Below are 143,275 nucleotides of genomic sequence, written 5' to 3'. Positions count from 1 at the left end.
GCCACAGAGCTGGTTTTAGAACTGGGGCCTCCTGCCTCTTTGCCCCTTCCCCAAGCCAGGAAGCCATGCCAGTCAATGGCACAAATAGTTCCTTGCACCAGGTTTAACTTCCACTCTGAACACACTTGCCTCAGTATCCTGGGTTTCCCTCACGTGTTCTCTTGGTTCTTTTTGGCTCAGGTTTGGCCGCAGGTCTCTCTTGATCTGGTGCTACTTGCAGATGGCTGTCACGGGCACCAGCACTGCCTTCTCGCCCAGCTTCACTGCCTACTGCATCTTCCGTTTCCTGACTGGAATGGCCTTCTCGGGCATTGTGATGAACGGTGTCTCTCTGTGTAAGTGTGTCTGGCGCCTGCCATCCCAGACACAAGATGAGCTGGTTACTGGGGATGGACGGAGGTGCCTTGTTCCTGCTGCTGATAAATTACTCTGTGGTGTGAGCACAAAGAGACCAGAAGCACACACCGCATGGGTGGGATGTCCAAGCTCTCAGCACCAAAAATCGGGAGCTAGATTTTCCAAAAGTCCTAGGTCCCATTCCAACCTGGATTTACCAAAGCACGCAGGAGCTCCCTTTGGGACACTGATTGCCACAGCTGACAAAGATCTGAGCACGTTATTTAGGAGGTATTTTGGACCTCGAAATCTGGGCCTGTCCTCTTCTGAGAATGTGGTATCTAAACGAGAACTGAGTTCTCTGGGACAATCCCACCTCCATGTGCTTCTGCAGTGCCAGAGCACAGGAGATGCCACAAAACAGGGCAGCTTCCAATAGCATGCAGGTCCCTGTAGTGAGGCGGCCTGGTTCCCAGCCGCCCCGGAGGGGGACGAGCCCCTCCGGATGCCACAGTGGGCAAAGCCAGTGGAGCTTGCGCCCACCCCCCAGAGGTCAGGGCGCAGGAGAGGAAGTACAAAAGCCCAACCCCAGAGCTCACTAGAGGCCCGGCCACCGGAGAAGCCAGACTCCTGTGGCCTAGCTCCTGGTTGGGAGACTCCTGCAGTTTGCGGCCAACCCAAGGACTGGCCAGACGCCGACCAGACCCCGTAGAAGCTGGTAAACTCGTCTGTGGCAAGTTACCCAGAGGAGCTGCCAAGCCTACTGCCCGCCGGTACCCAGAGGAGCCCATGGTGCTTTACTCCTTGGAAGACTCTGTCCAGACGCAGGTACCTCTAGAGGGGGAGGTAGGAAGTAGCCCGGGGGCAGCCGACCCTAGTCTGGTTGCAGCACACCCAGAGCCAATGTCAGTGTGTTGCGGTCAGGATCCCCACTGACGCAGCAACGAGTTTTCTGCCGCTGCTAGGGCCCCGGGCTGGGACGCAGTGGAGTGGGTGGGCCTGTGTCCCTCCTTCCACCCAACGTGTGGGTGGCAGTCTCCCCCTCTCCCAGGGCCTTCGGAGCCAGGACCTGAGCCTCCGAAACCTATTTGTCTGCTCAGCCCCTGCCTGAGGGCCTGAGCTTCTAACTGTTTGCTGCCCCGCCCTGACCCAGGGCCTTGGCCCATTATTGAACTGTATGCTCAGCCCCTGCCTGAGGTGCCGACTGTTTGCCGCACAGCCAGGCTAATTCCCCGACTCACCGGACCGAAGTAGTGAGGCAGTCTGGTTCCCAGCCGTCCCGGAGAGGGACGAGCCCCGGCCGAACCCCTACAGTCCCCAAGAATGGAATGGAAGCTATTTAGAGTGGAGTGCCGTCATCAGATGACGATGATTCACAACAGAACAGATATTCCACAGTATGTCTTCTACAGAACAGGCACAGGCCATGTGCATCAGCCAGGAGCTACAGAATGCCCTCCTCATTACTAGAAAGTCCATTGCACTATACAATGTATACGGGTCCTCTAGGAACTGAAGGATCCAGGGGCAGTTGGGTATCAGAGGCTAATGGGACTCAGCTTATTCAATTACATAACTGCTGTGTATTGTGGCTGATGTACTTCAGGGTGCATAAGTGTGCCATTGTGGGGTGTTAGAGCTGCTGCAACCCTGCAGGGTACAGTACAGCCTGCTACCGTTGGGGGGTCTTCTGGAGTGTTGACAACCCTGCAGAGGGCAGTACTGCTTGCTGCCACTGGGGGACTGGTGCTGCTGTAGCCCTGCAGGGTACAGTACTGCTTGCTGCCACCAGGGGGCTGGAGTTGCTGCAGGGCGCAGTACTGGCTGCTGCCATGGCGAGGGGGGATGGAGTGCCTCCAGCAGGGTGCAGTACCACCTACCACCATTAGGTGGCATGCAACTAGCAGGGGAAGGAAGCATGGATCGGGGAATGCAGGTTCTGGGGAGCTATTTCATCTCTTGTACATGTTCCTGCTGCTGATGACCACTGGAGGTCATCAGCCCAAGGACAGAGAGATTATTTTCCCTTTGTGTGTGTCTCTCCCCAGCTGTGGAATGGACACCTACCTGCACACAGGCCGTTGTGGTCACCATGTATGGATACTGCTACACAATCGGGCAGTTCATTCTGGCTGGGGTGGTTTACGCCATCCCCAATTGGCGCTGGCTGCAGCTTGTGGTGTCTTTGCCCTATTTCATCTGCTTCATCTACTCCTGGTAGGTTAGCTCACCCTTATCCTTTCTGATCCATTCCCCTTCCATCCTGCTTTTCTCACTGGATGCAGGAACGAGACAAACTTTAAGGAAGTAGAATAAACAAATCTCTCATCCTAGTTCTCATAATCTTGCATCTCGATTACTGCAACATCCTCTTCTCCGGCCTTGGCAAATGCAATCTTGCTCCACTTACATCCAAACAAACTTTAAGCAAGTAGAATAAACAAATCTCTTATCCTAAATAAATTTGTTAGTCTCTAAGGTGCCAAAAGTACTCCTGTTCTTTTTGCGGATACAGACTAACACGGCTGCTACTCTGAAACCTCTCTTATCCTAGTTCTCATAATCTTGCGTCTCAATTACTGCAATATCCCCTTCTCCGGCCTTGGCAAATGCAATCTTGCTCCACTTACATCCATTCAAAACACTTCTGCAAAGATCATTTCCCTGTCTCATCGCTTTGTCCATGTCACCTCTCTTTGCAGCCCTCCACTGGCTCCCCGTTCTTCATCACATCATACATAAACTACTCCTCTTCACTTTCAAAGCCGTTCACGCCCTACTGCACCATACCTATCCCATCTGTCATTCCCTAGCACAGTGCTGACTCACAACTCCGACTGGCCCATGACGCCTGCCTCCGTTGCCCGCTTGCTAAATTTTCAAACAAGCACCTTTGTGCATTCTATCATGCTGCCCTTCATACCTGGGAGGAGTTCCCCTGTAAACATCAGCAAAGGTACCCCATTGTCCTTCTTCAAATCCTTCTTCAAACGCTCCTTTGCTGTGTGGCTTAAAAAAAAAAAACTTGACGACGGTTAGGCTGCTGGTGTGCAGAGATCATTGTCTATCATGCTGACCAATATTGTCTCACTGTTTTCTTGTGCTCTTCTGTCTGTATCCACTTGTTGCTTGTTTTGTCCTTAGATTATAAGCTGTTTGGGGCAGCGACTGTCTTTTTGTTCAGCGCCTGGGACAATGGGGTTCTGCCCCATGACTGGGTCTTCAGGGCATTACGGTAATGCAAATAATGAACAAAGAACTATGAAAGCTGTGGAGTTTCATACCTGGAATTGTTTTAGCAAACCAGGGAAATGGCAAGACTAAAAGGATAACGTATGAATAGAGAGAGTTGAAGATTTGATGTCTTAAATTTGTTTTCCATGAAAAATGGCTTTCCTCCAAAAAAATTCCTTCAAAAATTTGCAACGAAAGCAAACATTTTATTTTAGTTTTCAGGATGGCGGGGGGGGAGGGGTTGCTGAAAGATAACCATTTCTTTCTAAGTTTGTTAATTTTTTGACACAACAAAAATTTTCATTTCAATGTTTTGGAGCCATTTTTTTCCACTTTCCCCCATTTTCCAGTGGAAAAATGAAAGCAAAAGGAAATAAGACAGAGGAAATAAAAAAAAAAACCTTCCCAAAATGGAAACAAAATGAAAACTTTTGTTCTGTTGAAAAAAATTTAAAATATTGTGAAAAATTTCCAGTGAAAGCAAAGCGGGCTCTACTCCACCCATAATGTCACTGCTGGGTAATATGAGGAACTGACCTATCATGGGTATTTATCTGGCACCCATCACCATAGTATCTAGGCACATCACAGTGTTTAATATATTTATCCTCACAGCTAGAGCTGGCTGGCAACAAACATGAGAGTCTTTGAGACTTTGAAAAGTTTTCCCATCCTGAATCTGGCCAAAAGTCAAACCCAGGAAAACTTTTGTGAATTGATAATCTGAAAAAATATTCCGGTTGGGTCAGTTGAAATGTTTCCTTTTGATAATTTTGAAATTTTTCTTTTTGATCTGGAGCTTGTTTATTTTTTACCCTTTTTTTTAGTGTAAATGATCAAAAATTTTGAAACAAAATTGTTGAAACTTTTAATATTGACAAAGGACAAATTTTGAAGCTTTTTCTTTTTTTTTTTTTTTTTAAATCAAGAGATTAATTGAAACCGACCTTTCCCTGCAAACAGTTTCAGTTTGAACAAACCCACATTTTTCAATGGAAAAATATTTCAGCAGAAAAGTGCCAACCTGCTGTAACCACAACACCCTTCTGAGGGAGAGCAGTGCTATTACCCTATTGTACAGATAAGGGGATTCAGACACAGAGACAGACTAAGTGACAGGGGAGCAGGGAATTGAAGTCAGGTCTCGGCTATCACCATCCTTCCTTCCTGATGCATGGCAAGGTGCAATACCACCTGCTGCCACTGGGCAGTCTCCTGACGGGAATGGAGCTTCAGGTTGCAGTAACACTTGGCTGTCACCAGGGGGCGGCAGGTAGCAGGGGGGAGGAGATAGACCAGAGAATGCAGGTTCCACTGAGGCTATTCCACAACATGCTCCCTCCTGCCTCTGTCGCTGCTTGTGCCCTGCACTGGCTTTGGGCACTGCCCTTAGTGTAGAAGAACAGCAGGTGCTCCAATGGGGCTGATCGCAGTTCAACAAGAGCAATGCACGTGTTCAGTGCAGGTGTGGTTTCATATCTTCTGCTTCCCAGGTGGTTCGCGGAGTCCGCCCGCTGGCTGGTAATAGCCGGCAGACCTGACGAGGCAGTGAAGCAGCTCCAGAGAGTGGCCAGGATAAACCGGAAGAAGGAAGAAGGAGACAAACTCAACATAGAGGTAAGACTGGATCTCAGAGAGGCTGAGAGCTCCCACCAACTCCAGCGGCCGATATAGGCACGCGAGACAAGCAGATATAAATCAGCATGGTTGCACACATGTCATGGGGACTCTGCACATGTACACCAGTGGCGCAACTGGCTTTAATGTTCCTTGAGCAATGGTATTCTCACCATGGTCTGACTTCTTTCTCGTACAATGGGATTCCCATACGTACAAGGTATCTTCTATCAATCTCTCTACCTATAGCCACCTATCGAGCCATCTATGTATCCATCTCTAGACATAAACACCTATCTTTTATAAACATATACTCATACACATATTATCTCTATTCATCTCCATCTATCTTTCATCCCCACACACACCTCTCTATCCATCCATCCCCATGCACACCCTTCTATCTATCCATCCATCCATCCCTTCCTACATGTACACATTATTTTGTCTAGACTGAGGCCTCCTCTGAAACTAGAATTTTGGCACCGCTGGATTATCCAGAATCTCATTCCCTCCCATTCCCCTGCTCTGTTTCCAGGCCTTTCCCACCATGGAGGCCCCATGCCATTACCCAGAATTCTCTTCTCTCCCCAGGTCTTGAGATCCAACATGCAGAAAGAAAAGGCCTCTGCAAAGAGCAGCTATACCTTCATCGACCTGGTGCGGACCCCTGTCGTACGCCGGATCTTCTTCTGGCTCTGCTTTGTATGGTTAGTCGGCTCTTGTGCTTGCACAAAGAGGAAGCTGAGACTATTATATGAAGCAGCCTGTAGCAAGTAAACCAGGCACGACTATTTGCTGAGGAATGGGGCAAATAATGGATTTTCTGACCCGCCGGCAATTCCAAAAAATCAGTACAAAAAATCATTTGGGGTTGAACAGAAAACCATTTTTTTCTAATCAAAAAGTTGAAAAAAATCGAGTGAAACATTTTGTTTTGATTTTAAATATTTTAAGATTTTTTAAAATAAAATTAAAGGAATGTTTGAGACAAAGATTCATTTTGAACCAAAACTGAAAACATTTAGATTTTGTTTTGTTTTGTTTTGGTTTTGTGGGGCTTTTGTTTTTTTATCTGAAACAATTCAGCAAAAAGGACATGAATTCCCTAAACATTTTGATGTCATTCAGTCTGCATTTTGTGCTGAAAAAAGTTTTAGATGAAAAATTTTGCTCAGCTCTACTAAGCCCCATTGACGCTCCACTTCATCCCATGGCATGTCAGTGACAGTCAATTTCACCTCGATTGAATATCCCAATAGATCAAAATTCAATTATAGCTAGACTTCGGTAAATCCCACCTGGGAGACAGCATGTAGAGAAAACCATCAGGAGTCACTTCTACCCAGAAGCAGGAATAGGACCCAGGAGTCCTGGCTCCTATAGTCACCTATTCCTAGTCCTAGGACACATTCCATGTGCAGAGCTGGGAAAAGAACCCAGGAATCCTTGGTGCCTAGTGTGTCCTGTTCCAGCTATTGGCCCCCATTCCTCTCTGAGAGTTAACAACAGCGCAAAGTCACCCTCTTGCTCTAACCACTAGGCCCCACTCTTCTTCCAAAGCTGGAAATAGAACCCAGGAGTCCTGGCTCCCAGCTGCTCCCCAGTCTAACTCACTAGACCCTAATCCCCTCCCACAGCCATGAACAGAACACAGTGCAGTCTACCCACTAGACTACACTGCCACCCAAAGCAGTGAAGAGAACCCAGGGGTCCTGACTCCAACCACTAAACACATTTCCAGGGCCTATTGCTGAAAGAGAACATGCTAGTAACAAATAAACTCAATGATAAGGACTCTATGCATCAATACCTGTCTGCTTCACCCAGGTTCTCCACCAGCTTTGCCTATTATGGGTTGGCCATGGACCTGCAGAATTTCGGTGTCAATATCTTCTTGATCCAGCTGGTCTTTGCAGCTGTTGATTTCCCAGCGAAGTTCATCTCAGTCCTCACAATCAGCTTCATCGGGCGCCGGTTCACACAGGCCTTGACCCTCATCCTGGCTGGACTCTCTATCCTAGCCAACATCTTTGTCCCACAAGGTGGTTACTTGGTGTCCTGGATTTTCAGGGTTCGATCCGGAAGTGTTCAAGCCTTTGTCCTACCAAAGGTCCAAAGCCTGGCTGATATGGTCAGCTGCAGGGGAGGGAGAAGAGCCAGGAGAGCTGCTCCATAAGGGCTAATGGGGCTCAAGCCCACGGATACGTCACAGCTGTGTTCTGTGGCTGAGGTACTGCAGGGTACAGAACCACCTGCTGCTGCCAGGGATTGAAGCAGCTGACACGTGTTTATGACACCAGTTGCCATGGCACTTCCCCATGAAGCAACCTGAGAGACATGTTCAGCCTGATCCAGGCTGGCCTGTTGCAAGATGGTTGCGAAGTGGATGGGCCGCTGTCTGGGAGGGGTGACAGACACAGTTTCACAAACAAAGCTGGGTAGATGGTTATTAGTATTTGATCATTGGGCAAGGTGCTGCACAGACCCGAGATGACATCAGGGCCCCATTGTGCCGAGCACTGCACAGACCTAAAGGGAGAGACAGGCCCTGCCCCAAAGAGCTCACAATCTAAATAGACACAACACAGAAAGGACTATCACTCTTATTTCTAGATGGCAAACCGAGGCACAGATCCTCAGCTGGTGTCAATTAGCCCAGCTCCATTGATTTCTTGCCCCTTTTGGCTTTAATGGAGAAGCTGGGGATTTGGCTCCATTGACTCCAATGGAGTTACAGCCAATTTGTACCAGCTGGGGATCTGGCCCCATCGGCACCAGTGGCTGGGGATACATCCCACTGACTCCTGATCCTTCTTGAGCATTTCAGCCTTTTTCCACGTGCTTAACCCTCCTCCGTTGTGTGCTTCTCCCAAGATCTGAAGACCCTGCGCACCGTTCTGGCTGTCGTTGGAAAAGGCTGTCTTGCTGCCTCCTTTAACTGTGTCTACCTCTACACGACTGAGCTGTACCCCACAGTGATTAGGTATGTAGAGAAAACTCAGAGGGTGCAGCTCAAACTTCACATGCAGCCCCGTGGAACAGCAAAAGACCAGAGCCAAGTGACTAGTGATTAGAGTTGGGCGGGAATTTTTCATCAAAATGTATTTTTCTGACGGAAAAAGCTATTTCATCAAAGCCAAAGCTTTTCACAGGAAAGGGTTGGTTGGAAAAAATGGTGTGGGGGGTAGAAGGGAGGTTGGAAATTACATTTCCAAAACGAAAATTTCAGTTTTTTTCTGGTTGGAAACAACTTTGTGTTTTGGAATGTGTATTAAAAAACAACAACCCTTTTTTGTACAAATTCATAATGGTCGAAATCGAAATGAAATGATGTGAGGGACCTGTTACCAGATTTGCCCATTACTTTGGGGTATGCTCATTTATTCGGGTTACTCTTCTGGGGAAGGGGGTTCTGTAATTCTATCAATGTACTGTTTGTGTCACTTGTGTTTTCATATAGAACTCTACTTCTCCCTGCTGCAAGTCCCCTCCCAATGGCGCTACCCTGCAGGACCTAGGTTCCCTAGGGCTGGGTTTCTTCAGCCCCAAAACCGGATGAACACACACACATTAACAGAGCAAGTCTGAGTGGACCGGGTCAATCAGCACTGTCAAGCTGACCCCTTATATGTCTCTGGACTCACTGGGCTGGATGAAGCAGCACTTTCACGCTGCCTTTCCTTATGTGCCCCTGGGCTCCATGGACTGGGTTAAGCAGCACTTTCAAGCTGTTACCCTTATGCATCCCAGATTCAGCACGTCCCTATCCCCACTCTCACATCACAATTGTACTGGCAGTAACCTACTTGATGAGCACACCCCACAGTATTTTGGGCGCTGCAGGGATCTTTAGCTTAGGTAAAAGAAGCGTTGCTGTAGAGTGAATGGGGGAAGCTAAAAACACAGAAGAGTAAAGTTCAGCAAGAGAGAGAGAAGCAACCAACTTAGCCATAAAAGTTATTTATTGAATAATAGTGATAACTACACAAGGAGGGCTAAACCAACATAACATACATTATTAAAGGTTAATACCTCTCACCCACTCCATGAGGCTTGAACTGGTCGGGGTTCCCAGGTGATGGTGGTAGTGGAAGGTCCTGAGTGCTGGAGACAGGCAGAGCCACCAGCACGATCAGTCAGGAGAAGATGGAGTTCCAGTGGAACTGATGCATAGTTTGGATCTAAGGCCTTGGCTACACTTGGGGATTCACAGCGCTGCCGTGGCAGCGCTGCAAAGCGCGAGTGTAGTCGCGCCGCCAGCGCTGCGAGAGCTCTCTCGCAGCGCTGCAAGTACTCCACCTCTCCGAGGGGAATAGCTTGCAGCGCTGCAGGCGCTGATTACACTGGCGCTTTACAGCGCTGCACTCGCTGCGCTCGGGGGGGGGGTGCATTTTCACACCACTGAGCGCAGCAAGTTGCAGCACTGTACAGCGCCAGTGTAGCCAAGGCCTTAGCATCAGAACCCTGACTAGAGGGTGAGTAGGGATTTTTGTAGAGAAAATACAATTGTTCAAGGGAGAACAATAGATTTGTTTATAGGTAAGCTGGTGACTCAAAGGTTTTCTTTAGACTAGACAATAGGAGCTGATCACTCTTGGCTATGGGTGGTGTTTTCTTCCAGGGAGCTCACAATGCAACTAGGCTGCTTTAGTATTTGGATATCAATTAAGGATTCATTACTAGAATTGGTCTGATAATTGCTGAGCTGGGTGTGTGCACGGGTAGGTTCATTAGCATCTGGAGCAGAGATTCCCATGATGCAGTGCTTCCCTGCTTTTTCTGGTCCCAGAATTCAGTGTGGTTCTCTGTTCTCCATTCTGTATGTAAATTGAGATGTCTTCCTGTCCCATCTTTCATGCAGATGAGGCTAGGGGAGTTGTCTCTGCTGTCTTAATCTTGTCACCCTTGTCAGGAGGGGTCTAAGTGTGTCTCCCAACGCCCTTCACTGCTCTCTGCAAGTTTTTCTCCTCTGACGGGTTTTGGTTTAAGCAGAGGCTGGGGGGAGACACGGTTAGTAGAATCTATTGGGAGGCAAGAACAGTAGCCATGACACACCTTGTGGGGGCTTTGTGATACAGACATGGGTCCACTGAGAGGGGGGGGGAGAGAGAGAGAGAGAGAGCGCGAGCGCACAAACAAGAAATGATATGCATGATTAGATAGATAGATAAGAATGGCCATACTGGGTCAGACCAAAGGTCCATCAAGACCAGTATCCTGTGCTCTGACAGTGGCCAATGGCAGGTGCCCCAAAGGGAATGAACAGACAGGTTATCAAGTGATCCATGCCCTGTCACCCAATCCCAGCTTCTGGCAAACACAGGCTAGGGACACCATTCCTGCCCATCCAGGATAATAGCCATTGATGGACCTATCTTCCATGAATCTATCTAGCTCCCTTTTGAACCCTGTTATAGTATTGGCCTTCACAACACCCTCTGGCGAGGAGTTCCAGAGGTTGACAGTACGTTGTATGAAAAAATACTTTCTTGTGTTTGTTTTAAACCTGCTATCTATTAATTTCATTTGGTGGCCACTTGTTCTTGTATTATAAGAAGGAGTAAATAACAATTCCTTATTTATTTTCTCTATACCACTCATGATTTTCTAGACCTCTATCATATCCCCCCTTAGTCGCCTCTTTTCCAAGCTGACAAGTCCCAGTCTTATTAATCTTTCCTCATACGGAAGTCGTTCTATACCCCTAATCATTTTTGTTGCCTTTTTCTGAACTTTTTCCAATTCCAATATATCTTTTTTGAGATGGGGTGACCACATCTGGACGCAGTATTCAAGGTGTGGGCATACCATTGATTTATATAGAGGCAATATGATATTTTCTATCTTATTATCTATCCCTTTCTTGATGATTCCCAACATTCTGTTTGCTTTTTTGAATGCCACTGCACATTGAGTGGATGATTTCAGAGAACTATCCACAAGGACTCCAAGATCACTTTCTTGAGGAGGAACAACTAATTTAGACCCTATCTTTGTATATGTACAGTTAGGATTATGTTTTACAATGTGCATTACTTTGTATTTATCAACATTAAATTTCATTTTCCATTTTGTTGCCCAGTCACCCAGTTTTGTGAGATCCTTTTGTAGCTCTTTGCAGTATGCCTGGGACTTAACTATCTTGAGTAGTTTTGTATCATCTGCAAATTTCGCCCCCTCACTGTTTACCCTTTTCCAGATTGTTTATGAATATGTTAAATAGGACTGGTCCTAGAACAGACCCTGGGGGACCCCACTATTTACCTCTCTCCATTCTGAAAACTGACCATTTATTCCTACCCTTTGTTTCCTATCTTTTAACCAGTTACCAATCCATGAGACAACCTTCTCTCTTATCCCATGACTGCTTATTTTGCTTTAGAGCCTGTGGTGAGGGATCTTGTCAAAGGCTTTCTGAAAATCTAAATACACTATATCCGCTGGATCTCCTTTGTCCGCATGCTTGTTGACCCCTCAAAGAATTCTAGTAGATTGGTGAGGCATGATTTCCCTTTACAAAAACCATGTTGACTATTTCCCAACAAATTATGTTCATCTATGCGTCTGACAATTTTGTTCTTTACGATAGTTTCAACCAATTTGCCCGGTACTTAAGTGAGGCTTATCAGCCTGTAGTTGCCAGGGTCACCTCTGGAGCCCTTTTTAAAAATTGGTGTCACATTAGCTATCCTCCAGTCATTTGGATAGATAGATAGATAATCTGATCCCATTGACTCCAGTGTAGGTATGGCTGATTTACACCAGGTGGGATCTGGCCCCATTAGCTCCAAGCATGTTTTAAGCCAAGTACATCTCTTGATGCTTGTATAAATGTTAATATTTACTGATATTCTTTTTCATTGAGACCCAGGCATCTGAGAGATGAAGAACAACAAATGAAGATCCTTCTGAAACCCACCATGCCAGACCCAGCCAAGGAAGCCAGTTAAGGAAAGAAAAATGAGCAACTGTTGTAGGGGCTATGGGTACAATTTTCAAAATGCCTAAGTGCCTTAGGAGCCTATGTTCCATTTTCACCAGTGATTTAGCCACTCTCACGAGAGTTAGGTGCCTCATCTACCTGAGCACTTCTGAAAATCCCACTGGGCACTTATCTGAATCTCTTGGCACCTAAATACCTTGGAAAATGTGGCTCCCAATCATTTTTTGAAAGTGGGGGCTTAGGCACTTTTGAAGACTCCGCCCTATCTCTTTTACTGTTTTAATCATGCCAGAAGTACTATGCAGGCATCAGTGACAACTCCATAGGGGTTGAATTTTGCACTTAATACAGGGAATCAACCTCTTCAAACAGCATGTTGACCTCCAAATCACAGCAGGAATTTATACCACGGGACCTGCTGCTGTGCAAGGTGGGGGACACGAATCAATTACTCTATGTAGCTCCTCCATGTAGTTCAAAACCCGGAGTTGCACTCTGCTGGGATCCAACATATGGTACCCAAGAGCTCAGCAAATACTTTTGGGCCAGATCCTCAGCAAGTGTTAATCCACGTAGTTGAGGATTGGCCCAGTACTGCAGGACAGTCACGTGGTGGCAATTCTTATGAGAATTCTGTAAGAATATGTACAGAAATGGTGTCAGAATATAGGAACTGCTGGACTGATCACAGCCAAGGTCCATGTAGTCTCTCTGACAGTGGTCAGCAATAGATGCCTTAGAGGAAGGTGTAAGAAATCTGCAGTGGGCAGATATGAAATAATCACCCCACCATTAAGTCTCATCCTGATCTTGAACTGTCATTAAAGTTGGGGGAAAATTGATTTTTCAGCTTACTCACAATTTGGAAAAAATCAAGGGGAAAAAAAAAAAAAAAAAAAAAAAAAAAAAAAACCACGTTTTGGCTGAAACCGAAATTGTTCAAAATTTTCAGCAAATCAAAAAGAGTAAAAAATTGGTTTCAAACTAAACATTTTGCTTTGATTGCAAATTACTTTTAAACTTTTTAGTATTTTTTATTAAAAAACAATTCAAGGAAATTTCTAAACAAAGTTGTTTCAAATCGAAAAATCAAAACATTTAGAGTTTTTTGGGATTTTCCCCCCTGAAACGAACAATTCAGCAAAACCAACATGAAATCATGAACCATTGCAGTGTCACCAAATCTGCATTTTTTATCCCAAAATAGTTTCGGTTGACAAATTTGGCACAGCTCCGCTAGTCACAGATTGGCTTAAGGCCCGAAGCATGAGGTTTATATGCCTTCTAAAACGCTTTGTTGTATTATTGCTATTCCTATTACCCATAGAGATGTCCAGTTCCCCTTTGAATCTTGCTAAGTTGTGGCCTCAATATCATCCTGTATCAGTGAGTTCTACATTCGAACACCGTCATGTCAGAAAGGATATTTCCTTCGTTCAGTTTTGAAAACAGGGAAGGGAACCCAGGAGTCCTGATTCTCAGCTTCCCCTGCCCTAGCCCACTACATTTCACTGCCCTCAGAGTCGGGACTCCTGACTCCCAACCCCCCCAACACAAACACACACTAACCTCCCCTCCCATTCCAGAGCTGGGAATGGAACCTGGGAGTCCCGACTCCAAGCCCCATCTGCTCTAACCATTAGACACTACTCTCCAGCCAGAGCTGGGAACAGAACTCAGAAGTCCTGACCCTCATTCCTGCTGCTCTGACACACTAGACTCCATTCCTTCCAGAACTGGTAACCAAACCCAGGAGTCCTGATTCTCAGCCCCTACAGCTCTAACCACGAGACCCTACTCCCCTCACAGAACTGGGAATGGAACCCAAGAATCCTGATGCCTAGTTTGAACCACCAGGCCACTCAATTACACCAGTAAAAATCAAAACTGAAGGGGTGACTACAGCTTGAGCAGTCATACCTGAGCTAGCTTAACTCGCGCTAGCTCAGGTACCAGAGCAATACATCAGCACAGGCTGTACAAGCCTGTCTGGACCCCTGGGTCATTAGTCACAGGGCTAGCCCATGCTGAAGCATGGGCTGCTGCAGCTTCACTGTTCTGGGAGCCAAGCTAGCGAGATGAAAACGAGCTGGGGTATGTCTGCTCCAGTTGCAATTGCAGCCTCTGACTGCAGCATAGACCGACCCTAACTCAGCTGCCTTGGTTGGATTTGAGAATCTGTCTCCTTGTCCCCATGCTTTGTGTTAATAAAATGCACATTTTCACATTAAAAAAATCCAGTTAACAGGATCAAAATGTGGCTCATCCCGATCCACGTAGGGTTTAAACTCCACCTAGAACTGGGGCAAAAGCATCTATTTACTGTACAAAGAAAAATACCTATGTGAAATGCTGTCGCAAGTAAACAGTTTCTGTTGCACTTGGCAGTGTTCTTCTTGAAGGCACGTTCTGCATTCTTTGGAAGCTAGGCTCAGGGTTCAAGTACAGACGCTGGTTCTGGTTACATCCTCAGTCTCTGGGGTGCTGGGGGACACACAGCCATCCCATACAATCATACTCTGCTATTCTCTGTGCTCTCAAAGGGCTTTTTGCGTATTGCTTAACCAAGCCTCACATCCTCATGGAAGTTAGGTGAATATTATTGTGCCGGTGTGTGACAGGATCAGGCCAGATGGCTACAGGAGAGTGTTCCTATTGGGAACCAGGAAGTGGGCGGGCGGAGCGCCCATTGCTAAAGGACCTCCCCCCAGCCTAAGGGGAGGATCCACAGGGCCTGGAAACCAAATAATTCCGGGGGACAACTAATGAGATAACAGGGATGGGAGTGAGGTGAAAGGGTCAAACAAAGGGAACCTGATGGGGACACCAAGCAGAGAACCCCGGACAGCGCCCACTGCTCCTCGAAGGCATCAAGGGAGCCAGCAAACGCCACCCAGAGGAACTCTGCCCGGATGCGTGAATGGACAGAGGATCAGAAATAGGCCCCACAGTCACAGGAGACTCATCAGCCAACCTCCTGTCCCTGGTTTTATAGATGGCCGTTTTATCCAGGGCCAGGAGGAGGTTGACCAGGAGGTCCCGTGACTTTGTGGGGCCACGGATAGGGAGTGCATAAATAAAAAGGTGAGGGGAAAAGTGCAACCAAAAACTTAACAAAATATTTGTGAGGAGCCGGAATAGGGGCTGCAGCCTGGCGTACTCCAGGTAAACGTGCGCCAGGGTTTCCCTCACGCCGCAGAAGGGGTAGGTGTCTGGGATAGGGGTAAACTGCCCCATGTACACGCCTGTGCTCACGGCCCCATGAAGGAGCCGCCAACTGATATCCCCGGCGGGCCTCGGGACCAGGGCGGAGTATAGGCTGGCCCACCGGGGCTTCTCACCCTCTAGAGGTGGCAGGAGGTCCCGCCACTTTGTGTCAGGGCGGGACGCGAGGGTGAGGAAGTGAAGGGTGTGGAGCACGAGCATGTATAGGTGTTTCCTTGGCGCGGTTTGGAAGCGGACCGGCTGTAGATTGTGCAGCCGGTTCACGGTGAAGGGGCGGGGAGGCCGGTTGGGTCCATGGGGCAGAGGCCTGATGAAAAGGTCTGGAGGGCCTGGGGTGGAGGGTGGGCGGGGCGTGCCCTCTCGCAGGAACCAGTCGAGGTAGGCCCAAGCTGCGGGCGGCAAAGCGACCCTCACCTCCTGAAGTACGCGCTGGGGAGTACGAGGCCTGGAGAGCCCCCCCCCCCCCGCGCATGCGCTGAGCGAGCGTCAGGGGATCTAGCCAGTCTCCCCGGTTGTAGTCCAGGAGGTCTCCGACTCTGGTGACTTCTGCCAGGACCAACCTCTGGCGCGCCGAGGGGGACTCCGCCACCTGCACATGGAACTGGGGCTTGTGTAGCAGGGGCTCCGCGAGGAGATCTGCTCCCTCGGTGGCCACCATGGACCTGGTCGCTGAGAACAGCTTCCAGGTCCGAAGGAGGTCCTGGTAGAAGACCGGCAGCCTGGAGAGGTCTCGCAGAAGACCGCTCGGATGGAGATAAAGGAGCTGCCGGTCATATCGGAGCCCTCGGAAGCGGCGCAGGAAGGCGTGCTCCAGTACTGTCCACGCCGGACTACCTGCGCCATAAAGGAGCCTCTGCAGAGCCTGGAGGCGGAAGACATGGACCTGAGTGTGTAGACACTTTAGGCCCTGCCCTCCCTCCTCCAGGGGAAGCTGGAGGACCCCGGCAGAGACCCAGTGCAGTCCTGGCCAAAAGAACTCCAGAATCACCGTCCGGAGGTGGACCAGGAAGCCCGGGGCCGGGACCAGGGTGTTGAGTCAGTACTAGAGCATGGACAGGACTAGTTGATTGAGCACCAGTGCCCTCCCTCGGAGGAAGAGGCACCGGAGTAGTCCTGTCCATTTCCGGAGCCGCTCCGTCACCCTGCCCGTTAAACCGTACCAGTTTTCCGGTGGAGACGGATGCATGGCAGAAAGGTAAAAGCCAAGATAGAGCAGCGGACCCGCACTCCACTGGATGGCCTGAAGCGCGGGTGGGAGGGAGCTCGCCTGCCACCCGTCCCCGACCACCAGGCCAGCACTCTTGACCCAGTTGACCCGGGCGGAGGAGGCTGCCGAGTAGACGGCCTGGCAAGCCTCCACCCGCGCCAAGTCGCCCGGGTCCTGGACCATGAGGAGCACGTCATCGGCGTATGCCGACAGGACCAGCCGCAGCTCCGGCTCTCACAGCACCAACCCCGTCAACCTCCCGCGGAGGAGGCAGAGAAAGGGCTCGATCGCCAGAGCATACAGCTGGCCCGAGAGGGGGCACCCCTGCTGTACTCCTCGCCCGAATCTGACCGGTTCGGTCAGGGTCCAGTTGAGCCTGACCAGACACTCTGTGGAAGCGTGCAGCACCTGGAGAAAACCCACAAACTGGGGTCCAAAGCCAAACGCTCGCAGAGTGCCCAGGAGATACCCGTGGTCCACCATGTCGAATGCCTTCTCCTGATCCAGGGACAGGAGGGCGAACGACAGACCATCCCTACACCCGAGCTCTAAGAGGTCCCGGACCAGATACAGATTATCGAATATGGTGCGGCCCGGGACGGTGTAGGTCTGGTCTGGGAGGACCACGTCCGCCAGCATGGACCCTAGCCGCAGCGAGATGGCCTTGGCTATGATTTTGTAGTCCGTACTGAGGAGCGAGACGCGACGCCAATTCCATAAGTTGCAGAGGTCCCCCTTCTTCGGCAATAAGGAGAGCACGGCTCGCCTGCATGAAAGAGGGAGGACCCTGCTCTGCAAGGACTCGGCCCAGACGGTGACTAGGTCTGGGCCAAGGACGTCCCAGAACACACGGTAGAACTCCACGGTCAGCCCGTCCATGCCGAGATTTATTGGTGGGCATGCAGCGGAGGGCTTCCGAGAACTCGGCCACAGTGAGAGGCAGCTCCAGCCGGTCTCGGTCGCCCGCACTGACTGTCGGGAGTCCGTCCCAGAGCACTCTGCAAGCGTTAGGATTGGTCGGATCCGGGGAGAAAAGGCCTGCGTAGAAGGCCCTGGCCCTCCCGCACATCTCTGCCGGATCCGGGAGGGGGGTGCCGTCCTCTGCCAGGAGGCAGGTGATGTGCTTCTTGGCCCCCCTCTTTTTCTCCAGGGCGTAGAAGAAGCGGGAGCCGCGATCCATCTCCCGAAGGAGGCGGATGCGGGGTCGAACAAAGGCACTCTGGGCCCGATGGTCCTCGAGGACCCGGAGCTCCTCCCACTTCTCCTGGCACACTCTGCAGAGGGATGGATCCTCGGGGCTGGCGGCCAAACACCTCTCCAGATCTAAGACCTCCCGTTCCAACTGCTCTATCGCCGCATCCCTCCGTCAGCTGGCGCCGGGTGTAGTCGCGGCAGAAGAGCTGGGCGCGCGCACCTTCCCCACGTCCCACCACTGCCACGCCAAGGGAAAGGCGTGCCTCTGCCCTCGCCAGGCCAGCCAAAACTCCCAGAAGGATGCCACGAAGCCCACATCCTCCAACAAGCTGTTGTTGAAATGCCAATAGGCCGGCCCCGGCCTCTCCGCACAGAGAGAGGCGGTCACAGTGACTAGATGGTGATCCAAAAACGGGGACGGCCGGATGCTGGAGGAGTGGGCCCATGAAAGGTAGAAGCATGACAGATAGATGCAGTCCAACCGGGAGTGGCACAACTGATGAGCCTCCACCCAAAAGTGAACGTCGAGACGTCGTCCGGGTGGTGGTCGCGCCAGACATCCACCAGGGAGTGACAGTCGACGATCTCCCGGAGGATGTCTGCGGAGGCCAGGCACTGCTCGGTCCCCGAGCGGTCCCGCTCCTCAAGGGTGATGTTAAAGTCCCCGCCCAGGACAAGCACTCGCGAGGATCCAAGGAGCCGAGGAAGGCGGACTCCTGCTGATAGAAACGCAGCCGCACCAGGCCCGATGTCAGGGCATAAACGTTGACAAGGTTGACCATGAGCCCCTCCATATCGACCTGGAGGTGCAGCAGGCGGCCCGGCACAGCCTTGGTGACCCCCAGCACTTCAGGCCGTAGGTCGGGGGAGAACAGGGTCGCCACTCCGGCTGAATTGGTGGTGAGGTGGCTAAAAGAGACCCTGTCCCCCCACTCCAGCCGCCAGCTGTCTTCAGCAGCCAGACCCGTATGGGTCTCCTGCAGGAAAACCACAGAGTACCCCCCTCCTGAAGGAAGGACAGCACCTGGCTCCTGCAGAGTCCCATCCTACAGCCCTGGGTGTTCAATGTTGCGAAGATGATAGGTGCCATGAGGAGGGCTGGGGGGGGATCCTTGCCGGCAGGGTCGCTCATGGCCCCTGTCGGGCCACGCAGCAAACCATGACCTACCCCGTAGGTGAGTAAGGAGTCACGGAAGAGGCAGACCCGCTGATAGGCCACGGCGCCCTGCTTCCTGGTCCTTTTACCCGCCCCCATGAGGGCCCTTGCAGCCCAGAGGATTTGATGGAAATCCCCCCATCGCTGGAGAGCGAGCTGCACCTTGTTATGGGAGCCACAGACGTCTGCAAGGAACTCCCGCAGTTCTTCTCGCAGTGTATGGGGGGGGGGGGGTCACTGGACTCTGGATTGCCTCCGGTGGGGCCCCTGTTGAAGCCCCGTGGCCTACCGAGATGGGCAGGCAGGGGGCGGACCTCCAACGTGGCACCCGATGGGCCGGTGCCACGTGGCCCGCCTCACACCCCGGCTCAGTAGGGGGCGGCAGAGGGAAGATTGCAGCCCCTAGTGGGTCGGGACAGGGAAATACAAAGGCTGTTCCTTGGGGTGTCATCCTCTGGAAAAGGGAAGGAGACAGCCCCAGGGGCAACAATGGCATCACGGGAGGTGGGGGGGGGACAGGGACGGGGTCGGCCTCAGGGGCAGGGCAGGGATCAAGAGTAGGGGCAGGGATCAGGAGCACAGTCGGGGAAAGGGACAGAGGCAGGATCCTGAGCCCCAGTAGCTGGGCCGCTGGGAGGTGGCCCCTCTCAGTTTGGCTCAGCTCAGGGATCTGGGGTGTGGGAAGGGGACCCTCAGTGATGCCGAGCTCAGACTCTATGGCTGGTGTGGCAGCCACAGCATCAGGAGGTGGACAGTCTTCAGTGGGGTCCCCACCCAGGAAGGAGGTCGGTTGCCCAACACTTTCGAGGGCTACCCAGCTGCGTGGCACCGGCCATCGCCTCAGTAGGCTCGGCGGCCGTCAGCGGGGTGCAACCTGCGGCCGGGCAGATGGAAGAGCCCAGGGGACCCTCGTAGGTGGGAGCAGAAGCAGCGGTTAGGGGGAGGGAGCATGTGGAAAGGGGGGTCAGGGTGAGGTCGCTTAGATCGAGGCCCGCTGGCAGAGGGTCATCCTCCCCCTGGGTGACCAGGGTCAGGCCCAGAGCCTCAACCTCATAAATGGAGGGGAGATCACCTTCCACCACCCCGGGGTTTTCCCCGCCAGCACCCGAAGCGACGCTCGCTTCAGGGCTCGCAGGGGCTTCAACTGTTAAGGGGGCAGGAGGGACTCCATCAGGGGCCTCTGAGGGAAGGGACTCCAGAGGAGGGGCGGTGGTACCCTCTGATGCTGCCACATCTTCCCCAGCCGGCACTGGTGGATGGAACACACCCGGGGGCAAAGTGGAAGGCTCGGCATCGGTGCTCCCCTTCCTGGTCTTCTGGGGGGCTTCCGCATCAGTGGGAAGGAGTGGAGCTCGAGCCTTCCGCTTGCCCGCTTCCCCTGTACTAGGGCCCAGCCCTCCATGGCATCGTCCGGGGGCTGGCTAACAGGGGTCGGGTCGGGGGGCAGGGGCGATGGCTCGGGGAGGTAGCGGTAGGGTGGCACGAGGGATGGAAGATTCTCCTTGGGGTAGGCCCTCTCCCGTGCCCGGTGGTATCCCCGCCGCACCCTCCTCCACCGGTCCCACCAGACTGCAAGCAGTGGAGGCGGGGCTCTCCCGCTCATCTGGGCGGATTGGGGGGGAAGTACCCCTTGGGCCCGAGCGGGAGCAGTGGTGGGCCAAGAAGGAGGAGGGGCGACTCCGGGTGCCAGGCAGTCAGGGGCGCTGGCAATGACGGGGCCGGTGCCCTGCCAGGACGCTTCTCCGTGCCGGGCCAAGGGGCAGTCCCTCTGGACGTGTCCCATCGCCCAGCAGAGATAGCACCGGGCCTCCCCCGTAGAATAATGCACCCCGTAGTGGGGCCCCTGGTAGGGGAGCAGGAAGGACCCCTCAAGCGCCTCTCCGTTACGTGCCGCCAGCAACAGTTGAAGCTGCACCTGCCGGCGGAACGAGAGGACGTGACGGAGGGCGGGGTCTTTGCAGCCCAACGGAAGAGGGCTGATGACAGAGATTGGTTTCCCCAGGGTAGAAAGGGCGGGCAGCAGAGCGGCATTGGGCAGGAAGGGAGGGACAGAGGTCAGGACTAACCGGACGCCCAGGTCTTCCAACGGCTCCAGGGGGACGAACACGCCCCCCACCGCCAGGCCCGTCTTCACCGCCTCCTGGGCGGCGGCCTCCAATGCTAGGAAGAAGACGACCTTTCCGTACATTTTGGAGGCTGCCACGATGGCCCTGGGCCCCACCACCCTCGCCAACGCCCACACGTAGGTCTCCACGTGGGGCGAGGCGGGCACCAGGAGGCAACGGACGCCGTGCTTCCTGGTCAAGGTAGGGAAGGGGCCCCGGCTGCTATAGATGGTAGCAGAGGCGGTGGTCAGGAGAGATGACGTAGCGGCAGGCGGGGGGGAGGGGGTCACCGTCACCTGGGCGTACGCCTTGGGGGCCGGGCACCCGCAGAGCTGGTGGAGGGAGCAGTGGGGAGGGACGCCGCAGCAGTGGGGGCAGCCCCTGCCATGGGGGGCCTGGTCTTTTTGGCAGGGCCCTTACCCTTCTTTTTACCCTGGCCCTTCCCGCCGGCTGGGGGGGGCTCCCCCAGAATCAGAAGGGGCAAGGGATGTGGCAGCAGCGGAGGTCTCCCCGGTGCTCGCCGGTGCCCCAGCAGGGGCGGCAGCAGGTGTTTCGGCAGCAGCAGTTGAGGTGGAGGCCTGAGGGGGTCGGAGGGGGGGCAGCAGGGTCTGCTTGAGGGGTCTCGCCAGCTGTGTACCCTGCCATAAGGAAAGCGGGTGGGGGCTAAACACTGGAGGGGGGGGACAGGGAAAGAGGGCAACCACCCCTCCCTGCTAGGCTGCAGGCAGGGAAAGAGGGCGCCAGAAGGGGAAGGCTAAATGGGCGGGGGGGCTAGCAAGGACTTGGGGGGGGGTGTCAATCACCGACTGGATTGGGGTTCCGGCTCCTCTAGCTGCACTAGGGAACTGGGGGATGTAACAACATGGGGGGGGGTGTGCAGTGATACAGGGGTCAAACTCAAACAGGGGAGGGGCACAAGTGCATGAGGGGAAGGGCTAATCAGGGCTGGGGGGACTGCAAGGAGAGGGGAACAAACGGGTTGGAGGCCCTGGGGCTGGCTTCAGGGCAGGGGCGGGGCAAACAAAGCTGTAGAGGGAAATGGGCGGGGCAGACAAACAAACTGAAGCTGGGGAGGGGCAAAGTCTGCAGGGGCAAATGGGGTAGGCAGCAAGGGGTAAAGCTTGGGGGCCTGTTGCAAAGGGGAGGGGGTCAGTCCAAGGGGGGCGGGGAGTATGTGCACCCATGAGCACTTGTCCTTAAAGTCAATATTCGGGCTGGCAGCTGCTGCTGCAGGCCCAAATGGTGGAAACAGGCGTGGCAAGCCAGGCGAGCAGCTCAGTCCCAGAGGCAGGAGCTCAAGGCAGATGGTAAGCAGCCAGTGGGGATGGTGGAGGGGGCAGCGGTGGTGGTGGTGGGGGAACAGGGGGACACAGATGGAGCAGGCTCCACTCCACACCCCCGGTGTCCCCACAAACACAGTCTAGACCCCCACCACAAGAGCACAGTTTGAAAATTACTCATTCTTTAAGTGCCCCCTCCACGGTGGTCTTCAGAATCTCTGTGTGCTCCCCCAGTAGCAGATGGTCCTCTTCTTCTTCTCCTCCTTGGGGCTCCAGCAACTCCACAGCAGCAAACACAGCAGCTCCAGGTGGCAGTCTGGTGGCCAGGCAGGAGGGACCCTTCTCAGATGGTGGTGATGGTAGTAATGTCCACAGCAGCAATGGCTTGGGCTGGGGTCCCTCACTCCCCTCCTCTGGAGCAACTGAGGGTGGGGGGGTTCAGCAGCCAGCCAGCAACTGGGTAGCAGAGAAGGGGACAGGTGGTGGTGTCTGGCCCAGCAGGAGCAGCCCCCTGCCTTCCTCTACCCTCCAAGCCAGAGAGTGTTCAAAAGGAGAGATCTATTAGTCCCAGATGAAGGAGACCCCTTTTCCCTGGGTAAGAGAACAGGGGCAGTTCCAGAACAAGCAGGAACTTGCTGGAACCAACTAAGGCAGGCAGGCTAATTAGGACACCTGGAACGAATTAAGAAGAAACTGCTAGAATCAATTAGGACAGGCTGGCTAATCAGGGCACCTGAGTTAAAAAGGACCTCACTTCAGTTTGTAGTGTGCATGCGAGGAGCTGGGAGCAAAAGACACTAGTTGTTGAGAGTGAGACGGCGTATTGCTGGCGGACTGAGGAGTACAAGCATTATCAGACACCAGGAGAAAGGTCCTGTGGTGAGGATAAAGAAGGTGTTGGGAGGAGGCCATGGGGAAGTAGCCCAAGGAGTTGTAGCTGTCATGCAGCTGTTCCAGGAGGCACTCTAGACTGCTACAGTCCACAGGGCCCTGGGCTGGAACCCGGAGTAGAGGGCGGGCCAAACCTCCCAACTCCTGATCAGACACAGGAGGAGGTGACCTGGACTGTGGGCTCCACCAGAAGGGAAAGTCTCTGAGCGGTTTCTCTGACCCACATGGTGAATCTCTGAGGCGAGCAAATCCACCAATAAATGCAGGACCCACCAAGGTAGAGGAGGAACTTTGTCACACAGTGTTACAGAATAACGAAGTAAGGCACAGAGCAACATGACCGAGGTTATGGATGGAAAGTCAGTGGCAGAGCTAAGGATAGAGCCCCAGAGTCCTGACTCACAGCACCCTCCCAACCCCACTAGACCACATTCCCATCCCAGAGTTGGGAACAGAACCCAAGACTCCCAGCTATCAATACTCTACTACTACTCTAACCACAAGATAACACTCCTCCTGGTGTTTGGAACAAAATCCAAGTATCTTAATTTCCAATCCCCTGCTCTGATCACTAGACCGGGGTAGGCAACCTATGGCACGCGTGCCAAAGGCGGCACGCAAGCTGATTTTCAGTAGCACTCACTCTGCCCGGGCCCTGGCCACCGGTCCGGGGGGCTCTGCATTTTAATTTAATTTTAAATGAAGCTTCTTAAACATTTTAAAAACCTTATTTACTTTACATACAACAATAGTTTAGTTATATATTATAGACTTATAGAAAGAGACCTTCTAAAAATGTTAAAATGTATTACTGGCACGCGAAACCTTACATTAGAGTGAATAAATGAAGACTCGGCACACCACTTCTGAAAGGTTGCTGACCCCTGCACTAGACTATACTACTTCCTCCCCAAATAGGCAATAGAACCCAGAAATCCAGACTCAGTCTCTCCCATTTCCACTGCTAGATCATAAACCCCTTGTAGAGATGGGAACAGAACCCAAGAGCCTTGACGCCAAGTCCCCGCTATGCGTCGCTAACCCACCAGACCCCATTTCACTCTATTCCCAGAGCTAGCTATAGAACCCAAGAGTCCTGATTCCCAGCCCCCCGCTCCATTAGAACCTCCTCCCCAGCCACATCTGGGAATAAAACCCAGTAGCCCCGACTCCCAGGCCCCATGCTTAACCACTAGACACCTACTCACCTCCTAGAACCAGGAATAGAACTCAGGAGTCCAGACTCCCAGCCCTATCTGCTCTCCCCCAATAGACCCCACAACCCTCCCAGAGCCAGGAATGGAAGCCAGGAATCGCAATTTGCTGTCCCCCTTGCCCCACACAGCTCAGTGGAGCACAGAAAATAACCCCATGTCATTCCACATGAATGGATGACTGCTCTCCCAGAAATGCCCTCTGGGCCCAACAGGGAGTTGGGGCGGGGGGGGTGACTGCTAGTATGAGCCATTGAGTTAACAACGCCTTGTGACTAAGGCTGTGAAAGGCCTACAGATCCAGTCATCAGCATCTGACCTTCGTCCAACACAACAAGCAAATGATCAACCACTGCAGCCTCTGGACCATAGCTTGCCCTTGAAAACAGGTCAAAATTGGCTCTATATAGCACCCAAGCTGCTTCCGTGCCCTCTTGCCCAAAAAAGACTAGGGACAAGCAGCAAGACTGGGAGACCCAAGTAATGGCTCCTCAGACAACAACTCATTTTCATAGTTTCATACCTTTTAAGGCCAGAAGGGACCATAGATCTTCTTGTATCACCTCCTGTATATCACAGGTCAGAGAATGTCACCCAGATACCCCTGCACTGAGCCCAATGACTTGGGTTTGGCTAAAGCTCTTACAGGAAGGCATCCAGCCTTGGTTTGAAGATGTCAGGAGATGGAAAAATAGTGAATCACACTCACTGTGAAATAAAGGTGTCTTATTTCTAACTGGAGTTGGTCTGGCTTCAGCTTCCAGCCTTTGGTTCTTGTTCTGTCTTTCTCTGCTAGGTTTAAACTCCACCTGGAACTGGGCTGAAAGCATCCTCAGCATCCCTTTAGTACCTGGTATTTTCCTCCCATGAAGGTGCTTTACACTGTCATAGACTCACCTTTTGATCTAAACAGCCCGAGCTTTCAAGTCTCTCACTGTCAGGCATTTTCTTGAGCCCTTGAATAATTTCTCTGGCTCTTTTCTGCACCCTCTCCAATTTTTCAGCATCCTTTTTAAAAAGCATTCCCTAGAACTGGACGCAGCATTCCAGTATTGGTCTCACCAATGCTATACACAGAGGTAAAATCATCCCCTTGCTCTTCCTCACTGCTCCCCTGTTTATACAGCCAAGGAACACAAGAGCCATTTTTGTACCCGCATTGAACTGCGAGCTCATGTTGAGTTGTTTGTCCACCCCAGCTCCTTTTCAGAGTCGCCACTGCTTTCCCGGACACAGGCCCCCATTCTGTAGGGGTGCCCTTCCTTCCTTGCTGCTAGATGTGTCACCTTGCATTCAGCTGCAGTAAAGTGCAGTTTGTTTGAATGATTACAGGAGCCAGGAGTCCTGCTCTTCCCTCCTCTATTGTTGCTCTTTTGGCCTGAGCATTAGTCCAATATTCAGGGCCTTGCAGGGTTGTTTCTGTTAGCATGAGGAATGGATGATACAAGTCAAGTGAATTATTTGGTGAAACCTTGTTCATTTACAGGGTACCGTTTCCCTGAACACTAACAGCAGCAGGCAGTTTCCTTGCTCCTGAATCCCCACATCTGCCCCTGCTCCCCACCCACCCCACAAGCTCTGTGTCCAAAAAGCCCTCCCCTGTCTCCCTGCTTCCTCCCCTGGGAGACACTCAGAACTGCTTCTCCTGGCTTCCTGCCTCCAACATACACAGCCTAGTCCCCTCCTTTGCAACCAGGGAGAGCAATATTCATCTGCCGGGGTTAACACTGGCCTACCCACATGGCTTAGTGTCTTGGGTGGAAGTCCCATTGCCTACAGCTGTTTTTACCATATAAAGGGGCTTGATTGTGCCTGAAAGACTGTTTAAATTATCCTCCACTGAGCATCTGAGATAACCCATTGCTAAGATGAATGGGGGCTTGTTGCGGGGCGATAACTCACCGCTGCAGCTCGTCCTGCTGGTCATCCAAGGAATTAGCTCACCAGCCTCCGGAGCGCACTCTGCAGGCCGGTGTCTCGCTTGCCCCTGGCCCCCGTGTCCCTCCCGGACCCCAGTGCCCCTTCTCTTGGGGTTCTGCCCCCTGCAGTATCCCACACTCTCGCTGGGTCTCCCCTCCCCAGGGAATCCCCAACCCCCTATCCCCACCTCACCTCAGTCTTGGGCTACTGCCAGTCACCATCTAGCCCCCGCTCACTGGGGCAGACTGCAGTATAATTGCTACTCATCATCGGCAAGGAGGGTTTGGACCTGCTGCCTCTGCCTACCCTTGGGCTGCCCTCTCTGCAACCCCTGTACCTGCTCGGCCTTTAACAAGGCCTGCAGCCTGGGGGTTTTCCAGGCTGGAGCTCCCCAGCGCCTCTGGCCTTTCCCCAGCCCTGCTCCACTTTAGATACCCTACTCGTCTCCCAGCAGCCAGGCCCGTCTCCCTCAACAGCTAGAGAGAGACTCTTGAACGCTGGATAGCAGCCCTTTTATAGGGCCAGCTGCGGCCTGACTGTGGCGTGGCCCCAGCTGAGGCTGCTTCCCCAATCAGCCTTTCCCCAGCCATAGCCCTCTCCAGGGCTGTTTTTAACCCTTCAGGGCAGGAGCGGGGTTACTGCCCCGCTACAGGGCTGTTCAAACCTCTCCAAACTATGGTGCCAGGCTCTCTGCCAACTTATCTCTGCAATGGTTACGTGTGGCTCATATATTTGAGTTTTTCTTCAAAACCATGACAGCTGGAGATTAGTGACGATGGAAACATTTCTGACAGAACAGTTTTCCATTGAAAAATGTGGTTTTGTTGACATTTAATGTTGTGTGGGAACATGTTGATTTTGATGAAAATTTCAAATGGAAAAAGTCAAAATGTTTCAATTCATTTCATTTAAAATTTTAACATTATATTAAAATATTACTTTTATATTAGATTTCTATATTATATTTAATATCAGGCCTATATCAAGTATATTATATTTAATATCCTAATATACACATTGAAACAACATGAAACAAAATGGTAAAATCAACATGTTTATCTTCAACACTATCAAACAACGATGTTCAAGAAAGATGATTTCAAACCAGAACAGCTGTAGAGAAAGTCTACTAGGCTGATCAGAGGAGTGGAGAGTCCATCTTACGAGTAGAGACTAAAGGAGCCGGGCTTGTTTAGCCTAGGAAAATGAAGGCTAAGAGGGAATCCAATTGCGCTCTCTCTCTCTCTCTCTCTCTCTATATATATATATATACACACACACATTAGGGGTGGGGGGTAAGCACCAAGGAATGAGAAGAGCTATTGAACCTAAAGGCCAATTTTGGCACAAGAACAAATGGAGATAAATTGGCCAGGAACAAGCTGAGGCTAGAAATGAGAAGAAGGTTTCTAAACATCAGAGAAGGGAGGTTCTGGAACAGGAGTGGGGGGCAAACAATCCAACTAGTTTTAATATGGAGCTCGATAAATTTCTGATCGGCACTAGATAACTGGGTTGCCTGCAATAGCTGGGGCTGGACTCAATGACCCAGGAGATCCCTTCCAGTCCTATATCCAACATTTCTATCAAAACTAAACATTCTGATGGTTCCAAAATGAAATGTTTCTGAATTGTTATTCTGCAGGAAATTTCAACGTTTGGGCTTTTTGTTCCGATGTCAGTATTTTCCACGGAATGAAAACTCTGGTTCCCAACCAGCACTACTGGAAATTTACTAATTTTTAAAATCCAAGCTGAGGTTATGGAGAACATGATAGTACCTCCAGAGACATGTCAGGAGAGGGATGGGTGTGTACTACCTGTTTCCAAGCCCTGGCATAATTAGAGTGTAGAACTTACTGGCACAGGAGGTCATTAAGGCCAAGGATTTAGCAACATGTAAAGAGGTACTGGACATTTATATGGATATTAAGAGTATCTAAAGTTGCCATAATTAATGCTAAGGGAAAGGATATTAAACCTCCTGCATCAACTATTTAAACCTCCACCTTTAACTATTCAAAATCAGGATGAGATTTTGATGGGGCCAGAAGATTATCCCACATCTGACTACTCTGGCATTCTCACACCTTCCTCTGAAACATCTGGTGCTGGCCAGTGTCCCCAGGATTAAACTGACCCCAGGTCTGATCCAGTCTGGCAATTCCTGTGTTCTCACAATGACCGTTCATTTAGGGAGACATTTGTCCTATCTTCTGAGAGAAAGGCACAGCCTATTGTCAATGAATTATGGACCCCAACACACATGTGATGTTAACCGAACATGAGATCTCATCTTGGAGGAACACCTAGAACTGCTATACAGGCCAAAAATAGTCTGGAATTCAGCCTCAGAAGTCAACGCATCTGTTCCATCCACGATGGACTTTAGACTAGAAATAAGGCGCTTTGGTTTACATATAAGGCACATATTTTTTAACAGTGAGAGAAGTTAACCATTGGAACAACTTACCAAGGGCTGTGATGGATTCTCCATCACTGGCAATTTTAAAATCAAGACATTTTTCTAAAAGATAAACTTTTGTTCAAGCAGGAACTGATAAAGTCCTCTGGCCTGAGTTATGCAGGAGGTCAGACTAGATGATCACAGTGGGCCCTTCTGGCCTTAAAAACTGTGACTGTGAATAACATGAAAGTGTTACAGCGGAAAACAAAGCTAAGTATGATCAGAGGGTGAGTCGGATGCATCAGACCTCCAGCTGGCATAAACTGGCGTAGCTCCACCAAAGTCAATTTACACCAGTTGGGGATCTGGTCCATAAACTTGAGGTAGGGTGGAACTTTCAAATGCCTCTTGTGGCACTGAATTCCACAGTCTAATTACGTCTTGTGTGGAAGAGGTATTTCCTCTCCTAGGGACTAAAAGGTAAGAGGACCTGGGTGCTTCATTAAAGCACTTTCGAAAATCTCCCAAGAGCAAATAGTCCAGGTTTACATCAGCAGTAAATGATACAGAATCCAGCCCAGATTCCAGTCCATGCTATACCCATCCTATAACACTAATATACTAACCAAGGTCATAATTCTTGTCCCCTATGCTCTGCAGACTTGTTCCTTTGCCTGCACTGCCCTTTGTGCCAAATCATGTCAAACATTTTCTTATCTGACTTAATCCACCAAATAAGCAAAGTAAAACTTTAACTGGCTGAGCACATCAAGCCTTTATATAAAAGCGAGTCCGTTTGCAAGAGGGTAAAACCTGGGGATTAGCAGGGACTCAATCCTGGCAGAAAATCCATCTAGCATTCCTGGAACGGGTGTCTTTCCACTGACTTGGGACTCAACTGTTTGCCAAACTGGGACCAGTTAACCTGGGATTTCTGCAGCAACAGGAAAAACAACAGACACTTAATGCAGGTGGCAACCTGCAAAGTTATGAAGACAACTTGCCACCTTCTGCAATTTTAACCTGTGGTATTAAGGGACTATTTGCGGGGATGCACATCCCTTACAAGAAGTTCAGCATAAGCATCCCAAGTGGCCATACTTCCATTTTATGGTGTGAATCAGCACCACTGAGCAGTTATTTTTTGGCCAAACCACTGAGATATTTTGCTAACACAGGGGAAGAGTGTATTCTTCTCATCCATCATTGGTAATTTTTTTTTTTATCGACCCGGCGCCACCCAAGAGCCATGAGTTTTCCAGACGTTCTGGACCACATTGGTGGCATGGGACGCTTTCAAGTCATGCATGTGGCATTCCTGGCCATCCCACTCTTAATGCTGGCCAGCCATAACCTCCTGCAGAACTTCACTGCTGGGATCCCAGAGCATCACTGTCAAGTGCGCATCATGGCCAACTACACCCATCATGCCAATCTCACAGCCAGCCTACCTGCTGAAGATCTGCTCTGGGTTTCCATTCCCATGGACAGGAGCCAGAAGCCAGAGAAGTGCCAGCGGTTTGTCACCACCCAGTGGCAGCTCCTAAACCCAAATGCCACAAGCACCAACACCATAGAGCTGGATACTGAGCCGTGTGTAGACGGGTGGACCTATGATAAGAGCCCGTTCACTGACACCATTATAACTGAGGTGAGAGAAATCTGACTCTGTATAGTCCAGGCAGTGCTGTCATCGGGAGGCAGTGTGGATCAGTGCCTAGGGTACTGGGCTGAGAGAGGAGGAGACCCAGGTTTTATTCCCAGCTCTGCTACTGATCTGCTGTGGGCAAATCACTTCCTCTCTGTTTCCTCTCCCGTCCTTTGTCTATTTAGAATGTAAGCTCTTTGGGACTGTCTCTAACTATGTGGGTATAGCACACTGGGGCCCTGATCTCGGTCGGGGGTCTGTGCAGCGCCTGGCACAATGGAGTCCTGATCTCAGTTGGGGTCTGGGCAGCACCTCGCACAATGGGGCTCCAGATCGCCTTTGGGATCTATATGTGCTATGCTAATACAACACAATAGCTTGTAGACTGTTACGTTGCACTAGGCTCTATATACACACACAGTAAGAGACAGTCCCTCCACCAAATCTCTTACTGTTGTGATCTGGCAGACTATTTTTCCCCCTTGGCACAGGTATAACTGACCACACAAGGTAGTAGGATTGCCACCTCTGAGGTATAAAAAAATGGGACATCCAAGATGATCCTGAGCCCATAAAACCGGCAGGGTGCACTGAGTACCCTGACAGATTTCCCAGGGCAGCTACCTCAAAAAAGGGATGACCCTGGGAAAAGCTGGATGGGTGGCAACTCTACAGGTACAGGGCAAGGGGACCACACCCACTGTTCATACTGTAACAGGTTTGCTGACTGACCAGTATAGCTCTCCCCATCCCCCCATACACACACTTGACTGTAGGGGTTCTCTGTACACCAATTTTACTCATGGGTGTCCACTTCAGAGCCTGATTTTTGGGGCTCAGATTTTCAGTGTGGGGGTGTGAATAGCCCCTTGATAACCCAGCCCTGTAAAAATGCTCCACTCCCAGCTCCCCAGCATAGGGGGTGTGGCCTGATTGCACTGAGCTCTGCTTCCCAGGGGCATCAGGAGGAAGAGTGGAAGTCGGAGCAGCTCCGAGGCCACTCTACACATACCCCAGGGGTTAAGTAGGGTCCAGAAACGGGAAGCACAAGTGTGGGTTAAAGCCACCTCTTCCCATCTCTGTGTCTGCCTGGAGCAAAATATCGAGACCCGGGGATCAAAGTATCCTCTCTACAGACCAGACTACAGCATGTCCAACATCCCCTCCCCGCCACCCATAGGCACTTCCAAAAAGTTCCAGCTCAGGCAATGTGTGCCCTGAAATCTTCCTGCTCTCACTGGTCTCTGTTTTCTTCCCCCCGTGCAGTGGGATTTGGTGTGTGAGTCCAGGACACTCCGGCAAATGGCGCAGTCGCTCTACATGGCTGGTGTGCTGGTGGGGTCAGCTGTGTTTGGATGCCTCGCGGACAGGTGAGATGGTGAGGCTGCGACTCCGAGCTCCACACGCTTTCATGTTGCTAGTGTGAGCTGGAGCCACACCAACCCCAGCTCCAAAAACATGTCACAATGGTTATGTACCTACTGCCTGCAGGTCAGGACTGTGTAGTGGCCCTGGGGAGGGATTGCTGGGAATGCTGCAGGTCACAACTGATACGAATTGGCAGAGGGAACAGGGTTAAGGTTAAGGGGCATCACAGAGCTGGGGGAGGGGAGGCCAGGGCTAGAACAGCAGGAGGGCTGCAGTTCGGGCTTGAGGGGCATCGGCAGAAGTGTACTGGGATAACGTCATGCATTCAAATTAATTCCTAACCCTGAATTTTGGTTCAAGCACTCTCCATTGCAAACAGTGCTTAGAGGCAGCTGAGATCACCAAAGTAGGAGTAATGGGTGCCATATGGTGCAATCATATCAGCCTCCAAATTCCCTGCCCTGGGCCAGCTTCCTGATCTCCCCACCTCCCATTAACTCTGTTCTCTGTGCTGCAGGTTTGGCCGGAAAGCCCTCCTGATCTGGTGCTACCTGCAAATGGCGGTAACAGGCATCTGTGCTGCTTTCTCCCCCAACTTCACCACGTACTGCGTCTTCCGCTTCCTCACCGGCCTGGCCATTTCTGGCATCTCGGTCAATTCTGTCTCGCTGTGTAAGTAGGCGCTTCAGGTCTGAATGATCCCAGCAGACTAAGGAGCAGAGGCAAGTTACTCTCCAGCCAATCTTATAAAGGTGCCTCTGATAGCACCGGACACCTGGTGTCTGCTCCTGGGAGAACCAGGACAGAACAAAATTCACCCTGTGTAGTGGGCCCAGCACAAGCGTATGCGCCACTTCAGCCTGCCCAGAGCTGGGAGTCCTGACATTCAGTCCTCTTCACCTGCTCTAACCCACAGAACACACGCTGCTAACAGAGCCAGCGATGGAAGCCCAGAGTCCTGACTCCTTGCCCTGCTCCTGTTCTAACCCACTAGACCCTATTCCTTCATCCAGAGCTGGAAATGGAACCCAGGAGTCCAGACTACTAATCCCAAATAATGTTCTGTGTGTGAGTGAGAGAGAGAAAGAGAGCCAGGACTCTGGAATCACAACCACTGACCTCCAGAGTTAAAACTTACGAACTGCTACAGCCTGAGCTAACACTGCCTCCTTAGCGCTCTTCTGCAGTGCAGGCACAGAGTGAGGGAGGGGACCTGCACTACATACTGACCCAGTGGGCCCCATGTTTTCTCTACCCAGGCATAGAGTGGATCCCCACCAATGTTCGGGCCATTGTGGGCACCATCAATGGATACTCCTACACTACTGGACAATTCATTCTGGCTGGGGTGGCCTACGCTATCCCAGATTGGCGCTGGCTACAGCTCACAGTCTCCCTGCCTTTCTTTGTCTTCTTTCTTTACTCCTGGTATGTATGTTGATCAATAGCTTGAATTATTTCCGGCAATTCTTTCCCCCCTTCCTAGGTATGTAATGTACCTCTTGGATAGAGGACCATTTAAGTCCTTCTTTAGCCTTGCTAACTCCCAGTCACTTTCCTGCTCTAACCACTAGACACCACTTCCCGCCCAAAGAACCCAGGAGTCCTGCATCCCATCATTCTAACCAGATAGTCCCCCCACTCTCCTCCCAGACCCGGGAATAGAAACCAGGAGTCCTGACACCCACTTCCTCTTCTCTCCTCTAACTGCTAGACACCACTTCCCTTCAAGAGCCAAAAGAGTTCAGTCTAGTGGGTTAGAGCAGGGGTAGGAGCTGGGAGTCAGGACTCCTGTATTCTATTCCCAGCTTTAAGAGAGAAGTGTAACTGAGAATCAAAACTATTGTCTTGGCTTCGTCTTGTTGGCAGGTTGTTTGTAGAGTCTGCCCGCTGGCTGGTGATATCAGGAAAACCAGAACAGGCAGTGAAAGGGCTGAGAAAGGTTGCCAGGATCAATGGGAAAATGGAAGAAGGAGACAAACTCAGCACTGAGGTAAAGAATCCATAGAGGCCCTTATTGTCCCATAGACAAACCAGATGGTCCAAACTGGGGTTAAAATGGGGGGGGGGGAGTCCATGCCCTTTCCACAAAATAAGCTCTGCCTATAAGTCCTTAAAATGATTGTTCACATCTCTCCAAGTTATTGTCTCAGGCTCTCTACAAACTCAGGCAGGCATTTGCACCCAGGTCATGCTTTCAAGATCTTCTTTGCAAACACAACAGCTTGCAACTTATTTGAAAAGAAAAGATCTAATGCAAAGTTTGTGGAGAACAGGAAGGCAGCATCGAAGGGGTGTTCCTATGATGTACCACCACAGACTGGGCTGATCCAGGTCCTGGGTCCAGCGCATGGTGACAGGCTTCTACAAAGCTGCAGTATGAAGTTTGGGGCTAATGTATTCTGTTCTGGTCACCCTCTCATAAAGTGATGTGGCAGAAATAGAGTGAACAAAGAGATGGAATAAGAGCCTGGCCAGAACCTTAGCAATAAATTGGGACTACAGCTGGTGGAAAATGTTCCAACACAACAGTAATCCATCAGACAATGCTGATTTGATTAAATGGAAACATTTCATGGGAACTTATTTATGGCGTTAAAATTTTCATCAAAAATTATCGAAATGTTTTTTAAGGTCAAAAGCACTACATTTTGTCTATAATATAATATATGCAGGCCTGTTAGCACCATTTATTATTAAGGTTGCCTGACACTTCCCATTATAAGATCCTGTTTTCAGTTGCCTATAGCTTTCCCAAACAATAACTGTTCAAGCTAAAAATTTCCATGCTGAGTGTCTGCCTCAGGCTGAATATTTTTGGAAAATATAATTATATATTATTATATTATACATAAAAAGTCAAAATGGTGAAGTCAAAATACCTTATCAAAATGTTTTGGTTTGATTAGATTGTTTCTATATTTATCAAATGAATTTTTATTTTTATTTTGAAATTCTGTTCCAGTGGCAATTTTGACTTTTTGTTCCAATTCGGGATGAAAGGAAATTTCAAAATGTTGGAACTTCACACAGAATGGACATTTTGAGTTTCAACCAACTCTAACTGGGATTATTTAGTGTGGAGGAAGAAGGAACATGATAGTCAGACAAATAGATGCAGAACAATGACTGGGATGGAGAAGGTAGACTGGGAACGTTTGTTCCCAGAATGGAAGAATAAGGCGATGCAGTGCCATCAACACTATAATTTTATTGTGAGTCTTATGATATCTGATGCCCTGGACTACTGGAGAGAGGTCATTCTGAGACAACCTTGGCTTTCATTTAAAAAAAAAAAGTAACTTCCTAGTACTCATTGTTTTGAAGAAAAGCTTGAAAATGTGACCCAAGTGTCTTTTAAAGTTCAAAAAACAGAAAGCAAATAAAAATAACCCAACGTTTTTTATATATTTAAAATCTCATGTTTTTTAAGACAATCACAGGATTTTTTGAGGTGAGGGTAAACCATGATTTTTGAAGATTTGGGGTTGACGAGACTGGTTGCTGAAATGTAAAGACTGCACATTTAAAACTGATAAGAGTAAATACTTTGTCACAAATAATTTCCATTGGAATTCACTGCTACAAGATACAAACATAGCAGGATTCAGGAAAGGATCAGACATTTATATGGATAAGGAGAAAATCCAAAGGAAGAATTTAATAAAAAATAAACAAGAGTTTTGGAAGGGATGTAAACTATTAATTTAAACACCCTATATGGCCCTATCACCTCATGATAGGGGATTGGTCCTGCTTTGAGCAGGGGGTTGGACTAGATGACCTCCTGAGGTCCCTTCCAACCCTGATATTCTATGATCTATGAGCACTTCACACTCCTGAATGTATTTACCCTCACAGCTCTCCCATGAAGCAGGGGAGCACTATTATCTCCATTGTACACATGGGGAACTGAGTCAAAGAGAGGCTAAGTGACTTGCCCAGGGTCATACAGGAAATCTGTGGTACAGCAGGAAATTAAACCCGGCATCTAAATTTTAGGTTAGTGCCCAAACCACTAGACCATCCTCCCCATCAGTCTGAATGATGTAGGGCATACACTGATCTCTAATTAGTGAGGGTTAGGAGGACCCTGTCCCTGGGGACAGGTTATACCATAACTAAAAGGTTTCTTTCACCTTCCTCTGAAGCACTTGGTACTGGCCATTGTCAGAGGCTGAAAGAACCACTGGTCTGACCCAGTCAGGGGATACCTGTATCCCTAAGCCAGGGATCGGCAACCTTCGGCACGTGGCCCATCAGGGTAATCTGCTGGCGGTAGGGTGACCAGACAGCAAGTGTGAAAAATCAGGACGGGGGTGGGGGGTAATAGGAGCCTATATAAGAAAAAGACCCAAAAATCGGGACTGTCCCTATAAAATCAGGACATCTGGTCACCCTAGCTGGCGGGCCACGATACATTTTGTTTACGTTGACCACAGGCACGGCCCCCCCACAGCTCCCAGTGGCCACGGTTTGCCATTCCTGGCCAATGGGAGCTGTGGGAAGTGGCGGCCAGTACGTCCCTGCGGCCACTGGGAGCTTCGGGGGGGGCATGCCTGTGGTTAACGTACAAAATGTCTCGCGGCCCGCCAGCGGATTACCCTGATGGGCCGCGTGCCGAAGGTTGCCGACCTATGCCCTAAGCTATCAGTGGACAGCTGAATTGTCAACAGGGAAGTGTGCATGAAATTATTGGGCCAGATCCCCAGCTGGTGTAAAACTGCCATCACTCCACTGGAGTCAATGGGGCCAGATCCCAAGCTGATGTAAATTGGCCATTGCTCCAAAGGAGTCACTGGGGTCAGATCCCCAGATGGTGTAAACTGACTGTTGCTCCATTAGAGTCAATGGGGCCAGATAGCCAGCTGGTGCAAATGGGCATAGCTCCATCCAAGCAATGATTCTATGCCAATTACACCAGCTGAGGATCTGGCCCTGTAGGTAGAGGAATCCAAACCTTCAGTCTGGGTGAGCCTTATTTGAGCAGTGCTGGGAACTTCATACACAATGGTATTAACTAGCACTTGTCCCTGCTATTCATTGCTTCGTTCTCACGGATACCATTTGCCACACGCTCTCTTCTCCATCTAGGTCTTGAAATCCAACATGCAGAAGGAACTGTCCTCAGCCAAATCTAGCCATACCATCACGGACCTGGTACGCACACCCACCATGCGCAAAATCTCCTGCGGAGTCTCCTGCATATGGCAAGTGGGCTCTTTCATTTTGCTGAGGCAAAGATATTGAAGCATAAGGAGCCAGCTCTTCTACTGGTGTAAATGAGCACAGCACCCAGCCAACATTGGGCGCTGCACAGACCCCGACTAACTTCAGGGTCCACAGTGTGCCAGGTGCTGCACAGACTTAGTGAGAGACAGTCCCTGCCCTGAAGAGCTGACAGTTTAAATAGAAAAAGGGGTGAGAGAATGAAAGTGAGGAAGAGATTTACCTAAGTTAACACAGCAGGTCAGTGGCAGATCTGGGAATGGAACCAAGGTGTCCTGACCTCCAGTCTGGTGCTCTAAACCACACTCCCCCTGCATCCTTAGACAAACCACTTCTGAACCGCACCTGGACAATGAAGATAACAAGGTCTATAGATGAAATGCAGTTGTCTAAGTGCTATGTACTACAGCCCAAATACAAGGAGAGTAAAGATTTACCTATATGTATAGGGACCTACCAAATTCACGGCCATGAAAAACGCATCACAGACCGTGAAATCTGGTCTTTTGTGTGTTTTTACCCTATACTATATAGATTTGTTTCTCAAATTGGGGGTCCTGACCAAAAGGGAGTTGCAGGGGAGTTGCAAGGTTATTTTAGGGGGTGTCGCAGTATTGCCACCCTTACTTCTACACTGCCTTCAGAGCTGGATGGCTGGAGAGTGGCGGCTGTTGGCTGGGCGCCCAGCTCTGAAGGCAGTGCTCCGCCAGCAGCAGTGCAGAAGTAAGGATGGCAACACCATACCATGCCAGCCTTACTTCTGCACTGCTGCCTTCAGAGCTGGGCGGCCGGAGAGTGGCGGCTGCTGACAGAGGGCCCAGCTCTGCAGGCAGCAGCACAGTAGTAAAGGTGGCAATACCATACCTGCCATCCCTACTTCTGTACTGCTGCTGGCGGCGGCTCTGCCTTCAGAGCTGGGATCCCGGTCAGCAGCCACCACTCTCCGACTCCAGCTGCCCAGTTTTGAAGGCAGTGCTGCCACCAGCAGCAGCACAGAAGTAAAAGTAGCAATACCACAACCCCCCCTCCCCAACACACACACACAATAACCTTGCGATCCCCCCACAACTCCTTTTTGGGTCAGGACCCCTACACTTTCAACACCATGAAATTTCAGATTTAAAAAGATGAAATCGTGAAATTTATTATTTTTAAAATCCTATGATTGTGAAATTGACCAAAATGGACTGTGAATTTGGTAGGGCCCTAGATATGTATTAACATTAGGCCTGGTCAAAATTTTTCTGCCAAAACTGTTTTTCAGCAGAAAATTGGAGTTTTGATTAAACAAATGTTTTTTTGCAAATGTCTGCTTCCTGCAAAAAATTTCAGTTTTTCACAGAAAAAACTAAACATTCAAACTGCAACATACTTTAATATTTAAATTCTGACATGCTACTGCAGTGCCTCATGGGGGTTGTAGTTTCATGTCCCTGTTGTACTCTATGGAACTGGCTCCCTGGGTGGACTACATCTCCCATGATACATCTCAGCCAGGGACTTCCATGATGCACTGCCTTCCCTTTTCAAGAGGGAGGATGATGGTGCATCATAGGAGATGTAGTCCAACCTGAGAGTCCGGCCCATAGAAGAGAACGGGAGCATCAGGTACCCAAACTACAGTTCCCATGAGGCATCATAGCAGCATTTCCGAACAGAAATATTTATGTTTTGGCCAAAACATTTTGGTATTCAAATCTTCACCACAAATTTTCAGTGGAAAATATAGATAACATTGTTTTTTTCATTTTCATCAAAAAAAATTGTGACCACCCCTCCCAATTTTCTGACCAGCTCTAACCCATGGGCGTATCTCTGCACCATCCATTTCAGGTTCTCCACCAGCTTTTCCTATTACGGCTTGGCCATGGACTTGCAGAACTTCAATGTCAATGTCTACTTGACCCAGCTGATCTTTGGAGCAGTTGATTTTCCAGCCAAGTTCATCTCAGTCCTCACCATCATTTTCATTGGACGCCGTTTCTCCCAGGCCTTTTCCTTGGTCCTAGCCGGACTGTGCATCCTAGCTAATATTTTTGTGCCACAAGGTGAGAGAGGATTTGCTCATTATGGGATGGAATAAGGGATTTTCAAGGGTTCAGTTGCTCAAGGGACTCTTGTACAAATTTCCCACAGCTAGAGATGGGACACGAACAGAGTAGACCAGTGCTGTGAGGTGGTATGAAAATTCTGCCTTAGGTGCCCAGTTGGTGTGTCTTGATCACATGCTCGGGGTCCAATTAAAAACCAGATTTTGGGTCAGGAAGGAATTTCCCCCCAGATCACAATAGCAGGGACCTTAGGGGGGTTTCCTCTTCCTTTGCGGGGGGGAGGGGGAGAGTCACATATCTAATGGGATCATCTGGGCCTTTTTCAGCCTAATCAATAGCCTGCAAAGACATCAGCGGCCCCTCGGTCTCTCCTGTTCTTGGCCTGGGACACACAACAGTTTAGTTCTATAAAGACTAAAATTCTTTGGTTTAACTTAAATTGTTGAGCTCAACATAGGGTGGTAACGGGGTGAAATTTAATGACCTGTGACATGCAGGAGGTCGGACCAGATGATCTAATGGTCCCTTCTGGCTTTAAACTCTATGAAACTATGAAAATGTCCGGGCATCAGAGCATTTGCTTAACCATGGAACAGTGGGCTGGATCCTTAGCTGATATAAATTGGCATAGTTCAACTGTAGTATATCCCACACTAACACAATGTGCTTCTTTGTCCCATTGTAGTCGGCTGGACCATACATAGGAGTTTATATATCTAGTAGTCTTCCCAGCTTAGAGCAGTTGAGGATCTGACCCACACATTGAAGGCCAGAAGGGGAAGGCAGTATGATCTGGTGAACAAACTACTAGACTGGGACTCTGAAGACTTAGGTTCTATTCATTGCTCTGGCCTGCAGGGTGACCTTGAGCAAGTCACTTCGCCTCTATGTGCCTCAGTTTCCCCATAATTGGGGGTAATGACAGTGATCTCCTTTGTAAAGAGCTTTTGTGATTTACCAATGCAAAGCGTTAAATAAGAGTTAAGCAGCAGCATCTAATCTGACCTCCTGTATAACATGGGCCAGAGAACCTCACTAGTAATTCTTGCATCAAGCCCATATCTGATGGTTGAGCTAGTATCTTTTAGAAATACGTCCACTGAATTTAAAAATTCAAATGTGAGCCTTATTTCTAGTTGAAATCTGTCTAGCATCAATTTTTAGCCACTCAATTTCATTCTGCCTTTGTCTGGTAGATTGAAGGGCCCTCTGCATCAGAAATCATCTTGCTGTGTAGGTATTTATAGACCATGATCAAGCCATCCCAGAACCACCCAATGCATAAGCTAAATAGATGAAGCTCCTGAAATCTCTCATTGTAAGACAGGTTTTCCAGACCTCAAATCTCTTTTCTGCACCCTCTCCAATTTTTCAACTTCCTTTTTAAAATGTGGACTAGAACTGGACATAGTGAAGCAGATTTTCTACTGGTATCAAGCAGCCTACCTCCATAGTCTTCAGCAGCTGAGGATCCGGGCTGGTGGTGTTATTATAATTATTTTTATTACAGTGATACATAAAGGCCCCAAATGAGATCAGGGCCCTATTGTGCTAAGGGCTGCACAGACACACTAGGGCATGGACCATCACTTGCAAAGAGCTTACAATCTAAATAGCCAAGTCAGACAAAGGTTGGGAGGGCAAACAGAAACAGAGAGAGGTGAAGTGATTTGCATAAGATCATACAGCAGAGCTGAGAACAAAACCCAGGTATCCTGACTCCAAGCCCATTGGATCACCCAACCTTGTTTAGGGTGGCCCTACCAACACCATATGCAGAGGTCATCTCACTTCTTTACTGCTGCTCGTGAGAATCACTGGTCTATGGTCAGAATTCCTGCAATAACTGAGACACAAGGTGGGTGAGGTAATATCTTTCATTGGACCAACTTCTGTTGGTGAGACAGACGAGCAGAAATTGGTCCAATAAAAGCTATTACCTCACCTATCTTGTCTCTAATATCCTGGGACTGACACGGCTACACCAACACTGCATGTAATAATACCTGAGTCACTCCTGACTTAGGCTGAAACACCCTATTTTTCCCTCTCTCCAGAACTGCAGACCATGCGCATGGTCTTCGCTGTGATCGGAAAAGGCTCCCTGGCTGCATCATTTAACTGTGCCTATATATTTTCTGGAGAGCTGTTCCCAACGGTGATCAGGTATCTAGAAGCCAGCACCTGACCCCACTGCTGCCTAGGAAGCTCTATCAGCAAACTGTGACCTTGGCTGCGCTCCGTGGAACTCGTTTGATGACTTGTAAAGTGTAGAGAATTCAGACATCACAGAGCTGACTTGTGCTCTCAGAGTGAAATGTAACCCTCTGCACAGGGCCTGTACAAGCTCTCCATGCCACTTGAGTCCTCAGAGCTAGAGTTCTATCTATCCGTCCCATACATCCTCTTTTCTCTCTCTCATTGTCTGTACTCTTATCTCGCTATATCAGTCGAGTTACACCAGTTTAAGTGAGAAGTGAATCACAATTTTCATTATAGCCTCCATTTCAGTTATTCCTGCGTCCTATGCTCAGACCACATCTTCTTTTTACAGGGGAAATCCCCTCTGAAATACACATTTAAAGAGTCCGATCCCCAGCTTGTGTAAATTGGTATCTCTCCATTGGAGTCAATGAGGCCAAATCCCCAGCAGGTGTAAATTGGCATTGCTCCAGTGGAGTCGACGAGGCCAGATTCCCAGCTGGTGTAAATTGACCGTAGCTCCACTGGAATCAATGGTTCAAATCCAGCGCTGGTGTAACTCAGCGTTGTTCCATTGGAATCAATGGGATCAGATGCCCAGCTGATGTAAATGGGCCATAGTTTCTTTGGAGTCAATAATTCAAGTCCAAAGCTAGTGTGTCACTCCATTGACTTCAGAGCTATGGCCCATTTACACCAGCTGGGGCTCTGGCCCAATAGCCCAAGCTCAGACGGGTACCTTTTATGGCTGTTGCAGGCAGACCGGGCTGGGACTAGGCGGCACCATGGCTCGGGTTGGTAGCATCATGGCTCCACTTGTTCGGCTGACTGGTGAATTCTTCCCATCCCTGCCCCTGATTATCTATGGAGCTGCCCCTATTGTCTCCGGCATCGCAACCTGCCTACTGCCAGAGACACACAACGTGCCATTGCCTGAGACCATAGACGAAGTGGAAAGACAGTAAGTGGCATTTGTGTAATTAACCAGAATAAAAAAGACATTTCTCGAAAACCTGGAAGTGGTTTTCGATCTGTGTGTTCCAAACAGGAACAGATATTTCACTGTTCTCAACATTTTTATAGAAATTTTTCATTTTTCCACCTCCAATTTAGTCATTTTTGTCTCCATTTCTCTCTTGCCACTGAAAGTGGGAGGAAGGGGGGGGGGATTAGTTTCAGCTTCATCAAAAATCCCAGGAAAATGAAAAAAAAACATTATTTGGTTTTGTTTGAAAGAAATTCATTTTAATTATTTTTTTTTGTTTTTGGGTTTCGTCAAAAATAAACAGAAATTTTCAGAAAGAAATTAAAATATTTTGGTTTTGGGTTCCTAAAAGAAAAGTGGAAAATTTCAAGAAAAATGAACATTTTTCATAGTCAGGTTTTGTCAAAAATAAAAAAAATAAAAATTTTGGGGGGGAAAAAATAAACTTTAGTTACGGGTTTTGTAAAAATAAATAAAACAAACACACACCCTGGAACTTTTTAAAAAAAAACAAAAATTTGCATTAGCTTTGAGCATCTGTTTTAAATTAATCACTTCTCTTGATGATTCTGCAAACACTGATATTTATTTATTTCTTCTTTTTTTTATTAAGATCAAGACATACGCTCAACGATGAACTACAAATGAATGTCCTCCTTCATTCCACATAGCCAGATCCAGCCAAACAAGTGAGCTAAGGAGAGAAAAATGAAGCACATTTTTTAGCTTTTATATCTTTTATTATTCTATTCCTGCTGGAAGTATTTATACAGTGCGATTGGCTAGAAAGCAAAAGGGGAACATGTCCCAACTGCTCTGCACAGCATCTCCCTCTAGTTCAACATCCCATATAGCTCACTGCAAGAATCCAACACATGCTGCTCATGCTGCAAATATGGGTCATGGTCTGACATTGCCTGTGTAGTCAACTGTCCATTGAATTGAGTGTATATAGGAAGGGGCTAGTGATCTGGTCTAATGTTCATAGATAGAGTAGTCTGAGTGCAGTACACACATTAAGAGGTTTTGTTACACAGCACTGCTTTGAAAAGGCTCCATTGCTCACCAATTAAAGGCCAGGCCCCAGCTGGAGTCACTGGAGCTCTGCTGAATTACACCAGTTGAAGATCTAGCCCATTATTTCATAAGATAGGGTAGTGATGAAGGCTTATAACCTGCAGCACAAACAGGTAAAACAACCTGCTGAACCTCAAACAGCAAAGCTTGTGGCATAGTTAGGAAGAGAACCCAGGAGTCCTAGTGCTACTTCCGACCCCAACTCCAACTACTAGACCAGGGGTCGGCAACCTTTCAGAAGTGGTGGGCCGAGTCTTCATTTATTCACTCTAATTTAAGGTTTTGCGTGCCGGTAATACATTTTAATGTTTTTAGAAGGTCTCTTTCTATAAGTCTATAATACAACAATAGTTTAGTTATATATGTAAAGTAAATAAGGATTTTAAAATGTTTAAGAAACTTCATTTAAAATTAAATTAAAATGCAGAGCCCCCCGGACCGGTGGCCAGGATCCGGGCAGTGTGAGTGCCACTGAAAATCAGCTCACGTGCCGCCTTCAGCACGCATGCCATAGGTTGCCTACCCCTGCAGTAGACCCTATTCCCCTCCCAGAGCCAGGAGCAGAATCCAAGTCTTCCCTCCTTTTGCCATTGGACCCCACTCTCCTTCCAGAAGACAACTCAGGAGTCCTGGCTCTCAGCTCTAACTCACCAGACAATACTCTGCACCTAGGAACAGCAAACTTTTTGCCTCATGATAGGAGGAAAAATCAGAATAGATGAACACGAGGAAAAAACAGGCACATCTCAAATTTCCCGGGGCAGATATTCCTGCATAGTGATTTACTGGTGAGATTCTCATTAAATGGTTGCATCCCAATGTATCCTGTTAACCGTTTCTCCAACTTTGCACAATTGTAACTACCTTCTTCTATTTCATAAGGCACCCTTGCTTTGCTATCGCTATTTGTATTTCAGTTGTGTCAAGGGGCCCCCACCGAGATCAAGGCCCCATTGTGACAGGTGCTGCACAAACAGCTAGTGAGAGACAGTCTGTGCCCCAAAGACCTTGCAATCTAAATAGAAAAAGGAATTATTATTATCTCCATTTTACAGATAGGGAAACTTAGGCACAGAGCAATCAAGTTACTGACTCTTTCTATGTGTTTGCATAGCACAATGAAGTTCCAATCTCAGTTGTTCAATAGGTGCTACCATAATACAAATAATAATTAATAGTAATTGGCAAATACACCACATCTTGCACCAGCAGAGAGCTGGGTGAGGTGTGTTCCCGTTTTAACATCTGTGGCCCAGATCCTTAGCTGGTGCCAATCAACATAGCTCTGTTGAAGCCAATGGAGCTGTACTGATTTACACCAGCTGAGGATCTGGCCCATGTAGGATTCCATGAACATACATTTGCTTTTCTACAGGACTTTGTGCTGCTTGTTAATAATGAAACTGTTACCCTTTTGTGACCCGAGCAGTTAAGCAATTTTTGGGATCCTGCACATTGTTTCCATGAGGAGGAGCAACTGATGGAGTCAGGTATTTCTTTTATGCAATCCTGTTTATTTATGAAGTATGCAGTAAGTCCTGTTTCCCAGAACACAGAAGGAATCAAACAACAGGAGGCAGTTTCTTGCTCACAGTTCTGGGACGCTCTGTCCCTCAGGGGAACAGCCTACCCCCCACGTTCATCTTTATAAAATGATTGCGTGGTATCCAATGCAAAGTTTGTCATGTTGGGTGTCTTCGGAAGGCTCATGATGCACTGAGCACGGTTGTTATAGTGATGTTATAGTAATTGTTACAGTAATGTGATAGGTTATGATTTCATGTATATAGTTATGAGGCTGAAAATGTATCCTCATGGCTTAAAGCAAGCCCAGGCAAAAACTCTCCAGGAACAGAGGGGCAGTTCACACCTCATCAGGGCAGATATGGGACAAACCCAGCCCAGCCTCACAGGAACAAAAGACGCTGGCCTAGGCAGCAACAAAAGAATCTGTTGGACTCTCGAGGGAGTCACCCCCCTTCCTTTGGTCAGTTTGGAACTGTGATGAGGTAATGCTCACCTGAATCTGAAGGGGGTGGGCAAAGCCAAGAGGGAAGAAAGGACATGATAAAAGGGAGAGACATTTGCCATGCTCTCGCTTCCATCTACATCTACAGACACCACACCAAGCAACTGAAGTGCTGATCAAAAGGGAGAGCCTGGCTGCCTGTGGTGAGAAGCATCTAAGTTTGTAAGGACATTGAAAGTGTTAAGATCAGCTTAGAATGCATTTTGCTTTTATTTCATTTGACCAAATCTGACTAGTTATGCTTTGACTTATAATCACTTAAAATCTATCATTATAGTTAATAAATTTGTTTGTTTGTTCTGCCTGAAGCAGTGCGTTTGGTTTGAAGTGTGTCAGAGACTCCCCTTGGGATAACAAGCCTGGTACATATCAATTTCTTTGTTAAATTGACGAACTCATATAAGCTTGCAGCGTCCAGCAGGCATAACTGGACACTGCAAGACGGAGGTTCCTAGGGTTGTGTCTGGGACCGGAGATATTGGCTAGTGTCATTCAGTTGCAAGTAGCTGGGAGCAGTTTACATGCCAGAGGCTGTGTGTGAACAGCCCAGGAGAGGGGGTTCTCACAGCAGAGAAGGGTAAGGCTGGCTCCCAGAGTCAAGGATTGGAGTGACCTAGCAGATCACCGCTCCTGATAACACCAGAGGGGAATGTCACAAGTTCCAAGCCTCTTTCATACCAGCACTTAGCCCAAAAGCTATCTCTCTCTTAGCTTTTTCTCAGAGTGATGCTGCTAGTGTTTCTTGTGGCTGTGTCTTTGGTTTTCTGCTGCTTCTCTCTCCCACGCAGACACAGTTCCCCAAATAATGCCCAAGTCCCTGTGATTTGCTGTATCAATCACCAGGGAAACCTCTAGGGCCACATGACTCAGCTCCTACTCGAGCCTTACCATGTATCTGTGTTTTGGGTGGTGGCTTCTATTGTTTCAGCTACCTGGTTCCATAAAGGAACTCCATTGCTTTTTACACTTATCCTGAGTGAAAGACGGTTATTACACTCACCAGCTTCAACTAGGTTTAACCCTACCCATAAATAAATGTATATGCTTAACAAAAAATGGAGGGAAAAGGATTATATGTGAAAAGTGCAAATTTTTAACAAAAGGTTAAAAAAATATGGGAAAGGATCTATTTATTGTAACAAAGGAATATTATTGCAAAATCCTGAGCTAAATAAAGGAGTTTATGTGGGAGTTTAATATATTTTCTTGCAGTGAAAATGCTGTACAATTTCAGAAGCCCAATCTTGTATTCTGAAAAGGGATCTTGGTTTTGGTCATTGCAACTTGGACTGCAAGAGACAAGAGTAAAGGAAAAGCTCCTATTAAAATAATAACTTGCAAAGGTGCAGCTCAGCTTACCAAAGGATCACAAAGCACTTCACAAACTGGTCTGGATTATCACCCCTCTATTTTCATGGATAAGGCAAAAAGTTATTTACTGCAAGATCTCAGGGTGAATCTGTGACAGAGATGGGAAAATAACCCAAGGGTTCTAGTTGCTAGTCTCTTGCACTAACCACTAGACTCTGCTTTCCCATCTAGAGCTGAGAATAGAACTCAGGAGTCCTAAATCCCAGCCCACATCACCACTCTGCTCCAATCGCTAGACTCCACAACTCCAACGAGAGCCTGGAACAGAACCCAGGAGTCCTTCCTCCCAGCCCCCCCTGCTCTAACCATTAGACCAGACAATCCATTGTCCCCTGCCACATATATTGGATGCAACTTCTGCACTACCAGGAAAGAGACACTAACTGTTTTGTAACTTATAGCACCTCTGAATATGGCCCAATGGGAAAAAGAGAAGAGAAAAGGAGGATGAAATGGGACAAAGTGGCCTAGGGACATACAAGCTACAGTGGGCCAGATCCCAGCTGGTGCAAATCAGTGTAATTCCACTGGAGTCAATGGGCCCAGATCCCCAGCTGGTGTAAACTGGTTGTACCTCCAGTGGAGTCAATGGGCCCAGATCCCCAGCTGGTATAAACTGGCATAGTTTCCTCATCTTCCAGGGAGTGATTCCGAATTACAGCAGCTGAGGATCTGGCTCTTCACTGGGATGTTCAGTTTATGCAAGCAACCAGCTTCTACAGACAGCTACATGCCTCAGTGACTAGCATGAGCTGAGCGGATCACTGCAGGACCCCCACATGCTGGCAGTGCTACAGAGACTGCTGGCATGGCCTGTCCCCTCATTATTTTCATGTCAGCAGCCCAGAATTGCCTGCTCTGGTGTGAAAACCTCTTCTGTTTTCTGGCCAGCAACATTTACATTCATTCTTCTCAGTTTGCACTGGGAAAGGGTGAATGTATTAAGCTTGCTTTCAAACCCATTAACACTCCAACATTATTTCATGTATATCTATTTCTCTCTCCATAGCTTTTCCATAGATACGTTGATATTTTTTCCTTTAAAAAGTTTAGTGAAAATTTCCATTTTGTCAAAAAGCCATCGTGTGTGAGGAAGAGAAGCAGTCACATGGAAATTTTTAAGCAGATCTAATAGGAAGATCAACATAATTGTGCCCTTTTTGCAAATGGGGAAACTGAGGCACAGCAAGATTAAATGACTTGCCCAAAGCCACCCAATAGGTCAGAGCTGGAAGCAGAACCAAGCTCTCCTGAATCCCTGGGCAGTGCTCTATCCATCTGAGCACATCCCCGGCATTATTACAGTGTTCTGTTAAGACTGTTAGCTCGCAGAAAACCTGTTTTGCCTTGTTGGAAGGTTTTTAATTTCTTCTTGTTCTGAAACAAGCCCCTGGCTCTGTTCCTCTGGCTTCATTTTTGTTCTACCGGCAAGCATCCTCATACCAGGAACTGCAGGAAAGGTACCATGTTTACATTCCCCAGTCACCATGTTCTGCTCCAGGTCCTGGCTGCATGGTGGGATCACGTTAGCTCTTGTTTATTAATTTGCTAAGTGGGGGTTCTCCTAACTGGGTCATTAAAGGGGCACTCAAGGTTTGCCTGCTGGGCTTTTGATGCAGTTGTTGAGCCAAGGGCAAAGAGGTTGCAAGTTCTAATGAGAGAAGTTGAGCAAGTCCCACCTTCTCTGTCCTCAGTGTGTTGCTGTCATAGCCTGATCTCCACTGATCCAGCAAGATTTCTGGACAATTTATTTGGTGAGAGTATGATCCATTGACCCACAGAGAAAAGCAGCTGTAGCCTATTAAAGACATTGCTTGGTAGCAACATAGGAAGCAGGTAAGTCTATTTTACCAAGGTTTATATTTTAATTGTATGGGGCCAGATTCTCAATTCCATTGTAGATCAGTGCCTGTTTACACCAGCAGAGGATCTGGCTCATTGACTCTCCCTGATTTAGTAAAGTAGGGCTTGAAGTGCATTGACTCCAGATTTACATTGATGTACATGAGTCAGATCCTCAGCTCGTGTAAAGCAGCACTGAAGTTAGTGGAACTATGTTGATTTAAACCAGCTGAGCATATAGCTCATTGAATCTCCCTGATTTTGTAAAATAGGGGCTTGAAGGGGAGTGACTCCAGATTTATGCTTGTGTAGATAGGCCAGGTGGTGTAAATCAGCATAGCCTCATGTCTTTCATTGATAGCTGAGTTCAATTCTATATCCTGCCCCTCAGCACTATGGATACATGGAAACTCCTGCTGAACTATGTGGAATTCCAAAATGTTGGCCATCTACACAACAAGATTTGCTCCACAGTGCAAAATACATCAGGGTTGGAAAACTCAGATTTAAGGGCATATTTTACCTGGCTCTCCCTTGACATGCTTTCTCCAAAATTCCTCTTAAAATAGTTTTCTTTTTGCATTAAGCCCTCCAAACCAAGGGGAACGTTGCCTAACTAAACAAATGAAATGCAATAAAAGATAAACTAAAAGTGCAGCAGAACCCTGAACAATCTACTTCTTGACATGGAGCTCAGCTAGGCACAGCATTCCCAACCAAACCATTCCAGCGGGCTTCTGGGATTCACAATCAACTTGGAATGGTCTAGGAGCCAAAAGAGACGGTGGATTAGTTGTGCATGGAATGACCTAGAATTTTTGCATCTGGTTTAATTGCATTGATATTCTGATTAGCTGCTTATTTAATCAGCAGATCCTTAATGCAGCCAAATCAACCGCTCGGTTTTAGGAATTCACTTTGAGCTATTGCTAGATCCATTGCAACTCTTTCTCTCTTTCCAGAGTAGATTGCAGCATCTGACAAGACTGGGAGTGGATGTCTAAGCAAACACAAAGCTGTGCGCATCTGTGAGTAAACAGCAGTTGCATTCCTCTATTTACATCTGCACATTGTTTTGGGTGTGCATCTATTTCACAAAACAAGCACATTCAAGGTGTCTGAGTCTTCTGGTCTGGGGCAACATGACTTTTGCAGAACTTTTAGAGCAGGTCGGCAGTATGGGCCGTTTCCAAATTATCCATGTTACGTTACTGGTCCTGCCAATATTACTGATAGCCAGCCACAACATCCTGCAGAACTTTACCGCTGCTACCCCTGGGCACCACTGCCATATTGCCATTGTTGCTAACTACACTTGTGATGACAACTTTACTGACGTCCTATATTGCCAGGAGCTCCTCAGGATCACCATCCCCGTGGATGGGAACCAGCAACCGGAGAAGTGTCTCCGATTCATCTCCGCCCAGTGGCAGCTCCTAGACCCAAATGCCACAACAACCAATGGGACTGAAATGGACACGGAGCCCTGTGTGGATGGATGGATATATGACAAGAGTGTTTTCACCTCCACCATCATCACCGAGGTAAGAAAAATTCTCCTGGCAATGACTGGCTAGTGACTATGCTGAACCAGATTGCTATCTGGTGACCACCAGCATAGTTTCATTGAAACCAACAGAGCTACAATGATATCCGCCAGATAAGGATCTGTACTAGTATTGTGGTAGTATCTGGACACCCCAGATCCTGCCATGTTGGGTGCTGCACAGATCTTGACCAAGATCAGGGCCACATTTTGCTAGGTTCTTCACAAACCTTGTCGGAGTTTGGGGCCCCCATTCTCACTATGACCAAGTTCGCTGGACTTGTCTCCCTCATGCTTTCTCACTGAGATGGTGTTTTCTCTCCCACTTGCAGTGGGATCTGGTGTGTGGCTCACGGACATTGAAACAGATGGCTCAGTCGATCTATATGGCTGGAGTCCTGGTGGGAGCGATTGTGTTTGGAAGTCTCTCTGACAAGTAAGACGCCTGTCTGTCACTTCACTTAGGTAGGGTGCTGAATGACTGGAGGGGGGAGGGTGGGAGTAGTGGCCCAGTTCTAACAGCTTCCAGCTGTCTTTACCAGCACTTATAATCAGAGAGGAAAAGTGGCCCAGTGGTTAGGGCACTCACCTAGAACTTGGGAAAACCTGGGTTCAAGCCCCTACTCTGCCACAGACTTCCTGTGTGACCTTGTGCAAGTCCCTTACTTTCTTTGGGTCTGAGTTCTCCATCTGTACAATGGGGATTGTAGCGCTGCCCTACCACAGAGATGGGGGTCACACTGTTTCCCCCAGAGTGATAACTCAGCGCTCTAGCCACAACCCCATCCTGCCTATTAGCAGATAGCCTTGGTTTTCTCTGCCCCAGGTTTGGACGGAAGTCACTCTTGATCTCGTCCTGTCTGCAAATGGCCATCACCGGCTCTTGCGCTGCTTTCTCATCTAACTTTAGCATGTACTGCGTTTTCCGCTTCCTGACTGGAATGGCTCTGTCGGGGATCAACCTCAACTGTGTGTCCCTCTGTAAGTACCGACTCAAGCAAGTAGCAAGTCTTTTGGGGTCTTCCAGGATGTTTCCATTAAGAGGAGAAGTTGATGATGGAGCCAGGTATTTCTCTGGTGCAATCCTGGTTATTTACAATGTCTTGTTTCCCTGTTCGCAGCAGGAAACAAACAGCAGGAGGCAGTTACTTTGCTCACTATACCAACCCTTTTTCAGCCAGCACTCTGCCCAAAAAGCTCTCCTTCCTAGTGTTTTCTCAGGGTCACACTACCAGGACTTCTCTGGCTGTATCTCAGGCTTCTTTGTACCTTCCCTGTTATTGCTGCTTTTCTCACACACAAAGACACACACAGCTGCACCAGTCCATGCTCCAGCCCCTGTGTTTGCTATATCACTGTCCAAGGAACCCCCATGGGCCACATGACTCAGCATCTGCTCAAGCCTTGACATGTGCCTGTGTTTTGGGTAGTGGCTCCTATTGTTTCAGCTATCTGGATCCATAAAGGAGCTTGACTGTTTCTTACTTTTATCCTGAATGAAAAGTGGCAGTTAGGCCCACCAGCTCCAACCCCCCAGCATAACAGTATCTTCCTACATTAAGATAAAGAGGATGCTGAGGAGAATGAGCATTACAAAATAATGCATGTGACAGAAACGCTAGATGAGGCGGTATTCACCCCTCAAACAGCTTCTAGTCTGAGCAGCAGGGTGGCCACACCTCAGAGCCCCAGTCATGGGTCAGGATCCCATTGTGCTAGAGTCCCTTTAAACACAGAACTAAAAGACAGTCCCTCCTGCAAAGAGCTTGAGTCTAGAGCTGGGTGATATTTTTGAGCTGAAACTTTTTTCCATAAAACATTTCGCGAATTCGTGTTGGTTTAGCCACATTGTTCATGTCGAAAACAAATCAGAAAAAGTTGAAACGTTTTAATTTTTTTGGTTCAAAATGACTTTTCATTTCAAAATTTCCTTGAATTTAAAATGTTGACAGTCAAAACAAAACAGTTAATTTAACCCAAAATGAAACCTTTTTCAGCTCTTTGATTTGCCCAAAATTTAAAAAAAAAAAAAATTCTGGTTGGCCCAAAATGAATTGTTTACTGTTGTTTTTTCTTTCCTTTTTCCTTTTTGAAGCTGCCACCAAAACAAAAAAATCCATTGTTTTCCCTGCTCTGCTTAAGTTCCACTTAAAAATCAGGCCATTTGTTTGGGGTGGATTTAGATGCCCAGGTGGTTTTGAAAGCTCGGATTGGTGTTCTCTGGACTTTGACTCTCTTCCTCCTTTTATTTCCTCACCCAGCTGTGGAGTGGACCCCCACCAAACTCCGGGCAGCAGTTGGCATGGTGACAGGATATAGCTACAGCATCGGGCAGTTCATTCTGGCTGGGCTAGCCTATGTCATCCCGGATTGGCGCTGGCTGCAGCTGGCTGTTTCGGTGCCCTATTTCATCTTCTTCTTCTATGGCTGGTAGGTGTCGTTCTCACTTGTAAACCTTGCCAGGATGGGGACCTCCCTGTTATCCCTTGTGGGGACCAAGGGGTTCTGGACGGTATCCAGACTGCAAGCTCTCGGACACCAGCCGGGTCGCTCACTGAATGTCTGTCCAGCACTTGGCACAGTGGGGGTCCCAATCTAAGGTGGCACTGATTGTTATTTTTCATATTATGGTGGCATCTAGAGGCCTCATCTGAGGTCAGGGTCCCATTGTGCTGGGTGTGACAGACACACACTGAGAGAGAGGCCCTGTCCTAAAGAGCTCACAGTCTAAATAGAAAAAGGAAGGGTTATTATTCACATTTTACAGACTGGGGAGCTGATGCACAGAAATATGGAGTGACTTGCCCAAAGTCATATGGGGCATCTGTGGTAGAGCAGGGAAAAGAACCCAGGTTTCCCAAGCGAGTGTCCTACTCACAAGACCATTATTATTATGGTAGCCCCTACAGACCAGGGCTAGGAGCTGTACAGACACTGTTCCTGCCCAGACACGCTTACAGATGCAACAGATGATCTTTGGGCGGAGAACCAGCTGGGAAGTAATTTGCCAAAGGTCACAAGACAGGCAGTGCTACAGCCAAGAAGAGAACCCAGCTGTCCTGCCTCCTAATGCTGTACCCTATCTATTAGACCACACTGCTTCTCAACTTGCTCCTTTAGCCTAAACACTGCATCTATTCTAATCACATAGAGACAGAGGAGTTTTGAAATGTGCCCTGAACTTAGGGTGACAAAATAGCAAGTGTGAAAAATTGGGACACTTTTTTTCAGGGGGGAGGGGGGAAGAGTATACACCTCTACCCTGATATAACACTGTCCTCGGGAGCCAAAAAATCTTAACGCGTTATAGGTGAAACCGCGTTATATTGAACTTGCTTTGATCCGCTGGAGTGCGCAGCCCCGCCCCCGCGGAGCGCTGCTTTACCGCATTAGATCTGAATTTGTGTTATATTGGGTCGCATTATATCGGGGTAGAGGTGTAGTTGCGTATATAAGACAAAGCCCCTAATATCGGGACATTTGGTCACCCTACCTGAACTGCAACAGACTCTTTCTGTATCATACGTAGGTTGGGAGCCCCAGGTGTCCTGAGTCTTTTCAATAGGTTTGGTGTTTCTCACGGTGAAAAGGACCCTGTTGTAATGAACATACAGGCAATTCTTTATTAAGCTGCTGGACAAACACAGCCCTGGGGTTCCCCTAGGTTCTCCACCCTGAACTTCCTGGTGTCACCACATGGGGTCATCGTAAGCCCTACCCTGCACTAAGGCCAATGGCAGGGAAGCTGGCTACCATGTGCCCTTCTGGTTCCAAACAGGTGGTTCACAGAGTCAGCCCGCTGGCTTGCAACAGCCGGCAAACTGAACCAGGCATTAAAGGAGTTGCAGAAAGTGGCACGAATAAATGGGCGAAAGGAAGAAGGGGACAAACTCAGCGTAGAGGTGAGGAATTGAATGGGCTAAAAGGGAAGGCTGTAATACATGCAGCTTATGTGCGTGCCTCTCACCCCGTGATTGCCAGAGAGAGGACTGACACACACAAACACACCATAGAGCGAATTCACACACCCCTTCTCCAGAGAGGGAACACACACACACACACACACACACACAAAGATGGAAAGAGCTGGGCAAATAATGGATTTTTTCGGTTACTGGCAATTCCAAAAAATTGTTTCAAGTCAAACTGAAAACAATATTTTTCAACGTTTTTGGCAAATCGAAAGGGGAAATATTCAGTTCGGGCCAAATTTTCACTCACCGTGAAATGACACTTTTTTATTTTGAGCATTTTTAACATTTACAAAAAATATTTATATAAAATTAAAGGAAATTTCAAAACAAAAATTTGCTTCAAATAAAAAAATCAAAACATTTCATTTAAAAAATGTCAAAATAAAACATTTCAATTTGGTGAGGTTTTTTTAATTTTCCAAAACAATTTGGTAAAATTGACACAAATTTGCAATTTGTTTTGGTGTCACCAAATCTGCATTTTTCACTGAAAAAAGTTTCAACCAAAACATTTTGTCCAGTTCTAGACAGGGACACACGAACGCTTGTTGCCAAGAGGGTAATAAATATACAGTCTCCCAAGCCCAGAAATCAGGTCCTAGAGTCCAGCTATAGCTGTTGTAAAACAATAGCAATAAAGAATCCAAATAAAACATATCCAGGCCTTAACAACTCCAGTAAAAGAGACAGCCAGGCATGCTGACAGGGTGATCCCCTTAGAAATCTAGCACATGGATTGCTGTCTGGAAATGTAGGTTGCTAAGGGGGATGTTGGAATGGGAATTCTAGCATCTGAACCTCTAAGGTGCTGAGAGACCTCATAGGATGCGCTCTTCCGATCCGTAGGAGGCATTCAGTGCCTCGCACAATGCCCTAAACATGGAGCCCTGTGCTATGAGTTGAAATAGGCCCACTGGAGTTTGCACTTCCTGCTCTATGCCTCTTCCCTCAGCTACCTGCCTCTCCCAGTGGTAGCCAGGGGTACTGCAGCCTGAAGACTGGCTCCGCCAGTGATGGCAGCTCCAGACCCCGGGTGTTTACATGGATAGCAAGAATACCCCAAGTTATAACCGTAAGGATTTAAATAACCAAGGGTTTGGGGAAGCTATAAACTCTCCTGTGTCTCTTCCACACAGGACTTGAGAGCCAGCCTGCAAAAAGAAATGTCCTCAGCCAAATCCACCCACACAGCTGCCGATCTGGTGCGCACACCGTCTGTACGCAGGATATCCTGGTGCCTGTGCTTCGTATGGTAGGTGGGTTCATTCAGATGCAGAGGGAGGCAAGGAGGGTGGAAGGGCAGAAAATAAACCAGGGGCTTTTGTTATGATGGTACGACCAGCTGAGATCCAAATGCTGTTGTGCTTGGTGCTGTACAGTAGGACGAGACAGGGCCAGGCCCTACCTTCAAGAGTTTACAATCTAAATAGACTAGAGGTAGGATTATTACAGAAGGGGAACTGAAGCACAGAGACACTAAGTGACTTGCCGAAGGTCATACAAGGAAGTCTGTGACAGAGAGGAATTGAACCGAGGTCTCCCAAGTCCCAGGCTACAGAGCATTTTACAGCACTCCCAGTGGCAACAGCAGTACTGCACCCTGCAGATTATTTCCATTGTACCATGCATTTTTGTGCCGCCAATGACAGGTTCTCCACCAGCTTTGCCTATTATGGGCTGGCCATGGATCTGCAGAATTTTGGGGTCAGTATTTACCTCATCCAAGTGGTATACGGAGCTGTCGACATCCCTGCAAAGCTGATTGGTTTCTTCATGATCAGTTTCATTGGCCGGAGAGTCACCCAGGCTTCTGCTCTCATCCTAGCAGGGCTTGCGATCCTGGCCAACATATTTGTGCCACAAGGTGAGGCCCTGGTGCACTATCGATCTGCATGCTCTGATTTTAATCAGCATATATTAGCATGTATATACATTTAGCATACATATAATTTAATTAGCATATATGCAAGATACAGCAAGAGTGATGTTACAAGAATGATCTATAAAAGCGATGTCTGTATATTAAAGGTGGTTGAAAATGTTTTCATCCAAACTGTTTTTCAATAGAAAATTGGGGGGTTGGCTAAATTAAGTTTTATGTGAAAAGCATCAGCTTCACACCGAAATATTCAATTTTTCAATTAAAAAAATGAACATGCATGGCACCTCCCCCACCCTGCAAATTTTAATTCTGAAATGCTGGGGTCCCTAGCCAGACTACATCTCCCATAATGCCATGGAGCTGCCATGACTCACCACTTCCCCTCTCTTTGCTTCCCTGCACTGGTCCCTTCTTCTCTATCGTATCAAATATAAGCTACTTGTCTTCACTCTCAAGACCCTTCATGACCTATCCCCACCTGCCCTACAGCTCTCATTCAGTATTAAAAGATTGACTCCAATCAGTCCATGATATCAGCTTCTATCACCCACTTGTTATATTTTCAAACAAGCACCTTTGTGCTTTCCCCAATGCTGCCCCTCATGTTTGGGAAAAGTTCCCCGTAAGCATCAGCAAAATTAACATAATCCTCCTTCAAAACCCTCCTTAAAACTCCCTCTGCCCTGAAGCCTACAAAAAACTTGACAATGGTTAGGCTGCTGGTGTGCTGAAACTACAGCCTATCATGCTGACCAATAGTGTCTCATTGTTTCCTTGTGCTACCCCATAGTGAACCAAGGGTCACCCAATAAAATCAATAGGCAGCAGATTTAAAACAAACACAAGGCAGGACTTCTTCACACAACACACAGTCAACCTGTGGAACTCATTACCAGGGGATGTTGTGAAGGCCAAAACTATAACTGAGTTCAAAATAGAATTGGGTAAGTTCATGGAGGATAGGTCCATCAATGGCTATTAGCCAAGATGGTCAGGGACACAATCCCATGTTCTGGGTGTCCTAAGCCTCTAACTGCCAGAAGTTGGGAGTGGATGACAGGGGATGAATCACTCGATAATTGCCCTGGTCTGTTCATTCCCTCTGAAACATCAGGCATTGGCCACGGTCGGCAGACAGGATACTGGGCTAGATGGACCATTGGTCTGACCCAGTATGGCCGTTCTAATGTATTTATCTGTCTGTATCCATGTCATCACTTGTCTTATACTTAGATTGCCAGCTCTTTGGGACAGGGACTGTCTCTTTCCTGACCCATGACTGGGGGTCCCAGGCACTATGATAATACAAATAATAAATAATATGGGGAGGCCACGGTGCATCCTGGAGATATAATCTGACCATTACAAAACAGGATAACAATTAATTTTCAGTAAAAAAGACATTTTTCTTGGAAATTACTTTTTGACCAAAAAAAATTCAACCTGTTGTAATTACTGACTCTTTTTACAGAGTCTGGGGGGGACTCGAGGACAGAGAGATTAAGGACTGTGTTTGCAGGCCTCCACTGTGCAAAGAGCGGAGCCCCAGCAGCACCTGCTGATGTCATCCTTTCCCTCCCCCTAGATCTGCAGACCCTGCGCACTCTTCTGGCTGTGTTTGGAAAAGGTTGCCTGGCTGCCTCATTCAACTGTGCCTTCCTCTATACGGGAGAGCTCTACCCCACGGTGATTAGGTACGTAGACACAAACGCCCCTTAAGGAGTCCTACCTGGGCTGCTGGGCTGTGTTGCAGTTTTCACCCTGCATGATTAACCTCAAGGAGATGGCAATGACAGAATGACAGCAAGAGCTCTGGTCAGCTGAGCCACTGGGTTTCCTACAGCTGTTAGGAGATGCAAATCCAAACGAATCTGCTGGATAATGAATCAGGATACCTTGTTCTACTGCTTTCTGACAGGACACTGCAGGCAGGCAGGTTAGAGATTAGATTAGATATGCAAGTTGTGAATAAACAACATGGAGATTGTAGCTCAGAAAAGGCAAACCCAGCTGAAGGCCGGTTCCCAGACCCTGACTGTTCTCTCTCCACGGCAGACAGACCGGAATGGGGTTTGTGAACACCCTGGCTCGGGTGGGCGGCATAGTGGCCCCGCTTGTGCAAATGACCAGTGAGTACTTGCCGTCCCTGCCGCTGATCATCTATGGAGCTGCCCCTATTGTATCCGGCATCGCCACCTGCTTCCTCCCTGAGACCCGTAACATGCCATTGCCGGACACCATAGAAGACGTCGAGAGGCAGTGAGTAATTTCTGCAACCATTCCACACAGCTAGTGGAGAGGAAGTACGGCCAGCTGGCTAGCACAATGGGCTGGGGCTCAGAGAGCTGGGTTCTATTTCTATCTCCATCAGCCTGAGCTTAGGCAAGCCCCTTCCCCTCTCTACGCCTGTTTCCCCTCACACCCTTGGTCTCGTTAGATTTTAAGCTCTTCAGGGTCTGTCTCTTAGTATGAGTCTGTGCAGCACCCGGCACAACAGGGCCCTGACCTCACCAGGGTCTGTGCAGCACCCAGCACAATGGGGCCCTGATCTCAGTGAGTATGTGTGTAATCAGGTGTTGTCAGCGGGCGGGATTCAGTTTTCAATGGGGTCCTTCAAAAAATGTAAACACCAGCTTGAGCCCCAACCCAGAAACCTGGAAAACTGTATACACCACCCTTGGCACCCTTGATAGGTAAAAAGAAGAGGAGTACTTGTGGCACCTTAGAGACTAACAAATTTATTTGAGCATAAGCTTTCGTGGGCTACAGCCCACTTCATCGGATGCATGCAGTGGAAAATACAGTAGGAAGATATATATATACACACAGAGAACATGAAACAATGGGTGTTACCATACACACTCTAACGAGAGTGATCAGTTAAGGTGCGCTATTACCAGCAGGAGAGAAAAAAACTTTTTGTAGTGGTAATCAAAATCAAATGTGCCAGCAATGTCCCTCTGCCATGTACATTGGCCAAACCAGTCTCTAAAAGAATAAATGGACACAAATCAGACGTCAAGAATTATAACATTCAAAAACCAGTCAGAGAACACTTCAATCTCCCTGGTCACTCGATTACAGACCTAAAAGTCGCAATATTACAACAAAAAAACTTCAAAAACAGACTCCAACGAGAGACTGCTGAATTGGAATTAATTTGCAAAATGGACACCATTAAATTAGGCTTGAATAAAGACTGGGAGTGGATGGGTCATTACACAAAGTAAAACTATTTCCCCATGTTTATTTTCCCCCCCTACTGTTCCTCACACCTTCTTGTCAACTGCTGCAAATGGACCATTTTGATTACCACTACAAAAAGCTTTTTTTTCTCCTGCTGGTAATAGCTCACCTTAACTGATCACTCTCATTAGAGTGTATGGTAACACCCATTGTTTCATGTTCTCTGTGTGTATATATATATATATATCTTCCTACTGTATTTTCCACTGCATGCATCCGATGAAGTGGGCTGTAGCCCACGAAAGCTTATGCTCAAATAAATGTGTTGGTCTCTAAGATGCCACAAGTACTCCTGTTCTTTTTGCGAATACAGACTAACACGGCTGCTACTCTGAAACTTGATAGGTAAGACTTCCCCACTTGCAAACACTGACTGTAGGGGTTAAAAAAAAAAGCTTTATGAGGGTGGGGGAAGGGGACAACAGAACTAACTTGAGAAAGCCAGCAATTAATAAATCCACACCATTAGGTAAGACTCTCCCCCCCACACACACACCCCGGGTATTTTGGCAGTAATCCCAGCCTCAGGCCTCCTTTCACAGTTGTGAGTGGCTCAGACATTCCAGCCACTTCCCTTCTCAGCGTCATCAATCACGGTTTGCTGCCCAGGGCTGGTGGAGTCCACGAATTCTGGCTGTGCTGTCTGGGCTGCAGTGGCTCCGGGTCTAGGGCTTCAGGCCACAAGGATTACATGCATAACACCCGGCACAGGGGGCCCCAATCTCAGTCGGGGTCTGTGCAGCACCTGACACAATGGGGCTCTGATCTCACTCGGGGTCTGTGCAGCACCTGACACAATGGGGCTCTGATCTCACTCGGGGTCTGTGCAGCACCTGACACAATGGGGCTCTGATCTCATTCGGGGTCTGTGCAGCACCTGACACAATGGGGCTCTGATCTCATTCGGGGTCTGTGCAGCACCTGACACAATGGGGCTCTGATCTCACTCGGGGTCTGTGCAGCACCTGACACAATGGGGCTCTGATCTCATTCGGGGTCTGTGCAGCACCTGACACAATGGGGCTCTGATCTCATTCGGGGTCTGTGCAGCACCTGACACAATGGGGCTCTGATCTCACTCGGGGTCTGTGCAGCACCTGACACAATGGGGCTCTGATCTCATTCGGGGTCTGTGCAGCACCTGACACAATGGGGCTCTGATCTCACTCGGGGTCTGTGCAGCACCTAGCATCTAGCCAGGACTGGAGCTGGTTGTGAATTTTCCAAAGAAACCTTTTTTTGGTTGGAAAATGCCAATTTGTCAAAAACAAAACTGTTTAAGGGAAAGTGTCAGTGTTGGTGAATTGCAAAACATTTTTTAAAAGAATTTTTTCAACATTTTCAAAACAAAAATAAAGTGGTTTTCTGGTTTGAAACACTTTCCGCTCAGAAATTTAAGCTAACGGTAAGAAAAACAAATTAAATAAGTAATTTATCAAAATCAAAACAAAATGTTTCAAAATTATTGAAATGAAACATTTTAATTGCTTCAAAATGAATTGTTTTCAGTTTCTTTATTTAAGACAATTTTTGAGGTTTTGACTTTTCATCCCAGTTGGGGACAGGAAAATTTTTCAAAACTCAAGAATATTCATAGGACACGACACTCATTTCCCTGCCCCCACCCGAGCCAAGACCCTGACTCCTACATGGGAAGGAGAAGGTGATCTTGACCCGTTGACACCTGTTCTTTGCTCTCCTGGGGGCCACAACCCCAGGGCCTCTAGGCTGAGTCCATGCTGCATTATGGGGGGGCGGGGGGGAAGAAGAGGTAAAAGGGGGATAGTGTAATTCACAGAGCTATTGGGAGGTTTAGCTAATCCCTTTTTAGAGTCATGACTTGCTGTGATGAAAAGATTAAAAGAAATGCAGCGTTGATATATAGTCACGTGGTCTCTTCTTATTCCCTTATAGGAGAAGGTCCAGAGTGATTACAGATGTAGGACGGAAAGATAAGGTTCCGCTGAAAGCCTCCAGATTGGAGCCACTCAAGGAAATCATTTAAGAAGAGAAACTAAACAGACTTTAGGTCTTGATACCGATTAGTCAGATTAAAATCAAACACCCTCATGTTTTACTGGCTCGGGTCAGAGATTGCTTCTGTGGAAGGGGTATTCATGAGACATTATGTCAGCCTTTTGTATCCACTTTCAGCAAAGCGAATAAAGTCAACTGTGCCTCCAAAGGTACAAGCCGTAGCTGCTAACATGAGGCGGCAGTGTAAGACTGGACACAGCATTGGGCTGAGAGTCAGACAACCTGGATTCTGATCCTGGCTCAACCACTGACATTGGACTTGTGTCTATTGCTCTTCCCACAGCAAAACCAGTGTGAACAAACCACACTGGTCCAGTTGGGTCCCAAATAACTGTGTCTATTTAATAGGGTTAGCCAGAAAACAGGAATTCTGTTTAGCACAATCATGTCAGAGGTTTCATATCGGAACAAAACCAAGACCTTTTAAAACGTTTCATGAAAACAGAGAGCTCCATCCCAGAAGAGCCAATAGCTCAGGCAAAGTAGCAACCTAAACCTTGTTCTTCTGCACCCCAACCAAGTTCCCTAACAACCAGGCTAGCAAGTCAGTGCTTCTCACTCTCTGCAGGGACTCGAACCTGACTCTTCATGACAGGTGAGTACCCTGGCTGTCGGGCTTTTCTGTGGTGGGCCTCGCTCACTCTCTTATTTTGATCAGAAATTCTATCCTGGACCTGAGAAACCCTCCCGACAAAACTTTGGTAGAAACCAAAAAGTTTTGGTTTTGACAAATTGGCAATTTCCCACAGAAAATTCTCACCCAGCTCTTCTCTTTAGTACATGAAGTCATTCAAAGCCTAGCTACTTAGATACCATTGCTCTGAGTGGATTTGAAAATACAGAACCCAGCGAAAGCCTTTAGAGGGATCACAGACTAGTTAATTCTGCCCTATTCCTGTATACTACACTCTGCAAGTCACTTCCCCACTCCGTGCCTCAGTTTCCCCTCCCACACTTTGTCTATTTAGATTACAGGATTTTCAGGGCAGGGACAGCACCCTACACAGTGGGATCGTGACGTCTTATTGCTACTGAAATATGCATAAAAACATACCTGTTTAGAGGAGGTTCTGCACAAAGGAGTTCTGAGTATGGTAGAAACACATTACAGTCCGGGGCCGTGCTGCCATGCAATGAGAGAGCTTATCAAACAGTAGTTCATGTATCTCCCAGACTCAAGTTTCCCAGGCTGACAATTTGCATCAGACCCATAGGGGAAGGCAGGGGAAGAACAAATGCGGGTTCAAAAAGGAAGTGCTTAGCCTGGTCCACAATCAAGCCACACCCACAAATAAGCCCCACCCTCTTGAGATACAGATGTCACTCAAAGTCAAGGTGACCATGTTTTCAATACCTCCAGCCAGGGCTTTTTCATGGCGATGTTATTTTAGAGTCATACGTGAGACAAAGTTATTCATATTAGAGGAGGGCTCAAAGGCCCTAACAAGAAGAAGGGCCCCATTGGTTAGGCACTGCACATACACATAGCTAGGGCCAGCCTTTGCCCCAGAGAGCTCACAATCTAAACAGACAAAGGGTGGGAGGGGAAACAAAGGTACAGAAAGAGGAAGTGACTCACCCAAGGTCACACACCAGGCCAATGGCAGAGCTGGGACTATAACCTAGGTGAGTGCCCTATTCACTAGACCACATTGCTTCTAAAAAATGCCCTTTAAAAAAATACCTGTGCTGGCATCATTTCTAGAGTGGGTCAGAAATGGGGGTGGTTCCAGGGGAAAATTTTGACATTTGGGGGAAAAGCAGGGAATTGAACCCACAACTCCCAAATCCCTGGTTTATGGCCTAACCAGGGGAACAGCACAACCACTTTACTCACATGTCAACTGCATCCCAAATGCTTGTCCCACTGCACTATTAGTATCATAACAACGTGAGGCCCCAGTCAGAGATCAGGGCCCCACTGCACTGGAATGTGGAATAAATGAGACATTCCTTGCTACAAAGAACTTACAGTCTTAGCATAGGACAAGAGACAACTACAGCTTCCACCAAAGAACGTGCTACAGACAGGGCCGGTGCTACCATTAAGGCAAACTAGGCGGTTGCCTAGGGCGTCAAGATTTGGGGGTGCCAAAAAGCAGTGCCCCCAATGTTTTTTTTTACAGCGTTATTCCCCGAGCGCGCGGTCGCCGCTCCACTTCTCCCGCCTCCCAGGCTTGCAGTGCCAATCAGCTGTTTGGCGCCGCAAGCCTGGGAGGAGAATTAGAGCGGGAGCGGTATGCTCGGGGAGGAGGCGGAGCAGAGGTGAGCTGGGGTGGGGAGGTGCCTCACAGCTCCCCGGGGCGGAGGGGGGGGGGGAACTGCCTTGGGGGTGCCTCAGGGCGGGGGGGGGGGAGCTGCCGCAGGGCTCCCCACCCCAGCTCACCTCTGCTACGCCCCCTCCCTGAGCACGCCATCACTGCTCCACTTCTCCCGCCTCCCAGGCTTGCGGCGCCAATCAGCTGTTTGGCGCCACAAGCCTGGGAGGGGAAGAGAATTAAAGTGGGGGCGGCATGCTCAGGGAGGAGGCGGAGCAGAGGTGAACTGGGGTGGGGAGCTGCCGCACAGCTACCTGGGGAGGGGAGCTGCCGCGGGGGGGGCGCCTTAGGGCGGGGGGGGCAGTTGCCGCGGGGGGGGGGGCGCCTCAGGGCGGGGAGCTGCCGCAGGACTGGGTGGGGAGGAGCACAAGGTGGAAGTTTCGCCTAGGGCGTGAAACTTCCTTGCACCGGCCCTGGCTACAGGGCAGGAAAAATGGCGGGTGTTTCAGTTGCAGCTCTGGATTGGACCTTTTGGGGGGTCAATTCCTGCCTCCACAAAGACGCTGTGTGTGACCTCAGACAAGTCACAGAGGGTAGCAAAAGCTCATAAGTTGCATAGGAAGTTAAGTCCCGTTCAGATGTGACTCAAACACTTAGGAGCCTGAGTCCCCGTGACTTCCATAGAGACTTGAGCTCTTGAGTGCCTAATTCCCTTTTGAAAATGAGACTAAATTATTTAAGTCACTTGAAATGCTGAGTGGAGCAACTCCGAGATACCTTTAAAACTCTGGGCCTTAGTACCCCAGTTTCTCCATCTGGAAAAGAGGGCTAATAAACCTTCCTTTGTCTATTTACATTGTGAGTTCTTCAGACCAAGGGCTGTCTCTTACCAACTGTGCCCGGCTTGATCTCAGTTAGGGTCTGTGTGGCACCCAGCATGGCAGGGCCTGCATCTCAGACAGGGCCGGCTTTAGCAAGTGCGGTGCCGATTCATACTCACCCGGCGGCGCTCCAGGTCTGCGGCGGCACTTTGGCAGCGGGTCCTTCACTCGCTCCGGGTCTTCGGTGGCATTTCGGCGACGGGTCCTTCACTCGCTCCGGGTCTTCGTCGGCACTCAAGGACCCGCCGCTGAAATGCCACCGAAGACCCGGAGCGAGTGAAGGACCCGTCGCCGAAATGCCACCGAAGACCCGGAGCGAGTGAAGGACCCGTCGCCGAAATGCCACCGAAGACCCGAAGCGCCGCCGGGTGAGTAAAAATTAAAAAGGCACTGGTGCGGGGCCCTCTTAGGCGCGGAGCCCGATTCCGGGGAATCGGGCAAATCGGCCTAAAGCCGGCCCTGATCTCAGATAGTATCAGCTGGTTTCTGGCAGCATCTGGCATAACAAGGCCTTGATCTTGGTCAGGGTCTGTGCAGCACACGGCACAACGGGGCCCTGATCTCGGTCAAAGTCTAGCACAATGGAGCGCCACATCTGTCAGGTCTGTGCAGTGCCCAGCACCTGCAAGGGCCCCACTCTTGGTCAGGGTCCGCGAAGTGCCTGGCACAATGGGGTCTTTAGGCACTGCTGTACTACAAATCATAATTACACAAGGAGATGGTAAGAGTAAGACAATCATGCTTAGGAAAAAACACTGCATTCACAGCACACCAACTCCCTGGCAATTACTCCAATGGCTCAGGGTGAATTTTGTCCCAGATACCAACATCTCTTGTGGATAACTGACTACATCAAAGGATATCTACTTGCTGGACTGGCTTTTACACTTTCCTGATGTTGTTACCCAGGACTATTACTATTACTCTTAAGTACTGTGTGTATTATAGTAGTACCTAGAAGACACAACCAAGATCAGGATTGCAACATTATTTATTATTTGTATTTATTTCTATTGTGGTAGGGCTGAGGAGCACCAGCAACAGACCAGGAGCCCATTGTGTTATGCACTAGACCAGTGGTTTCAAACTGCGGGTCATGACCCAGTACTGGGTTGCGGAATGTAAGGCACTGGGTTGTGGCGGCTCTGGTCAGCACTGCCAACTGGGCCATTAAAAGTCCCGTCAGCGGTACAGCCCGGCTAAGGCAGGCTAGTCCCTATCTGTTCTGACACCGTGCTGCGCCCTGGAAGCGGCCAGCAGCAGGTCCGGCTCCTAGGCAGGGGGGCCACGGGGCTCCGTGCGCTGCCCCCGCCCCAAGCACCGGCTCCACACTCCCATTGGCTGGTTCCCAGCCAATGGGAGCTGGAGGGGGTGCCTGCGGGCAAGAGCCATGCGGAGCTGCTTGCACGCCTCCGCCTAGGAGCCGGACCTGCTGCTGGCCACTTTCGGGGCACAGCGCGGTCCACGGTGCCAGGACAGGCAGGAAGCCTGCCTTAGCATCCCCGCTGCGCTGCTGACCAGGAGCCACACGAGGTAAGCCCGCACCCCAACCCTATGCCCCAATCCCCTGCCCCAGCCCACCCACTTCCTGCACCCCAAACCCCTCATCCCTGGCCCCACCCCAGAGCCTGCACCCCCAGCCCAGAGCCCTGACCCCCTCCCGCACCCTGAACCCCTCATTCCCAGCCCCACCCCACAGCCCTCACCCCTGCACCCAAACCTTCTGCCCCAGCCCTGAGCCCCTCCCACACCCCAAACCCTCGTCCCCAGCTCTGTTGGGTCGCGGGCATCAACAATTTTCTTCAACTGGGTCGCCAGAAAAAAAGTTTTAAAACCATTGCATTAGACAAACACAGAACAAAGAGATGGTTCCTGCTCCAAAGAGCTTCCAATCTAAGAGCAGACAAACAATGAGGCAGCCCCGTCCCAGTTTAAACAGATAATGAAAAGAAGTGAATTGCCCAGCAGCAGAACCAGGGATAGAAACCAGGTCTGCTTTCCCTAAGCCAGCGCTCCAGGCACTTCCTTAACCTTTTCCCCCAGCCATTCTCATTGTCCTCCCCTCTCTCCCATGGATTTATGCACTGTTTCTGCCCTGTCTTTATCCAGCAATTTGCCTCCACATGGACCCCAGCTCTCCTCCATCACCAGCCAGCTTCGATGAAGTGCATACGGAGTTAGAGCCTCAGCTGACATAAACCTATTGTCTTCAGCGGGGCCATGTTGATTTACTCCAGCTCAGGATTTGGTCCCATGAGTCATCTTTTCAGCACCCAGCACAATGGGGGCCCTGATCTTGGTCGGGGTCTGTGCAGTGCCTGGCAGAATGGGCCCCCCGTCTCAGTTGGGGTCTGTGCAGTGCCTGATACAATGGAACAATAGTCTGAGTTGGAGCCTCTAACTGTAATGCCAATAATAATCAACCAGTGCAAAGCAGGCTTGGTGCCCTTGTGTACTGGAGGTCTAATACCTTCCAAACACTGCCCTTTGTCCCACATTTACTGAATCAGTAGATTTTGTCTCCCTTTCCCTTCAAGCTAATCCTTCAAACCCAGAGTAGAACCTTAACCCAAGTAAGATGATTATGGCTTACATAACCCACACAAGCACCCATTTAACCCAATCAGTTTCCTAAGGCTAAATATATTACTCCCTCCCCCCACCCCCATTACCACCACTACACATGCACAGTTTCCAGCATCCCAAAACGAAACAGTCCAACTGAGGTGATCCAAGTTCACACCACAGGTTGCTCAGATCTTCTTCCAACAGACTGGGATCCCCGCTGAGACCCCAGATCTTGGGGTGGATGCCAGATTGATAGCGGTTTCAACGTTGTAGGCAAGAATTTAGTGGGGTTGTGATAAAGGGAACTTTTTTCTGAGACAATGAGACTAAACTTTCCCATGCAGCCGTCCAAGTTTTGCTTTTCTCCTGTAGGAAGCGGCTGGCTATAGCTGTCGTGCTTTGACAGATCTCTAAAGAGAGCTGGAACTTTTGTAGGAGGTACCCTTTCCAAATGCAGCTCTGTTTGTGAAACTCATTTAAGTCCTCAGGAAGCGAGTTAACTGTGGATCTGTTCATCATGAGTTTTGCCGAACTCCTAGACAGCATTGGCGGCATGGGCCGCTTTCAAATCATCCATGTCGCTTTGCTTGTTATCCCTGTTTTAATGACAGCCTGTCATAACCTCCTGCAGAATTTTTCTGCTGCTGTCCCAGGACACCACTGCCAGATCCGTGTCACTGCCAACAGCACGGGTGGTACAAACGTGACTCAAAGGCTGAGCACCAAAGATCTCTTGAGGATCTCCATCCCCATGGATGGGGACTGGGAGCCGGAGAAGTGTCGCCGGTTCATCACCACCCAGTGGCAGCTCCTAAATCCCAATGCCACCGTCGCGAACAAGACAGAGATGAAAACAGAGCCATGCACAGATGGGTGGACCTACGACAAGAGCATCTTCACCAACACCATCATTATGGAGGTAAGGAAGGGCCTAAAGCACTCACCGTGCTCAGAGAAACCCTGCATTGCTTGGGTGTTATTGATCAATATTTACATCTGATTGCACAGGAGCAGGAGGAAGTGTGGTCCAGCCAGTGAACTGTGACTTGGGTTCAATTCCTGTCTCTGAACCATTCCTACTCTGTCACCTTAGGCAAATTACGGGATTTGCCCAACTGGATCAGACCCAAAGCCCATTCAGCCCAGTCTCCTGTCTTGGACAATGGCCAGCACCAGATGCTTCAGAGACAGGTGTAAGAACCCTGCAGTAACCCCATGTAAAATAACCTGTCCCATACATAGGTCTCATCCTGATCTTTAGTAGTTGGAAATCGACTCAAGCCCTGAAGTACCAGGTTTAGTATCCCTCCCAGAAGCCTTGTTGTTGTTGTTGTTATGATTACTCTGGATGTTTTTGATATCCATATAAATGTCTAATCCCTCTTTCAATCTTGTTAACTTCTTCCCCTCAATGACTTCATGTGGCAGTGAGTTCCACAGGCTAATCCCACATCATGTGAAAAAGTGTATTTCCTCTCATCGGTTTTGAACTCCCATCTTTTAATTTCATTGAACATCCCCTTGTTATGAGACAGGAAGAACAGATGCTCCTGATCTGCTGCCTCTCTCCCACCCGTTGTTTTATAGACTTTTATCCTGTCCCCTCTAATTCATCTCCTTTGCAAGGAGTCCTTTCAATCTCTCTCCACAAGAGTGTTTCTCAAGCTCTTGGTCATTCTTGTTGTCCTTTTAGTTCTGCAATATCCTTTGTGAGATGGGGTGACTAGGTCTGCACCCAGCAATCTCTTCATCTCTCTGTCCCTCACATTCCCATATCGGTAAAACATGGATAATTCTTCCTTTCTCCCACCTGCGTCTATTTGGAATGTAAACCCTTAAGGGTGGAGGCTATCTTTTACTGTGTTTGCATGTTGCTGGAGCTTCTACCTGCTGCTAGAACAGAAAATAATAATGTTCTATATGACGAGTCACTGTAAGTCTCCATGCCTTCTGCTCCTATTATTTACTGACAATTTGTCCTGGGAAGGAACATTCAGATTGTCAAAGGGGATTCTGGTAACTGTTTGCCAGATGGTAAGAAATGGCTGTAACTGGGTATAATAAAACTCAGCCCTTCCCATGATTCAAAGAGCTTTACAAACTTGCATCCATTGCTGTGAGCTAAGTGTGTAGTAGTACCATTAACTCCATTTTACATATGGGGAAACTGAGGCACAGGGTGGTGACATGACTTGCCCAAGGTCACAATTGTGTCAACCATAGAGCTGGCTACAGAACCCAGGAGTCCTAGGCTTTCAGTCCTACTCCTGTAACCCCTAGAATCACACAAGCTGTCATAGAACCCAGGAATCCCAGTCCTAGTGCTCCAAGCACTAGACCATTCTCCTTCCAAGTGCCAGGAGCAGAACCCAGGAAACCTGATGGCCAGTCTCTGTTTAACCACTAGACCCCACTCTCCTCCCACAGCTGTGGATAGAACCCAGCAATCCTGCCTCCCAGCCCCCCCGCTCTATCCTACTAGACCCCACTCCTCCACAAGAGCGCAGACTAAAACCCAGGAGTCCTTATGCCCAGTCCCTGCTTTAACCAATACACGTAATTCCACAGCTTGGAATTATGACCCTCGATGCTCTGCTCTAACTACTAGGCCACACCATGCAGCTGCATAATAGTAAATACCCAATACTGAGATGGTCATTTATTTAAATATCCACCAGTCGTTAGATCACTCACACATGTGACCTCATACAAGCTGCGAGCCACCCCGTTAACAAATCCACTGACACAGCAAAGTACTGTTTGCTTGTTTAACTAATGCTGAGCTGCAGGACTGCACACAGAGAAAGCTCCCTGCCCTTGACAATTCTTAGATTGTTGGTTAGTTAAATATTTACTTGCAATTTTAAAAAAAATATAAATACAAAGCAGGGATTAATTTTATTTTAAATGTAACCTTATTTACCAAATGCAATGGCCAAATCCTGGTGCCAATAAAATCATTATTGTTATTAAAATATCTGTAGTGCCTCGAGACCCCAACTAAGATCAGGGCCCCTATTGTGCCAGGTACTGCACAGACCCTGACTGAGATGGAGGCCCCCATTGTGCCAGGCACTGCACAGACACAGTGAGAGAAACAGTCCCTACCCTGAAGAGCCAACAATCTAAACAGACAGTGGGTGGGAGGGGAAACAACTTACCCAAGATCACACAGCAGGTGAGCCTACACCAGAACCCAGCTCTCCTGAGTCCCAGGCCAGCCCATTATCACTAGGCCACCTTTCCTCTGCTTCAAGGGTTTCTGGTGCTCAAAGTTATCGGTGGGGCTGCAGGAGCAGAGGCAGCAGCCCTCGTGACCTCTTGCTCTATGCCTCCTCCTTTTGCTACCTGCAGCCTGAGACATTCCACCTCCCACTGGCAGCAAGCAATACTGCACCCTGAAGTCCATCAACTGCCTAATACTGTCATTACAGAACTGCTGGGGATAATTCCCCTTAACCCAGGGGTTCTCAAACTGGGGGTCAGGACCCCTAAGGGGGTTGCGAGGTTATTATATGGGGGGTCGTGAGCTGTCAACCTCCACCCTAAACCCCACTTCGCCTCCAGCATTTATAATAGTGTTAAATATAAAAAAGTGTTTTTAATTTATAAGGGGAGGTGGTCGTACTCAGAGGCTTGCTGTGTGAAAGGGGTCATCAGTGCAAAAGTTTGAGAACCACTGCCTTAGCCCCTAGTGACCAGCCACCCCAGCTCTCCATTATACCTTTGTCTGCTAAGTTAAATACTCCCCCCATCCATAACATTGGCTGTTTCCTCCTTGTGTGGGTATGAGCGGCTTGTTATGACAATGTCTTGACCCCCTTTCCTCCCCCGCCTGCAGTGGGACCTGGTGTGTAACCTGCGGACGCTCGGACAGATGGCTCAGTCAATTTACATGGCTGGGGTGCTGGTGGGAGCGCTTGTGTTTGGAAGCTTAGCGGACAGGTGGGTCTCTGAAAGGCTCTTCCTTCTCCCCGCTCTGAGAGCAGCTGCAGGGGCACAGAAAGCAGCAGCCATGAGGTGAATGGTATCTGCTGGGGCTAGGGGCAAAAGTCCTGGCAGTGAACTGAATATTTAAATTTTGACTTCAGAGATGAGGTTTACCCATGGGGTAGAATAATCCCAGAGTCTAATAGCCTAGTGTGTCCAGATGCAAAGCTGGTGTAAATCAGCATCACTCCCCTGGAGTCAGTGGGGCCAGATTCCTAGCTGGTGTAAATCGGCACCACTCATTGGTGCCAACAAGCATTTTTCTATTGTATTCAATGAGCATTGGATGAGGCCCATTCATACCAGCTGAGGATCTGACCCACGGCCTGGCAGTTGCTACATTTTCCTTTGCTTATGTTCATCCTCTTCCTTCTAGTTGCATTCCCTCTCCCTGCATGATCGTGTGCCCATTGAAGTCACAGGCACGACTCCCATTGATTTCAATGCTGCAGTAGCCCTTAGAAAGCAACTCCGCTCAGTGCTTGCGGTTTACCCTTTCCCCTACACTGGAGATGGTGATCCACATCCCCTTGTAGTCATTGCTTAGCCGCATTTAACTCATTTATAGCCTTGCCTTGTGGGTCAGTCCCTCCAGAGCCCTGGTCATTTGTGCTTGCTCTCGTCTGAGCACCTAGAACACACAGAGATTAGATTAGATAAAATAGATAATCTGTATCCACGTGCCCAGGACTGAATGCAGATTGCCAGGTGTGGTCGCATCAGTGCTGTCCCCACCTATCCACAGGACTCTGTGGCTCTGCATATACAGGATTCTATCAGTCACCAGACCCCAGCACAGCTATTAACATGCCTTCCTGTGCCACAGGTTCGGGCGGAAGGCTCTCCTGAGCTGGTCTTACCTGCAGATGGCTGTCTCGGGCACCTGCACCGCCTTCTCGCCCAATTTCACCGCATACTGCATCTTCCGCTTCCTGGTCGGGATGGCCCTTTCTGGGATCATCCTCAACTGTATGTCACTGGGTAAGGGACCTTCTTCCACTGCTCCTTGTTTTTAGCCTGGGAAAATTCACCCTGGTTATAATTACCTGCATTACGGTTGCTCCTAGGAGACCCCAACACAATGTGCACATTATTTCTGGTATTACAGTAGCACCTGAAGCTCCATTCTGGTGTGTGCATAATTAGTAGTATTACAGTAGCACCTTGATGACCCAGTATAGTGTGCATATTAGTAATATTACAGGAGCACCTACAGGCCCTTACGAAGATCAGGGCCACATTACATTGGACAGGTTATTAGTACAGGTTATTAGTAGTATTACAATAGCACCCAGAGGCACTAAGTAAAATCAGGGGCTCATTACAGTGTGTGCAGTATTAATATTACAGTAGCATCTAGCAGCCCTGAGATCTGGTCCCCATTGTGCGAGGCACTGGATATCTACCTCCCCTGTGTCTGCAGCACAGAGGATATAACTCTGCTCTGGCCACAGAGCCCTGCTTAATGGACAGCCACCATCTTAGTGACTTGGGGCTGGGAATTGATCCAGAGAACCTCCAAGCTAATGAGTTCTTTAGCTCAGCCTATAGAGACCCATGCACGCAGCTCTAGGTTACATGTGCACATAGTGAGACTGTCCCGGCCCCAGAGAGCTTATAATAGTCAAAGGAAGAATTATTGTCCCCATTTTATAGACGGAGGCTCAGAGGGGTTTGATTTTCCCACCATCACACAGGGATCCTGTGCTAGAGCCAGGAACCGAACCAAGCTCACTTGAGTCCTCCTGAGAGGCCAACCTACCTCTCAAGCCCCAGCAGCCCTCATTAACTGGGAGAGCTGTGGAGCTGCTGTCCTACTTTTCATGACCCAGCCCAGCCAGAAGGCAAGACACACGTCCCTGGTATGCAGTGTGAGTGATCTAACAATCCCCCACTTTTCTTTTAGCACCTGAGCTATCAATGGCAATGCAGATTAGGGGCTGGTATTTTTATCACTGTTTTCTCTATACCCGCTCAGAACAGATCACATTATAATTGTGTATCCTAGGACCCCGGTTATTATTATTCATATTGCAGTAGCACCTAGGATCCCCACTCATGGACCAGCACCCCATTGTGCTAGGCGCTGCACAAACACAGAACAAAAAGATGGTTCCTAAGTAACCTACTTTTTTTCTTTTGGGATTCTCAATGTTCTTGTTTTCCTGGCAAATATCTGATTCCTCTTTTGAATGCTGCTAAGGTCTCAGCCTCAAGGTGAACTTATGACAGTGAGTTACACGGGCTAATGGTGCATTGTTATACAGGACTCCCAGCATTGCTTTGCAGCCACCCCTGCCCTCAAATGCCTGGTTTTCATTTTTGGATGCTGTTTTCCTGCTCTTGTTGGTTTTGATCTGGCCCCAGCATACAAATATTTATCCCTGTGTTTGCATGCATCACTTCTGCTTATATTCAGCCCGAGCCAGGAGGGTGTCTCAGAGGGAGCCCGGCATCAGCGGCGGCTCCAGGCACCAGCGCTCCAAGCGCGTGCCTGGGGCAGCAAGCTGCGGGGGGCGCCCTGCCGGTCCCTGCGAGGGCGGCAGTCAGGCAGCCTTCGATGGCATGCCTGCAGGAGGTCCACCGGTCCCGCGGATTCGGCGGCAATTCAGCAGCGGGTACGCTGAATCCGCGGGACCGGCAGACCTCCCGCAGGCAAGCCGCCAAAGGCAGCCTGCCTGCCATGCTTGGGGTAGCAAAAAAGCTAGAGCCGCCCCTGCCCGGCACTGTAGCATCACTGGATTACAATAATAATACTTTGCAATTAAGGACACGTTAAAAAAAAAGTTTGTTTTGGAATTGTGGGTGAGGGTTTGAGTCGGTTCTTTCTAATATTAACGGTGCTAAAACAGTAATTGTTATGGTAGCACCTAGAAGTTCTGACTGAAATTGGGGCCCCCATTGTGCCAGGCACTAAACAGACCCCAAGATCAGGGCCCCCATTGTGCTGGATGCTGACAGCCCCTGATTGAGATTGGGGCCTGCATTGTGCCTGGTGCTGCACAGACCCCAGTCAAGATCAGGGCATCCATTGTGCTGGACCTGGTCCATTCACATAGTGAGCAACAATTCCTGTCTTGAAGAGTTTATGGTTTAAAATACACAAAGGGTGGGAAAGTGGAGTAGGAGACAAAGCGTGGTGTACTAGACCACTGCCTACTGTGCTGACCAGCACAGTCTCATTGTTTCTTGGTGTCCCCCCCCCCCCCCAATCTGTCTTTCTGCATCCAACTGTTGTCTCTTGTCTTATATTTTAAACTCATCTCTTTGTTGTGGGTGTTTACAGCGCCTAGCACAATGGGGTTCTGGTGCATGATTCCTAAGGCTATGTCTATACTGGCAATTGAACGACAAAACTTTTGTCTTTCAGAGGCGCTAACCCCCCCGCCCCCCTGCTCCCCAAAAGACAAGTTTTGCTGCAACAAGCATCAGTGTGAAAAGCGCGTTGTTGGCAGGAGCACTCTCCTGACGACAGCGCAAACGCCGCTCATTGGGGATAGAAGTTTTTTTTATCGGCAAGAGAGCCAACAAACAGCGGCTACATTACACGACTTTTAGCAGCACGGCTATGGCAACACAGCCATGTTGCTAAACACTGTGTAGTGTAGACATAACCTAAGTGCTACTAAAATACAAATAAGGAATAGAGGAAACAGAAAGTGTCTTGCCCAAGTTCATGGAGAAATTCCGTGGCAGATCCAGGAATGGAACACCAGTGCCTTGAATACCAGTCTAGTACCTTAACCACTGGCCACCACTGCCTCACATTCATAGCTCAGCATCATTTTTAACCCTGAAGGACAGCAAAGCCCCTCACAGATTAGGTGGCACCACTGAGATCTGAATCCAAGCCCACGGAAACATTCCCACATGCCTCCAAAACCTGTTCGCTTGTGCAGCGTATTAACTAGAACTGTAGGAATAATTGATAGTTTGGTTCAGTGGCTGAACCAAAAATATTTTTTTACATTATTTCAGGTTGACACAAAATAGAAATTTTTCTGTTTTTCTCACCGAAATGAAAAACAAAAATTCATTTTGGCTCAAATGAAATGCTGTGTTCAACTAAAAACAAATCTTTTTGGGAGGTGGGAGCTTTTTGGTTTTTCATTTTGTGCATTTCTGGATTTTTATTACACATGTTGAGGCTTTTTTAAAATAAATCTAGCTAAATTTCTAAACAAAACCTTGTTTCAAAACAAAGAGTTGAAACAAAACATTTTGACTTTTTCAGAAGAAAAAATATTTTTGGTGGGGCGGGGCGCAAAGCTATTTGCTGAACTCAAACCAAATTTGCAAATAGTTTTGGTCAACCTGAACCTGCATTTTTCAGTAAATAAACTGTGTGTCCAAAACATTTCACCCAGCTCTAGTATTAACCCCTCTGGCGTGGGTGCCTTCCTTTCCAGTTGTTGAGTGGGTGCCAACCAATGTACGGACCATAGCCGGCACAGTGGTGGGATACTGCGCTACCATTGGGCAGATTGTTCTTGCAGGCTTGGCATATGCCCTCCCAGACTGGCGCTGGTTACAATTCACCGCATCAATGCCCTTCTTCATCTTCTTTCTCTACTCCTGGTAAGTGCATTGTAGATAGGTTCACAGGGCTAGATTCTGATCTCACTCTTAGACACAGGGCTCAAGCGTGGGGGCTGCAGGAAGCATACACGGTCTAATACTCATTGGGCTGAGCTGAAACAAGCCCTGCGTCTCAGTCTGTATTCCCATCTGATTTAGCTGTGATCTGTTACACAGCCTAGTGACCCCATTGTTTGCAGCTGTCTTTACTACCTAAAGGAGCTTGATGGTCCTGAAAGAATGTGCTTGGCACACCCATTGGCTTTACCAAGGTCTGTGACTGTCTTTGGATCCAAGGCAGTCATTTGTACCTGTCACTGCAGAAAATGCATATGTTCAAGGGCTAGTACTGTAGAGCTGGGAGCTGTAGGTCCTACTATAATGGAAATAACAACAACTTGGTGGAGCTCCTCTATGTTTGCAGCAGTGTAACTTCTTCTCAGAATCTGCCCCACAAACTCTTAGCTCTACCCACGGCTGAATGTCCCTAATTCCCATGAGCCACAAATTCCTACAAAGAGACCCCAACTGGAAAGAAGGAAGCACTCCATTGTTTCTTGGCATTGCTGCTCATTTTGCAGGTGGTTTGCAGAGTCCGCTCGCTGGCTGGTTCTATCAGGAAAACCGGACCGAGCAGTGCAGGTGCTTAAGAAAGTTGCTCAGATAAATAGAAAAAAAGAAGAAGGAGACAAGCTTGATACTGAGGTAAAGAGATGAATGGAATTGTTGCACCATCAAAAGAAACCACAGATAATCATATCTTATGTGCAATAAGGATGGAACCCCTGAGGACTGAAGTGATGTGTAGGCTTTCAGCTGGCCCTCGGAACTGCATGATGCACTAGGGTCAGAAGTGCCCAGGATGCACCACCTCATCTCTCCAAGATGGTGCATCATGGGAAATATAGTCCAACCAGGGAGCCTGGCCTGTAGAGGAGAATGGGAGCATGAGACACCTGAATTACAACTCCCATGAGGCACCATGGCAGCATTCCCAAACAGAAATATTTCCATTTCTAGTCTCTTTCAGTATTTGAATTTTCACTGAAAATTTGAAATTTTGCATGGGAAAAAACTCCCACATTTTCTGTCCAGATCTATTCATGCATCATTGCATGATACTCATGCATTTAGCAGTAAAAATTGGTCAGGAATTTTCCAACTAAACTTATTTTTATTGAAAAGTCAACACATTTCTCATTTTGAAAAGTTTTTGGAAAAAAGTTTCAAAATTCTCATTTCAAACATTTTTTAAAAGAAAAATTCAATATTTTCAGTTTCAACATTTTTGCTAATTATAGTTTAAAAATTTAAATAGAAAAAATGTCAAAATTGAAATAAAACATTTTGAAAATGTCAAAATAATGTTTCAATTGATTCAAACTCAAATTTTTTTCATACTGTCAATTTGTGCAAATTTTTTAGGCTGTCTTCTCTTGCTGATTTGGGATCAGAAAAATTTGAGATCTCCAAAATTTTCCTGGGATCGGAAAACTGTTTCCCACCCAGCTCTTTGGCAGCATTCTCATGCATGCCATTGGCTCAGGTCAAATCTTACCTAGTAGAGAGAGAGAGTGAACAAGACAATCTCCCTTGAAATTTGTCCCAAGAGAACGTGCATGAGGCTGGGATCCAGAAGTCCATGGGGATAAACGTCACCCTGGCATTTAAATAACATGCATAAAATTTCATTGTGGAGCTGCACAACACTTGATGGCTATGCACAGATTATATTAAGGTGAAATTCATCCCTGAGTTAGCACAAGTTCTGTGCAGCACTTAAATCCCATCTAAACTATGTTTTTAAGGACTTAAATGTAACAACTGGTACATAAGTTTTGTGCTGCACAGGAATTAATTTCACCTTGGGAGGAGTGTTGGAATACACTGTGGGCCAGATGATGTTTTTGTTTATCCTGCTGTAAATCCAGAGTCAAAGGAGTTATTCCAAATTTACACTGGTGCAACTGAGAGCAGAATACACCCCTCAAACTTTGTCATCCAATCCATTTAGGCTTTGGCAGCCAGGTCCTCAGCTAGTGTAAATCAGCATAGTTAATGTATCTATGTCGATTTATATCAGCTGAGGAGCTGGTCCATGGACTCAGATTTTAGACCATTAGTTTGACCTCCTGTATAACACAGGCCATAGAATTTCACCCAGTTACTACTGTATTGAGCCCAGTAACTTGTGTTTGACTAAAGCATCTTCCAGGAAGGCAGACAGTCTTGATTTGATGACATCAAGAGACAGGGAATGCACCACTTCTCTTGGGAGTTTGTTTCAATGGTTAGTCACCTTCCCTGTTAAAAATTTGTGCTTTATTTCTAATTTGAATTTGTCTGGCTTCAGCTTCCAGCCACTGGTTCTTGGTCTGACTTTCACTTTCTTGAGAGTCCTTTAATACTTGATATTTTCTTCCCAGGATTATACACTGTAATCAAGTCACCTCTTGATCTTCCTGCTGATAAGCTAAACAGATTGAGCTCCTTCAGTCGCTCACTCTAAGGCATTCTTTCCAGCCCTCAAATCATCATTCATAGATTTTAAGGCCAAAACAAGGGACCACCAGATCATCTAGCTAGACATGCCATATATTTCAGGCCACAGAATTTCATCAAGTTACTTCTGTATTGAGCCCAATAACCCCTCTAGCCATATCCAAATATAAACTCCCAAGGTCATCTGAATAACCACACTTACTGATCTGGGATATTTGCTGACATTAATTTAATATATGGATGATATAAATCTAGCATGCTTCCAATGATGCTTAAATTCTGGCCCTAGTCCAGTGATCAAAATCAGACTACAAATTTGTTCGCCTTTTGTGCCTGATTTCTGATTTCTAATTCATTCCAAAGTACAAGAGTCTGTTGTTTTTCCAACCTGAAAATCATTGTCATTAATATGCCCGGTAAAGTCCCATGATTCTGACGTGCAGAAAGAAGCAGTTTCATTTGCAAAAGTAAACCTATTAAGACATGCAGAAAGATAAGACTGTGAGGTCTTAGCACTAATAAGAATTCTGATGCTCACGCCAGTGGACTGAACTAAGATTAATAATTCCTGCCCTTTCATGAGCTCAGCTGCTTGTTTTTCAAAGATAAACAAGGACACAAATACCTTTGGGTACAAACTATGCTACTTGTATTTCACAATAGATTGCAGTGTGTTTCAATACTAATCGTTCTATTATGTTAAGACAATGGCTTATGAGGTGGGGGGCTGAGCAGGGGGCACTCTCTCCTTGGAATCCATGGTAGCCCTGATGCCCCAGTGCCATGCTAGGGAACACTGTGTTAGAAGGAGTACGATGGGGGGGCCCAGCAGGAGGCGCTGTCCCCTCACAGTCAGTGCTGACCCCAGTGACCCACCATGATTCACTGGAGGTGGAAATATGTGGTCAGTTAAGGTCCCTGGGCCCTTTTCCAAATAGGGTTAGTTACCCCAGGGATAAAGCTGCCCTCACTTCAGGGGCATCTAGGCTAGAGCACAAGAGAGAATTTCAGCTTTAACACTTCGGACCAAATTTCTCAGGACTAATGCCCCAGGAAAACCCACCGAAGTCAAATTATCTTCAACTTCTGTCCTAAGGTTGAGTAGCATTATTATGAGCTGTTAAACAGCTTCTGCTTTCCAACCCAGAGCATTTCAGTGGTGGATGAAGTGATCCGATCTATCTGCATACAGACCCCTCTATCTGTATCTATCTATGTTCATATGTAACTGGATGAACATATTTTTAAAAATCAGGAAAGTCTGTGTTCTGCTTTTCTCTTAAGTCTGCGTTAGGATCACGTCAGTGTTGTGCCAGCTCCTGTAGCCAAGCGATAGCTCTCGGATGGTCACTAGAGGGGGATGCAGGATTGGTTGTAAGTTTTCTTCTGTGCTGAGCTTACCCACATTCCTGGTCTGCTTTTGTTTCCTCTAAATGGAATGGTGCAAACATTTTAAAACAGCTCCTGGGCCTTGGGGAGTGATCGTCACAGGAATTGCTTGACTGGATTAGACCAGTGAACTGTGTAACCCAGTATCCTGTCTCTGCTGGTAGCTAGCATGGAGTCCCATTCCAGGCTCTGGGAGAAGAGCAGGGTCTAGCGGTTAGAGCTGGAGGAGGCTGGGAATCAGGATTCCTGGGTTCCATTCCCAACTTTGGGAGGGAAGCGAGGCCTACTGGTTACAGCTAGGAACTGGGATTCAGGACTTCTGGGTTCTCATCCTATCTCAAACGCTGGCAGACTATTCTTTATCCTGTCCGTTAATTTGTAGCCTTTTATCAGGTCCCCTCTTGCTGTGGTAAACATTCCCAGTCCTTTCAGTCTCATGGGAGTCTCTCCAGAGCTCTAATCATTTGCATCGCGCATCTTTGCCTCCCCTCACCGCATATTTCTGCTATACCCTATGGGCCAGATCCTCAGCTTCATTGTCAATTGACTTCAATAGCGCAACAGCTGGTTTATACCAGCTGAGGATCTGGCCTCATTTTCTCCAGTGAAGCATATCAAATGTGCTGAGCACAATGAGGAGGGTGCAGCAGGATAATACATCAGAATTATTTTTCCTACTGTCTCTTCTCCCTAGGTCTTGAAATCCAACATGCAGAAGGAAATGGCCTTGGCACAATCTTCCTACACGTTGTACAGTTTGGTCCGCACACCCAACGTACGCAGGATATCCTGCTGCATATCTAGTGTCTGGTAGGTGTGCTCTATTCTTTCTTTCTAACCCCGAGGCCCCAGTGCAGCACTAGGGGGTGCTGTGCTGCCGGGAGAGGAGTGGGGAGGTCAGTGGGGTGCACCCTCTCCTCAGAGTCAGTGCAGACGCCAATGCCGACCATGATTCATTGGAGGTAAAAACATGTGGCCAGTCAAGATCCCCCTGTCCCTTTTCCCATCGGAGTTAGTTACACCAGGGATAAATCTGGCCCCACTGTATATTTACATCACCCCCTCCAATGACCATTCACAGGTTTGCCACCAGCTTTGCCTTCTATGGCTTGGCCATGGACCTGCAGCACTTCGGCTTCAACATTTATCTCATCCAGGTGGCTTTTGGCTCCATTGACATCCCGGCCAAGCTGGGCGCTGCCATCGGGATGAGCTTCATCGGCCGGCGCTTCACCCAGGCAGCTTCCGTCATCCTGGCAGGGCTGGCGATCCTGGCCAACATATTTGTGCCACGAGGTGGGCATTCAGGGTGCAGCAGCCAGGGGAGGGACGGGGCTGAATTAAGATTACCTGGGACCCTAGTCATACCATGACATGGGACAGTCTACTCCCAAGATGATCTCCCCCTGGCCACAGTCCTCAGAGCCCAAATCCACCCTTATGGCCATACCCCCAGGGGCCTCCCCTGACTCATGGCCCCACCCCCACAAACCAACCTCACACCATGGCCCTGCATCTTTGGCTGAACCCCACCCCCACAGCCAAAGTCCTCTCCACGGCCTTACCCCCATAGCCAAAACTGACCCCTTGGCCTTACCTCCCCACAGCTATGCCTCCCCTCCACAATGCACCACTGCATGACCCGACCTCGACCCCCACAGCCCAACCCTGACTTATGGCCCCACGTCCACTTGAAGTGGCAGAGGGAGTGATACCCTCAGGAGCAGAACAGGAGTATCATGGGAGATGTTGTCCAATCAGGGAGCCAGGCCCACAAAGGAGAACGAGGACAAGAGGCAACTGAACTACACTCCCATGTGGCACTACAATAGCATCAAAATATTTCAACTTTCGGGTGTTCATTTTTCAAATGATATTGTCTGCGGGAGGCAGACACACTGTGAAAACTTCGTTTGGTTGAAAACCCCAATTTTCCATCAAAAAAACAGTTTTGATGGAAAATTTCTGACCATCCCTAATGTAGACATCTCTTTTATAGATCATAGTGTTACTCTGGCTGTATCTCAGATACATATTGTAGGCACTGAGTGACCAGTCTTGGCCAGGACTGTTTCAGCAACTGATCCCCACTCGTGACTGCTACCAGCACTGACCATTAACTCTCATCTTTTTATGTCCCCCCACAAGAGCTGAAGGCCTTACGTACATCCCTGGCAGTGCTTGGAAAAGGATGCTTAGCCTCTTCCTTTAACTGTTTGTATCTCTACACCGGCGAGCTGTACCCAACAGTCATCAGGTACCTACTGCAGCAACTCATCTATTTCTGCGTTAGATGAAAATCTACCCAATGCGTTACTCAAGTCAGGGGGTCAGAGCTTGGAACCACAGGGCTCCTCAGGCACGGCTGGAACCAGAGCTCCGAATTTCCATTCCAAAGGAAGTTCCAACATTTCAAAATTTCTTGTGAGATGAAAATTCTAAAAAATTTCATTTCAGAAATATCTGAACAACCTTATTGAAACCCAGGTTATTGGGTTCAACACGGGTAACTGGATGAAATTTAACAACTCATGTTATACCGGAGGTCAGACTAGAAGAGCTACTGGTCCCTTCGGACCTTAAACTCTATGAAACATTTCAATAAGGACTTATCAAAACAGTAACTGATTTATCATTTCAACTATTATATCACATTATATTATATAAACCATTGAATCATAGAAATGTAGAGCTGGAAGGGACCTCAAGAGGTCATCTAGTCTATCCCTCCATGCTGAAGCAGGATTACGTATACCTACACCACCCCTGACAGATATTTGTCTAACTTGGGGTAGGCAACCTATAGCACGTGTACCAAAGGCAGCACGCGAGCTGATTTTCAGTGGCACTCAAACTGCCTGGGTCCTGGCCACCGGTCCGGGGGGCTCTGCATTTTAATTTAATTTTAAATGAAGCTTCTTAAATATTTTAAAAACCTTATTTACTTTACATACAACAATAGTTTAGTTATATATTATAGACTTATAGAAAGAGACCTTCTAAAAATGTTAAAATTATTACTGGCATGCGAAACCTTAAATTAGAGTGAATAAATGAAGACTCGGCACACCACTTCTGAAAGGTTGCTGACCCCTGGTCTAACTGTTCTTAAAAAAACATGAAGAACGAGGATTCCACAACTTCCCTTGGTAACCTGTTCCTATCCTTAGAGTTTGAAAGTTTTTTCCTAAAAGCCAACCTGAATCTCCCATGCTGCAAACTAAACTGATTCCTTCTTGTCCTAACCTTGGTGGACATGGAGAACAATTGATCATCCTCTTTATAACAACTATTTACATATTTGAAGACTGATGTGTTTCCCCCGCTCCCCTGCCTCCAGTCTTCTCTAGACTAAACATGCCCAGTTCTATCCACCTTTCCTCATAGGTCAGGTTTTCTAAACCGCTGATCATTTTTGTAGGTCTCCTCTGGACTCTCTCCAAGACACAGTACTCCAGCTGAGGCATCACCAGTGCCGAGTAGAGTGGAACAATTGCCTCCTGTTTCTTACATACAACAGTCCTGTTAATAAATCCAAGAATCACAGTGGCCTTTTTCACAACACTCAACGTGTGATCCACTATAACCCTCAGATCGTTTTCAGCAATTCGACCACCTAGCCAGCTATTCATCATTTTGTATTTCTGCTTTTGATTTTTGCTTCTTACATGCAGTTGTCACAGATCACCTGGCCCTTTAAGGGTAATTGAGCTCAGCCACACCTGCACCAGATTAGCTAGCCCCCACCTTAGCTGGCCCTGGTCAGATGTTGGAAGGGCTCTGATGAAGGCCCTGAACAAGGGTCTGAAGGAGATTGTGAAAGGTTCCAGGGAAGGAGTCCGGGCTGTGTCCCACAGCCAAAGACAGAGAACGAAGGGTAACCCAGAAAGGATTGGGAACTGAGTCTGATGGGTGGGCTGAAGGGGAGCCCAAGTGGGGACAAAGAACTTTTGATTGTGTTTGAACTTTTGTTACCTCAAGGGACGATTGAACCCTGAGTGAGCCAGCCAGAGGGCTGAGCCATGTGAACCCCCAGGAAAGACAGGAAAGACAGAGGAGGAGGAAACTGAGGCAGAGAGTGCTTGCAGCACCACACTCAAGCAGCATGGGGTGCTACAAAGCAGGCATGTCCCATGACACTAGTACTTTGTACTTGTCCTTATTGAATTTCATCTTATTGATTAATATAATAATCAAAATGATAAATCAGTTATCATTTCAGTAAGTTCCTATTGAACCATTTTGCTAAACTCCGTTCAATATTTCTGAGCCCTGCACTTTCCGTATATCTGATTAGGTAAAGAATGCACCTTGGGGGAGGAGGTTTCTTTCCTTCCATTGGCCGGGGGAGGGAAATAGGTGAGCCGATCGACCTTCGCCCTCCCCCACCCCCACCCCCAATGTAAGGCTTCTCCTGTTCCGATCCTTGGGCTCCCAAGGCCCCATCAGGGCAAAAAGAAAAACAACAAATCCCTTTGACCTCACTGAAATGAAATGTTTCAATCATTTTTCACTGAAAATTTTGACGAAATCATTATGTTCCCATGAAAAATTTCATTTTTGTTGAATCAGCATTTTCTGACAGAAAACTGTTTCAGTGGAAAATTTTCCCTCAGTTCTATTCTTAGGCCTAAAGTAACATTTTCTGAATGACCTAAGTCCCATTTTCAAAACTTTCTCCCTGTTAAAAATGTGCACCTTGTTTCAAGTTTGAATTGGTCTAGCTCCATCTCCGAGCCCTTGGATCTCTCATTTGCCCTTTCCTCAAAGGATGCATCTCTACTAGGAGATAACTTCTCCCCACCTAGGCATTCAGAGACTATAATCCTATTGTACAGCATCAGCCTTCCTGTCACAGTGAGTCCTGACCTCAGTTTGGGGATAGCCTCAAAGATTAAAGTCAACCCAAATCGTTTAGTTTTGATCCCTCCCCACCCCCTGACAGAATTTTTTTTTTTAATTGGCAAAAATATGACCTTTTTCCCACAGAAAATTTCGCTTTTGCAGAAATGGCATTTCCTGTTGAAGGGAAGTTCCTAACTAGCTGTAGAAATAAGGAAAGCCGGTTCTGATCAAAGGCCATTTCTGAGCAGACCAAGGGGAGAAAAAAGTCCATGGGCAGATTGAATCTGGTCTTTTCCAGAATCAGTCCAATATTATCATGATTTTATGATTTCTTTTTTAAAGGTCTTTTTCTACACTTGCAGACAGACCGGCATGGGGCTTGGAAGCACCATGGCTCGCGTGGGCGGCATAGTAGCTCCGGTGGTAAGGGTGACGGGGGAATATTTCCCATACTTCCCACCAATTATATATGGGACAGCTCCTATAATCTCAGGCATCGCTGCTATATTCCTGCCAGAGACCCTCAATGTGCCATTGCCTGACACCATAGAAGAAGTGGAGAGAGGGTTAGTCCATTTTCACTTCATTTTGATTGTGTCCTCTCCTACAGTAGTTAGTCTGAGCCGTCTCTCTCTCTCGTATAAATGGGAAGAAACTGCCTTGGATTCAATATAACTACACTATAGTAAGAGAAGAACTGACACCTCCCACCTTAGCAGCAGCACGGGCTAGTGCTGGACTGAGAGTCAGGAGACTGGGTTTCACTCCCGTCACTCTGTGCTTCTGTTTCCCCTCCCACTCTTTGTCTATTCTTCCTTTTTAGATCATAAGATCTTTAAGGCAGGGACTGTCTCCTATTACATGTCTGTCCAGCACCTGACCCAATGGAGGCCTGGTCTCAGTTAGGGTGGGTAAATAAGCCAGAGCTCAACTGGAGTCAACACGTCCATATCCCCAGCTGGTGTAAATTGGCTGTAGTGCCACTGAAGTGAATGAGGCCGGATTCCCAGGTGGTGTAAATAGGTGTCGCTCAGTTGGAGTCAATGGGCCAGATCCCCAGCTGGTGAAAATCAGACAAAGCTCCATTGAAGTCACCAGTGCCAGGTTTACAATGGCTCCAGTGGCTCCATGGAGCCGGGCCCATGCTCAGAAGGGACCCTGGCCTGTTCCGCTTGCACTGTGCCCGGAGACCCTGCTGGCTCCCCCGCCCACCACTTGCTCCTCTCAGCCTTCCCGCTGGCTGGCCAAGGACTCCTCTCCGCCCCCTGACCCCACCCCCTGCTCCTCTCAGCCCCCTGGCCAGACCCCTGTGCACCTCCGGCTCTGGGCAGTCTCTGCTTCCTACCATCTGTGAGGCCCCACCTGTCTCCCCAGATCTGAGTCGCCTGGGACTGGTGCAGAAGCCTGGCCAGCCTCAGCCGGGTGTGGGGGGGAGACAGTGCGGAGGGCTTGGCTGGGACCCTCCAGGCAAGAGCGTCTTGAGGGACCCCGGCTGGGGCAGGTCCTGGCCTGGCTGACTGCGCCACTTCTGAGGGGCCGGAGTGATTCCCGGCCCTAGGACCAGCCCTGGCTGCGCTGCTGGCTCAGCCCGGCAGACACAGTCACCTCCCAGCAGGGCCAGTGAGTGCGGCCGGGAGGCAGGGCTTGGGGGAGTGGGTCTGTGGGGAGTATGGCGGGGTGCTAGGCTGTGAGGGGGCGGGGAGGATCTGTGTGTGTCGGGGCACTAGTGGGGGTTCTGTGGGGGGTGCTGGACAATTGTGGTGGGGCTGTGGGCAGGGGTGGTGTTGTGCAAGGCGCTGTGCATTTGTGGGTGGGTCTGGGGGGGGCGCTGGGCATAGTGGATCCAGGGGGCCTATGGCCATAGGAAGTCAGGGGTGTTGGGCGGGGGGGCTGTGTGGTGTGGCATGGGCCCACCCCCAAAAGGAAAGGGCATGCTGGCAGCACAGGGCCGGGCAGGCCACTGTGCGTCTGGCAACTGCCGGTTTGTAAATAGTGCCCTCGCATTGGGTGGAGCAGGGCTGCCCCTGTCACGCCATGCCATGCCCCATTGCTCTGGCTGGCGCCTCGCTCTGGGGACTGACCTCCCCACGCCATGCTCCATTGCCTCCATGGGGGCCCACAGATATGTTTGGCACCAGGCCCACAAAAGGTTAATCCGGCCCTGTGGCCTTAGGCCAATTCAAAACAGCTGAGGATCTGGCTCAATATTTATTTGTCTCTCTCTCTCTCTTTTTTTTTTTTATTAAAGGGAAAGGGCCAGAGACCTAAAGAATGACGAGCAAAAGGAGAAGATTCTTCTGCAGACAATGGGGCCGGCAATGCTGCAGGAAGCCTGATGGTGTGATGCAAGAGGGGGCCCCTTGGGTTAGGTAGTCCTCTGCTCAAAGTGTCACCCATGTTTCTGTACACGGCAGTACACTCACAGGGCCTGGCTCTGTGCAGTGCTGCAGAGCAGAGAGAGGTTGCAGGGGAGTCATAACAAATAAATGGCAGATTCCTCAATCTTTGAAGTATCTCTCACACACACACGCGTGTGTGCGCACACTCGGATACTCACACTCATATATACACGTACACTGACTCGTGTGCATATTCACACTTACACTCATGCATACACCCAGTCCCATTCACACCCTCACACAAACACTCACACATACACACTCATTCACTCAGGCAGACGTTCTCACACACTCCCGTTCACACACACTCGCAACAAACACACAGGTCGGCACTGTTAGAAGGCTCCCCTCCCTTTCCACCACAGCTGATTAACACTCGACCTCCTGCCATCTGACAATAAGTTGGTTCCCAACCCAAATCTCATCAACAGCGGTGTTTTATGGAAAACTCACCCTATAAATCTAATGGCTGTGGATGGAATGTGTTTCATTCAGCTCCCATTGTAGAGAGGCCCATGGCCATTTTTCACATACCTGAATACCGGAGCCCTTGGGTCAGAGTAAATGTTTAAACAACTTCAATTACCATCACGTCTGTTTCCATGGGGCGTAAACAGAACACTCATGCTGCCTAATAAATGCCGACTCCTGTTAAGGAGGTGGTCTGGGATGACCCATTCATCTCCTGCCCGCTGTATCACCACCTCTCCAATGGAGGATTCCCATTATGGCTCTGCCCTAAAATTATCTTCATCCCAGATGGGACAGAAAGTTTGGACCATATTCTTGGCTGGTATAAATGGGCAAAGCTCCACTGACTTCAGTGGAGTGATGCCCCTTTACACTAGCTGGGCATCTGGCCCCTTTACTCCAAAGAAGCTTTGCCCAATTTACACCAGCTGGGGATCTGGCCCTACTGTTGCCAATGGAGTGACACCGATTTATACCAACTGAAGATCTGCTCCATTAATTCCAGTGGAGCAATGGCTGATTTACATCAGCTGGGGATCTGGCCCCATTGACTCCAATGGAGCTATAGGTCTAGTCCTGACTCAGAGAGGTTGAATGATTAGGCAGTGGGGGAGTGGTCCCCCATAGTCCCAGCTCTGGGAAGCAAATAGGTTAGAGCACAGTTGAGACTGGGAATCAAGACTCCTAGGTACTATTTCTGGTTATGGGAAGGGAGTGGGATCTAGTGGATTAGACAGGGGGCGCTAGGAGTCAGGATTCCTGGATTCTATTGCCAGCTCTGGGACATGGGGGCAGGGGTCTGCAACCTGTGGCACGCGTGCCAAAGGCGGCACATGAGCTGATTTTTAGTGGCACTCTGCTGCCAGCCAGGGTCCCGGCCGCCAGCCCCACTCAGCCCTCTGCCGGCCTGGATGGACGGCACCCCGGGCCGGCAGCAGGCTGAGTGGGGCCAGCGAACGGAACCCCAGACTGGCAGCAGGCTGAGCGGCTCAGCCCGCCGCTGGTCTGGGGTTCCGTCTGCCACCCCGCTGCCGGTCTGGGGTTCCATCCGCCAGCCCCTGTAAATGTAAAATGTATTACTGGCACGTGAAACCTTAAATTACAGTAAATAAATGAACACTTGGCACACCACTTCTCAAAGGCTGCCGACCCCTGGTCTAGTGGTTAGAGCAGATAGGGCTAGGTGTCAGGACTTCTGGGTCTATTCCTGACTCTAGCTCTGGCCTCTGTGTAGTCTAAGTGGGTAGAACAACGAGCATTTGCTCCACTCCTTGGGACAGTATCAGTGTATGATATTGAGCCTGGCCTGGCAAAATAACACTGTTGTTCTGCATTGTATCAAACCTGGATCCATAGCTCTTGGTTTAATGGGAATAAAGAGAGAGGATGCATTTGGGACCCAAGTTCAATACATTATAAAGCACTCAGGGGACAGTTCATCCACTCCACTCTCTGGGCTGGATGAACATGTCTTATCCTATATCATTCTGTATATAGAGGGTGCCCTGTGCTGTGGAATGAAATGAGCTGAGATCATTCCATTTTAAGCACCAGGCAGTTCCATATTAAAACAATACTGAGAGGAAGGAGGATTCCTAACCTGGCCAAACTCAACTGTTATTTCATGAAGCATTTTCATTGGAATATTATTTCAAATTTCAGTGCTTCAAATAAACATCCCAAAGGCCTTTCTGTTTGGATTGCAGAGTTACTCAGGGAGGGACTGTCACCTAATGGTTAGAGTAGGCAGAGCTGGGAGTCAGGATTTCTGGTGTCTGTTTCCAACTTTGGAAAGGGAGCAGGATCTAGCAGTTGGAACAGGGGGCTGAAAGTCTGGATTTTGGGGTTCTACTCCAAGCTCCAGGAGAGAGAGTGTGGTCTTAGTGTTTATGGCAGGAAAGCCTGGGGCTGGGAGTCAAGACTCCTGGGTTCTGTTTCCTGCTCTGGGATGGAATGTGGTCTAATAATCGAGCAAGGGACTGCAACCAGGAATCAGATTCCTGGGTTCTACTGACAGAGGCCAATGTGGTCTAGTAATGGCATTCAAAATGGGAGCTGGAACTCTTGGGTTCTGTTCCCAGTTTGGTTAGTGTTTCACTTGCCTTCTCTGGGCCTCAAATTCTCTCCCTATAAAATAGAGCTTTGAAATCCTTATATAAAAGGGATTACTATAAAAGTTATTAATAAAACAAATTATTGCGCTAATGCTATTTTTTAATCTCTAGAACAGACCCCTTGTAAGTATCTGAACCAGGTATTGAAAAAAAATAAACACATAATTTACCTGGGCCACAACTAAAGTGCTGTGAGATCTGGTCTACAGATTATTTGTGTTACAGTAGCGCCTAGATCAGAGCCTCATGATGTGCGCACTATTAACCCTACAGTAGTGCCCAGAAGCCCTAACTGAGATCCAGGGGCTATTATGGTGAGTGTGCATTATTATTAGCATTACGGTAGCATCTATAGGCCTCAGTCAAGATTGGGGTCTCATTATGGTGTGTGCATTATTATTAGCATTATGGTAGTATCCAAAAGCCCTAACTGAGATCATGGCCCATTATAGTGTGTGCATTATTGGTAGTACTACGGTAGTATCTAGAGGGCCCTACACTAGAGCAGGGCTGCATTATGGTGTTTGAATTAGTAGTAGTACTATGGTAGTATCTAGAAGCCCCACACTAGACCATTGTACTGGGTGCTGTGCAGCCATTCCTTGCCCCAATCTGTTTAAAGTCTGAATAGAGAAGACAGAAGGTGAACCAGAGGTAAATGACTTGCCCAAGGCCACACAGCAGATCAGTGTCAGTCAGCAGATGCAGGAACAGAAGCCAGGTCCTCCTGATTTGTACTCTACCCTCCAGCCTACACTGCTGCACAAACAAATAAGCGCTCATCACGTGGTCCTTTCGACCACAATCACTTGCAAAGATACTAGCGAAGCTAACGTAGTCTATGCTGTATGAATAATCACACTCATATTGGCAACTACATACATAAACCAACTCTAAACAGCCAGGCACATTCTAAGACAGCCGGCAACTCTGAGCATCATATCCAGCAGAGGGAGTGGTGGAGATGCCTTTATTAAGAGTTCGTGAATTTAACCCTCGCAAACTACGCCATAATCACCAAGCACTGGGAGAGATTTGCCAGTTCAAAGCAAGTGCTCAGGACAAGAGCCCAGAAACACAGAAGTAGATCTAAGCTCCCAGTTCTGGTGCTGCTCAGAAGAGTTTAATCGAACTAGGACGCAACCCATGTAAGTTAGCCTCTATTTCATTTAAATCGTTGGGAAGATGCTACATTTTCATTCCTCTTTTGACCTACCGAGTGCAGGAGGAAAGGGCTGTAAAAGGCAATCTTGCAAGTGAGTTGAAGCCACTGCAGAGAGATGGAGGACCAGGGTGTGCTGATGCTTGTGTGAGGGAGAAAATTTAGCTCATGTGGGAGGTGTCGGAGGCAGAAAAGATGGGGCAATTTTATTTTTGTGGATAACTTTCCAGGGCAAACAATATCTGGAGAAAAGCAGCCTGCCATGGGATGGTTCAGCAGCTGATTCTTGCACTGTTAGTGCTGTGGCTACATTCTGACTTTAACGGCAGATCCTCTGATGGTGGAAATCAGCATCGCTCCATTAATTTTGATGGAGTTACGCCGATTTGTACCAGAGCTGAGGACCTAGCCCTTGCTTTCCTCAGTGAAAGATGCGGTGAGTAGGAATGCAATCCATCGGGCAACAGTTTGATCGGAAGGCAAAAATGTGCTTAAGACTGGATGAGAAATTGATGCAACATCTCGCATTTAAAGTCTAAGCCTCTTCTAACACATAGCAGTAAATGAGCAGGGAACAGCATGTGTGAGACAAAATGCATGTTACTAGCTCCTGGATTTGTACATGATGACATCATTAATTATTATTGCTGTGCAGAGAAGCATCATCTGAATGCACAGATAGGTGTTAGAGCTCCTGGTTCTGGGAGTTGAGTCAGATATAATGGTTAGAGGAGGGGGCTGGGAGTCAGGACTCCTGGATTCGATTCCCAACTGTGGGTGGGTAGTGGTCAGAGCAGGTGGTGGAGCGAGCTAGAAGTCAGGTCTCCTTAATTCTATCCTAGGTTTGGAAGGGAGCATGGTCCAGGTGATCAGAATGAGGGATCAGGACTTCTGGTTTCAACTCTGGATGGTGTGAGGAAATATATTCTAGTGGTCACAGCAACAGACTGGGAGTCAGGACACCTGGGTTCTTTTCCCAGTTAGGGGAGGGGAGTCTAGATTAGAGCAGGGGCTCAGGACTCCTGTGTTCTCCTCCCAGTTACATATGTATTACATTAATGTACTGTAACAAGGCATTATAAAGCTTGTTAAAAGTTTTACAGTTGAAGAAATAAACCAAAATCTCTAGTCTATTTCAAAGCTCTTCACCTAGGAGTAGATCTAGATGAATTCATTGCACATGGCTTACATTTTTCTTCCAATGCTTGCAGATGAAAAATACATAGAACCCAGTGGCAGAGTAGAGTTTAAAGAGCAAACTTTACAGCTAATTGTGAGAGTCTGTTTTCCCCATTTCTCTCAGGCAGTAACATTAACCACCTGTCATCAGATACACCCACACTCATTTTTCTCTTTCCCTCTGCTTTTTTTTAAATATATGAGCGTGTAACTTGTGTTTCATAAAATGTTGTTATTTATAATCACTGTAATTTATAGAGCCCTCAGCTGAGATTCCCCATTGTGCCAAATCCTGCATGGACTGCAACTAAGACCAGCACTTCAATTGTGCCAGGTGCTGCATGGACCCCGACTGAAATCAGGGTCCCCAATTGTGCTAGGCACTACACGGACCCCGAGCTATATCAGGGGCCCCCTGTGCCAGACACAGGAGATAACATACAGTAAGAGTCCATCTCTGCCCTAAAGATCTTATCTCATAAAGAAAGACAGCAAAGGATGGAAGGGGAAACTGAGGCAGAGAGAGAGCAGAAGGGGCTTGCCCAAGGTCACGCAGCAGTTTAGCAACAGAGCTCGGATTAAAACCCAGCTCCTCTGATGCCCAGTCCAGTGCCCTATCCACTAGATTACACTGCCTCCATTTCTTGACTGGTCTGGCAAAATTTTGCTCAACACCTAGAATAACATTACTGAAGCCCTGGGCGTTAGTTGGGGTAAGGAAAAGCAAAATTTGGCTCTGGCTCTTTGACATTCTATCAGAAACAACTTCTGAAAAATAGAGCCTATGCCTAGTTACTTAGCACAAGAAAAAAACAATAGCAAACCAGCCAAAGGCAGAGAGAGGTAAAATAATTGTAGCATATAATGAACCTAAATCATATGGAAGAAAAAACAGAAGATGATTCTAATAGATCTTACAAGAGCTAATAAATTAACCCCAATGAGACACGGCATGGGAGAACGAAGTACGTTAATGCTTTTTAAATGCTAAGCATATTTAAAAGCTTTATTCTAAAGTTCAGTCAGGTCAAATCTACGATGCTCTAGGGCGAACGTCAGCTATTATTGACATTATCCTCCCTTTGTCTGACTTATCTCTTCAGAATTCACTCTTCAAGTATGACACCATCTTTTATTGTGCTTGTGCGGTGCTCAACACAATGGGCCTCCCCCCGCTCTCGGTGGGGTGAGTCTTTAATATAAATAATAATACATTATATTTAAAAAACAATACTGTCTACTCAAAAACCTACTCCTAATACTTGTAGGTCAAGAAAGAATATAGAAAATAATTTGCCTGCAAAGGACAAGCAGTTAAATCCCAAGAGACTGAGCTATATTAAAGTGCTATAAAGTTGTCCCTTTTGATGTATTAACCTGTTGCTTGCAAATCTTTTTCACTTATGGAAATGTTTGTTTTGAAAGCCCTAAAATTGCGAGCTCTTGCCGAATAATCTTTTAAGGCACTTAGCCAGACAAATCCAGTGTTACAAATATTACTAATGGAAAACGGTCTGAAAACAGCTGTGTATAATCTAGTGCTGTGAAATAGCAGGATACGACGGCTGAGGCGGGGGGGTGAAGGGACAGGAGAGAAAGCTGCCACTTTTCATAACAGTTTATGAAAGGATCAAATTCACAGCATTGGGAGGTGGGAAAAGAAAAAACAAAGGGAGGATTTGGGGCTTGAGGGCACCTAACTAAGAGCACAATAAATAGACAGAGGATGGATGGGGGATGGATAGACAGATAGGGGGGGGGGGTCTATGGGGACAGAAAGACAGATAGAGGGATGTGTATGGAGACAGACAAAGATAAATGAGTGTGTATGTGGACGGAGAGACAGACGGGCATGTATGGGGATGGACAGACAGACAGATGTAGTGGTGAGACTCCCTTTCCTATTACTGACCTTAGAATCCTCCATTCATTTCTACTGGCTTTCATTGTCCCCAGCACGTACTAATATAGGGCTAAATCATCCCCTGCTCAGGGACTAGGACAATTTTCAGTCTTTCCAGCAAACTGCCCACTGGACAGAGGGGATAAAATGGAGTTTTCTCCCCACCCTGCAAAACTGGATGCTCAGAAAAGTCAAAGGCCACGTGCACAGCAACCCCCAGGCTAGGTTTGCTGTATGAGTGTGGGGCCAGCAAAATTTAAACTGGGCCCTGATTAGGCACATCACTTGTTTAACCTTCTCTCTATTGAGCAAAGCAGTGAAGTCCCAAAGAGTTCAATGGGATGTAAGTACTTTGCTGAACAAGGCTGGGATTACTCATGTGTTTTGGGGTAAGCAGGTGACAAGCAATTTTTGAACTGGGGTGCAGGTGCTGAAGGGTCTCAACATGAACACCAGACTAAATAGCTCTCCTCTTCATTTTATCACCCTCAGAACCACTATCATTATCCCAGTCTCCATTGTACAAACAGCTGTAAGAAACCACCATTCTGAGCAAGCAACCTAACTGGTCAGAGGAGAAGTGATTCACGCAGTACATCAATAGCAGAGGCAGGATTAGAACCCAGTTGTCTCACGGGTCCACCCTGTCTTAACTCAGATATTAGTCAGTAGCTTCCTAGACAAGGCACAACTGCATAATATCTGAGTGCCTTATAATCTTCAATGTATTTAGACTCACAGCACTTCTGTGAAGTAATATTAGCCCCATTTGATATATGGGGAAACTGAGGCACAGAAAGGCGAAGGCCCAGATGCTCAAAGGCATTTAGGCACCTAACTCAAACATTTAAATCTATCACTTGTGATGTTCTGGGCCTAGTAACTTGTCCAGAATCACTACTATCAGAGTAAGGAATCAAACCCACATCTCTGGCAGCCAACACTAACCCCCAGGCCATCCTTCCTCTGATCCCTTTGCACCCTTAGTGAGCTCTCAACCCAACTGGACATGTTTAGTTTTCTGAACCCTTTTCTGTAAGTCAGTCCCTCCAATAATTTAACAACACCTAGCTCTTTTCATCTTCAGGTTTTAAAGCACTTTCCAAAGGAGGGCAATAGCATTTTCCCCATTTTACAGATGGGGAAATTGAGGCAAAGGAAGGGACGTGACTTGCCCAAAGTGAGATTAGTGATAGAGCCAGGAACTGAATCCAGTCCCCTAAGACCTAGTGTAGTGATGTATGCACAAGGCCACACTGCTCTGTTTCAACACTGTCTATTGCTTTTTCTCTCAGTTCCATCCAGCGTATGTCCATCTGTCTGCTACTAAGCTGACTGGAACTCAATCTTAATGTAAGCAGCAGGTGGCCGACATCACTTACATCTCAGTAAAACCTGGACTAACTTCATTGAGTTGAATTGAACCTCTCTCTAGATTTACAGCTGTGTAAATAAGATCACAATCTGAGCAAAAGACTCCAGCCAGTTGTGTATAATGTTTGTGGGGGTGGGGAGAAGAGGGGAAATCATTAAAAAAAAAAAAAAGAGGCAGCTCATTTCCCCATGGGGGGAGAATGGTCTTGTGACTGAGGCACTAGACTATGTCTCAAGAGACAAATTCAATTCCTGGTTCTGCCAGAGACTCCATGTGTGACACTAGGCAAGTCACTTGATTGCTCCGTGCCTTAGTTTCCCTGCTTGTAAAGTGGTAGGGGACGGAGTGAGGCATTGTGGTCTAGGGTACAGAGCACTGAACTGGGATTGAGAAAACCTGGGTTCTATTCCTTGTTCTGCCATTGGCCTACTAGGTGACCTTGGGCATCCTCAGTTTCCCCATCTGTAAAATGGGGATGATGACAATCGTGTCCTCCTGCATAAAGTGCTTTGAGATCCACTGATGACAAGAAGGAGGTATTATTAGGTAATGAAAGTATTTCTACTGAGATTATAAATCCTTTGTGGTGTGAAACCCCCAGGGACCATGTATCTGTGCCGTGCCCAGCACCATGGCCCATAGGACCATGATCTCAGAGCCCTGTCATGGTATTAACAACAACATCCCTGATTGTAGTATCTACGGCCAAGATCCTCAAAGCAATTTAGGTGCCTAACTCCCATTGAAATCAATGAGTTAGACACCTAAATACCTTTGAGGATCGGGACCATGGCGCCTCAGTGTCGGGGCAGAAATCACTGGGTATTAGCAGCAGGTGACACTAAACAGGCTGATTTTAAAGAACCACAGCAAATCCTGTGGAAAAGTTTTGACCTTCCCAGCAAGTAAAGGTTTGGCTAATCAGTCAGATTATGTCTCAGCCATAGAACTGTCAGGACTCCTTTGTATTAGGCAAACATGTCAAGAACAGGGGGCCCTGTCCCCTTTCTGGCACTTTAAACCCCTCCTAAAGCTGGCTGTGATGTCCAGCCAAACTCGCTGCGACTAACTGGGATATGAAGCCCAGTGCACTGGCTGCAAGCAAGACCTGAGCAGCGCTCTGGGGGATGTAATCGGCTTGTGCAAAGAGGCTCCTCTTTGTTTGGGAGGCAGTGTTATTCAGGCACTAGCTACGCAATCAGACACCTGGCTCTGCTACTGATCTTGGGCAAATTACCTGGGTGTAGGTTTTCCAAAGCAAGGGCCCAGATTTTCAACTCCTATTGTGTGACTTGCAGATGGGTTTTCCCAAGAGCTAAGCAACCAGTCTGGTGCCTAAAGGAATCCAATTCTGGCCTTAGTCTTGCTGTGCCTCAGTTTACCTCCCTGCAAAATTTGGGCCAGTGATACTGACCCATCTTCCCTGAGATTAAGGGGGGCAGATACTCAGCTGGTGTAAATCAGCACTGTTGAAGCCAGGAGAGCTACACTGCTTTACAGCAGCTGTGAGTTCCCAATAAGTGTCACTATTGGTAACAGCCTACAGCTTTGTCTGCACACTAAAGCTGTACCACTTTCACTATACCTATATAGCTAATGCTGTATAAAACCGCCCAGTACGGACACAGTTATAGCAAAATAAATATACATCTACATTAGGAGTGTGTGTGGACAGCACACTAGACTTGAACTACTGAATAGGACACTAGACTTGAACTCAGGAGACCTAGATTCAGTTCCTGCCTATCCTGAACTTAGTTAGGCAAGTCATGTGCCACGCTCTGTGCCACAGTTTCCCCATCTGTTAAAAGGAGATAATGATGCTGACCTGCTTTGAGAAGTAGGCACCTTTATACCTGTATCATTGTACCCACAGCAGAGGTCTGCTCGGTGGGGCACCACAGATAGCAGTCAATGAGTGTGCTGCAGCCATAGCTAACAGACCTGGGTCTGTCAGCTCAGGCAGTGGATGCTCATGCTTTTAAGAACCAGAGAGTGGAGGTTTGATTCCCTCTGACAGTGACCCACCCAGAAGGGCAGTGTTATAGGTACAGTCATTATATGGGTAAGAACTCACACCCTTACCAGATTTAGTTATAACAGTACAAAGTTTGTGTGTTGACAGGGCCTAGGGGAATTCTTGGCCTCGTGACTGTTGGATCTCAAGGAGTTAAACATAAAAACAGTGCCAGGTTGTGTTTTTTTAAAGGAACAAGCACCTTAAATCTTGACCTAAAAATACACCCATAATGGCCTCTCATGGGGGCATGAATACGCCAAAGTTGGGATGTTTAATAACTAACAGCCCAGAATAGCCAAGGGAGCTAGAGCTAGAATTTAGCACACTGGGAGGTTGCTAAATTTGGACCTTCTGGCTGCAGCTTTCTGCCCACGTTGCAATCGCATCACTGAGATCAGCAGAAATGAGAGGTTGAGGGCAGCAGGCACCTTGCAAGATAGGAGCCAAAGCAAACTACCCTCCACTTAAATCCAGATGATGTCAGCATATAGGTGCGCAAGCTATTGTGGCTGGATAAAACGCCAGCATAGGGAAAGATTCAGATCTCAGTTACTCCAGGCCAAATCTGGAGCAACTCCACTGAATTCAGTGCAGCCACTCCACATTTACACCAATGTTAGATCAGCATCTGCCCACAACTCCACTGAATTCAGTGCCATCATTCCAGATTTACACAGACCTGAGACTAGAATCTGGCCTTAACTCCACTGAACACAGTGCAGTCACTCCAGATTTACACCAATGTAAGAACAAAATTTGTTCACGTGTAAACGACTCATCACTTGACTTAGAAACATTAGCAATGGCAATTGTATTTAGTGAGGTACTTGTAAAAACTGCGATCAAATTGCAAAAGCATTACACTGGATTACATTATAACAGGCCCCATTTCCCAATAAGTGAATTACTCACCATCACACAGCCAGTCTGGGGAACAGGCAGGAATTGAACAGAGAACTCTCAGAGGCCTGTGGTAGGGCGTGAACCATTGCACCATCCTTCCTCATAGATATAGCTTGTGTTAGGATGAGAGTGGGCATGGGGAAGGGGGAGAAATCACATCATACTTAGGATAGAAATGTTGCATACCCAGTTTGTACTGCTGCAAAAGTTCACTTTAATGGTGAATCAGGCCTCGTGTTCTAGTAATGCTCTCACCAACTGTACCCCCACCCTGTCCCTACTTCAGATTCCTCTGTTTAGTAGACTGTTTATATATTATAGCCTTCCCTGACATTCAGTTGTGCTGCTGGCTCCGGGGCAGGCCCTGATAAGAAGCAGGTGCCATGGATTGCCCATTCAGCTGACTGAGGAGGCACTGAAGTGTGAAAAGCAACAGAAAGAGGGGCCCAACGCTAAGCTATCAAGCTAAGGTACTGGCCGGCATATAGTCACTGCGCCACAACGTGAGCGCGAAATTGACTCTAGAGCCAGGGGATTGCGGCACTCCACTAAGATGTGGGAGGCCCAAGTTCAAGTCCCGGCGCCATTGACTATTTAACACAAAGTGGAACAGCTTCACCAGGAGAGACTGAGACTCAGCCCAGTGGTCAGGGCACTTGCCTGGGAAATGTGGGTTCAAGTTCTTGCTCCACATCAGGCAGAGCAGGGTTTAGAACCCCCGTCTCCCACATCCTAGCTGAGTGCTCTAAACCCTGGGTTAAAAGGGGAGGGAAGGCTACCGCTGTCTGTTTTCTGTGAGAAAGGGCTTAGGCACCTCACTCCAGGAAAGCCTTCAAAGCTGTGAATCCCAAGCAGAGCTAGGCGCCTCCCTCCAGCCCAGATTTAGGCACCTAAATCCCTTTAAGAGGTGGAGCTTTGGGCCTAAAAGTTTAAGCGCTGCAACACTCAGCCCAAGTCCCCATTGTGATTGTGAATCCTATCCTAAGTGACTTGCATACGATCACAGGGAAAGCTGTGTGTGGCAAATCAGGAATGTGAATGCAGCTCTTCCATGTCCTCGGCTAGCACCCTAGCCACTGGACCGGACCATAATCTCAAGGCACTCTCAAATCTCATGGGGGGTGGTATTAGATGGTATTAGTCAGAGAAACTCCATTGATTTCAGTGGATCTGGTCTAATGAGTTTCCAGTGTACGGCTGGGTAATGCAGTCCACGAGAACATGTTCATGGATCATTTTAATGCTGTCTGGAAGCAAATCTTTTCTTCGAGATTAAGCTGCAATTTGGAAGACTGATAAATCACACGCACTCCAGTGAGCGACATATTCTGGTCATTCGCTAGTGGATCAGCTCTGTAGAAAAGCAGCATGTTTTTCTTCTGAGTCTAATCCTTCCAGCATGAAGGAGGCTCAAAATATCTTTATTATGCATTTAAATCTCCAGTCCTTTATTTGACTCGTGGCTTAAACAGCTTCTTGTGACAATGAATTCCGCTGGCTAAGTGCAGGTCTACACTACCGGTTAAGTCGATCTAACTTATGTCGCTCAAGCGTATGAAAAAGGACACCCACACCCCAGCGACACAAGTTTCCCGCGGTTCACACCAGTGCTATGTTAGTGGGAGATGCTTTCCCGCCGTCATTATGCTGATGGGAGAGCGCTCTCCTGTCACCATAGCGCGTCTTCACCAGACATGCTACAGCGGTGCAGCTGCGCTGATGTAGCACTGTAGTGTAGACTTGCCCTAAGTGTGCATTGTGAAGAACAATTAACATTAAAAAGACATGCATCTGATGAAGTGGGTATTCACCCGTGAAAGCTTATGCTCCAATACGTCTGTTAGTCTATAAGGTGCCACAGGACTCTTTGTCGCTTATTACAAAGAACATGGATGAGATATGCGGAGGGCGTCATTAATGGGACCTGAATATCCAAATCTGCTTGGTGGCTTTGAAAATCTAAACTAATGAGTTTAAATGTTTCCAAGGCATCTAACCCAATCACTGCTTCCAGAGCCTCTAATTAATAAGAGCCTCTCTAAATACAGCTGGGCAAATAATGGATTTTTTTGGTTCAATGGCAATTCTGAAAAAAAAAATATTAAAAAAATGCATTGAGACAACATGAAAAACAACGTTTTCAAAATTTCAGAGAATCAAAAAGTTTAAAAAAATAGTTTCAGTACAAATGAAACATTTTAATTTCAAGCATTTTTTACTTTTTTAAAACATAAAATGGAAGGAAATTTCAAAAAACACATTTTGAATAGAAAAATTTAAATGATTCAACTTTTTCGGAATTTTGTGTTTGTTTTTTTCTGACAAACAATTTGGCAAAACCGACACAAATGTGTGGAATGTTTCATTGGTGCTGAATCTGCATTTTTACATTGAAAAAGTTTGGGGTGAAAAATGTTGCCCAGCTCTACTTCTGGAGCCATTTCCCCCCATCTGCAAAGTGAGGCTAACACAGAGGAAGGATAATTTTGTGGTTACAGCATCGGATTGGGACTCTGGAGAGTTGGATTCAAATCCCACCTCTACCATTGACTCCTTGCATGACCTTGGGCAAGGCACTCTAACCACTCTGTGCCTCTGTTTTCTCATGTGTAAAATGGGGATGATAATCCTGGCTTTGTCTGTCTATTGCAGGGGTGAGCAAACGACAGCCCGTGGGCCAGATCTGGCCCGTCAGGGCTTTGGATCTGGGCCGCAGGATTGCCCCCCTGTGGCGCTGCGGGCCCCGCGCCGCTCCTGGAAGTGGCCAGCACCATGTCCCTGCGGCCCCTGGGGACAGGGGCAGAGGGCTCCGCGCGCTGCCCTCACCTGCGGGTACTCCCCCTGCAGCTTCCATTGGCCGGGAACGGGGAACTGGGCCAATGGGAGCTTCAGGGGAGGTACCCGCAGGCGAGGGTGGCGCATGGAGCCCTCTGCCCCCCTCCCCCAGGGGCCACAGGGACATGGTGCCAGCCACTTCCGGGAGTGGTGCGGGGCCAGGGCAGGCAGGGAGCCTGCCTTAGCCCCACTGCGCACTGCTGCCACCCTGGAGCCACTCAAGGTAACTGGGGCCAGAGCCAGCACCCCAAACCCCTCTTTCACCCTGCACCCCAACCCCCTGCCCTGAGCCCCCGCTGCACCCCTCCTGCACCTCAACCCCCTGTCCTGAGCCCCCTGCTGCACCCCTCCTGCACATCAACCTCCTGCCCCAGCCCTACATTCATGGCCCTGCATGCAATTTCCCCACCTAGATGTGGCCCTCGGGCCAAAAAGTTTTCCCACCCCTGATCTATTATAGTACAAGCTGGTTGGGGCAGGGACTGCCTCTCACTGTGTGCATGTAGACGACTTTGCACCATGCAACTCTGATCTCAGGGACACTATTGACTTCAGTTGACTCCTTTTTTCCCCCACAACCAAGGCTAGAAACTAATTTCTTTTTAAATGAAAGCTGAGATTCTCATGTACTGTAATCATGTGACTCCAGGTGCAGAGGATTTAATAAAAACACCAAATATCACAAGAATCACCCACACTGTCTATCTAAGATAGTTGTATGGACTCTGTCACCGTAGCCTCTGGCACCTCATAACCTTTTTAATGCATTTATTCTCACCGCACTCCCATGATGCAGAGCAGTGCTATTATTCCCATTGTACAGATGGGAAAGGTGGGGCAGAGAGAGAATAAGTGACTTGGTCAAGGATAGCAGGAGACTGAACTCAGGATCCCTTCCCAACCTATATCTCTCTGTCACACAGCAGCTCAGCGTCAGGACTAGAATCCAGATGAGCCAACTTCCAAGTCCAATATCCTGAACTACTAAGTCACATTGCTCCACTGCCACTGAGCACAGAAATAGGCTTCTATTTTTATTCCTCTGTATCTATGGCTCTCCAGCCTGTGTTACATGGTCCCTTCTGGCCCTAAAATCTAGGAATCTATGAACCACCCTGATTCTTGCGGATGCATTAGTCCTCCCAGGCGAGAAACCCAAAAATAGGAAGATCTTCTCTTTGCTGCAGAATGCGCCATGGGGAGAGGCAAGGCAGAGCAAAGGCAGGAGAAGAACTTGTCACTGAGAGATTTTATTCCATAAACACTCCTTGATAAAGAACATGCTCTGACGGATTCCTGGGAGCGATCTGTGCTTCCAACAACAGGCTACAAATTACCTTCAGTGCCACGCAGAGCCCAGGCTGGTGTGCTGCACACCCAAATCAAAGCAGATCTCGGAAGAACAGTTTGAGACATCCCGAGGCGCCAGAGCACAGATTTCACAAAGTGCCTGCAGACTCTGGGCTTGTCTTCAACACAAGCTACAGCTTGAGGGTCTCCATTAACTTCACACCATCCACACACAAAACCCCATCACCACGTGTGGTGGGGGTAATATGAGATGGCTGGGGGTAAAGCGCAGATTCAAGTGTATCTGTGGTGTGGATGCAGACTAGAGCTGCAGAGCAACAATACAAGGTGTCTGGTCCTCCAATGCCTTCCTACGATCCCCTAAGAAGCCCCACCCCATGACCTATCCTTGTTATCTACCTATTTCCTGACTAGAAGTCACCTACCCCTGCATACAACCTGTGTAGAGGTCTGTTGCTCCCACTGGCTTACTCCTTCCACTACTAGCAACTGCACTCATCCCATCTCTGATACATTTTAGAATTTTCATCATCGTAGTGCCCTCTTTGTGTCATCAGTTGCCCTAGTGCAAAGCACTACCCGCTGTGTTCATCGGTGCAAATGAACAGTCAAGGTGCCATGCAACAATGAAAGGGGTGCCTTGTGGTGAACGCATTGGACTGGGAATCAGGAGATCCAGCACAGACCTTGAATAAGTCACTTAATTGCTCTCTACCTCAGTTCCGTCTATGTGACCTCAGGCAAGTCACTTTTCTGTGCCTCTGTTTCCCCTCCACCACTTGTATGATTGTCAGCTCACTGGGGTGGGGACTGCCTCACTAACACAACAGGGCCCCCGTCTCAATTCAGTGCTGCACAGACACATAGAACATAGCAGCCTTGGAAGAGGTTTAAATGGAAACATCTCAGGAGGCAGAAAGGGAATGACTTGGCCACAGCCAGATGGGGGAAAAGAACCCAGGCCCTCCTGATATAATGCAGTGCTTTAACCATTAGATCAGACAACCTTCTTTAGCCAAGTCAGTGCTACAGAAGGTTGTTTCAAATCCCCACTGTGACTGACACCCCCTTGCTTTGATCCCCCACTCAAAACATCTCTGGGTTTCATTACAGAGTCCTTCAACAGCAGGTGCAAGCTCTTTCCATTCCTCCCCAACAATAACCAGCCCCTCTAGCTCGTCCATTAACTCCGCGCACACAGGGGCTAAAGCATCTACACAGAGCTAATGCATAAAAGTTAAACAGAACTTGGATGTTATAACAACACAACCACAAAAGGAGGTGTGGCCAGCCCTCACAGCCACACCAGAGGCTGTTTTGATCTCAGGAAATGAAACAGTCTGTGCCTCAAGAAAGGAGAGGCCCTTGCAACATCTGAGAAGTTCCAGGAATCGGGGGAGGGAGAATCTGGACTGATTTGTAAAAGTGTGGTCCAATTTCTGATTGCTTTTGCATTGGAACTTTTGCATGGACAACACTGTGCAGTAGGAGGCAAACCAAGAGAATTTATCTTCAGCACATCTGATCGTATCAGAGAATTTGCATCATCAGTTTAGCACATACTTGCAATGAACTACACATGCAATGCAGATGCAAACCATTATGAGCCTGATTCTCATCTACACTAGCATCCGTTTACAGAAGCAACAAGGGGCCTTACAATGGATGCAAATTACATTTAAAATCCTTTTATGCTGCCATGTTTCCTTTGAGACAAAATGAATTTTTTTTCAACTTTTCAATTTGCCAAAAATTGTGAAAAACCCCAAATGATTTTTTTTTTCCAAAATTGCCAGCAAAGGAGAAAATCCGTTATTCACACAGCTCTAGCGAAGGGGCCTTGCCAAGAGAATCAGCCAATACTAGTCCAATGTGGTAGTGTTTCATGCCCCTTTCACACTAGTGTAAATTGGTGCACAAGGTGGAAGACTTTGGAGAATCAAGCACTCGGATATTGACCCCCAGGATATCAGCACTGGTGCATTAGTATAAATCTAATTTGCACTAGTGCAGTTTGCCAGTGCAAATCCCGTGTATGCAAGGGATTCGAAGCAGTGCAAAAGCAATAGGTCAAACTCTAGTGTAGACAGGAGCTGAGCAAATGGATTTTTTGATTTAATGGCAATTCAAAAAAATTAAAACAAAAATAGAAAAGAATTGTTTTGGTTGAACCAAAAATGAAAAATTTTGAAAATTTTGGCAAATCAAAAAGAAAAAAAATTAAATTTCAAGTCAAACAAAATATTTTGTTCAACCCAGAAGGAAATGTTTTATTTTGTCAGCCTATTTTTACATTTACATTTTTAAAAGTAAAATTAAATAAAAAATTGAAGTGTTTCAGTTCAAAAACAACAAAATGATTTTTTCTGATTTTTGTTTTTTACTTACCGGCACAATTCAGTGAAATCGATACAAATTCGCACAATGTTTCTGGGTCACTGAATCTGCATTTTTTGCCATAAAAGTTTAGGTGAAGAAATCTCGCCCAGCTTAGTCTACCCTGGTGTTAGTGAGCTGTGTTAACAGCTTCATTTAAACACCTGCATCAAAGGAGCCTTTTGCAGTGTACAACAACCATGTGTTTTACTGACCCCTGGGGCTATTCTGAGTATTTTGTTTACATACATACAGGCGTCTCTCATTGACAGAGCACTCACATAACAACTTGCAGCAGAGAGAGGATATCCTGTGTGATCTGCAAGGTTAAACAAAGTCCCCTACACAGAGAAAGCTGTAGGACTTCTAGCTGTGTAGGGGGCAGCCCAATCCAGCCAGAGAACACAGGGATTTCAGATACGTGCTCATGATCATTCCAAATCATTCACTGCTCCCCAGCTGTCATGCCATGCGACAGCACACCTCCACTCCGGGCTAGACACAGAGCTCAGCCTAGCAATGCATTGTGAGCCTTCTGCCAGACTACACCGTGGGTGGGTTGCTGGGATACAGCCCACTCTTGGGTTGCACCAGTCACACCAATCTCATTCTGTAGAGGACTAGGGATGGACAGATGAGTGACTGAGAACGCCTCCTGACTGCTTTACCCCCAGCCCATGTCTGTCTGGGGGAGCTCATGTTGAATGATAGAAGTGGGGGGTCAGAACTCCAGGGTTCTATTCTGGACTCACAGAGGTAGTGGGTTAGTGCAGTGGGGGGAAACTGTAAATCAGGACTGCTGGATTCTAATCCCAGCAGTAGGACGGGAGTGAGGTCTAGTGGGTTAGAGCAGTAGGAGCTGGCACTCCCAGGGTTCTATCACCAGCTCGAGGAGAGGAGAGAATAGTCCAGTACTCAGAGCAGCAAACTAAAAGTCAGGATTTGTTTCTCCTCCTGGCTAGAGGAGGAAGGAAGAGGGGTGGGAGTCAAGACTCCTGGATTCTATCCCCAGCTCTTGCAAGGGAGTGTGGTCTGATACTTTGAGCACAGTAGTGGGAATCGGAGGTCTCTTCCCCGTTCTTTCATTGACTGGCTGTGCTGTGTGAATTTGTGGGGCCAGGGATGTCCCTACCCCCTCTCTGTCTCAGTGTCCCTATTTCATGAAGTGCTTTGAGAGCTACAAAGGGCTGGAAATGATGGAATTCTCCCTCCTTTCACACCCGTGCGCTTCAGTGCAAATTCTGGGTGCAAAGTATTATCACTCCACCCCATACCTGGAGTAAGGAGTAAAGATTTATCCCAGAGAGTAAGATGCAGAGGTTACAGGCAAAAGCCCTGGCCCCAAAGAAGCTTAGCTTTCAGCACATGAGTAGTCCTCATTGGACTCACAGGCACGTGAGGAAGGATAGTGCAGAGGCTAAGACACAAGCCTAGGACATGGGAGGCCGGGTTCAATTGCCTGCTCTGCCAGAGTCCATGTGCAACCTTGGGCAGGTCACATAATGAACAGGACTGAAATCAATGGAGCCCAAAGACCTTTGAGGATCCGGGCCTTACTTGCTCTGTGCCTCTGTTTCCTCACATGTAACATAGGGATAACAGCACTCCCCTGCCTCCAGGGCGTTTTGTGAGAATAAATATGTTAAAGGTGGTTCTGTGTTTGTCCAGCACCTAGTACTAGGAGGTCCTGACCAGGGTTCCTAGGCAGGAGCACAATACATTGTGAGCAGCTCAGATGCTAAAATGATAGGGTACGTAAGACAGATGGTTGCAGGATCAGGTCCTAAGATAAACCTTGGCCCAATCTCATCTGGTTCTGCCTGTCCCAGCTGCTAGGACAAATGCATGCAACCTTCCCCTGACCCTTTTAGCTGGTGATGCCTTTAATTGTGTGTGTGCTGCACAGAGCCCATTTCAGCCCCAATCAGCCTCACTGATGACAACCAGACTCCAGCACTTCCATTTATCAAAGCTAATATAAATATTTCCTTCCGAAGAACAGAACCCTAATAAGTGAACTCTCCTGGCCAGCGCGAAGACATAGGAGATGGCATTAGGTGCCGAGAAGTTCAAAATGCACAGGCTCTGCCATGGACCTGTGGCCCCAATCCCCAGTTGAAATCAGGCCACTTTACGCCACTCTGGTAGCTTCATATCCACCCAAGCAGGGAGACTTCCCTGGGGTTAGGGTTCTGGGGCTCCTAGCCCACAGCTTAGGGGGACAGATCAGGGGCATAGCCAGCAAACCCTGCACTCTGGCTGTTCTCTGCTCCCCCAGAACTGTACTGCCTCACACTCTGGCTGAAATTTTCGGACGGGCACAGCACCCACAATCATCAACAGGTTTTCCAAAGAGCTTAGCCATTTACCCATCCAAATAAGTTTGAGCTCTGAGCTATTTTGAAAAATCAGAGCATAGGAAGTGTCACAGTGGGAGCTGCTGGGTGCTGAGATGTTTGGAAATCCAGCCCTGAGCTGTTTGGAAAACGCCAGCATGCGTGTCTGTGCAGCACCTACCACAACGAGGGCCCCGATCTCAGTCCGGATCTGTGCAGCATCTGTGCAGTGGGGGCCTCTAATGATCATTAGGTTTCTGGGTGCCCAACGTGAGACTCCTTTTGCCTGATTAGCAGAGGTGCTGAGCAGCTACAATTCACTGTGCAAGTCAGTCAATAGGAACCGTGGGGGCGCATACCACACACTGACCCATGGGTTACATCAGCACCTGTGAAAACTAAAGACCCTCAGCAATATGTCGAGATACAGATGCAGATATCGGAGGCATTACATGTAGCCTTTCTGCCACGTGTTTCTGGAAGCAAAAGGGCCCAAGAAATTCCCGACTAGCTTTAATGTCATGTGGGCTACATACAGTAGGATGCAATACCGCCTTCCCCCACTGGGGGAGCTGCTCTTAGAGCTGCCGTACACCTGGCTGGCACCAGTGGTCTGGTCCTGCAGAACATGGGTTGCAGGAAGCAGAGGGGAGAGGCATAGAGCAAGAGGTGCAGGCTACAATGGGACCATTGCAATTCAGATTGTAGGGCTGTCTGCACATGCTCCCTCCAGCTCCCCTCCCCCCCCAACAGTTTGGGTACCAACCACTGCTGGCTTGGGTTACGCAGAGAGTCAGACTAGATCAGTGGTTTTCAAACTTTTTTTCTGGCCACCCAGTTGAAGAAAATTGTTGATGCCCGTGACCCAACAGAGCTGGGGATGAGGGGTATGGAGTGCGGGAGGGGCTCAGGGCTGGGGCAGAGGGTTGCGGTGTGGGGGTGAGGGCTGTGCAGTGGGGCTGGGAAGGAGGAGTTCAGGGTGTGGGAGGGGGCTCTGGGCTGGGAGTGCAGGCTCTGGGCTGGGGCCGGGGATGGGGGTTTGGGGTGCAGGAAGGGGCTACGGGTTTGGGGGGGCTCAGTGCTGGGGCAGAGGATTGGGGCGCGGGCTTACCTCGGGTGGCTTCCGGTCAGTGGCACAGTGGGGGTTCTAAGGCAGGCTTCCTGCCTGTCCTGGCACCACGGACCGCGCTGCGCCCCGGAAGCAGCCAGCAGCAGGTCCATCTCCTAGGCGGCCAATGGGAGTGCGGAGCCGGTGCTCGGTGTGGGGGCAGTGCGCGGCGCCCCGTGGCCCCCACGCCTAGGAGCCGGACCTGCTGCTGGCCGCTTCTGGGGCACAACGCAGTGTCAGAACAGGTAGGGACTAGCCAGCCTTAGCCGGGCTGTACCACTGACGGGACTTTTAACGTCCTGGTCAGTGGTGCTGACCAGAGCCACCGCGACCCAGTGCCTTATATTCCGTGACCCAGTACTGGGTCGCAACCCGCAGTTTTAAAACCACTGGACTAGATGATGAGAGTGGTCCCTGCCAGTCTATGAAACTGGAAGAGCAGGTCTGAAAACAGCCTGGGATTTGGGTTACCTGATTCAATTCCGGTACCAGAGTCAGTCTGTGGGTGCAGAACAAAGGGAGTCAAATTCCATTGTGGGGACCTATCTCTGTAAAGTACTTATATGTCCTCCATTATATTAATATCCAAGCACTTTGAAATCTGAACATACTTTGCTTCACAACACCTCTCTTTTTTACCAGTGGGGAAACTGAGGCACGGAAAAATTAAGGCCCAGATCCTCAAAGGTTTTTAGGCACCTATCTCCCATTGAGGTAGGTCTATGTCCAAGGTCTATGTCCGAGAAAGGAATAGAACCCTGGCCTCCAAAGTCCTGAGTTAGCATCCTAACCATTGTTGTTGTGATGGAGGGACCAACAACTTACATGCAGCAATAAAACACCCGCCCTGAGCGCAGCAAGTTACAGCGCTGTAAAGCGCCAGTGTAAACAGTGCCCCAGCGCTGTAAATTAATCCCCTCGTGGAGGTGGAGTACCTGCAGCGCTGGGAGAGCTCTCTCCCAGCGCTGGCGCGCGACCACACTCACACTTCAAAGCGCTGCCACGGGAGTGCTCCAGTGGCAGCGCTTTGAAGTTTTGAGTGTAGCCACTGCCTAAAAGGCTCCATACATTAGCAGCTGCAGTTGAACCCTAGACTTTAAAGACTGCCAATACAAGCGGATATCATTTGAGCTACAGGAGTAGAGACAAGTAGGGCTGTAAATCTTCCTGCTTCTGGCCATAATGCAACTGGGGTTCAGGAGGAAACTGTCACTGGGGCACTGGCCAGCTTCATAGACTCATAGACTTTAAGGTCAGAAGGGACCAATATGGTCATCTAGTCTGACCTCCCGCATGATGCCCTTCGGGGGGGGGAGGGGGGAGGATATGATGCCAGATGGGCACACTGGTCTGATCTGGTTTAGCAATTCTGATGTCCCTATAGCAATAGCCCCAAACCCCACATCATCATTGCTGCGAGCTGCAGCTCGAAGAGTGGCTCCTGAAGCCCCTTTTTCTAATAAGGGCTCACATGCCATCAAGTTAGTGGGAGGGTTTGTTAGTGTCAGGGTCTGTGCAGCATGTGGAAGAACAGGGTCTTCACCTTGATGGGGGTCTGTGCAGCACCCAGCCCAGCAGGGTCCCAAGCTCAGTCAGGGTCCACGCAGCACCCGCACAATAGGGGCCTCTAATGATAATGAGGTTTCTGGGTGCCCAACGTGAGACTCCTTTTGCCTGATTTGGAGCGGTGCTGAGCAGCTACAAGGTCCTGTGCAAGTCAATGGGAACTGCAGAGGCATCAAACACACACTGACCAGGGGGTTACATCAGCACCTGTGAAAACTAAGACCTTCGAGATGTTACACAGGTAGATATTTGAGGCACTTAAATGCAGCCCTTCTGCCAGGTGTGCTTGGCAGCAAAAAGGTCCAAGTTCCATTTGTTAAGGGTTTCTTCTCAAAACTTCCACAGCACTGCCTCAAGCCTCTACCCAGAAACCTGGGAATGCTAAATCAACTCCTCCGAGTGCCCTTGATAGACAATACCTCCTCTAAGCAAGCACTGAGTGCAGGGGTTTAAAACAAAAAATATTTTACTAGGGGACAAAGAATAAACGTGGGGAAGCCAGCAATTAATAAATCAACTATATCTATTAAGACAGACTCCATTTCTCCCCACCCCCAGGTGTCTTAGAAATAGTCTGAACCTCCATCCCCTTCTCACAGTTGTAAATGGCTAATGAGACAACCCATTCTAGCATTAGGCGCTTCCCTCCTCCCCACTTACAGTTTGTTGTCCAGAGTTTGTAGAGCCCAATTTCAGGCAGGTTCATCTCCAGCCGCTAAGTGAAGGGCTGCCAGAGTTGCTCAGGGGGCTCAACCAACTACCACAGCTGAGAGGATTACAGCTTTGTTGCCAGGTAGGAAGGCCCACACCCAGGGCCATATTAACCTTTTGTGGGCCCCCATGGGGGCAATGGAGCATGGTGGGGGGATTGGTCCCTGGAGCAAGGGGCCGGCCAGGGGCATGGCATGGCAGGGGCGGCCCCGCTCCGCCCAGCCCAGTGCCAGGGTACTATTTACAAACTGGCACACTGTGTCCCCCTTCCCCCGAACTGGCCAAGACTGGCCAGGCTTCTGCATCAGTCTCAGGCAGTTCAGCTCCAGGGAGACAGGTGGGGCCCCACAGGTGGTGGGAAGCAGAGACTGCCCAGAGCCGGAGGTGCACTGCGGTCTGGCCAGGAGGCAGAGAGAAGCCGGTGGGTGGGACCAGGGTGGGGAGAGGAGCCCTCGGCCAGCCAGCGGGCAGGCCGAGAGGAGCAAGTGGTGAGCACGGGGGAGCCAGCAGGCTGGCGGGGTCTCAGGGCATGGTGCAAGCAGAGCAGGCTGGGGCCCCTTCTGAGCATGGGCCTGGCTGCCCACACCAGAGACCCTCAGTTAAGTTGCTGTTGCTCTCTATGGCTTCAGTCCAAGCTGCCTTAGCAGCATCCCTAACTCTGTTCCATTCTAAGCCTTCAAAAACAACCCAATAGCATAAAGGACCCTTAACACAATTCATTCTACTCAGAAAGCACTTACAGCACAAAATAGAAACCTACTTCAGCCAGGGTCTCTCATCCAACTGCCCCAGACTGAGCTTGTGGTCAGGGTGACCCCTCCTCCCAGGCACATTTGATGCAGTTCTCTTGTCCTTTCATTTCCCAAGAGGTATATGGAAGTTTCATCACCCTCAAACTCAAAAAACTTACCCAGAATTTTACCAAAATGCCCCAAACTATCACAAAACTGAAATGCAAATGAGGACTGGCCCATTCAATAGTTTCCCTTTCCTCTCCCATAGATGGCTGCACAGAGCTCCCTCCGGTATGGAGTCCCTGTCCATCTGGCATTCTCAAGCAGCTCTGGGATGCTCTTCTCCCTGTTTGCCAACAGGCGTCAACAGCGAACTCCCTACTCACTAGGGCTTCAGGCCTCAAGGCGTACATAAAATTTGTAATCCCTTTTGAAAGTCCCATGTAGCCACTTTTGAAAGTCCCATGCCCTATTGCTAATTTGAATTGCAGTAGTAGCATACAGGCCACAACCGAGATTAAGACCTCACAGTGCCAGGTGCTGCACAGACCCCAACTGAGATCAGGGCCTCATCTGGACAGGCCCTGCAAAGACACAGTGAGAGACAAAGGACAAGTTATTATCCCCATTTTGCAGTTGGGGAAACTGAGGCATAGAGCAATGAAGTGACTTGTCCATAGTCACACAGGGAGTTTGTGGCACCGCTGGAAACTGAATCAAGTTATTCTGAGTTCTGGTCCAACGGCTTAACCACAAAACAGTCCTTCTACCTGAAAAACACTGGCCTCTTCTGCAAAGATTGCTACAACAGGCAAACTAACAGGTGATGGAAGGGAAGCCTTTGCCTATTGACTGTACATTTCAACAGAATACTATCCTTGCTGTCAAAGCAAGAGACAAAGGGGCTTGGAACCTCCATGGCATGAGCATGTGCTGTGTCCTTTTCAGCTACAGCAGGAATTGACAGCCCTATTGACTGCTTTGGGATAGCTCCAGATAAGTATGATTACTATGGCACAGTAATAAAAATAATGCTTTTGAATCTAGCAGACTGAGGTGTTGCAAGACCCAACAGCTGGAGGTTGAAGTCAGCAGCATTCCAACTGTCAATAAGAGGCACATTTTAAACAAGGAAGGTGATTAACGACGGAAGCAGATTCCTAGAGGATGAGATAAATTCTCCATCACTGGAAGACTTTAAATCAAAGGATGTCTTTCTAAAAGATACACTCTACTTAAACCACACACATTTGGGCTGGGAACATTTAGGGTGATTTTCTGGCCTGGGTAAAGCTGGCAGGATTTTTTTTTTTTCCTCCCAATTTCAAGTCTTTAGAGAAAAATAAAAAAAACAAAATGCCACCACAGTGCCTCATGGGAGTGGTAGTTCTGGTGCCTCATGCTCCCTTTCTCCTCTGTAGGCCAGGACTCCACTGTGATGGGCTAAAAGACAGTCCCTTCCCCAAACAGCTTACAATCTAACTAGACAAGGGACGCATTTGACAGATGGGGAAACTGAAGTACCTTGCTTTAGGTCACACAGAAAGCTGGTGACAGAGCAAGGAGCAAAGAACTCAGAAGTCCTGACCCCCACTGTCTAGTTGATTAAACCCACTTCCTTTCCAGAGCTAGCAATTCAGCTAGGAGTCCTGAATCCCAGTACCCCCATGATCTAACCACTAGACTCCCCTCCCACGGCTGGCAATAGAACCCAGGAATCATCGATTTATAGATTTTAAGGCCAGAAGGGACCATTAGATCATTTCATCTGACCTCCTGCATAGCACAGGCCAGAGAATTTCACCCAGTTACCCCTGTATTGAGCCCACTTACTTGTGTTTGACTAAATCTTTAAGCATTAACCCAATAATTCCTGACTCTGGGTTCTGACTACCAACCCCACCCCTGCTCAAACCACTAGACCTCACCCCCCGCTCAGAGCTGGGAATAGAATCAAGGATGTCCTGACTCCCAATCCCACTGTCATCCTCCTAGATCCTGCTCAGAGCTGGGAACAGAACCCAGGGGTGCTGACTCACAATCCAGTGACCTCCCCACTAATCCACAATAATTAGAAAAATCCTGCTCTAGATTTTTTTTTTTAAATGTGTCCATTATAAACATGACACTTCCATTTCCTGCTGGGAGCAAAAGGCATTTTCTCTTCCCTTAATTATCCCAGAAAAAGGGCCATTTTGCCTTGAGTTAGTCAGCTCGTATATCGAGCACAGAATATTAGCAAAGGTTGTGTAAAAGTGCTAGGGAGGCTGCTCTAAAAAACAAGCCATAAAAGCAGATAATGCAGGTTCATGGAGGCACCACAAGAGTCAACTGATTTCATATCACCCAGGATCACAATTTAAAATGTACTCATAAAACACAACCTTGCATTATTTCTAACCCTCCTGTCCTAATACTGCTGAAATAAAGGTGCTCTTTGCAGAGACGACAGAATACGATTGTAATCCTTCCTTTGAATTTCCTCTAGCAGCTTTCATCTGATCAGTTCAAAGCGCTTTATATTAAGATTGTAAATTGTATTTGTCATAAATATAAAGGGAAGGGTAATAACCTTTATATATGCAGTAATATAAAATCCCTCTTGGCCAGAGGTACAGAATCACTTACCTGTAAGGGGTTAATCAATTCAATTAACCTAGTTGGCAACTGACCAGAAGGACCAATGGTGAAAGAAGATACTTTCAAATCAGGGGGAGGCTTTGTTTGTTCTCTTATGTGTGTGTTCCCTCTTGAGACAGAGAGAGGACCAGGGCAGGAAAAAATATCTCCTAAAAAGATCCTGAATGATACATCTAAAATTACAGAAATTGTAAGTAATAGCAAGGAAATGTGTTAGATTATCTTTTGTTTTAGCTTGTGAATTTTCCCCTATGCTGAGAGGTAATTTTATTCCTGTTTTGTAACTGGGAAGTAAAGTCAGAGGGGAATCCTCTGGGTTTTGAATCTTTTTATTTACCCTGCAAAGTTATCTTCCATCCTGATTTTGCAGGTGTGATTCTTTTACTTCTTCTTTTTTTAAATAAGTAAAAAGTGATTTTATTAAATACAGAAAGTAGGATTTAAGTGGTTCCAAGTAGTAACAAACAGAACAAAGTGAATTACCAAGCAAAATAAAATAAAACATGCAAGTCTAAGCCTAGTATAGTAATAAAACTGAATACAGATAAAATCTCACCCTCAGAGATGTTTCAATAAGTTTCTTTCACAGACTGGACTTTCACAGACTTCCTAGTCTCATAGACTCATAGATTTTTAAGGTCAGAAGGGACCAATATGGTCATCTAGTCTGACCTCCCGCATGATGCAGGCCACAAAAGCTGACCCACCCACAACAGAATCCTCCAGCCTGCGACCCCTGCCCTATGCTGCGGAGGAAGGCGAAAAACCTCCAGGGCCTCTGCCAATCTACCCTAGTCTGGGCACAATCCTTTCCCCTGGCACAGCCCTTGTTCCAGCTCAGGTGATAGCTATGGGATTTCTCATGGCTGCAGCCCCCTTTGTTCTGTTCCACCCCCTTATATAGCTTTGGCACAAGGTGGGAATCTTTTGTCTCTCTGGGTCTCCCCCCCCCCTTCTAAAAGGAAAAGCACCAGGTTAAAGATGGATTCCAGTTCAGGTGACGTGATCACATGTCACCGTAAGACTTCATTACCCACTTGCCAGCACACACGTATACAGGAAGACTTACAAGTAAAACAGAGCCATCTACAGACAATTGTCCTGGTTAATGGGAGCCATCAAGATTCCAAACCCCCATTAATGGCCCACACTTTGCATAATTACAATAGGCCCTCAGAGTTATATTTCATATTTCTAGTTTCAGATACAAGAATGATACATTCATACAAATAGGATGAACATACTCAGTAGATTATAAGATTTGTAACGATACCTTACAAGAGACCTTTTGCATGAAGCATATTCCAGTTACATTATATTCACATTCATTAGCATATTTTCATAAAATCATATAGAGTGCAACATCACACCCTCCTCCTGAACTTACTGCCAGAGACTTGGACACTGACCATGGCGGAGGCAGTATACCTAAAATTCATTTTTGGGCTCCCCTCTGGGACAGACACTCCTGTGTCCCCCAAAAGAGAAAGAGACCCGGATCCAGCTGTGAGCTCACAGCTACCAGCTATGACAGACCTTTCACTGGCCAGTAAAATCCCCCCCCTTCACTCAGGTTGGGCTTGCTTCCAGCTACAGAGTCCTTGGGGTTTGTTCCCACCGCAGCAGTCACCAGGACCCCAACTTCCAGCTCCAGAATTCATGTCTCTGTGCACCTCTTCCACTTCATTACAGCCAGTTCATGCTTCTGGGTCTTAATTGCTTTGTCTTTTAAATCCAGGGTTTGCTGGTGGGCAGCCTTTTCCCATGCAAATTGCACATCAATTTCCATTTGTTTTCCCTTTAGACCATCACTCGATGAGCTGGCATACCACAGAGAACCCCCTCCTGCCAGAACAGGCACCCCTCCACTCCTGTCTTGCTAAGTTAGACACTCCAGTCAGCTTCAGCACAGACACAGAGATTGGGCCACACCCATCTGCAGTGTCAGGGTTCCCTCCCCACTCTTAACTCTGGGGTACAGATGTGGGGACCCGCATGAAAGACCCCCTAAGCTTATTTCTACCAGCTTAGGTTAAAAACTTCCCCAAGGCACAAATCCTTTCCTTGTCCTTGAACGGTATTGCTGCCACCACCAAGTGATTTAAACAAACATTCAGGGAGGGGCCACTTGGAGCCCTATTTCCCCCCAAAATATCCCCCCAAACCCCTTCATCCCCTTTCCTGGGGAGGCTTGAGAATAATATACCAACTGATAGGTTAACAAGTGAGCAAAGACCAAATCCCTGGTTTTTAGGACACTGAAAATCAATCAGGTTCTTAAAAGAAGAATTTTATTTAAAAAAAAGCAAAAGAATCACACCAGCAAAATCAGAATGGAAGATAACTTTACAGGGTAAATAAAAAGATTTAAAACCCAGAGGATTCCCCTCTGACTTTGCTTCCCAGTTACAAAACAGGAATAAAATTACCTCTCAGCATAGGGAAAATTCACAAGCTAAAACAAAAGATAATCTAACATATTTCCTTGCTATTACTTACAATTTCTGTAATTTTAGATGTATCATTCAGGATCTTTTTAGGAGATGTTTTTTCCTGCCCTGGTCCTCTCTCTGTCTCAAGAGGGAACACACACATAAGAGAACAAACAAAGCCTCCCCCTGATTTGAAAGTATCTTCTTTCACTATTGGTCCTTCTGGTCAGTTGCCAACTAGGTTAATTGAATTGATTAACCCCTTATAGATAAGTGATTCTGTACCTCTGGCCAAGAGGGATTTTATATTACTGCATACATAAAGGTTGTTACCCTTCCCTTTATATTTATGACAGTATTACATCTAGAAGGCCTTACTAAGATCGAGAGCTCTCCATCCCACTGCACTGATCCCGACTGGGACCCCCTTTGTCCCACTTAGGGTGACCAGATGTCCGATTTTATAGGGACAGTCCCAATTTCTGGGTCTTTTTCTTATATAGGCTCCTATTACCCCCTACCCTGTCCCAATTTTTCACACTTGCTGTCTGGTCAACCTAGTCCCACTGGGCACTGCACTGACCCCGACCGGGGCCCCCCATCCTGCTGGGCACTGCACCGACCCTGACTGTGATTAGAACCCTTCTGTGCTGGGAGCTGCACAGACCCTGACCGCCACTGGACCCCCTTGTGCTGGGAGCTGCATAGACACATTTTAAAACACAGTCTCTGCACCCACAAGCACTTGAAATCTAAATAAACAGACAGACAAAGGGTGGTAAGGGGACATAGAGGCAAAGTGACTTGTCCAAGGTAACACAGGAGGTCAGTAGTAGAGCATCCGAGGAATTTTATCTCCCAGTCCCCTGGCTCTAACCACTAAACAACATACCCCTCCCAGAGACGGGGATAGAACCCAAGAGTCCCAGTCCCCCAGTCCCGTTCTGTTTTAACCATAATGTTGTCATACAACACCCATTGCAGGCATCAATGTCGAAAACACACAAACAGCACACACGAGAGGCTCTGAATGAGACGGTTCCATGCTTTTCCAATCTATTCAAAGCAAACCATGCAGCCAATGACAAGCAGCTTCCATCCAGCATCTCTTGCACTCATTCACACTCACTCCCTTTAATCCTCAGAGAGATTCTTCTTTAAATCATCTTCTTCAAGGAGTGCAGAGAGTGTGATGGTTATTAACCAGGAAGTTGGGTACAGAAGGAAAGATGAGCCCAGATTCCATACCAGAGAAGAATTCCTCCCATTGTAGGAAACACTGGGACAAGGGGCAGCTGAATTTTAGGGGATTAATGGTGATCAATCCCACCAGTAATGTCACTGCTGTGTCCTGGAGAGGTGGGTGGCAAATGGTTTTCTGGTCCTGCTAATAGTTTTGAGAGTTCAATTTTTTTTCTCATCTCGAATCAGGACAAAAAGGTCAAAAATCCTGAAAACATTCACAAACTGAACAACAAAACCTTTTCTGGGTTTGGGTCTGTGGAAATATTTTCTTTGGATTTCAACCTTTTCTCTTTATTAAGCGGTTTTAGGCCTAATTAGCTTAAATTTCTAAACAAAAAGTTGTTTCCAACCAAACCACCCGAAATTTTCATTTAGAAAAATGTTGGAACGAAAAATGTCGACAATTTCAAAAAAAAGTCCTCTACATTTTGTTGAGTCAGGAAATGTGTTAAAACGGACCTTCTTTCAGCATCAACGAATGGGAATTTCTCAACAAATCTTTTTTCATCAAAAAATGCCTAACCAACTCTAATGTCATGTGGGCTGTGTACAGCAGGATGCAGTACCACCTGCTCCCACTGGAGGAGCTGCTCTTAGGTCTGTAGTACACCTGGCTGGCACCAGGGGAGTTCTGATCCTTCAGCACATGGATTGCTGGGAGCAGAGGGGAGAGGCATAGAGTAAGAGATGCAGGCTTCAATGGGGCCATTGCAACTCAGATTGTAAGGCAGTATGCACATGCTCCTTGAAGCCAATGCTGGCTTGGGTAATGCAGAGAGTCAGACTAGATGATCAGAATGGTCCATTCCAGTCTATGAAATGGGAAGAGCAGGTCTGAAAACAGACTGAGATCTGAGTTTCCACATTCAAGCCCTGTATTAGAGTCAGTCTGTGAGTGCAGAAAGGAGTCAAATTTCATTGTGGGGACCTAACTCTGTAAGGTATTTATACAGTCCCCATTACATTAACAGCCCTCTTTTTACAAATGGGGAAACTGAGGCACAGGAAAACTAAGGCCCAGATCCTTAAAGGTTTTTAGGCACCTAGCTCCCATTGATTTCAAACAGCAACTTACCCAAGAGGTCTATGTCCGAGAAAGGAATAGAGCCCTGGTCTTCAAAGTCCTCAGTAGGACCCTAAGCATTGGTCCCTCCATCACAACAACAAAAAATTACATGCAGCAATAAGGCTCTATACAGCAGCAGCTGAAGTTGAACCCTAGACTTTAAAGACTGCCAGTACAAACTGATATCATTTGAGCTACAGGAGAAGAGATAAGTAGGGCTGTAAATCTTCCTGCTTCTGGCCATAATGCAACTGGGGTTCAGGAGGAAATGGTCACTGGGGCACTCAGATGGGCACACTGGTCTGATCTGGTTTGGCAATTCTGATGTCCCTATAGCAATAGCCCCAAACCCACATCATCATTGCTGCGAGCTGCAGCTCTAAGAGTGGCTCCTGCAGCCCCTTTTTCAAATAAGGGCTCACATGCCATCACGTTAGTGGGAGGGTTTGTTTGATGTGTGACGTGATATTTACCAAGGTTCAACAAACAGATGAGAAATACAGGGACAATAACATAAGCTGCCGGAAAACTTCTGCATTTTTACCTCCTTCCCTCCTGCCTGGGCAAAAATTGGATTAAAGACGAGAGAAGCAAAGCCACACGGGGATGGAGCGCAGAAGGGTTATAAAGTTATGCTAGTCTTTGGAGAAGGACAATGCAGGTTATTCTCCATATGGAACTCACTCAGGTACAGTAGCTGTTGCCTACTTTCCAGGCATGTGTTAGGCGCTGGTGAGGTTTTATTAATGCAGCACTTTGGAAAGTAGGGTGGGCTTATGGGTAAGGTGCTAGGTTAAGCTGGGTCATTGGACAGCTTTATTCGCTTCCCAGCTCTGTCACCAACTCCCTCTGTGACCTTGGAGACAGTATGGATTAGTGCAGTAGCTCTCAACCTTTCCAAACTACTGTATCCCCTTTCAGGAGTCTGATTTGTCTTGCGTGCCCCAAGTTGCACCTCCCTTAAAAACTACTTGCTTACAAAATCAGACCTAAAAATACAAAAGTGTCCCAGCACGCTGTTACTGAGAAAATGCTCACTCTCTCATTTTTACCATATAATTATAAAATAAATCCACTAGAAGATAAATATTGTACTTACCTTTCAGTGTATAGTATATAGAGCAGTATAAACAAGTCATTGTCTGTATGAAATTTTAGTTTGTACTGACTTCACTAGTGCTTTTTATGTAGACTGTTGTAAAACTAGGCAACTAACTAGATGAGTTGACATACCCCCTGGAAGACCTCTGGGCACCCCCAGGGGTATGCATACCCCTGGTTGAGACCCACTGGTCTAGTGGATAGAGTACTGGCCCATCTCCACATTACCTTGTAACCTATGTTCATCTGGAAGGCTGGTGCTCACTGTATAGTTCTGTACCTGCTGGAAGTGGGAATTCTATTCCTGGCTCAGCCACTGGCCTGCTGGTCAGTTTGGGCAAGCTGCATCGCCACCCTGTGCCTCAGTTTCCCTGTCTGTAAAATGTAAACTTGTGGCGTGCTTTGAGCTGTCTGGCTGAAACGGGATGTACAAGAGCTAGGGGGGTTATCATCTCAGCTTCCCCACACGTACGGTCCTGCATAGTGCAAGTAGCTTGTAATCTCCTCGGGACAGAGACTCCCTCCCAAACTGTGTGTATGAAGAAGGGGGGTGTCTGTATTGGGAGGAAAACGTAGCCGTGCTGGGTTGTTTTCCTCTCCAGACATCCTCCCTGTGCTAAACACCATCAAATGCGGCTTGCAGCATTTAAAATGCGGTGTGATTTACAAAAGAATGAGTCATTTTGCTCTCCAGAGCCATTCACTGCTAAAGGACACAGCACATGCCCTGCAGAATTTGCAAGGGACTTTGTGTTTTCTAAATAAATAAGTTGCATGGTCAAATGGCTCAGGCACTAATGTGAACGCAGCACAGCTCGGTTCAATTCCCAGCTCTGCTACTGACCTGCTGTGTGGCCTTGGGCAAGTCCCTGTCCTGCTCTCTGCCTGTTTCCACGCCCACCCTTTGTCTATTTTGATTGCGAGCCCTTTGGGGCTGTCTGTCTGCCATTATGTATTTGTGCAGCACCTGGCACAACAGGGTCCTGATGTCAGTTGGGGTCTGTGCCATGCCCAGCACAACAGGGCCCCAATTGTGGTCGGGGTCTGTGCAGCACGTGGCAGAACAGGGTCTTCACCCTGATGAGGGTCTGTGCAGCACCCAGCCCAGCAGAGTCCCAATCTGAGTCAGGGTCTGTGACGCACACAGCGCGATACGGGCCTCAATCATGGTCAGCATCTGTGTAGTTCCCAGCTTGTCATGGCCTTAATCTGGGTTAATGTCATAAATGTAACTTTGGTGGAGCTACGCTGATTTACAACAGCTAAAAATCCAGCCTACAGCCCAGGCCACCAGCAAGCACAGCATTGAAACCAAAACCTAACTGCACAGCTAAGTAAATAATCATTGTCAATTAGAGGCATATTTGAGCCAATTAGAAGCAATGGGGCCTTGCGTTGTGATAGCGAAGGAGTTTGTCCATATGGCTGATGCTCTCCAGACGACAGACCTCAGAGGCCTCATTGTGGGTCACCCTTGTTCACATGATCCTTGTATTCCTACCGGTAATTAGAATGATGCTTGCTGGCCTTGAGGTAATGATGGGAGCAGTCTGCTCCCTGCCATAGGTTGGCCTGGTCATGTAGGGCGGGGCCTCTGCTTTCAGAGAGTATGGGAGCAGGGGTGGCTCTATGTATTTTGCCGCCCCAAGCACAGCAGGCAGGTGGCTTTCAGCGGCATGCCTGCGGAAGGTCTGCCGGTCCCGCGCCTTTGGCGTACCTGCCGCCAAATTGCCACCGAAGCCGCAGGACCGGCGGACCTCCCACAGGCATGCCACCGAAGGCAGCCTGACTGCCGTCCTCACGGCGAACTGCAGGCCGCCCCCGTGCGGCTTGCCGCCCCAGGCACGCGCTTGGTGCGCTGGTGCCTGGGGCCACCCCTGTATGGGAGTCAAGCAACATTACAAACTAGACAATGAGAAACAAGTTAGGAGCCAAGCCCAGGGAGGGCTGGGAGTCAGGACTGTGGGGTTCTACCCATAGTTCTGGGAGAGGAATAGAGCGTACCTACTGCAGGTAGTGGGATCCAAAATCTAAAGGCCCGCCCCCTCAACTGAGGGGGAGAAGCCACTGAATCCAGCCGGCAAGCGAATATGAGGGACAAAAAATGAAAAAAATAGGGCAGGAGGGAAGGTCAAAGGTTGAAAATCAGGGATTCCCAAGGGGACACCGAGCAGAGAACCCCTGGCAGCACCCACCACTCCTCAAAGGTGTCTAAAGAGTTAATGGACACCACCCGGGGGAACTCTGCCCAGAGAATGATCAGACGAGGGACAGGAAATAGTCCCGTGACTGGCAGAGTGCACTCCCCCCACAAAAACCCTCCCCTGTCAAGCTTCCTCCTCCTGGTTTAGTGGATGGCCACCAGGAGGAGGTTGACAAGGAGGTCTCATGACTTCATGGGGCCACAGATAGGCTGTGCAAGGTCAATAAGTGAGGGGGCAAGTGCAGCCAGAGCCTCAGTAAGAGGTTCTGGAAGAGCCAGAGGTTAAAGCAGGGGGGTTGTACATCAGGACTCCGGGGGTCTAGTCCCAGCCCTGAGAGGGTCTAAGGGTTAGAACACAGGGGGTGGGAGTCAGGGCTCCTGAGTTCTATTCCCTAAAGATTTTAAACACAGGGGTTGCAGGATTGGTTCTAGGTGACGAAGCTCAGGGAAGCAATGGCTCTTAGGCAACAAGCTAGGGGAGTGATTCCCCTTCTCATGTACACAGACTTGCGCTAGTGCGAGTATAAATAGCAGCGTGGCCAAGGCAGCATGGGTAGCAGCAGCGGAGGCATGGCTTAGCTGTGCCAAGTACAAACCCACCGGTTTCATCTGGGTTTGTACTCAGCCCGGCTAAGCCATGCCTCTCCTGCGACTACACTGCTATTTATACTCCTGCTTCCTTGATGAGAGCTAGCACAAGTACATGTGCACGAACAGGGGAAATCAGAACCCTAGTTTACCGTGTAGCCATAGCCTTAAAGAAAGCCAGGGATAGAGGTCACCTCTTCTGGGGCACAGTGCTGGCTGGAGGAGCTCAGGGTGGGATTTCTGAGGAAGGAAATTGCACATGGCGTGTATGTTCCACATGTTGCCAGGGAAATGGACCTTTGTTTATATTTCTGTAAATAAACAGATTACACTAAGGATTCTTTTCTTCCAAACAGAATCACACCCAATTTCAACCTATGCAGAAGCAATAACAACAACAGGGGTGGCAGATTTTTACTGGGAGGCTTAAAAGCAAAGTGCCTCTAAACACAGGCAGATTTAACAAGTAGAGCCCATGTGTGGTGCCTACATTCAATTTTCTTACCGTGCCACCATCTGATCCCATTTTAAAGGGACATGACTTGCAAGGCATCCTCCAGAAAGAAAGGAGAAAAGTTCTGACACTTCTCCAACAGTCTCCTCTGCACCCTTCCAATCAGAAGTTGTCCTGAGCTGTGAAAAACACACCTGATCAACCCCATCCCTTGAATTACAGGGCAGTAATAGAGCCAGGGAATCAAGGGGCTGAGGGTTATGTTCACAAGGAAAATCAAACACCGATGAACTGGCACTAGCAGGGATCTGTGCAAGGGAGGAATTGGGATCTTCACTCGCAAAGCCCAAGGGGATTAAATTGCTAACATAAAAGCATGTAGCAACTGGATCTGAGGTACTTATATGACTCCCACCACAATAGTATCTGAGCCCCTCACTATCTTTAATGTGACAAAACCCCTCAGAGACAGGGCAGTGCTATTATCCCCAATTTACAGAGGGGAAAACTGAGGCACAGAGCAGCTAAATGACTTGCCCAAGTTCTCCCTAGACTCCCCAGGCAGCCAGCTGAGAATGTGGCCCCCCCTAATCTGTGGATCTCAAGGCAGGAATTTCAGTATCATTAGCCCAAATCTTGCCCACATTTGTACCACTCTAACTAGGGGGGTGTTGTGAGATTTTAAAAACCCCAGTATAATTAAAGGAGCATGCCTGAGTGTGTAGACAAAGCATTCTGAACCCTTTAAAGGATGCCAAGGAGGAGCAAGGGGAGGGGAAACGCAGTTCCTGGTGCTTGGGAAAGGAGAGGTCTCTGGGGCTTTGCATCTTGCTTTTTGCTTCCACAGCACCATGCAGACCCAACTTCCCCCTTCAATTATTCATGTACCATTCACTTCCCATCACTGCTGCTTGGGTTGCCAGAACCCAGCAGTCACTCGTGAGCTGTAACAGGTAAAGAAAAGAAACCCACTCTTCCCTTTCAAACCAACCAGAAGTAGGAAGTCTTTGGCAGGGGCTGGGGGGATGACTGGGAACAAGATGGAATCTGTGGGACATTAGTGTGTAGCAAGATTCATGCCCGGAGCCGCTGCTCAGCCAAGCTGCATCCTGGGGCAGGGACTATGTTTTTGTTCTGTCTTCGTACAGTGCCTAGCACAATGGGGTCCGACTCCTGGCCCATGACTGGGGCTCCTAAGTGCTACTACAATTCCACAGAGCAGTGAGGTTTAGGAACGGCCTCCCAGTAAGAGGACTGGAAGGCAAACAACCTTGTTTCTGGGATTCTATGACAGGGTTGCCTACAATAGCAGGGACTGGACTCAGTGATCCAGGAGGTGCCCTACAGTCCTATGTTCCTAATACAAATAATAAAAATGAATAGCAGTAACGAATTGGATGAATAGAGCTGGTCAAAAAAAATTTCATCAAGATGTTTGTTTGGACAAAAATGGCTTTTTAAACAAATACATTTTCATTGTGCTGGAATTTTTCCTTTTTATTTAGAATGAAAACATTGCAAAAAGCAAACATTTCTAATTGTTGTTTTGTTTCAATGGTAGGGGGCAGGGGGGCCAACCACTCACTTTAAAAATAATTCTCCACTGAAAAAAGAGGAGAGGAATAGTGAGAGAAAATAGGTTTCTCCCCTCCCACACTGAAACCAATTTATCCAAGTCTCTTCTCATTACTCATCTGAAGCCCTCTCATTATTTCTACTATATCTTTTGGGTGGCCAGAGAGACATAGATCTTAAGGCCAAAGGGGACCATTTCTGCTGTATCATTTCTGAGATGAGGATGACCAATGAGTTTAGGTCAGAAGGGACCAGTGTAATCATCTAGTACAACACTGCCCTAAGAATTCCATCCAGTGACTCCTACACTGAGGCCTGGCCCAGAAAAACACTCCGATTACTGTGTTATCGCTATCCCCATCCTCTCATGGAGCCAGGCTGTGCATGAAGCAGAGACTGAAATAGCATGAGACAGCTATGGATTCCCAGTCACCAGTCCAGATTTCATTTAGCTAAAACCTCATCTAATAATACAAAAACCTGCACAAGGTTAGGAAATGAATGATTGATCTGTCATCTGGGGGGGGGGAGTTGTCTCCTCCCCCCGCCCCCCAGCATCTTGAAACTGCAGTCTAGATTGGTAGGACTGATTGGAGGCGCACTAGACAGCTGTCTACTCCTCAGGGGAAAACACACGCTTTAACTTTTACCCACCCCTGTGTACAAAATGGGCCAGATCCCCAGCTAGTGTAAATCCTCAGCTGGTGCAAATCACTACATTGGCTTCCACAGTGTGATGCTGTTTGAAACAGCTGAGGGTCTGACCCTAAACACTTGTTTTATCCCCACTTGGTGCACAGAAGATGTCTGTAGTGTATTAATGTGTGAAACTCACCCCTGTACAAAGACCCAGCAAAGACTCTCTCACCTTAAATGGTGCAAAGGCTTTGTGCTGGCCCCTCTACACAGGAGTGAATATCACCTAGGGCTGCCTGGTCCTTAAGATTTACTGGGGCTCAGCGGTACCAACAGCCTTGCTACTAGCAGTATCACCAACCTCAAGAGATCAGAAATAGTGATTCAGACCCAGAAAAATCAAGATCAGCCTAGAAAATGAGATATTTAAAGACTATTGTACATTTTGGTCTGTCTTTTGATGTTTGAACTCCCCTGCCTACACCAGCCGGGGGGGAACAGGGCGGGGGGGGGGGGGGAGAATGACGACAATGAGGGTTGCCAACTCTGACTGAAGCTATTCCGGGAAATTTTTTTCCCCCAACATGACGTAATGTCATTTTCTTAAAATATCCTGGATTGCTTTCAATAGTCACCAGGAGATCGATGCCAATTCTGGGAGAGGCTCTGGGGGACTCCAGGCCAATCCTGGCGGGTTGGCAACCCTATCGACAATTAGTGCTGCCCACTCCCCAGAATGTATTGGGTAAGGTCACTTTGGCCCCTGCTGCAGGAGCTCTCACCCCCTCATCCACCCATCCCGTCCAGCAATTAATTCTGCCCCCCAACCCAACAGCTGAGCTCCCCAGCCCCTCTTAGTCCAGCCCTGCTCAGTTCAGCCCCCCCAGCCTCACCTCTGTTCCTCCTGAGGCTCTTCACCCCCCTCTCCTAGTTGGGGAGCTGAGTGGGATCCTCCCTACCCCTTCCTGGCTGGCGGGGCAGCTCCAGGGGCTCTTTAACCCTCTCTGCCCCTTCCCAGGCTGAGTGCTGCAGGCCGGGGGCGGGGGCGGGCAAGGAGCAGAACCACCATCCTGTCTGAATTGCTCGGGGCAGGGGGAGGCAGAGCTGTCCCGAGCTGCTGGGCTCTTTAGCTCCCTCCTCCCCTCCTGTGAGTATGGCTTTGGGTTGCTAGGGGGTCTTGGGGAGCGGGAGCCAGAGGGAGAGGGGAAGAGAATTCTGCCTGCAGCAGCTCTATTTGGTTAGTCTGCCCCAGGAGGCAGACAAGTTGGGCAGATAGCCAATTAGAGGACTCAAGTTCACTAGAAAGCTGGTGCTTCTCACTTCATGGCATGACTGGCTCCAACCCCAGCCAAAATCATGTCTCTTGATAAAGAAATCTTAGACCATGGCTTAGAAGTGGGCAACACTCCAGGAACATGAGTCATGTGGCTGAAGTGCTGCAGGGTGTAGTACTGCCTGCTGCCACTGGGGGAGCTGGAGATGCTGAAAACCTTCACCAGATCAGCCTCCAAGATTCAAGAAACAGCCCGGAGTAAACAGGTTGCTTGTTTAAACTTGTTTTGAAAAGCAGCATGGCCTTCTACATCTTTTCCAAAACTAGAGCCCTTGAGCTAAGCCACTCCATAAACCAGCAGCAGTATAGGGCATAAGACAACGTTAATCATCATAGTAGATTTACTTGGACTGGAAGCTCTTTGAGGCAGGGAGCTTCCATCTCTTTGTTCTGTGTTTGTATAGCACCTAAAGCAATGGGGCCCTGGTCCATGACCAGGGCTCCTGGGCACTATCCCGGTACAGATAATAAAATTACACACACAGATTTACACTGCTCTGATTCCATCCATTTATACTGCACACATAAGGTCGTTCATTAGAATACTTAGCAATGGCCCAGCAGCTAGCGCTAGGCTGGGCTAGGTTTCACTAGACCTGGGTTCTATGCCCGGCTCTTTCACTGACCAGCCGTATGACCCTCAGCAAGTCCCTTCCCCTCCCTGTGCCTCTGTTTTCCCTCCCAACCTTTATCTGTGTAATTATAAGCCCTTTGGTGCAGGGACTGTCTCTCGCTGGGTGCCCGAGCAACAACTAGCACAACAGGGTCCTGATCAGGTGGGGCTAGTAGGAGCTGCTGTGATATAGTAAATATTATGTGGAGAGGGATGCCGTCCAATTTTCAAAAATAAGATTAGGTTAAAATAAAATTAGGGTTTTTTTTAAATTGAGGATTATAAAATTAGATAAAACAAATAAAACTAGATTAGATAATGAGAATTTAGCTAGATTCATTATTATTAAACTTAGATACACTAAATAAGACTAGAAAAATGTTGGAGAGACAACGTGGATGAGGTAATATCTATTATTGGACCAACTTTTGTTGGTGAAGAGACAAGCTTTCGAGCTTCACAGAGCTCTTCTTCACCTGAAAGCTCGAAAGCTTGTCTCTTTCACCAACACATGTTGGTTCAATAAAAGATATTATCTCACTCATCACGCACCTGTCTTTCATATCCTGAGACCAATATGGCTACAACACTGCAAACAAAATAGAAAAATATTTGAGTTATTTTTTGTATTGGGAGGTCTGGTTCTCTTTCTATTCCTGGAAGTGTGTGAAATAGAGGAAGTCAACAACCTTTTTCCCCAACCAAAAATTACTTTTGAAATAAAAAACAGATTTTCTCATTTTTGGTTTGATCAAAATTATCCTGTCTTCTGCCCCCTAACAACAACAAAACAAAATGAGAATAGAAACGTTTTCATTAAAATGTTAGTTTTCTACAAATGAAAATTTTGTAAGGAAGACCAAAAACATTTGGTTTCCAATATTTAATTGGGGAAAGACGAAAATAACTTTCTGCAAACTTTTGAAGGGGAAAAGTGATCTTTTTTTAAATTTCTGGTGAAAAATTAGTATTTTTCAGCCAGCCCTGGGATACAACACGTTAATAAAAATGATATCTAGTTCTTCCATAGCACGTTCCATCCATAGATCTCAAAGCACTTTACAAAGGAGGTCAATATCATTATCTGCATTTTATAGATGGGGAAACTGAGGCACGGAGTAGGGAAGTGACTTGTCCAAGGTCACGCAGCAGCCCAGTGGCAGAGCTGGCAATTGAACCTGGGTCTCCTAAGTCCCAACTCAGTGCCCTATTGGTGTGGTTCTTTGTCTTTCCCAAGTGGTGTATGCCATATATAGCCATTTGTAAGCCTACTATTGCCCCCTGGCCAAACAGACTTTTCAAGGGTTACATGAGCTTCGCTTTAATTCCTTCCTAGGACTGGGCTGTGGTTTCCTTTGCAAAGCTGAGAACCTATTCACTATCGTGCCTCCTTCCTTATTCCACAGCTGTCTCTGTTAACCGACACTCGGAATCAGAAACAAGGACAAGAAACAGGTTTCTCTCTTTCTTAGGAATCCCGGTTATTAAACGTGCCAAGAATTCATCAGTTATTTCCAGGCATCTGGTGTTTGGTTGCATGGAGGGGTGTGTCTCCCCATGAGAATATTTGCATTTCCCCCTGTTTGCACAACTCCACCTCCGTGTGCATGTGCACATGCATATATGCATTTCCCATTTCCCAGCCTGAATTGGGCATTATTCACACAGAAGCTGAACAACTTCACAGATCTGCTCCGGTGAGTATATTTTGCTCCTGCTGCTGCTACTATGCAATAAACTCTGAGCCACTGGCAGACCTTAGAGAAACAATGGGCACTGGGTGGAGGGATTTGTGGTGGTAAACTCTGGACTGTGATTCAGTAGGTCTGGGTTCAATTGCCAGCTGTGCTTCAGACTCATTGTGTGACCTAGGGCAAGTCAGTGCTGTATGCCTCAGTTTCCCCCTCTGTATAACAGAGTTAATAACCCTTTGTCTGTCCAGAATGCAAGCACTCTTGCTATGTGGCTGTACTGGGCCCTGATTTTGGTGGGAGCTCCCAGTTGCTACCATAGCACATATAACAACAAGGAGGAGCAGTGGCAAAAGGGTCTAAGTATATTTCACTTGTATTCTTCAAAAGCTGGACCATGTTAAGGCAGATTCTTCCCAAGGATTTTTGTTTTATTCCAGACCGGAATCTTAGTTGGCCAGCCATTAACAGTTCATGTTACTCTCTTCCTTCTGGTGTTTTGGCCAAGATGGTTTTAAAAAGTGACAGTTGATTTCAGGTGCCATTTGGGGGCGGGATGGGACGGGACTGTCCAACTTCAGATACCTTAAATGGGCCTGATTTTCAAAGGGCAGGTAGCTGATGCTCTGAAGGTGTCTCAAACTGTACCTTGTAGGTGGCTGGCCTGTCTCTCCAGCCCAGGATTAATGCCATGCCTAGGATCTGTTCAGGGCCTTTCATCAAGCCACCATTTATTAATTGCAGTGATCTTTAGCAAACCCCAAAATAAAGCAGTTCAGCATAGAAACCACCTCTTTTCCCCTGAGCCAGGGTTTTCTGCAAAGGCCTATACGTCACAGGTTCCTACTCTACCGGCCACTTACCTGAGAGTAACCCTGCTCCCTATCGCTCTTCCCCTCCCCCCATCTTGACCCAGCAGTTTGCTGCCAGATTCTCTCTGCTTCTGCCAGCTCTCGCCACACCTGCATCATTTGCTGGCTTTTATAATCATCTGACACCTTTCCAGCTGGGTCTGATCAACCCAAACACCAGTTCTTAAAGGCACTCTGCCTTAGAACAGAGGTGGATGATCCCAACCCCCCTGGCCTATAAAGGGGTAGACCTCCCTGTTACACACATTGAAAAAACAATGCATTCAAAATCATTAGTCAATTTCAAAACTTTTGGACTGTATTTTTCCTGAGCTCTTGACAGTTCTAGATGCTAGTGATCAGAGAAACAGGCATTTTCTCCTACCAGTGTAGCAGGAGAGCTTGATTTGCTATCGTTCAAGTTTTCTGGGGGCTCCTTCTGTGCCGCTGGGAAAGCACCTAGCTACATCCTTGTCAACTGCAATGAGGCAAAAGTACCTCCTAATAGCCTTGTTAATTGCAGTTAGGTGGAGGCAGCTTGGAATTGTATGCAACAAGCCAACAGATCACCTAGCTCAGAGGATGTGGAGCTGCAACCATATGGACTGGACCACGAAAGACAAAGGTTGGATGCAACAAGGACAGAGATTGTTGCATGAGGTTGCACACTGGTAGATTAGGGTAGATTCCTCCCCCTACCCTCTGTGGAGCTCCACTACACTAAGCTCCTGTCAAAGTTTGCTTGGAGCAAAAATTGAACCTGTCCCTTTTACTAGAGATAGAACAGCTGTACACTAGGGCCCCTATAGGGTTAAGGACCCAAACCTGCATCATTGAAATAAACAGTAGTTGTGATATTGTCTTGAGTGAAAACAGGGTCATGGTCTAAATGTAGCTATTTGAGGGTTACCTAACAGTGTCGGAGAGCCGTGAAAAAGTAACTACTTTTCATTGATACAGGTGGCCTCCAAAATGTGACGTCTTAGATGTGTCAGTGCCCCACTACCATGGCAACATCATTGGACTGGAGAAGGGACATGAAGTTTCAAAGAAACAATCTTGATAGCAAGGTGAGTATCCTGTGATCTCCTTTGCCACTCCAGGCAATGGGCTCCAGGGTCCCCGAGATCCAACCTTCCCATTGGCTCCCTCTTCTTATCATTTGTATGGTAGTGTGTAGGGCACTGCCTAGACCCCGACCGAGATCAGGACCCCCATCATGCCAAGCGCTACACAGACACAAAGTAAGAGATGGTCTCTGCTCCAAAGAGCTCACTATCTAAATAGACAAAGGTGAGAAGTGAAACAGGCACAGGAAGGGGAAATGACTAGACCAAGATTAATAGCAGAGTCAGGAATTGAACCCAGGTGTCCCAAGCCCCAGCCCAGTGCCCTATCCATTAAAAAAACCTGCTTTTCTGCACAGAATGTGACTTACCCAAGATCATAGAGCAACCAAGCCAGGAATGAACCCAGATCTCCTACCTCAATGCCCTCGCTACCCAGCACTTGGGTGGGGGGAATTTCATGTCAAGTTGAACTAAAACTGAAATCTTTTCAACATTTTTGGCAAACCAAAAACTTAAAAAAAAAATATTTTGGGTCAATGTTTTGTTTCAATTTGAATCATTTAAATTTTTGAATTTTTTTTAAATAATTGAAGGAAATTTCTGAATAAAAATTGTTTCAAACCAAAAAATTGAAATGTTTAATTTACAAAATGTAACATTATGATTGGAGGGGTGGGGGCTGAGGGTTTTATGAAATTAAAATTCAGCAAAACCAACATGAATTCACAAAACATCTGTGTTGCCAAATCTGCATTTTTCAAGGAAAAAAATATCTGAAAAATTTCATCCAGCTCTAAATCTGACCCTTCTCCCAGCTCAGTCAAGTCTCTTTCCTCATTCCAGGAGGCCTCCTCAGACTGAAGACCCCTGCTCACCTTTCTTCTTCCAGCCAAGGGGCTTTGAATTGGAGTGGTGGGACCCCAATGTCATCCCAGTACGCTATTCTGGGAGAGGTGAGACCCCACCCCAGCACCATGAACCTTTCTAATGTCCCACCAGGCCTCAATGGCTCCCAGGGAGGCCCTGGGCCTATCCTGTATGGGGGCCATTCTTTGTGGCAGGTGGTGTTGATTGTGCTGATGACTGGGATCCTCTCACTGGTCACAGTGGTGGGCAACCTGCTTGTGATGGTCTCCTTCAAAGTCAACAGCGAATTGAAGACAGTCAACAACTACTTCCTACTCAGCCTGGCCTGTGCTGACCTCATCATTGGGGCAGTGTCTATGAACCTCTACACCACCTACATCATCATGGGCCACTGGGCCCTCGGCAACGTGGCCTGCGACCTCTGGCTGGCCCTTGACTATGTAGCCAGCAATGCTTCAGTCATGAACCTCCTGATCATCAGCTTTGACCGCTACTTCTCTGTCACGCGGCCCTTGACCTACCGGGCCAAGAGAACGCCCAAGAGGGCAGCCATCATGATCGGCCTAGCTTGGGCCATCTCCTTCATCCTTTGGGCACCCGCCATCTTGTTCTGGCAGTACTTTGTTGGGGAGCGGACAGTGCCCTCAGGAAACTGCCATCTCCAGTTCCTCTCTCAGCCTATCATTACTTTTGGCACGGCCATTGCAGCCTTCTACCTGCCGGTCACCATCATGATCATTCTCTACTGGAGGATCTACCGGGAGACTGAGAACAGGGCCAGGGAACTGGCTTGCCTGCAAGGCTCAGAGAGCAAGAGCATTGTCAGGCCAACCCCCAACAACGGGCCTAAAGGAGGTGGCGTAGGCAGCAACTGCAGCTCCGAGCGGTTGCAACCCATCAAGGTTTCTTCTGCTGTGGCAAAAGCCCACACACAGGCCTGCTGCTTCCCCAGTTGGAAGAAGGCCAGGCTATATGTGGAGCAGAGCAGCAATGGGAGCTGGATCAATACAGAGGAGGAGGAAGAGGAGGACGGCTCCCCTGATTCCTTGACATCGTCTGAGGGAGAGGAGCAGCCCTTTGAGGTTCAGAGTGTCTGCTCGGTGGTGATCCGGCTGCCTATGATTGGCAGTGTAGCGCAGCCACCACTGCCAACACAGAAGCCAACCCGGGACCGGGAGAAGCTGGCTGGAGGGCCATGGGCAGGAAGGAATGGCTTGTGCAGGATCCTAGCCCAGTCTCCTGCTGCCATCGAGTCCCCCAACATGGCCAAGAAGCCGTCAAACAAAAAGATATCACCAATGAAGGAGAAGGGGGCGTTGACTGCCAAAAGCCATCTGCGGAAGAGGAGCAAACAGCTCTCCCAGCGGAAGACCCTCTCCCTGATCAAGGAGAAGAAAGCAGCCCGAACACTGAGCGCCATCCTGCTGGCCTTCATCCTCACCTGGACACCCTATAACATCATGGTGCTGGTGTCCACCTTCTGCCAGGACTGCGTTCCTAACAGCCTCTGGAAGCTGGGCTACTGGCTTTGCTATGTCAACAGCACTGTCAATCCCATGTGCTATGCCCTGTGCAATAAGTCTTTTCGCAATACATTTAAGATGCTGCTGCTGTGCCGCTGGGACAAGAGGAGGTGGGGGAAGATGCCCAAGCACGTGGTGGCCTTCCACAGGGCTCCAGCACACTGAGCAGGCGTGGGGTGAATTCCAGAATGGTGAGCCAGGCACGGCCAGTGTTGGGAGCCAAATGAGGTGGCGGCGGGGCAGGGGCGGGGAGAATGGAAATTAGCTTCTAAGGTGGGAAGTGGAGGGTGAATCAGACCATGAATTGTTGAGACTGTATGGTGGAGATTCTCAAACTGTGGGGTGTGCCCCCCAGGGGGATACAGAAAAATGATGGGTGGGGCAACCCCCACAGGAGGTGGGGAGGGAGCGCCACCCAGCCTTGCTCTGCTCCGGCCCTGCCCCCAGCTGCAGGCCTGGCTCCCGGCCCCGAGACACCCCCAGTCTCAGCCCCCGACTGGCCTGGATGCGGCTCCATTCCCAGCCCCACTCCCATCCCCATGCCCAGCTGCGGCCCCAGCCTCGGCTCCCTCACCCTGGTCTGCATCCCGCCCTGCCCCCCTCACCCTCAGCTGCAGCCCCACTCCCAGCCCCAGGAGGGGGGGCGTGCACAGAAGTAATGGGGAGGCATAAGCCTGAAAAGTTTGGGGACCACTGCTGTAGGGTATCCCTGCGTCATCAGTTGTGGCTAAGGCCAGCACTGTTAAAGAGCATGGAGGGGGACAATTCCGCTCTTGCAAACATGCATGCACCTTGCAGTAAACTTCATCAGTTTAAGTGCCTACAAGGGGAACAGAAATTTGATAATAAAGGGCTCTTCAGTCTAGCAGACAATTAGGATCCTAGTTAAAAACATGCTTTATAGTGGAAGACTCAGGGAACTCATAGTAAATAATAGTAAATAAACTATTTCGCTTATCTAAGAGAAGGTTAAGGGGTCTATAAGTATCTACCTGGGGAAGAAGAGCTCTGTGTAAGCTTGAAAGCTTGTATCTCTCACCAACAGAAGTTGGTCCAATAAAAGATATTACCTCCCCCACCTTGTCTCTCTACATGGGGAAGAGAAATTTGATAATGGAGGGCTCATTGAACTAGCAAAGGTCTAACAAGAACCAATGAATTCAGACAAGAAATAAAGTGCCTGTTTTTAACAGTGAGGGGAATTAACCATTGGAACAACTTACCAAAGGCTGTGGTGGATTTTCCATTGATGGCAATTTTTAAATCAAGATTGGACAGTTTTCTAAAACATCTGTTCTAGTTCAAACAGGAATTATTATTCAGGGAAGTCCTATGGCCTGTGTTATACAGCCGGTCAGATTAGATGATCACAGTGGTCCCTTCTGGCCTCATAATCTATGAATATAAGAGTGGGGACTCCACTGCCTCCTGCTGAAGGATGAATGGACTTGGTGGAAGTAGCATGGATGGTGGGTGGGACAATGCAGATCCTGGACACTGCTGAGTGGAATTTGGCCCTGGGAACTCATCATGTGAAAACAATTAATACACTAGACCAAATCTTTCCTAAAAGGGCTCTATGCCAGCTCTAGGAGTTGGATCTGGTGGGTTAGAGCAGGAGGAAAGTGGGAGTCAAAGACTTGTGGGTTCTATTCCCAGCTCTGGGAAGAGAGTGGGATCTAGTGGTTACAACAGTCAGTACTAGGGGCCAGGACTCTTGAATTCTATTCCCAGCTCAGGGAGGGCTGTGTTGCCGCTGGAAGCCGAGGTGCCAGCAGCTCTTATCAAGATATAACAAGCAAATGTATTACGAGTGTCTCAATTTGCTGTTCCTTGCCTTTTCCCCCTAGATTAAATCCTGGGCTGGGATGAAGAATGTCAGGCAAACTGCACTGCAGCGGAAGAATGGGATCTGGCTGTGATGCCAGAAGGGGAATTCCTCCGAGACGATCATGAACCCAGCCTTTGGGGTCTGGGTGAGGATACAGCTGGCAGGTGCCGGAACACCATGCCACCGTTTATTATTGTAATCTTGAACTCATTGTCAGATAGCGACTTTCCTTAAAACCTTGATGAATGTGGATGTATCAAAAGGAAAACAAATGGACAAAGCTGGCTCATGTAGTGCTCTGTGGTTGAGATAAACTGATTTAAAACCTGGTTTAAAATCTAAGCCACAGGGCCATTGAAACCAGTGATCCATGGTTGTGACATGACCTCTTGGGATTTTCAGCTCTTTCCAGTCTTTATGCTTTGACTAAGAGGACACTTGACCTTCCACCTATTCAGCCACAGAGACAAGTGCAGTCTAGCCATCCTACTGCTTAGACCAGGAAAATGGGAGTCAGGACTCCTGGCTCTTCATGAGGAGTGTGTCTAGTGGTTAGAGTCAGAGACTGGGCTGGAAGGAGAGAGGGCGTCTAGTGCTTAAGAGCAAGGACCGGGGGAAGACTCTGGCATTCCAGCTCCAGTTCTGGGAGGTCAGTGGTGTCTAGTGATTAGGGCAGAGGAGAATGGTAGACAGGACTCCTGAGTTCTTCTATTTCCCAGCTCAGAGTCAGAGACTGGGAATCAGACCTGGGGGGCAGGGAGGGCTAATGGGGTAGAGTAGGGTGGCACTGGAAGCCAGGACGCCTGGATTCTATTTCCAGCTCTGGGAGGGGAGTGGTGTCTAGTGATTAAAGGTGGGGGTGTCTGGGCTCTGGAGTTCCATTCTCAGAGCTTGTGACCTTGGGCAATCATGGGTGGTAAAGCTTCATTGGTTGAGTTTTAGAAAACACTTTGTAATCTGGTGCCAGTGAGGTGCAGAGTATCATTACACTGCACTAAGAGAGATGGAAACTGAAGGTGACATGGGGAAAGATGACATCTGGAGTGGGGAAAGACAGCAAGCATAGTTGCACCTCCATTCTTCCCATCAGGGTCTTAAAGTGTCCCATTCAACCACATGGACACAGGATACTATTAATAACTCACTCTGTCCCTGGCGTGCTCACAAGGATTAGTGTAGAGAAATTCTTCCCTAGTCCCTGTTGGAGTGGTATAGAGGGGCATGGATGAGCATCTCTCTAAGGGGGTTATAGAGGCCCCATTACCATAATATCTAGCCACCTCACAGTATTTTAATTAGGGTTGTTAAGCGATTAAAAAAATTATTTGTGATTAATTGCACTGTTAAACAATAGAATACCATTTATTTAAATATTTTTGGATGTTTTCTACATTTTCAAATATATTGATTTCACGTACAACACAGAATACAACGTGTACAGTGCTCACTTTATTTTTTTATTACAAATATTTGCACTGTAAAAAACAAAAGAAATAGTATTTTTCAATTCACCTAATACACGTACTGTAGTGCAATCTCTTTATCATGAAAGTTGAACTTACAAATGTAGAATTATATACAAAAAACTGCGTTTAAAGTTTTATATTGTTTTATTTTTGGAGCCTACAAGTCCACTCAGTCCTATTTCTTGTTCAGCCAATTGCTCACAAACAAATTTGTTTACATTTGCACGAGATAATGCTGCCCGCATCTTGTTCAAAATGTGACCTGAAAGTGAGAACAGGTGTTGTCATAGCACTGTTGTAGCTGGCGTCACAAGGTATTTACATGCCAGATGTGCTAAAGATTCATATGTCCCTTCATGCTTCAACCCCCATTCCAGAGGACATGTGTCCATGCTCATGACAGGTTCTGCTTAATAACAATCCAAAGCCGTGCAGACCAATGCATGTTCATTTTCATCATCTGAGTCAGATGCCACCAGCAGAAGGTTGATTTTCTTTTTTGGCAGTTCAGGTTCTATAGTTTTTGCATCAGAGCGTTGCTCTTTTAAGAGTTCTGAAAGCATGCTCCACACCTCGTCCCTCTCAGATTTTGGACAGCACTTCAGATTCTTAAACCTTAGGTCGAGTGCTGTAGCTATCTTTAGAAATCTCACATTGGTACCTTCTTTGCGCTCTTTGAAATCTGCAGCAAAAGTGTTCTTAAAATGAACAACATGTGCTGAGTCATCATCCGAGACTACTATAACATGAAATATACGGCAGAATGCAGGTAAAATAGAGGAAACGTACAATTCTCCCCCAAGGAGTTGCGTTAATTAAATTTGTGATTATTTTTTTAACGAGCTTCATCAGCATAGAAGCACATCCTCTGGAATGGTGGTCAAAGCATGAAGGGGCATACAAATGTTGAGCATATCTGGCACGTAAATACCTTACAATGCCGGTTACAAAAGTCCCATGTGAATGCCTGTTCTCTTTCTGGTGACATTGTAAAGTAAGAAGTGGGCAGCATTATCTCCCATAAATGTAAACAAACTTGTTTGTCTTAGCGATTGGCTGAATGAGAAGTAGGACTGAGTGGACTTGTAGGCTCTAAAGCTTTGCGTTGTTTTATTTTTGAGTGCAGTTATGTAACAAAAAAAATCTATATTTGTAAGTTGCACTTTCACAATAAAGAGATTGCACTACAGTACTTGTATGAGATGAATTGAAAAATACTATTTCTTCTGTTTATCATTTTTACAGTGCAAATATTTGTAATCAAAAATAATAATGTAAAGTGAGCAGTGTACACTTTGTATTCTGTGTTCTATTTGAAATCAATATATTTGAAAATGTAGAAAAATATCCAAAAATATTTAATAAATTTCAATTGGTATTCGATCATTTAACAATGCGATTAAAACTGCAATTAATCACAATTAATTTTTTTAATCAAGATTAATTTTGAGTTAACTGTGATTAATTGATAGCCCTAATTTTAATACATTTCTCTTCACCCTGTGCAGTAGGAAAGCATTTTTCCATTTTACAAAGAGGGAACTGAGGCAGTGAGAGAATACGGACCAGTCTCAAAAGATATTTAGCCACTGAAATCAATGCAAGCTAAGCACCTAAATACCTTTGAGGATCTAGGCCAGAGTGACTTGCTCCCAGTCATGCAACAAAGTGGAGAATTGAACTTGGTCTCCCAAGTCCCAGGCTACCATGCAAAGTCCTGAGCTAGCCATCTGCTGCAGAGGCCATTATTCCTTGCTCCATCCTGTACACACATAGCTTTTGCCACAAAGTCTTCAAGCAGCAGTATAGTTCCAACAGTGTTATGCCTCACATGGATGGATATATTTGAGCTACCCAGCCTGTCCCTCCCCCAGAGATCCTCTGATCCATTCTCCCCTGGGGGAGAGACAAGCAAGGAGGACTCAGATGCTCCCCGGGTAGGAAGAATGAATTATTCTGTACCATGATCATAAGCGCTCTCCACATTCTGAACTCGCACCAACACTCCTGGGAGCAACATGCCGGCAGGCAGCGGAGAAAAGATATATCAATCTAAGTGCTATTTCCTGAAGATGTCCCAGCAGCGGAGAAAAGATATCCCAGCGGGAAGTCAGGGGCAGTCCTCCAATCCACTTCCTCTTTGTGCCATGATTCCAACCTTTCTTTAGCCTGGTGACTCTTGAATGTTTAATATGAATAAATCATTGACCAAAACATGTTTGAGAGTTACAAACCCCAAGCATGCAAAAATCACAATTCGAGCTCCAAAATCACAAGATTTAAAAAAAATCTCATGATTTTAAGCCAAATAGTAAACTTGGGGGGAGCGAGGAGGGAAAGATTCATATTTTCCTTCTGGTTTCTGAGCCTTTAGAGGTCACATTTTCAAGCTTTTCACTAGATACTTTTAAAAAAAATATGTAAACAAGAGTCTCACGTAATCATAACTTCAGGGGCTGTGAGCTGAAAGAAAACTCCATTTAGCATGAGAATTGGCAAAGCTGCAAAACCCTGATCACACAGGACTGTACATACTGACATTTCCTCATGCAGGGTCCAGTTGGACTGGTGTTTATGTCAATGTTCTTCATATTTATTTGGTTGAAAAAATAAAAAGGAAAACAAAATTGCTTTACAGTAGTGGTTTTTGTTTTAAGATATGGTTGCACCAAGAGGCCCTGACTATAATCAAGGCCCCATTGTGCTAGAGCAGGGCATCCTCTCCTGCAATCCTCCCCTGCTCTACACTGTTATAGCATTAAGAAAATCTTAGGTCTTTAATCATCTTGTGCTGCTTTTCTCGGAATTCCCTGTTACGTATCTCCATGACTCCAGTAGATGACTGGAACTCATCCCAATACAGCATGCTGCCATCATTTGATTTGTGCCCTAATTTAAAGTAGTGAATGGTTATTTAAAATCATGAGGGCTATATTCTGATCTCACCTGGAGCTGGGTAAAAGCAGGCTAACTCCCTTGAGTTAAATGGAACCTCACTCCAGATTTACACCTGCATACATAGGATAAGAATCTGATCATCTGACTCCAGCCAGTTGTGTATAACATTATTATAGGGAAAACATCATTAAAAAAAGAGGCAGCATGTTTCCCTGTCGAGAAAGAATGGGCTTGTGGCACTACATTGGGTCTGAAATTGAGTGGGGAAGGAAACTGTTTTCCTGGTTCATGAACATTTAAAAAAATGTTTCCTGTTCTGTACTGGGACAAAACCAAGGCATTTTTGTAAAAACCAGCCCAAGAGAGCACGAGCACAAGACAGACACCCCCCGTTCCAGAACAGTCAATAGCCCAGTAGTGAGCAGGGATAAGGGGGACCCAGCTTCAGGTCCCTGCTCTGCCTCACTTAGACAGGGCTATTGATTATTCTGAGCTCTGTCACATTTTCACCCTGGACTGGATAAACCTCTTTCAATGAAAGTTTAATTGAAGCAGATACATTCCCGCAAAAGGTTTCTGTTTTGGCTGTTTAGCATTTTCTGACAAAAAGCTGTTTCAATGCAAAATACCGAACTAGCTCATCTCAAGAAACTTGGGTTTAATTCCTAGCTCTGCTACAGACTCCATGTGTGACTCATCTCTCTACACATGTAAAATGGGGGAAATAATCCTCTCCTTCTCCCACTGTGTATCTGTCTTTTCTATTTAGGCCCCAACCTTGCAAAGACTTATGTACATTAACCTTACACACTGCAAGTAAATCCCATGGATTTGGAATGCTGACAGTGCATAAAGTTAAGCATTTGTAAGTCTTGCCTGGATCAGGCCCTGGATTGTAAGCTCCTTAAGGCAGGGATTGTCTTTCACCATGTGTCAATGGCACCCTGCTCAATGGTGCCCCCAAGCTGAGTTAGGCCCTCTAGGTGATGGAAGGTTCACATTATTAGAATAGAGCCTACAGGTCCCCAAACTAGATCAGCACCCATTGTCTTAGGCACTGTATAGACACAGTAAGAGACAGTCCCTACCCCCAAGAGTTTACGGTCTATATAGAGCAGTGGTCACCAACCTGTCGATCCTGGAGACTCTCCCAGTCTATCGCAATTTCTGGTTGTAGCGGGGCTGCCGCTAAGGCAGGCTCCCTGCGTGCCCCAGCCCTACGCCACTCCTGGAAGCAGCCAGCACGCCCTCGCAGTCCTGGGAGATGGGGGGGGGGGGGGGAGCAGGGGTCTCTGCATGCTGCTCCTGCCTGCCAGCACCGCCCCCGCAGCTCCCATTGGTTGGGAACGGGGAACTGTGGCCAATGGGAGCTGTGCCTGCAAAGAGGGGCAGTGTGCGGAGCCATGTGCCCCCCCCCAGGGGCCCCTTCTGGGAGCAGCATGGGGCTGGGGGAGGCAGTGAGCCTGCCTTAGCCCTGTCTGAGGTGTCGCCCAGCAGGAGCCCTCTCCCAGAGCCAGCACCCCATACCCCCTCCTGCACCCTCTGCCCCAGCCATGATCCCTCTCCCAGAGCCAGCACTCCATACCCCCTCCTGCCCCCAACAGTCTTCCCCAGCCAGAGCCCCCTCCTGCATCCAAACTCCCTCCCAGAGCTCGCACCCCCTCCTGCACCCTAACCCCTGCCCCAGGCTCAGCCCAGAGCCCCCTCCCACACTCCAAACCTCTCAGCCCCAGCCCAGACTGGGGGGTCTAGTGATTAGGCATGGGTTACGGGATGCACGTGCACTATCTCTGCAGTAAACACCCAAAGGACTTCCATCAATAAGGTTGCACAAGCACCAATGATAAAAATGTCTTTCCCCTGATAACGTCACACCACAGGCAGAATCACAGCATATTGTACCCAGTGGTTCGGAGCCACCTTAAAGCCTGTCACTGTCCCTTAATGTCCATATGATATTGTGCTGTAACCAGAGCTTCATGAAGTACAATAGGCACATGTTTAAGGATCTGCCAGCCTAATGACGATTCATCCCAATGATGCATCCGATTTAGTGCTATCAGTGTCTTCTGGGTGTGTTTGATGGATGCGCTGATGTCCCCATATCTCGTGTGGGACTAATGGATTATAAAATAGCACTAGATAGCTGAAAGTAGGAAGCTTGCACAGCTTGTACATGTGTCATAAACATACAGATAAGGGTAACATAAAATCTCTCCTGGGCAGCTGTACTGAATCTTTACCTGTAAGGGGTTAAGAAGCTGAAATAACTTGGTTGGCACCTGATCAAAAGGACCAATAAGGAAAGAAGATACTTTCAAATCGGGGGAGAGGGGGAGGTTTTGTTTGTGCTCTTTTTGTTTGTTCCCTCGCCGGACCGAGAGAGAGACTACGCAGGAACAGCATCTCCTGAAAAACATACTTGAAATGATTAATCTAAGATTACAAAAATTGTAAGTAAGGCAAGGAAATGCATTAGATTATCTTGTTTTAGCTTGTGAATTTTCCCTATGCTAAGAGGTAGTTTTAGTCCTGTTTTTGTAACTGTGAAGCTGAGTCCAAAGGGGAGTCCTCTGTGTTTTAAATCTTTTTATTACCCTGTAAAGTTATCTTCCATCCTGATTTTGCAGATGTGATTCTTTTACTTTTCTCTTTATTATAAAGTTCTTCTTTTAAGAACCTGATTTAGTGTCCTAAAGATAAAGGGTCTGGTCTGTACTTACATTAAAGGCAATTGGTTGGTATATTATTCTCAAGCCTCCCCAGGAAAGGGGGTGAAGGGGCTTGGTGGGGATATTTTGGGGAAATAGGGATTCCAAGTGACTCGTCCCTGAATTTTTGTTTAAATCACTTGGTGGTGGCAGCAATACCATCCAAGGACAAGGAAAGGAATTTGTGCCCTGAGGGTTTTTAACCTAAGCTGGTAGAATATAAGCTTAGGGGGTCTTTCATGCAGGTCCCCACATCTGTACCCGAGTTCAGAGTGGGAAGGGAACCCTGACATGGTGGCAGCGTGGTGGGATCATTTTGAACCAGAAGCACAGACCTCAGGATTTTAAAAGGACACTTTTTCTTTTTTAAGCTAAGAACAGCTGGAGTTTTTTTCTCTTTGCCTGAGGGCAGAGTAGTTAAGCTATAGCAAGGGAATTCACAAGCTTTTTTTTTTTCCTTTTTCCCTAGCTCTCGGGCTAGGCTAGGCTAAGGGCAGGAAGGTTAGCAAAGATGACGGAAAGTGAGGTCCAGAAGAAACTGGTATTAGCCAGATTGGAAGCTAAAGAGAAACAGAAGGAACATGAAAGACGAATGGACTTAACGTGGTTGGAATTTGAGGTGGAGGAGAGAAAAAGAGGCGAAACGCTTGGAGAAAGAGGCGAAACACTTGGAGACGGAGTTAGAGCTGAAATGTTTAGAGCTGGAAAGGGCTAAGCTGGGTCTACCAGATACCCTAACAGTCCTTCTCCAGGTACTGCTCCCCATTCCAAGAAATTCCCCACCTACAAGGTAGGCGATGATACAGAGGCCTTCTTAGAAAATTTTGAAAGGGCCTGCCTTGGGTACAGCATCTCTACAGACCAGTATATGGTGGAGCTGAGGCTGCAGTTCAGTGGACCCTTAGTAGAGGTGGTAGCTGAAATGCCTAAAGAGCACATGAACAACTACGAACTTTTTTTTTTTTTTTTTTTTTTTAAAAGGCCAGAATTAGAATGGGGCTAACAACCGAGCATGCCTGTTGGCAGTTCAGAGCCCTAAGGTGGAAACCAGACGTGGCATTTTCCTGACACGCCTACCACACTGTAAAAAATTGGGATGCCTGGATATCAGGAGCAGGTGTTAAATCTCTGGAAGATCTGTCTCTCCTAATACAAATGGAGCAGTTCTTCGAGGGTGTTCCTGAGGAAATAGAAAGGTACATCCTGATGGGAAGCCCAAAACTGTAATCGAAGCGGGGAAGATCAGAACCAAATGGGTGGAGATGGCAGGAAAAAAAAAAAAGCTAGTAGCAGTTGGAGCGGAACCTGAGACAACACCCTACCACCAGGGGCAGCCCAAGCCCCACCTACATCCCAAGGAAAACCCCAAACACCTTATCGTCCCACCACACCAGTCTCCAGCAACCCACCTTGCCCAGTGACCAGTCAGCTGGGCGATGTTTTAAATGTAACGAACTGGGGCATGTGAAGGCCAACTGCCCCAAGAACCCCAACAGATTACAGTTCATTACACCGGAATCACACCAAAGGTCCTCAGGCCCAGATGCTTCCCAGATACCCTCAGAGCAAAGGAAAACTGTGAGTGTGGGTGGAAAGAAGGGGTTATCACGTGGATGGACACTGGAGCACAGGTGTCAGCTATCCACCAATCCTTAGTGGACCCCAAATTCATCAACCCAGAGGCCCAAGTGACGATTCAACCCTTCAAGTCAAACTCTTTAAACTTGCCTACAGCCAAGTTGCCTGTC

At 47.8% G+C, this 143,275-nt stretch overlaps 4 protein-coding genes and 1 pseudogene across 5 annotated transcripts; all 5 read left to right on the top strand.

Moving 5' to 3' along the window:
- LOC135881232 (solute carrier family 22 member 6-B-like) overlaps positions 1–8,264 on the top strand; it is an 18,191-nt pseudogene extending 9,927 nt beyond the window's left edge.
- Positions 8,265–29,981: 21,717 nt separating this feature from the next.
- LOC135881231 (solute carrier family 22 member 6-A-like) lies at positions 29,982–42,886 on the top strand. The gene is made up of 10 exons (XM_065407804.1): positions 29,982–30,383; positions 31,647–31,750; positions 32,266–32,420; positions 33,008–33,176; positions 33,618–33,741; positions 36,843–36,958; positions 38,811–39,025; positions 41,086–41,194; positions 41,988–42,191; positions 42,829–42,886. Exons 1-10 carry the CDS (start codon positions 29,982–29,984, stop codon positions 42,884–42,886), a joined length of 1,656 nt encoding a protein of 551 aa, XP_065263876.1.
- Positions 42,887–49,676: 6,790 nt separating this feature from the next.
- LOC135880872 (solute carrier family 22 member 6-B-like) lies at positions 49,677–61,187 on the top strand. 2 transcript variants are annotated; one of them, XM_065407250.1, is made up of 10 exons: positions 49,677–50,078; positions 50,413–50,516; positions 50,907–51,061; positions 52,342–52,510; positions 53,859–53,982; positions 55,191–55,306; positions 55,704–55,918; positions 57,522–57,630; positions 57,992–58,195; positions 61,097–61,187. In XM_065407250.1, the coding sequence occupies exons 1-10, from the start codon at positions 49,677–49,679 to the stop codon at positions 61,185–61,187; spliced, it is 1,689 nt and encodes a 562-aa protein (XP_065263322.1). The 2 variants fall into 2 exon arrangements, with proteins under 2 accessions (XP_065263322.1, XP_065263323.1); XM_065407251.1 differs by lacking the exon at positions 61,097–61,187 and having other exon boundaries at positions 49,677–49,829; positions 49,926–50,078; positions 57,992–58,199.
- A 6,256-nt stretch (positions 61,188–67,443) lies between these two features.
- On the top strand, positions 67,444–86,566 carry LOC135880915 (solute carrier family 22 member 6-A-like). The gene is made up of 10 exons (XM_065407303.1): positions 67,444–67,845; positions 70,768–70,871; positions 71,743–71,897; positions 75,326–75,494; positions 76,076–76,199; positions 80,080–80,195; positions 80,467–80,681; positions 81,534–81,642; positions 84,593–84,796; positions 86,479–86,566. The coding sequence occupies exons 1-10, from the start codon at positions 67,444–67,446 to the stop codon at positions 86,564–86,566; spliced, it is 1,686 nt and encodes a 561-aa protein (XP_065263375.1).
- Positions 86,567–131,154: 44,588 nt separating this feature from the next.
- Positions 131,155–132,786, top strand: CHRM1 (cholinergic receptor muscarinic 1). Its single transcript, XM_065408050.1, has one exon. The coding sequence runs from the start codon at positions 131,155–131,157 to the stop codon at positions 132,784–132,786; it is 1,632 nt and encodes a 543-aa protein (XP_065264122.1).
- The last annotated feature ends 10,489 nt before the right edge of the window (positions 132,787–143,275 follow it).

This window comes from Emys orbicularis, chromosome 7, assembly GCF_028017835.1.
Source record: "Emys orbicularis isolate rEmyOrb1 chromosome 7, rEmyOrb1.hap1, whole genome shotgun sequence".
NCBI classification, from domain to species: domain Eukaryota; kingdom Metazoa; phylum Chordata; order Testudines; family Emydidae; genus Emys; species Emys orbicularis.
The sequence above is the reverse complement of the archived record's forward strand: the minus strand, read 5'-3'. Positions and strand labels throughout refer to the sequence as shown.

What these genes read in the sequence shown, in the direction of transcription:
- LOC135880915 (XM_065407303.1), top strand. Translation starts at nt 67,444, where the DNA reads ATGAGTTTTGCCGAACTCCTAGACAGCATTGGCGGCATGGGCCGCTTT. An exon ending in GAGACAAGCTTGATACTGAG is followed by an intron (nt 76,200 to 80,079) that starts GTAAAGAGATGA and finishes TCTTCTCCCTAG; the next exon opens with GTCTTGAAATCCAACATGCA. An exon ending in ATAGAAGAAGTGGAGAGAGG is followed by an intron (nt 84,797 to 86,478) that starts GTTAGTCCATTT and finishes TTTTTATTAAAG; the next exon opens with GGAAAGGGCCAGAGACCTAA.
- LOC135880872 (XM_065407250.1), top strand. Translation starts at nt 49,677, where the DNA reads ATGACTTTTGCAGAACTTTTAGAGCAGGTCGGCAGTATGGGCCGTTTC. An exon ending in ATCTTCTTCTTCTATGGCTG is followed by an intron (nt 52,511 to 53,858) that starts GTAGGTGTCGTT and finishes GGTTCCAAACAG; the next exon opens with GTGGTTCACAGAGTCAGCCC. An exon ending in CAACATATTTGTGCCACAAG is followed by an intron (nt 55,919 to 57,521) that starts GTGAGGCCCTGG and finishes CCCTCCCCCTAG; the next exon opens with ATCTGCAGACCCTGCGCACT.
- CHRM1 (XM_065408050.1), top strand. Translation starts at nt 131,155, where the DNA reads ATGTCATCCCAGTACGCTATTCTGGGAGAGGTGAGACCCCACCCCAGC.
- LOC135881231 (XM_065407804.1), top strand. Translation starts at nt 29,982, where the DNA reads ATGAGTTTTCCAGACGTTCTGGACCACATTGGTGGCATGGGACGCTTT. An exon ending in TGCGGAGTCTCCTGCATATG is followed by an intron (nt 36,959 to 38,810) that starts GCAAGTGGGCTC and finishes CATCCATTTCAG; the next exon opens with GTTCTCCACCAGCTTTTCCT. An exon ending in ATAGACGAAGTGGAAAGACA is followed by an intron (nt 42,192 to 42,828) that starts GTAAGTGGCATT and finishes TTTTTTATTAAG; the next exon opens with ATCAAGACATACGCTCAACG.